The 110511-nt window shown below is 49.9% G+C and overlaps 1 protein-coding gene across 1 annotated transcript; it reads right to left on the reverse strand.

Annotated features, from left to right (window-relative positions):
* Window positions 1-3926: 3926 nt before the first annotated feature.
* klhl6 (kelch-like family member 6) lies at window positions 3927-70248 on the reverse strand. Its single transcript, XM_038816055.1, has 7 exons — window positions 69877-70248; window positions 56113-56278; window positions 42960-43409; window positions 22337-22574; window positions 18508-18710; window positions 12095-12308; window positions 3927-8162 (listed from the first exon to the last, which is right to left on the reverse strand). The coding sequence occupies exons 1-7, from the start codon at window positions 70134-70136 to the stop codon at window positions 7861-7863; spliced, it is 1833 nt and encodes a 610-aa protein (XP_038671983.1). The 5' UTR covers window positions 70137-70248; the 3' UTR covers window positions 3927-7860.
* Window positions 70249-110511: the final 40263 nt, after the last annotated feature.

The following is a 110511-nucleotide window of genomic DNA, read 5'->3' on the forward strand; positions in this document are numbered from 1 at the left end:
ACGGAGGGAAACGGTGTCCTGCCGGCCGTCGGGGTGTTCGATAAAGGCGTAGTGGGCTTTGAATGTAGTAGTAAGACCCTCTTTACCAGCGGGTCCGTTTCATGTGTCCAGACGTGCTTCCGGATGAGAACTGGGCCCAGTGTCCTCAACCAAGATGGAAGCGAGGCCCCCGTTGTAGTGCCCTAGGGAACACAAATAATCGCTCGTGAGGAGTCTGATTAGTGGCCGTACACAGGAGGGACCTAATTGCATGGAGCGCGTCGGGGAGGACCTCCTGCCAGTGGGAGATCGGGAGATTCCTGGACCGTAGGGTCAGTAGGACGGTCTTCCAGACCGTCGAGTTCTCCCTCTCCACCTGCCCGTTCCCCCTGGAGTTATATCTGGTAGTCCTGCTCGAGGCGATGCCCTTGTCGAGCAGGTACTGACGCAGCTCGTCACTCATGAAGGACAAACCCCTGTCGCTGTGGACATAGTTAGGGAAACCGAACAGCGTGAAGACACTGTGCAGGGCTCTGATGACTGTGTGGGAGGTCATATCGGGGCCCGGGATAGCAAACGTGAATCGGGAGAATTCGTCTATGATGTTAAGGAAGTACACATTACGGTTGGTCGAGGGGAGGGGCCCTTTGAAATCGATGCTCAGTCGTTCAAAGGGCCAGGATGCCTTTACCAGGTGGGCCTTGTCTGGTCTATAGAAGTGCGGTTTACACTCTGCACAGATCGGGCAATTCCTGGTGACAGCTTTTACCTCCTCGGTGGAGAAAGGCAGATTGCGGGCCGTGATGTAGCGGGCAAGCCGGGTGACCCCGGGTGGCAGAGGTCATTGTGGATAGCCTGTAATCGGTCACCTTGCACGCTGGCGCATGTGCCGCGGGACAGGGCATCTGGGGGCTCATTGAGCTTCCCCAGACGGTATATGATATCATAATTATAGGTGGAGAGTTCAATCCTCCACCTCAAGATTTTGTCATTTTTAATTTTGCCCCATTGCGAGTTGTCGAACATGAAGGCAACCGATCTTTGGTCGGTGATGAGGGCAAACCTCCTACCTGCGAGGTAGTGCCTCCAGTGCCTACGACTTCCACAATGGCTTGAGCTTCTTTTTCGACTGAGGAGTGTCGAAGTTCCGAAGCGGAGAGGGTTCGGGAGAAGAAAGCTACTGGCCTACCTGTCTGGTTCAGAGTGGCGGGGAGAGCGACCTCTGAGGCATCGTTCTCCACTTGAAAGGGGACGGATTCATCCACCGCCTGCATGGCGGCTTTGGCGATGTCCTCCTTAATGCAGTTGAAGGCCTGGTGGGCCTCGGCTGACAGTGGGAAGAGTGTGGTCTTAAATAGTGGGCGGGCTTTGTCCGCATACTGGGGGACCCACTGGCCGTAATAGGAGAAAAATCCAAGGCACCTCGAGGGCCCTGCAACAGTGAGGGAGTTGTAAGAGGGGGTGCAGACGGTCCGGGTCAGGCCCCAGGACCCCGTTTTACACGACATAGCCAAGGATGGCTAATCTGGTTGTGCGGAAATCATATTTCTCCTTATTGTATGTGAGGTTGAGTTTTTGGGCGGTTTGGAGAAATCGGTGGAGGTTGGCGTCGTGGTCCTGCTGGTCATGGCCGCAGATGATGACGTTATCCAAGTACGGAAACGTGGCCCGCAGCCCGTACTGGTCCACCATTCGGTCCATTGCTCGTTGGAACACCGAGACCCCATTCGTGACTCCAAAGGGGACCCGGAGGAAATGGAAGAGGCGGCCGTCTGCCTCAAACTCCGTGTAGTGGCGGTCCTCCGGGCGGATTGGGAGCTGGTGGTATGCAGACTTCAGATCCACCGTGGAGAAGATGCGGTACTGGGCGATCTTGTTGACCATGTCTGCAATCCGGGGGAGGGGGTGCGCATCGAGGTGCGTGAACTGGTTAATAGTCTGGCTGTAATCAACCACCACCCGGAACTTTCCCCCAGTCTTGACGACCACCACCTGAGGTCTCCAGGGGTTATTACTGGCCTCTATGATTCCCTCACGTAAGAGTCGCTGGACTTCGGCTCTAATAAATACCCTATCCTGCAGGCTATACCGCCTGCTGTGAGTGGCCACGGGTTTCCAGTTAGCGGTGAGGTTAGTGAAGAGTGGAGGGGGGTCGATTTTTAGAGTTGCTAAACTGCATATAGTGAGAGGGGGCAGGGGTCCACCGAAGCTGAGTGTTAGGCTCCTGAGGTTACACTGAAAATCAAGTCCGAGTAGGAGAGGGGCGCAGAGGTCTGGGAGGACATACAATTGGAAGTTGGAGTAGTTGGCGCCCTGTATCATTAATGTCGCAACGGTGCGCCCGAATGCGACCCGAGGCGAGGGAGATAGTTTGCCGTGCTGGAAAGATAGGGAGCGAACAGCATCTTACCAGGTCTGGATGAACGAAGCTCTCGGTGCTCCCAGAGTCGAAAAGGCACGGTGTCTTGTATCCGTTGACTTGAACAGACATCATTGAGCTTCTGAGGTGCTTTGGCCGCGACTGGTCCAGAGTGACTGCGTTGAGTTGCAGGTAGTCGGTGGCTTGGTCAGCGGTGCTGGAGCGGCCCCGTGATGACTGTCCGCGGAGGTCGTAGTCGGCGATTTGCATATAGGGTGATGGCCAAGATGGCGGCCCCCGTGGTGGGCGGCGAGGAAGATGGCGCCAAAGCTGGCGGCCCCCATGACTCGCACATGGCTGGCCGCGTGGGAGAGGATTGCCAAGATGGCGGCTCCCATGAGTCACACATGTCATGCGGAGGCGGAGTCGGCAGACACGCTGCCACATTGCGGGGTCTGCGGGCCTGAGAGTTAGAGGGGTGATTGTTATGGATAGCATTAGAGTTTGAGGATTTGGTTTTAGCCAGGCATACCTTTGTAAAGTGTCCTTTCCGTCCGCAGCTACTGCAGGTCGCGTTGTGGGCCGGGCATTGCTGCCGTGGGTGTTGGGACTGGCCGCAAAAGTGGCACGATGGCGCTCCTTGTTGGGCGGGTGGCCGTGCAGCGCAGGCCTGGGGTAGTCTCTGGTCGGGGGTCCACAATGGGTTCGCATGGTCGGCTGGGAACGAGTTCAAACTTTGAAACGCGACCTCCAGCGAGGTTGCTAGCGTTACAGTGTCCTCCTGGTTCTGGGCCCCTTTTTCGAGGAGATGCTGGCGCACGTAATTGGACCGGACCCCTGCAACATACACATCACGGACGGCGAGTTCCATGTGCTGGGAGGCAGTTACAGCCTGGAAATTACATTCCCATGCTAGAACTTTTAGGTCGTGCAGGTAGTCTTCTAGCAACTCTGCGGGGCGCTGGTAAAAATATGCCACGTGTAAACTTCATTTACGGGCCGCAGGTACAGGCGGTCGAGTATCGCGAGGGCATCGGTGTACGAGTCGGTACTATCGAGTAGAGTAGAAATACGATGGCTCACCCGTGCGTGCAGAAGACTGAGTTTCTGCTCTTCAGTAACAGCGGTGGTAGTCGATGCAGCCAGGTAGGCCTTGAAGCACCGAAGCCAATGTAGAAATATTTCCTTCCCTTCTGCGGCCTGCGGGTCGAGTTCCAGTCGATCAGGCTTGAGGGCTGATTCCATGGTGGTTTTTTAAGTCGATTAAATTGATGCGACCATCAATTCACTCAAGACATGAGTAGAAGTAAACTGTGACTTTAATCGACTTACAACTGAGCCTGCCTGTGACCAGAAGAACTGAGGGCAGGCTCACAAGACCGTAGCACTTTATACTTCCAGTAGTGGGAGGAGCCATGGGCGGTGCCATGGGCGGAGCTAAGGTTTGAGTCCTGTACATGCTCCTCATCTCCCCGTGGGCAGAGCCGCACAACAGCTCACAGATGGAGCCCACAGGGACACAGTGATGCACAGTGTGAATTATACATATTATACATTCACCACACAAGTATAAGGACAGCAGTCTTCATTAGTGTGTTTCTGTGCAAGACTTTTATTGAGCTGATCTCAAGATGTCTGCCTCCGGAGGGAGACCCCCTCATGGCAGAGTCACAAGATTATGGCAAGCCAGTTACAACATTGTGTTTCCAAAACCCAAACATCCTCGTTTTCAAATTTAAAAATACAAACAACCCCTTTTTCACATAAAAAGAATACAAAAATCCTTTTGAACAGAAGGCACATTTAGATGCACAATCCTGTGTGATTGTGAGTTACCCAAGCTACCCACTATATACCCACTGTTATACATTAACAACTGTTTGGTCGACTAGTCAGTCTCTGCATGTGCATTGCACACTTAGGGCAGGATTCTCTGACCTCCCAGACACATGTTTCCTGGTGACGGGAGGTGGTACGCCATTCGCTGGCAGCGGGATTCTCCGCTGTCAATGGGAATTTCCATTGACACCAGCTCACGTTGCCGGGAGTGTGCTGCGGGCAGGACCAGAGAACCCCACTGCCTGCGAATGGCCATAGAATTCTGGTCTTAGTCTTTAAACCTTGCAGGTTTCTTAATGGAATGCATTCATTTTGACATTGACTATTCTTCTGGGTGATTTCCCTTGTGCAGAGAGTGTCGTTCCCGTGACCCTTCTTGCCTTGGTGATTTTTGTGGTTCCACTGCGGTTGTTGGGGACTCATGGCCCTCTGGGATTGATGATAGTTCTGTACTCAGTACAGCTGGTGAGATCCTTTCTGCCTGACTTCCCATTTTCTGCAAAGGAGCAGCTTATAGAATTTACATAGAATTTACAGTGCAGAAGGAGGCCATTCGGCCCATCGAGTCTGCACCGGCTCCTGGAAAGAGCACCCTACCCAAGGTTAACACCGTCACCCTATCCCCATAATCCAGTAACCCCACCCTTTGCTTTTTGAATGACTATGCCTGCCGTTACGCCTGTATATCTTGTTGAGGTTTCTCAATTCCTGCTGTGAGTTGCCAACTGTGGACTTGTGGATCATTCTTTCCTCCTGTTACCTTTGTGTTGTCCCTGAAATTTGTATGGTCAGATCTCACACAGCATGGGCCATTGAAGACTTAAGTTTTATTGTGCATTTTCAAATGTATAGACTCAGCTGAAATCTTGCATTTCAACTCTTCTAGTTCAGATCTGATGTGAACATTTTCCTGCAGAACATTTACCGTGTACTTCATTGCACTAATGTCAGCAACCATCTGATGGTTTACTATTGCCTCACTCTCTCTGAGGTCTTCTGAATCCCTCTCTCTGGATCTTTGTTTCCTTCTCTCTGGAGTCTTTTGTTGCCCTTTCCCTGTGGCATATTCTTTATGCTTCATTCAGGGTTAATAGTCTCAGCTTTAGATTTGCTCCCCATGAGAACAATGACTGATGCATCCCATCTACGATCTGGAACTTGGGATCTTCCTTCTTGCCATTGCATTGAGCTGAAAGACTAATTCTTCCTCTCGGTATGAACCTTGTGCCGTCATATAGTCCCAATATTACTTGCATTCTTGAATGGCCATGTTGACCCACTTAACACAGATCTGTGAAGGTCATTATGTTGCATGACACCCCAGTGTTTATCTGACACTTCTTGTTCGTTTGATACCGCTCCCCCCCACCCCTCTGTGGTCCTCAATGTAACAGTCACAAACCATTTGTCACCTATGGACTTGACTGAATTAGCCTGTCATATCATGTATGATTCTTCATCAGTCTCGTCTGCTGAAATCTCCCCAGTGGTCATCATTATAGGCTTGGTTTGCTTTTTTCTGGCCATCCACTTGTGCATGAAATGGTTTTGCTTCTTGCCGTTAAAACAAACCTTTCCCTAGTCTGGGCAATCCTTCTTTTCCTATGTATGCTGTCCTCTTCGACATTTGCATCCTGTCCCTTGTTTGTAGTTGCTCAGCTCTTTTGGTTTGATCTGTGATGAGTTATCAATCGAACGCGAGACGAGTTGCTGTACAAAAGTTAAGCTTTAATAAGCTAGACGTTAGCCCTGCGGTCGACTACAGTAAAAGGACGACCGCCGGGCGTTCTGGGTATTTATACCTCGCTCTGAGGCGGGGTTAACTCAGCCTCTCGACCAATCGGGGAGCCGTCACATGACTGGTCTCAACCAATCGGTCGAGAGGCACATGACCGACCAGGGCCAATGGTAAGCCAGTGTTCTGCACCAATGGCAGACAGCTATGCAAATCATACCACCACATTCTATCCCTCAGCAAACTGTAACACCTGGTCTGCTCTGTCATACATGTGCCCTAGCTGACGTTTCACAACTTCAGCATTCTGACACACGTCCATCACTTTCTTTAGCATCAGTTTCTCATCTTTCAGTGGACTCGCTCTCACTATGGAGCCTCTCACTCCGAGGGCCAATCTATCTTAATCAGAACATCTTTCAGTTGTCCAAATTTGCATGATTCTGCTAGCTGTGTTACTGCTGTGAAGTATCGTTCAGTCATCTCTGATCTCTAGTTTTCAATACATAACTTGCATATGTAACATTCACTCGCCCTTCAAAACGTGCATTTAGGGCGTTCCAAATCTCTGCTGTCTGTTTTCTTTACTGTCTGTTAGATTTAGGGTGGTAGCAATCCTTCCCCAGTATGACTATTTTAGTTAACAGTTAACTATTTTAGTTAACAGTATGACTATTTTTTGTCATCGCTGACGCCATGTTGCAAGTATAAGGACAGCAGTCTTCATTCGTGTGTTTCTGGCTTTTAAAAGAGGCTTTTATTGAACTGACCTCAAGCTGTCTGCCTCCATGGGTGGACTCCTCATGGCAGAGTCACATGATTATGGCAAGCCAGTTAGGACAGCATTGCATTTTCAAAACCCAAGCACTGGGGCCTGAAAACAGCAGAGAGACCAGGGGATGTACACAACTTCACCTCTGCACCAAGACAGCCCAACAAGGTGCAACCTGTGTCGGGACTTCACCTGAGTACCGCATAAGCAGAACCTGCAGTGCGCAAGCAAGTTAGAAAGAAAACACATACAATAAAACTATGTCGACATTGTATAAATATGCAATCAAAGGCAAATTAAGCTGAAACTGTTTTAAAATGTTTGGGAAGTAGCTTCATTCAGCATTGGAGGGGGTCACATTGCAGAGATGTGTAATGCATTGAAGGGATTTTTGTATCAAATACATGGCCCAGTTCCCTATCAGGCTTTACGCCTGCTAATATCGGCTCAAATTTAAATAGCGTTAAACCCAGTGTTATATGTGGGCAGTCAGCCCAAATTCATTAGATACAGGTTCCTGCCACTTGACAAAGTGGCCCAGTGTGACTATCATTAAAGGCTGGAGTGGAGCACATTCTCACCCACCACAATTTCCTTTTCCCAGTGTAAACCTGTGCACATGTTGGAAGCTGTGGCTCCCTTCTGACCCCAATAGCATCACCATTATTAGGTCCACAAAACCTGGGCCATTCGGGTCAATCTGTATCTTTGCTCTAGTTAGTCACCTTGGTTCCACAATCCCTTCGCCCACCACCTTAGTCGGTGTAACCTGTCCCCATAATTTAACTCTTTAAACCAGTGTTGCACCCTCCCAGTATGTTTACTCCATATATTTCTGTTCCCCAAAGTGTTTCCAATATATTGCAAAGTTTATCCACTGGGTATCCCCCTACGTCTAGTGTGTAGCTGCTTCATCATCCAAAGAAAATGCAAGAAATCTTTTTGGACTGTATTCGAGTTCCCAAATACTTTGACGATGCAGTGTTTGTCCGACAAGGGTTTGCTTCAATGATTGCACAGCCGATTCTCTGGTGACCTCCGAAAGGATCAAAATCATGGTGACAGGAAATGTTTTGTCAAACGCGTCCAAATGTTAAGATAGATGTTGAGGAGAGCGCAGACTCCGGGAAAGCCCCGAGGCCGGCCCACAAGGGGTGAGTAAGCCACCCACGATTGTCATACCGAGACAGCTCCCGGGACGATGCGGCGGATGTGTGTGTAGGACTTTCTAACGGTGACACTACCGTGGTGTGATACCCCACGGGGCAAGACGCACTCCTCCGTCAGCTTTTTGTTCTCCGTGTCCCAGCACAACACAGTGGCAATAACCTCGTTCTTCTCGTCACGGCCCCCCGTGATGAAGAGTTTGTTGTTGCACGGCGCAATCCCGCAGCTGGCACGCTCGTGACCAAACTGCGTGACCAGAGACCATGAGTCCTCCGCGGGGCTGTAGCTGTAAAGGGCCTTCATTGCACCACCTTGGAAAAAAGAGAGAGCGAGGTTAAAGCAGCGCTCGGAGAGTACGCAGGTTGGAGCATGCTAGAATGGAAACAAAAGATATAGGTTTGGACCAAGGATATTCCAGCACAATACAGTATTCCATTATGACAATGTAAGGAATACCAAAGGGAGATTAAAGTTCTTCCCGCTCATGTACCATGTATCTAGGCCATGGTTACTCTGACAACCCACCCTACCTTCCATCTACTTATAACCCTTCTTTTTTTGACTCCATTCCCACACTACATCCCTCACCTACCCATTTCACCCTATTCCTCACCCTGACCACATCCACTGCACCATATCCCTCACCTGCCAAATTCACCAGATCCCTCACCCTCACCTGCCCAATTCACCATATCCCTCACGTGCTCAATTTACCACATCACTCAGCCTCACCTACCCACTGCACCATATCCCTCACCTGCCCAATTCACCAGATCCCTCACCCGTACCTGCCCAATTCACCATATCCCTCATCATCACCTACCCAATTCACCATATCCCTCATCATCACCTACCCATTGCAACATTCTTACCTACCCAATTCAACATATCTCACACCTACCCAATTCACCATATCCCTCACCCTCACCTGCCCAATTCACCATATCCCTCACCCTCACCTGCCCAATTCACTATATCCCTCATCATCACCTACCCATTGCAACATATCCCCATTCTTACCTACCCAATTCAATATATCTCACACGTACCCAATTCACCATATACCCCACCGACCCACTACACCATATCCCTCACCCTCACCTACCCATTGCACCCTATCCCTCATCCTCAACTACCTGCACGTATCCCCTCACCCTCAACTACCCACTGCATCATATCCCTCACTTACCCACTCCACCATATCCCTCACCTTCACCGACAGACTTTACCATATCCCTCACCCTCACATATCTAACTCATCATATCAGTACTCATATTGATCCACCCTCTCTCCAAATCCCTCAATCCCACCTCCTCACCTTCTAATTCAATCCCTCAATCTTATGGTTCTCCAGAATCCGTCCCATGACTCCATAAACATTCCCTGCTCCACTCTCCTACCCCAGGCAACCTATTCTTCCACTCGACTGTTCCTTTTCCCCTGCTCTTCTCTCCTTTTGAAATTAGAACCCTTTTTCTCACAAACAGTTCCTTCCATCCGCAGCTCTTCTTGTTCCAATATTGGAATATTAACTAACTAATCCATCTGACAGTTACAACGGATAGAAACTAATCTCCTGAAGTTATTGTAAAGCAGCTTCTTCAGTAACAAAATATTGTCCAGAGGATGGCGCTCTTGTTTGCTCTTAGCACATGTCCCACAACAAAAAGAGCATCTGCTGTTGATGCCAATGTGTGAGAGCTGCACTTTTGCACTGACGCCAACGTAAAAACCTTGGAAAAGTTGACATGCAGGTCAGAAAATCTGATCAGGCAACTCATTATAACAAAATATAGCCGAAACACAGGGCTGAATTTTACCAGCCCTCTGCAGACGCGCTGGGGGCGGCGAGGGGGACGAGATTTTGCACAATGGGGGCAGAAGACATTGGGAGGGGCAGCCCTTTGTCTTCCTCCTGCCACGGGGTGTTCTCAACACCGGGGACATCAGCAGGGCAGCTGCATTCCGATGGAAGTGGGCAGCCAGTTAACGGCCATTTCCTGCCCCCGCTGACATTTTACCAGCGCCAGAATGGGTCCCACTATGCAGGGACACCGCCAGGTAAATAGGGTTCCCAAAACTCCAGAATTGGCCTGGAGTCTCCAGGAATTTAAGGCACTGCTGTGTGCAACCCTGGGCGAGAAATCATCAGGATATTAAAAACGATTGTTTATTTTGTCATTTTCTTTGAACATGTCTCTTTATAAAAATATTGAAAATGGGGGGTGTGGGGTGGAGAAAATAGGCTGACAGTTAAGCATCATCCAATTGGGTAATTTAAAGTCAATTTATTTTGCGCTATAGTCATCCTTACCTAAAGACTCCATTACATCGAGATTATTCATTAGCCCTTTCTCGTTGCACAACACTAGATCATAAATAACCCATTCTCGAGTTGGTTCCTCATCATACTGTTCTAGAGAACCATCTTGTAAGCATTCCAAGAATTTGCCCTCCACAACATTCGTCCTAATTTGGTTTTGCCGAGGTCTTGTTGTACCTCATGATTGCTGGTCTGCTTCCTGAAGCTGGTTTTGTAGCCTTCTCTATTGGTTGTGCTGCCGAGCTGCCAGGCCTCAAATCGGGTCTCTTATTTGGCCACTGCTGGTAAATTGCATCCCATGGCCCCTCGCCCGTCCACCCAGGCTTCGGACCCACTTCAGGTCCCAGAGACAGTTGGTCAATCTGGGATTTGGTAAAATACCAGCCACAATCCAGAACATAGGCCTATGGCCTGTGGATACAGGCATGGGAGCTCACTTTTATTTTTTAATAATCGTTATTGTCACAAGTAGGCTTACATTAACACTGCAATGAAATTACTGTGAAAAGCCGCTCGTCGCCACGTTCCGGCGCCTGTTCGGGTACACGGAGGGAGAATTCAGAATGTCCAATTCACAGAACAAACACGTCTTTTGGGACTTGTGGAAGGAAACCGGAGCACCCAGAGGAAGCCCATGCAGACATAGGGGTAACATGCAGACTTCGTACATACAGTGACCCAAGCCAGGAATCGAACCTGGGACCCTGGAGGTGTGAAGCAACAGTGCTGCCCACTGTGTTACCGTGCGGGAGTGGGTGGTAGTAGGGGGGGGAGGCTGGTCAGGAGAGCAATGTGCATACAGCATAGAGATGGGCCAAGATTGCTGCTCACTCACTCACAAAGAAGCACTTGGTTGGCAACTAACTAACTTGGTTAGAGCATAAGTGGAGCAGAGGAATGCAACAGCTAACCAGATGTGGAAGAGTTCAACATTACCATGTCTCAGAGGATAAGGGGGTGGGGGTGGGATGGGAGTGGAGAACTGAAAGTTATTGGGCAAACAATGCATAGGAAGGATATCTGGTAAGACAATAACGATGCCATCACCAGTGGCCAACAATTAGTTAGCTCCTGCTTTAAGAACAGATGTTCTGCACTCAACTCGACTGAAACTGGGAAGTGTCAGTTCCAAATCGCTGAACAACAAACAAAGAACTGAGCAGTGTGGACACGTCCGTCACCCTGCAGTAAATTTCAATGCTCGGATGAGGCCTACACCCAATTTGAAATCTTCAAAGTTGTTGCTGCTACACCAAGAGCGGGGAGCCACTAACTTGATCAGTTGTCGGCATGCTGGGGACAGCACATGGGGTAATTGGCCCATATTATATCCAGCCATTCAATCTGTCAGGTCAACAAGGCAGAAATATTCACTGAGGGACAAGAAAGATGCATCTCCACTGCGTGCAATACACACAGCCACCCTCCACAAAGCTTAAAACCATCTATTGATGTGGAGAAGTATCAAAGGGTCAACAAAGGTCACTTGGAGATAGTTGGAATTCAAGTTTTGAGTGACGGGGAAGGAATCTGTGCCAGATTTCTTTGGACAAGAGGCGTTCCTAACATTGACCTACCCAGCAAATGAACATGAGAAATCTTGATGTGGTAATCGTCGCAAAATTGGAAACATCAGAAAGGAAATCAGGAAATACCTTTTCACGCTCAGGGTAGTGTAAATTCAGAACTTTCCCTTCCAGAAAGCTACCAGTGAAATTCTGAGCTCAATAGGTTTTTAATAGGTAAGGGCGACATGGAGAAAAAGTGGAAAAATGGAGCTGAGGTACGGATCAGCCGTGAATGGTCAAACAGACTTTGTATGTTCTTGAATGAAAAGTTGCATGCAAACTCTAATCCCAGGTGTTAACGTCTGCACTCATCGCTCACAGGCCTGCAACAAAGCATCAAAGTCTACATACCTACAACATAAATGTGGTCATTGAATGTGACGGCATTGATGCACTTGGCTTCAACAGGCATAGGTGACTTCAGGCTCCATTTATTTGCTGCAGGGTCATAGCATTGGGTTCTGTCGGTGGCCAGCTTTCCATTGGGCCCTCCTCCAATGACATAGAGTTTTTTATTATAGGTGGTGGCAGCAAACGAACTCACATTTACGAGGAGCGGAACCACCTGCGGGAGAAGATAAGAACATAAGAACTAGGAGCAGGAGTAGGCCATCTGGCCATTCGAGCCTGCTCCGACATTCAATGAGATCATGGCTGATCTATTGTGGGCTCAGCTTCACTTTCCGGCCCGAACACCATAATCCTTTATTCCTTTACTCTTCAAAAATCTATCTATCTTTGTCTTATAAACATCTAGTGAAGGAGCCTCAACTGCTTCACGGGCAGGGAATTCCATAGATTCACAACCCTTTGGGTGAAGACGTTCCTCCTAAACTCAGTCCTAAATCTACTTCCCCTTATTTTGAGGCTATGCCCCCTAGTTCTGCTTTCACCCGCCAGTGGAAACAACCTGCCCGCATCTATCCTATCTATTCCTTTCATAATTTTATGTTTCTATAAGATCCCCCCCGTATTCTTCTAAATTCCAACGAGTACAGTCCCAGTCTATTCAACCTCTCCTCGTAATCCAACCCCTTCAGCTCTGGGATTAACCTAGTGAATCTCCTCTGCACACCCTCCAGCGCCAGTACGTCTTTTCTCAGGTAAGGAGACCAAAACTGAACACAATACTCCAGGTGTGGCCTCACTAACACCTTATATAGTTGCAGCATAACCTCCCTAGTCTTAAACTCCATCCCTCTAGCAATGAAGGACAAACTCCATTTGCCTTCTTAATCACCTGTTGCACCTGTAAACCAACTTTTTGCGACTCATGCACTAGCACACCCAAGTCCCTCTGCACAGCAGCATGCTTTAATTTTTTATCGTTTAAATAATAATCCCTTTTGCTGTTATTCCTCACATTTGCAACATTGTATTCCATCTGCCAGACCCAAACCACTTAACCTATCCAAATCCGTCTGCAGACTTCCGGTATCCTCTGCACTTTTTGCTTTACCACTCATCTTAGTGTCGCCTGCAAACTTGGACACATTGCCCTTGGTCCCCAACTCCAAATCATCTATGTAAATTGTGAACAATTGTAGGCCCAACACTGATCCCTGAGGGACATCACTAGCTACTGATTGCCAACCAGAGAAACACCCATTAATCCCCACTTTTTGCTTTCTATTAATTAACCAATCCTCTGTCCATGCTACCCTTAGCACCATGTATCTTTATCTTATGCAATAATCTTTTGTGTGAAGAAATAAACTGAGTGATGTTTAAATGACTCACAGAATGAATTGACAGCTTTCAAGGGGAAAGGGGAAATGGCTGTGCATGCTGAACAACAATGAAAGAGAACAAACAATATTTACTTCAGTTTTTCTCTACCCAGGGCACTCTACCCTTCTACCTGCTGCTGCATCTGTATGTCACAAAATGGGGTGTTGGGGAGGGGAGGGGAGGGGGTTAAGAGAATGGGGATGAAGGTGTCTTTTTCAGGATGGCAGCCTGTCACTAGTGGTGTGCCTCAGGCGTCTGTGCTGGGGCCACAACCTTTCACAATATACATTCACGACCTGGAAGAAGGAACTGAAGGCACTGTTGCTAAGTTTGCAGATGATACAAAGATCTGTAGAGGGACAGGTAGTATTGAGGAAGCAGGGGAGCTGCAGAAGGACTTAGACAGGCTAGGAGAGTGGACAAAGAAGTGGGAGATGGAGTACAATGTGGAAACGGGTGAGGTATGCACTTTGGAAGGAGGAATGGAGGCACAGACTATTTTTGAAATGGGGAAATGCTTAGGAAATCAGAAGTACAAAGGGACTTGGGAGTCCTTGTTCAAGATTCTCTTAATGTTAACGTGCAGGATCAAGTCAGCAGTTAGGAAGGCAAATGTAATGTTAGCATTCATGTCGAGAGGGCTAGAATACAAGAGCAGGGATATACTTCTGAGGCTGTATAAGGCTCTGGTCAGACCCCATTTGGAGTATTGTGAGCAGTTTTGGGCCCCGTATCTTTGGAAGGCTGTGCTGGCCTTGGAAGGGTCCAGAGGAGGTTCGCAAGAATGATCCCTGGAATGTTGTATGAGGAACGGTTCTGGACTCTGGGTTTGTACTAATTGGAGTTTTGAAGGATGAGGGGGGATCTTATTGAGCCTTACAGGATACTGCGAGGCCTGGATAGAGTGAACGTGGAGAGGATGTTTCCATTTGTAGGAGAAACTAGAACCAGAGGGCACAATCTCAGACTAAAGGGATAATCCTTTAAAACAGAGATGAGGAGAAATTTCTTCAGCCAGAGGATGGTGAATCTGTGGAACACTTTGCCGCAGAAGGCTGTGGAGGGCGTAGATTTACTCCAACACCCCCCCCCCCCCCCCCCCCCCCCCCCCACTCAGTGATTCAGCCCTGCATTGGAAGGCCCCAGGAACCACGTACCTGCACATTTCTTACTAGATCCATGGGGGAAGAAGAGCTGGTGAGAAATGTACAGCTCCTGACCTGGTTTGGTAAAAAGGAGTGAAGTGACCATTCACCAGTGATTGTCACTCCAAAGGAGTCCTGGGCCTAGTTTTAACCGGATACGTACAAAGGAAGTTCAAAATGAAACAAAAAAGAATGGGTTTTGTTCCAATTATAAGGTTTGTGAAATTATTATGTTTGGAGATTGTAGCTTTAAATTTAAGCTAAATGAAAGGGGTCAAGTGATCTGTTCTGAAGCCTGTTTGCGAGTAAGCTTCACTGCTTTCATTGTTAGAGATCAACTGACAACTTTGATTGTTTTACTGCAAAGAAGGTGCACGGTATTTATATTCGGAGACAATGGCAGCAGTCTCTGAGTCTCCAATGAATAGACACTGAGTTTCCCAAATTCCCAGAAAGGTGTTGAAGATACCAGGGACGGGATTCTCTGACCCCACGCAGGGTCGGGGAATCGCCCGGCGCCAGCGTAAATCCCGCCACCGCCATGGCCAGAATTCTCCGCCACCTGGGAATCGGCAGGAGCGTGAATCACGCCCTGCCGGTCGGCGGGCCCCCCCCCACCGGTGATTCTCCGGCCCGCAATGGGCCGAAGTCCCGCCGCTGTCAGGCCTCTCCCGCCGACGTGGTTTAAACCATCTCTGTGGCGGCGGGATTGGCGGCACGAGCGGGCCCCCGAGGTCCTGGGGGGGCACGGGGCGATCGGACCCCGGGGGTGCCCCCACGGTGGCCTGGGCCGCGATCGGGGCCCACCGATCGGCGGGCGGGCCAGTGCCATGGGGGCACTCTTTTTCTTCTGCTGCTGCCACGGCCTCCACCATGGCGGAGGCGGAAGAGACCCCCTCCACCGCGCATGTGCCGGTGGTGACGTCAGCGGCGCTGACGTTCCGGCGCATTCGCGGACTCACGCCGACTGGCGAAGGCCTTTCGGCCAGCCCCGACGCCGGCCGGTGTAGCGCCAAAGGCCATTGGCGCCAGTCGGCAGAGCGGGAGCGACTCCAGCGCGGGCCTAGCCCCTAAAGGTGCGGAGAATTCCGCACCTTTAGGGGGGGAGACCCGACGCCGGGACCCCCCACCCCGCCGGGTAGGGGAGAATTTCGCCCCAGGTTCTAGTTGTGCTGGAAACTGTCCATTTACTTCTAAGATGAAAGGGAGTTGGGACTAATGTAACTGATTAGCATTTTTACCTGAACATAAGGTTAACGTGTTTCACGTTGCCATGGGGAAGAGGATAGAGGAAGTTATCTTTGAGAGCAGGTTACAGGCTTTCCAGAAAATAAAGGAATATCACAGACACACAGCAGACGTTCTGTGTGATCAGCAATGGGAAAGAACTGCTTGGCTTTACAAGTTACCATAGCCAGACATGGGACAGAGGCGGTTTCTAGTTGAAGAAATGCATCCTGCAGCCTTTTATGGATTCTGGGAGATTTGTTCTGACGTAGCCAAAGAAACAAAGAATCATCAGAACGGGATCGACTAATGATGGTGGATTCAGAAAATCTCAGAACTGAGGAAAAAGCCTGAGATGGTCATGCCAAGTTACTACTTGATGAAAGGGCGATATCGGAACCCACTGGAAGCTAGGAGCAACTGTGGACTGCTTGTTAGAAGGACTATGGTTCCACGGAGCATTTAATGGATTATTATAAATTAATTTATGGATGTGGGCAGCTCTGGCTAGACCAGTATTTATTGCCCATTCCTTGTTGCCCTTCAGAAGATGGTGCTGAGCTGCCTTCTTGAACTGCTGCAGTCCCTGAGGAGTAGGTACTGCTACGGAAGGAATTCGAGGGTTTTGACCCAGTGACAATGAAGGAGCAGCGATATATTTCCAAATCAGGACAGTGAGTGCTTGGAATAGAACTTCCTCATCTCTGCTCCGCCCACAGTGTTGCGAATCCTGAAGAGACATATAACTATTTAAATAGAACTTCCAGGGTGGTGGTGTTCTCAGATACCAGATGCTCTTGTCCTTCTAGATGGTATGGTTGTGGGTTTGGAAGGTGCTGCTTAAGGAGCCTTGATGAGCATAAAAATAGAATTTTCTTTTGTGCTTTAAAGCATAAGTTGCCTACAAAATAATAGCATTTCTGAATAAAGAAAGCAAAAAGGGCATTTCTGAATAAAGAAAGCAAAAAGCCAAACAATCGGCATTGTTTCTTTTTCAATTAAACAAAAGCACGGGGGAACAACTGACCATTCTCCATGGCAATATCTTGACCAATCAGAGTCCATTTGCCAACCAAACAGCACCCTGCAGTATAAATTGTTGTTCCTTTTGTAATTTGGTATTTCTGCATCTGTCCTAATGAGCACAAGACAAAATCCCTCTGTTGTCAGCTTAGTTCAAAATAGTGTTTAGTCAATAGTGCTTTTAGCCATTTGTTATAGCAAATGTTTTAAAATGTGAAATCCTGTTGTGTCATTGTTTCAGCTATCAACTGGAAGTTCAATTCTTTTAAATAGTTATATGTCTCTTCAGGATTCGCAACACTGTGGGCGGAGCAGAGATGAGGAGTCAAATGGCTTTTTCCTGGTCCAGATTTCTCTTCTCTTCCACAGTGAGAAGATGAGGAGGTAAGAATTGAAAACACTTTGAAGAACACTAGGGTTTATTTGAGCTGAATGGCTTATTCCTGTTCCTGGTTCAGAAAATGGTGTGTTCAAGTCACACTCCAGGGTCTTAGGCACATGATCCAGGCTAACACTTCAGCGCGGTATTGAGGGAGTACTGCACTGTTGGAGAAGCAAGCTTTTGTTATGAGACATTAAACCAAGCCCCACCTGCCTCCTCAGCTGCACATAAAGGATCCCAGGGCAATATTTGAAGAAAAGCTGGAAATTGTCCTTAGTCTCCTGGCCAAAATCCAAAAACAATCCAATTATCCCATCATTTTTTTCATTGCTGTTTGTGTGCACAAACTGACAGCTACATTACAGCAGTAACTACACTAAAAATGTCTGTCATTAGCTCTAAGTTTCTTTAGGACATCCCGAGATCACAAAAAACTCGATGTAAATGCAACTTCATTTTTTTCCCCGACAAGTGTTAACTGCAACATTTAGATTGGGACAATTTCTTGATGTGGTTCAAGAACCTGGTTAGCATTATATCAACTATAAAACGTTTTGTTTTATTTTGTTTTCGGTTGCAGTTGATACTCAGTTGATTGCACTCACCTCCTCGCACTAGACGTCCAGAGGAATGTGTACACAATCCCAGCTGACACTTCAGTGCTGTGTTGGTGTTAAACGGGGGCCCTGTCTGTCCTCTCAGGAGGATCTTGCTGTGCACAGTTTGATTCCTTACATGAGGACAGTGACTACACTGAAGAGGTGTTTTATTGGCTGTGATGTGCATTGGGTGACACGGTGTCATAATAGTGAGCACTGCTGCCTTACAGCGCCAGGGTCCCGGGTTCAATTCCGGCCTTGGGTGACTGTATTTGTTGAGTTTACACTTTCTCCCCATGTCTGCGTGGGTTTCCCCCAGGTGCTCTGGTTTCCTCCCACAGTCCAAAGATATGCAGGTTCGGTGGGCTGGCCATGCTAAATTGACCCTTAGTGTCCAGACATGTCCAGGTTTGCAGCGATAGGGTGGAAGCCTAGTTAGGGTGCTCTTTCAGTGTAGGGGTAAACTCGATGGGTCAAACGGCCTCCTTCGATGATTGTATGATGTTCAGAGATTCGGACCCCCACCCCCACCCCAACCCCCAGCATGACAGAACAATTCTGATACAGGAGATAAAGTGAGAAATGTTCAGAAGGTGCAAAAGAACAGGTTGGCATTAACACAGACAATACGACAGAGACGTTCAGCTCAATAGGTACCTCTGACCAGCAGTTGTGAAACGGGTCGTACGCTTCCACGCTGTTGAGGCGCGTAATGCCATCAAAGCCTCCCACTGCATACACCTTGCCACTCAGAACGGCCATCTTGTGTCGCCACCGTCCAATGTTTAAATATTCAACCTGAATCCATTTATTTAAGGAGGCGTTGTATTTCCACACCTCATGCTGTGTTTCTTTACCACCTGGGCGGTCCAACAGAAAGACAAAAGTTAATCTTGCAGACACATAAACCTCAACCTTTTTATTTTCCCGAAGGTGGGTTGTTGGGTGGGGGGGAAACCTCTGTCAGTAGCAGGTCTTGAACCCTGGGACCTCACGCCTGAAATTAAACTTCATTGCTTAAAGATTGTGAGCTTCCTGGGCAGCTGCTCATCTTGAGAAACATCAGGGTCCAAGCCGCCATCGTGATACATACTGCATCATTCACTTCATTTCTGTTTGCCATTTTTAAACCTGGCACAGTTTGAGATGTAATCAGTCGGATTTGAATCTGTGAAGGGAAACAATGGATTCTAAACCCATTGCATTAACCACCCAGCCACATTCCCAAGTCCTGGAAGGAGTTAGGCTAGGATGTTAGTTTTACAGTCACCAACAGCTGAGCTATCGGCGGGGAAGTTGAGGCACTTTGATTGGACCCAGCAAGCCTGGACACAGATATCAGCCAATGTTTCACTGCCCCATTAGAAAATGCGCATGTTGGAGGTTTGGGGCTCAGCAAAGATTCCTCCTCACACATACACACACAGAAGCACACACACATACACACACACAACTCCTGTCCCACTGCCCAAGATTCAGGAAGATAAGCTGATACAAACTAACTCCACTCTGTCGTAAAGAATGGTGACTTAGGGGGAGCTACTGGAGTCAGTGCCCAATAAGCTGAACGCTGGTGTGCAATTAGGAGTTATAGAGGAGCAGAGGGATTTGGGGATCCAAGTGCACAAGTAACCAAAACAGGGATTCGCAACTAGGGGTCGCAGCCCCGGCCTCCCCAATAGGTTCATGAGCTCTGCAGCAGCAATGGATGCAGGTTAGATGGGGCAGCAGGGTAGCATGGTGGTTAGCATAAATGCTTCATAGCTCCAGGGTCCCAGGTTCGATTCCCGGCTGGGTCACTGTCTGTGTGGAGTCTGCACGTCCTCCCTGTGTGCGTGGGTTTCCTCCGGGTGCTCCGGTTTCCTCCCACAGTCCAAAGATGTGCGGGTTAGGTGGATTGGCCATGCTAAATTGCCCGTAGTGTCCTAATAAAAGTAGGGTTAAGGGGGAGGTTGTTGGGTTACGGGTATAGGGTGGATACGTGGGTTTGAGTAGGGTGATCATGGCTCGGCACAACATTGAGGGCCGAAGGGCCTGTTCTGTGCTGTACTGTTCTATGTTCTATGGGGTAACATGGATAAGGTAGGGCAGTGGACCTAGGTAGGGTGCTCTTTTACAGCATCAGTGCAGAGACGATAGGCAGAATGGTCTCCTTCTGCACTGTAGGGGTTTGAAAGAAATCATGATCTTGTAAATAAGGAGGAACTGCTCCAATGATCAAAGGGGCAGCAGCCAGAGGACAAATATTTAAGGTGATTGGCAAAGGAACCAACACGAGAAGAATCTTATTTACATTGCACTCTCTCAGTAATGATCTGGAGTGTCAGCCTAAATGAATGCGATCAAGTCCCTGTACGGGATTTGAACCCACAAGCTTCTGGTTCAGAGTGAAGAGCCTTTGGCTGATGAAAGAGAATTGGATAAACAGGTAAAGGAAAAGAGGTTGCAGAGCTATAGGAGAAAGGGGGGGATTTATAACTCTATCCCAGGCACATAAGGATGAATGGTTCCATTCTGTGCTCTATCATTCTGTAATGGGCTGTGTAGACGTCTACTCCCTTCAGTCTAGAAGGAGATCTAATCGAGGTGTGTAAAATGAGGAAAAGATTTAAGAGATTAAATACAAAGAAAATGTGGGCCGAATTTTAAACCACTCAAAATCTACCCATTTGCACAGACTTAAAATCGAGCCCAGTATACTCCGGTGAGGGAATCCAGAAAGAGAGAATATTGGGCGGGATTCTCCGGTCGCCGACACCGAAACCATATTTGGCGATGGGCCGGAGAATATCCGTTTGCGACAAAATCGGGGGCGGCGCTGCTTTCACGATGCTCCAACCCTGACCAGCCGAGGTCCCAACAGTGTCGGTCACGTGTGCTATCATCCGTCGGGAACTCGGTGTGGCGACTTCGGACTCAGTCCAGTACCGCCACAGTCGGGGCAGGGCTAATCCATGGGCAGGGGGGTCTTTGTCAGGGGCTGGGGGCACTATTGGGAATGGTCTGGTGCTCGCGAGCCGGCCAAAGGGGGGGGGGGGGGGACACTATTTTTCAGGCCAGGTTCAAGCATGGCCGGTGCCATGCTGTGCTGTGCGGCCGCTGCAGGCCCCAGCCTTGCACATGCGCGGCCACGGACCCAACAATTCTCCGGGCCGTATTGGCAGCTAGAGTCCGGTGCACTACACTGCTGGCATGCTAGCCCCCAGCCAAACAGAGGGTCGGTGGCCGTTTTGTGCCGAATTTTCAGGAGTAAAACACCGGAGTGAGGATATAGCCTCAGAATTGGAGAATCTAGCCCATAATCTTCAAATTAGAGCTTGGATATTTTGAAACAAAATCTTGGCACAAAGGAAAGCGAAAATCTGGAGCTCTCACCATTGCTGGAACAATTGAAACTTTGAGCACTCGGAACAACAGATGTGGGTTAGGAAAGGGTATCAGCGTGGGGGAATGAAGGTGAGGTACAGATCATCCATGATCAGATTGTAACTGTCTGAGGCTCAATCAGACTGTTCACAATTACGGTGTGATATGTCAACCTTGGATAGGCATATGGACGATAAGGGAATAGTGTAGATGGGCTTTAGAGTTGTTTCACAGGTCGGCACAACATCGAGGGCCGAAGGGCCCGTACTGCGCTGTAATGTTCTATGTTCTATGTGATGCTCAGATGAGTGCCAGTCACATAGCCACACCGTCACGAAGATCATCCATTTACAACTCCGCAACATTGCTCATCTCTGCTCCTGTCTCCGCTCCTATACTGCTGACACCCTGAACCATGCTCTTGTTACCTTTGGACTTGACTATTCTAATGCCTGATAATTTCCATCCTTCATAAATCAACCTTTATTCCCCGCTCCCCTCACTGAAATCTCTCTCTTTATTCCCCACTCTCCTCACTGAAATCTCACTCTTTATTCCTCACTCTCCTCACTGAAATCTCACTCTTTATCTCCCACTCTCCACTCTGAAATCTCGCTCATTATTCCCCGCTCTCCTAACTGAAATCTCGCTCCTTATTCCCCACTCTCCACACTGAAATCTCACTCTTTATTTCCCATTCTCCTCACTGAAATCACGCTCTTTATTCCCCACTCTCCTCACTGAAGTCTCACTCTTTATTCCCCGCTCTCCACTCTGAAATCTCGCTCTTTATTCCCTGCTCCCTCACTGAAATCTCACTCTTTATTCCCCGCTCTCCTCACTGAAATCTCACTCTTTATTCCCCACTATCCTCACTGAAGTCTCACTCTTTATTCCCTGCTCCCTCACTGAAATCTCACTCTTTATTCCCCGCTCTCCTCACTGAAATCTCACTCTTTATTCCTCACTCTCCTCACTGAAATCTCACTCTTTATTCCCCACTCTCCACACTGAAGTCTTGCTCTTTATTCCCTGCTCACCTTGCTGAGTGAAAAATAAGAGAATGGAAAGAAGAATTGAATTGGATGGTGGGACTGATGATTCTAAACTCACAACTCACCTGAGATGTAGACCTCATTACGGAATGTGATACAAGCAAATTCCACCCACTTCTTGTTCTCGCTCTCCATCTCCAACTCCGTGATGGGCAACTTGGCCACTTCCAGGCGACTTCGTCGAAGAGGATCCAAACAGGTCACTTCTGACACAAACCTCTCGTCCTTGGTGCAGCCGCCGATTATCATGAAGACTTCCGATTGGAACTCCTGCATCCTGGGTTTCGTCCTCTCTGAAATGATCTGCACCAATGAGAACATAAAGGGTAAGTATCGGGATCGAGTTATTCCTTTCTTCTGAATTATCCTGAACCAGCTTCAAGATCAGAAACTTCTGTCACAGCAAGGTTTCAGGCTCAATCATTGGGCCGATCGCCCCGTCGCCTCAGGTCTTAGCGTCAGGATGGGCCTCGGATGTCAGCCATGGCTCAGTGGGGGGGCATTTAGAAAGTTGTGAGTTCATGTTCCAGGAGGTTGAGTACATAACCTTGGCTGGCAGCGCAGTGCCAGTTTGAGGAAGTGCTGCATTGTCGGACGGTGCCAACTTCTAGATGAGATGTTAAACTGAGATCTGCCTTTCTCATGCGGGCACCATGATCTGAGGGCACCATTTTGAAGAGCTGCGTGGGGAGTTGTCCCAGATGTTGTAAAAACAGAGAGTGCTGGAAATTCTCAGCCAGTCTGGCAGCGTGGAGAGAGGAGTTTATGTTTCGAGCCCAGCATGACTCTTTTCTGAGCTGACAAAGAGCCTGATTCAACTCAACAGGCTAACATTGGGCGGGATTTTGAAAAGGTGCCAGATGGGAGACTGATCAAGAAGGTAAAAGTCCATGGGATCCAGGGCAATTTGGCAAATTGGATCCAAATTTGGCTCAGTGGCTGGAGGCAGAGGGTGATGATCAAAGGTTGTTTTTGTGATTGAAGGCCTGTGTCCAGTGGTGTTTTGTAGGGATCGGTGCTGCATCCCCTCCTCTTTGGAGTGTGCATTAATGATGTAGATGTGAATGTGGGGGGTATGATCAGTAACTTCGCAGATGACACAAAAATTGGTGATGTGGTAAATAGTGAGGAGGAAAGCCTTAGGTTACAGATATAAACGGGCTGGTTAGATGAGCAGAATAGTGGCAAACGGAATTTAACCATGAAAAGTGTGAGGTGATGCATTTTCGGAGGACTAACAAGGCAAGGGAATATACAATGGACGGGAGGATGCTAGGAAATATAGAGGATCAGAGAGATCTTGCGGTGCGTGCCTCTAGATCCATGAAGACAGCAGGGCAGGTAGATAAGGTTGTTAAAACAACTCCAGCCGATCAAGCTTTCTGCCCCTAGTGTCATATTGAACGGAACTCTTTGGCTGTTCGCTGGTGGCGGGATTTTCTGGTTCCGCCGGGAACGCACCCCTGCCCATGGATTTCCCGGTGGCGTGGGGTGGTTTCAATGGGAAATCCCATTGACAGCAATGGGAGTAGGGAATCCCGCCGCCATCGAACTGGGCGCCAAAATTCTCCGACCTGGATAGCAGCGGTAGCGGGGTGGACTCACAATGGAGAATCTCAACCTAATTTTTCCTCCTTTGATTCAGTGAGGATATTGCGCCTTGAGTACGTTCCTCTGAAGTGTATTCGGACATTTTACTACATTACTGGTTCTATCTAAATGCAAGTTGTTGATGGGATATCAGGTAATTACCTATGTCACCATAACAATACAAGACAAATGTAATGCTTGTAAAACATATATATTGCTCTGCTGCAGTATTGAGGACAGTGCAATTAGGAAAGGGGACAAAGGGCGGCACATGGTGCAGTCGTTAGCACTGCGACTACGGCACTGAGGGCCCGGTTTCGAATTCCAGCCCTGGGTCACTGTCCGTGTGGAGTTTGCACATTCTCCCCGTGTCGGCGTGGGTTTCACCCCCACAACCCAAAGGTTAGGTGGATTGGCCACACTAAATTGCTCCTTAATTGGAAAAAAAATTATAATTGGGTACTCTAAATTTATAAAGATAAAGGAAAGGAGACACTTCCCTTAAAAATATGAAATGTGTCTCTCCACCTCGATTAACAGAGAACAAAGATGGAGCCAGAGATGACACTGGGGGTGGAAACCTTGTTTTGAGGTCAATAGTTGAAACTGTTGCATGGCCCATTTGTTCAGCTGCTGTAAAGGGTTCTTATTTCAGCACAGTCCATAGAATCCCTATGGTGCAGAAGGAGGTCATTTGGCCCATCGAGTCTGCACCAACCCTTTGAAAGAGCATCTTACCTAGACACACTTCCCCGCCCTATCACGGTAACCCTACCTAACCACAGCAAGGGACAATTTATCGTGGCCAATCCACCTACCCTGCACATCTTTGGACTGTGAGAGGAAACCAGAGGAAAGCCACGCAGACACAGGGAGAGCGCACAAACTCCACAGAGACAGTCACTCAAGGTCAGAATTGAACCGGGGTACCTGGCGCTGTGAGGCAGCAGTGCTAACTGCTACGGTGACAAGATGCCCCACCAATTCACTCAAAATGGCTCAGGTGTCCTGTTTGTAGCTTTTCCCTCTCACATGAACCACATCAGAGATTTTGGTCAGCACTTAACCTCACACAGCATCAGTGTCTATTCTCTTCATTTGCTCTCCCCTCCCTTTCACCTTCGTGCTTAATTTACTGTCTGCAAGAACTCCCTGCCAAAAGATCTCTCACACTGCACTGCACCCTGCAAATCAGAATACCAACCATTAAGCAGTTTCACCGAGACACTCTCACATGCGCGGAAACCCTGGCATTTTTTTTACCAAACAGGTCTTCCATGAGACAGCTCTAATTGTGTTGTTCCTCTGGCACTGTCCAGCTGCATTAACTTTATTTATACCCCAACTCTTATATCGTCCCCCACAAGAAAAGAAAAGAAAAGCCCACCCCAGAAATATGTCCGACGACGTTCATCCTGACCAGAAGGTGAATACCAAGGTGATTGGCCAGTTGGAGTTTGCCACCATGTTCTGTGTAACGGACGGCTGAACTTGTTAATCAAAGCAAGTCAAATTTGGTCTCTGGGCAGTTGAAATCCTCCCAGCACTCCCAATGCCGTATCGTTTAACAGGCAGTGACGGTAGATCTGGTTTGTTCTTTTGGTAAACACCCTTTTCATTGCTTTAATTGTTTCAAGGCCACATTGTCTCTCCAAGGAGTTGGGTGGGTGGGTATGGGGGTGATTGACAGTGATAAGGGCCAATCACAAAGGCCAAAGCGGAGTATGGCTCCAGGATAGAGTCCCCCTTGTCCTCACTTTCCACACCACCAGTCTCCACAACCATTTACGCCAGCTCCAGCATGATGCTACCACAAAACACATTTTCCCGTCACCCCACCTGACAGCATTCCACAGGGACTGCTCCCTACGTGACACTCTGGTCCTCTTCTCTATCATCCCAGCTCCTCATTCCCCTCCCACGGCACCTCCGCTCGCAATCGCAAAAGGTGCCACACCTGCCCCTTTACCTCCTCCCTCCTCACTGTTCAAGGCCCCAAAACATCCCTTGCAGCTGAATCAGCATTTCACTTGCACCTCTTTCAATTTGCTCTACTGTATTGACTGCTCCCAATATGGTCTTCTTCACATTCAGGAGACTAAATGCAGACTGGGTGACCATATTGTGGAACGCATTTGCTCAGATCGGCAAGCATGACGCTAATCTTCCTGTCTTTACTATTTTAACTCAGCACTTTGCTCTCATGCCCACATGTCCCATCCTTAGCCTGTTGCAATGCTCCAGTGAAGCCCAACACAAACCAGAGGAGTAGTATCTCATTTTCCGATTAGGCACTTTACAGCCCACAGGACTCAACATTGAGTTCAAGAACTTTAGACTCTGACCTTTCTCCTCCATCTCAATTTTTTTTAAATATTCAAAGACATTTTTTGTCCCAATGAAAAAATTAATTCTTCCCCTCCTCCACAGGGCCATCTGTCACTTGTTCTTCAGTTTTGCTTTCATTGAACACTGATTTTACTCTTCCATTAACACATTCTGATATCTTACCTTTATACAACTACTAGCCCCTTCTTCTGCCACTAATGCTTCCTCTGTCTCATGGCCTACACATCTTGGTTGCAATCTCTCCTAGTTCCCACAGATCACTGACCTTCTACTCTGCTTCAACTGATCCACTCACTCTTTCACCACACATAATCCATCACATGTCTCCCTCCCTTTAACTCTGAAGAAGAGTCACATGGACTTGAAAAGTTAACACTCTGTTGGACATATCCCAGGAGCTTTGTCAATACTTGACCTCCCACCTTCAACTGCCCCTCCCCCAGACTCCTGCCATTGGTCACCAACATGTCAATGCCAAGGCTTTTCAACATGCCCCAGTTGTTGCTTTTGAGGCCTTCCTGGATTTATATATCTTGACATTTTTGAGGCCTCACTGATTTTCAGGCCTCAATGGTTTTGAGACCTCGCTGGTTCTGAAGCCCACCTGTTTTTTTGCCCACAAGACTGGATTTTCCATATTTGGATACTTTAAAGTCCATGGCACAGAATGAAAACCATCTGTTAAACCCAGGAAACCAGATATTTAATGTCCCACAGATATCAGGATACATAATGGAGTCCAGTCAAAAAACACGTACTATGGACAAGGTTCAGCAGGGACAGCCCAAAGTGGGAGAAGGAGAGTACAATCAAGAGTGGGGACAGCATCCAGGAGCACTACTAACCAATTGGCTTCATAGAATCATAGAATTTACAGGGCAGAAGGAGGCCATTCAGCCCATCGAGTCTGCACCGGCCCTTGGAAAGAGCACCCTACTAAAGCCCACGCCTCCACCCTATTCCCATAACCCAGTAACCCCACCTAACCTTTTTGGACACTAAGGGCAATTTAGCATGGCCAATCCAACTGACCTGCACATCTTTGGACTGTGGGAGGAAACCGGAGCACCCGGAGGAAACCCACGCAGGAACGAGGAGAACGTGCAGACTCCGCACAAACAGTGACCCAAGCCAGGAATCGAAACTGGGACCCTGGAGCGGCGAGGCAACAGTGCTAACCACTGTGTTACCATGCCGCAGCTGTTCGACCTCAGACCTGTCCTGACAGTCATTTGAACACAAGACTAAGCTATTGTTGTCCTATTACTGTATTTTGTCCCCGAGTGGCTTCTTTCACAACCTGTGCAGGCCTCCTGCCAGCAGTAACAGCTCTTGTCTCCTGTGTTGTACCAAGTCCAGGTTTATTTGCCCCCGGTTTTGCTGGATCTGCTTCACCCCTTTGTAACCCCTTTCCCAACAACTAATGGCTCCATGATTTACCCACGTATGTTAGGTTGCTGCCGAGACGACAGATAAGCCTCGAGGATCACCACAAATTGCACCATTTTACGGGCAAGGATCATACACACAGAAGCATGGTTCAACGTCTGTGTTAGATTGCTGCCAAGACACAGCAGAAGCCGTGTAGTAATATATCTTTCAGTAAAAATAAACTATCCCTGGGTATGTTTATGAAACTGACCTCCTTTAATGACATTCTTTAACACCAAATAATTTGCATACCCAAAAATAGGAACAGAGCTGAAGACTCAATGAATGTGGTATTGCATTGATCTTCGAAAGATAACCCAACCCATTATGCCCTTTTATCACTTATTTCCACTTGCTGTACTTTCCCCCCCTAATATATCCCTATACCTTCTAATCTCTCACTCTCTGTCTCTCTCTCTCTCTCTCTCTCTTATAGACAATGGCGGACAAGTTGGTCTATGTTGGCTGTGAGCGTACGGTCTTGTCACGCTCGACTCAGTGTCGCGACAAGGCTGGTAAATCTTGGGAGAGGCCACGTGCGAGATTTACAATGCTCGGGATGCCTCGCAAGATCTAATGAGAAATCGCGAGACATCACGGGTGGGATTCTCCAACCACCCGACGGGTCGGAGAATCGCCAGGGGGGCGGCGTGAATCCCGCCCCCGCCAACTGCTCCGGCGCCGGGGATTTGGCCCCGGCGGGTGCCCTCATGGTGGCCTGGTCCGCGAGCGGAGCCCACCGATCTGCGGGCAGGCCTGTGCCGTGGGGGCACTCTATTCCTCCGCGTCCGCTGGTGTACCGGTCCATCATGGCCGGCGTGGAAATGAACCCCCCTGGCATGACGCCAGCACACGCTCCCGTGCATGCGCCAACTCACGCCGGCCAGCGGAGGCCCTTCACCACCGGTGGGCGTGATGCCAAGCCCCTTCCGCGCCAGCTGGCATGGCGTAAATCACTCCAGTGCCAGCCTATCCCCTGAAGGTGCGGAGGATTCCGCAACTTTGGGGGGTCCCGACGACGGAGTGGTTCACGCCCCTCCTTCCCGCCGGAGTTGCCCGCCCCGCTGGTTTTTGAAGAATCCCGCCCCACGATCTGGATCTGGATCCTGCACCTCGTAGGCCTCGCCTTGATGCCATTTAGCACTGGTCCACACAAACGTGGACCAGGCATAAAGGCACTGGGGGGTGGTCTCCCAGGATATTGGAGGCCTCTGGGTGGGCAGGCTCAGGGCAAGGTAGTACCTTGGCACTCCCGATACCATCCAGGCACCCCAATGCAACCTGGGCCAGGGGATAGACTGGCAGTACCAAAGTGTCCAGGTGGTAGGTTACCCATGCCGGGGATTGGACCCAAGGGTGCCCTGCTCTTATGAGGTGGGGTGAGGGATACTCGAGGATCCCCTAATCAACAAGTTGGGGCATAGGGGGGTGGCTTCCAGAAGACCCAGTGGGGGGGCCGTGAGATTGGGGCGCCATCTAAAAATGGCCCCCCGATCTCTTCCTGTACTGACAATAAGGCTCAGTGTGGCCTCAGCACGGCTTTCCTCACTTGAGGCCCCCCAAAAATACCCCGTTTAATAGCGGGGTCACAGTGCCGTGAAACACCCCGCTAAACATGCCCAAAACGGGACTCTGTTTTTCCCCTCATTAAATAGCACCCATTATGTCTGATTAAAGATGTAAAATGGATGCAACATGTACTAATTGCTGGGTGCAAGGTCCGACGCCCAATATACCTCACCGCATGCCTGCTGCTTTGTTGATCTCCATTGTTTTTAGGTGTCCCTTTAATTGGACCAATTTAAATGTGCAAATAAAGTCCTGAGTGTGTCTCAGGACCCTTCTGCAATATTTGTCAAAATCTAGGTGAGTGTGCACCATATCTGTTACAATTTGTTTTCCCAGTTTCATAATGGTCTAACCAGCGATCTTTTAGTTTGCTTCTTGTAATAACCCCCGTGAGACCCAAGGGGACGACCCACTTGATCTCCCCATGGGGCTCGTGGAATACGAGCTCCCCCAATGAGGAGCTGAGGTCTAACAGCGGGGCTGGTTACAACCCACCCATAAAAGCCAGGCAGGAAGGGAACATGCATCTTCAGATGGTCCTGGCTGGGGCTAGATGTATTTATTCCCCGCCGCAAAGCAGCTTTGCTTTCGTTTGTTGAATGAACCTTTCTATTTAAATCCTTCTCGGTACTCCTGTGACTAATTGTTCTGCAGATGTTAGGAGGTGAAGTGAGAGAATGACTAAGTTAGGATAGCTTGATATGAGCAGAAGGCATTACGGGTGAGTGTTACGAGAATTTCCAAAGTTGCAATGGGGCAAACTCGTTGAAGGATAATGGGAAAGGTATAACAATGAGCTCATCATGGTCATGTAAAAACTATCGGATACAAATAAGGTTAGAACAAGAAATAAACAAAGGGAGCAGTTGAGGGGGTGTCAAACATGTGGAGGAAGAACACACTGGGTATGAGATGGAAATACAGTCAAAATGGAAAAGCCATGTGTGCTGGATAAACTGAATTTGTGGGTTCAGGTTCATGGATTATAGCCCCCCCAAAAAAAAGCAAAATGTATTTGAAAATCATTTGGAATCCAGGAGGTTTCGGATATTAAAGCAAGGTAGTTAGAGTCCTTTCAAATCTCAGGGTGGGGAGCCTCACCTATGAAAGCAAAAATTGGTCAAACTTCAATCTTGATGCAGTGGGAGGATAGTTTGTAGTTTCCTGAATCTGCAGTCTCAGCCGGGTGTTTTGCCCACTGGGATCAGCAGGGAATCGGGCCCACACATACTGTGGCTTTCGGCCTAATATTTCTCACAACTCTGCACAGAAGTACAGGTGTAAAAATTCCCCCAAGGACTGAAGACCCAATGAAACTGGAAAACTCGCTTTATATTCCTTGGGGATGAGGCCGCTCAAGGTGGAAGGAAATCTGATTAAAATGTTTGAAACACTGGAGGGGACTGGTAGGCTATGTGGGTCTGGCCCCCATTAGAGTTAAGGTCAAGGTAGTTTAAAGGCACTCCAAATGTTTCACCAAGCTGCTCATCACTTTCAGGCCCAAACATTTACTCAACTGTCAAGTGCATTAACACACTTTGAGGGATTCACCAGAAAAAACTGGTTTTCCCACACTTTGGAAGTCAGTCGTAACTCCTCACCTATTGCTGAGTTGGTATCAGTTTATGTTGAAGCAGGGTTGTCTGTACTGTATGCCTCAGCAGCACATTGGGCAGCGTCTTTATCAGGCAAACCATCGAGAGAGTTCACTCTTCGCCACCTCGACTGATTGAATCCAACTATCAGACCAATGGTAGCTCTCAGAATCAGAAGGATCTGGGTTCAAGTCCCAGTCCAGCACCTTCAACACACAATCCAGGCTGAGACTGCAATACTGAGGGAGTGCTACACAGTCAGACTAGATCTTTCAGAATAGATATTAAACTGAGATCCTCTCTATCCTCTGAGATGGACATGAATCCCAGGGTACTGTCTCAAAGTAGAGCAAAATAATTCTCCCCCACCATCCTTGTTCAACATTCATTGCTCAACTACCGCTAAAACTGGTCAGGTTTCTCACTGCAATGCACCAATTGGCTTCCACGATTCCCTACATTAAAACAGTGACTATGGGCGGAATTCTCCGCTCCCGGGAAAAATCGGGAAGGCCGTTGTGAACTCGGCCGAGTTTCACGACGGCCTCGGAGGCCGCTCCTCTCACCGTATTCACCCCCACCCGGGGGGCTAGGAGCAGCGCTCCGTTATTCTCGGCAGCCGGGCCTTGACGCTTGCGTCAAGGCGGCGCGCCGAGAATGACGCGGCCGGCGCGCCTAAGTGACGTCAGCCGCGCATGCACAGGTTGGCCGGCTCCAACCCGCGCATGCACGGCTGACGTCACGACGGCTGCCAGCTCAAACCCGCGCATGCGCGGTGGCCGTCTTCCCCTCCCCTCCCCGCAAGACGCGGCGGCTTGATCTTGCGGGGCGGCGGAGGGGAAAGAGTGCGTCGCTTTGAGACGCCGGCCCGATGATCGGTGGGCACCGATCGCGGGCCAGTCCCCTCCCGAGCACGGCCGTGGTGCTCACTCCCCTCTCCGCCCCCCCACAAGCTTCAAACGGGCCTTTGGCACCCATGTTCACGACGGCAGCGACCAGGTGTGGTTGCCGCCATCATGAAACGGTCGCGAACGGCAGACCGCTCGGACCATCCGGGTCGGAGAATCGCCGGTCGCCGTGTAAAACAGCGAGCGCCGATTCTTCCGAGCGGGGGGTGGGAGAATCGGGGGGAGGGGGGGGGGGGGGGCAGGGGGCCGTGAAATGAGTCGCCCGGCCCTCCCGCGATTCTCCCGCCTGGCGTGGGGAGCGGAGAATCGCGCCCTATATGTCATTGATTACAAGGCACTTTGGGATGCCCCTGACATTGTGTAAATGCTATAAAAATTGCAAGTTCTTGACTTCCGGTGGCGGCCATGGTGTGAGTGGTCACATATTTGATGGCTCCTGCTCGTGGCGTTTTTTTTTACCTTTTCCCCGGTTAATGGGTGGATGTGTGGAGGAAAAAAGGTGCAGGAGTGCTGGTAGGAGAGAGTGTCCCACCAGTGCATGGAGTTGAGGACTAGAAGCAGTCGCAAAAGAAGGGAACAGATAGTAAAAGCTGGTGTGATGCCTGCGATACACCTGGAGATGGCAGAGGGGCAGGAAGCGGCCCTGCCGGCTCAGTGGTCAACCGAGCAGCTGGTGGGCTTCCTGAACGGGACGTTCACCCAGCAACGAAAGGAGACAGGGCGGTGGACTCGATTAAGGCGGTGATTGACCACGTGGAGACGAATCTGGATGCCCATGGTCAGGCGATCCAGAAGATGGAGGAGGTGGCGGGGGAACATGAGGTGCAACTCGCCTCAATGGTAGCGGAGATGGGGTTGATACGGGATCAGCAGAGGCGGCTGCAAGAGAAGGTTGAGGACCAGGCAGAACCCAAGCGTGAGGGAAGCAAGGGAGCAGATCAGATGCCGGCGCGTAAGTGGGGAAGACATTGGAGAAGCTGCTGGGATCACACGACCTCTGGAAGTGGATCGAACACACAGGGCGCTAATGAGGAAGCCGTAGTGGAACGAGCCGCCGAGGGCGATGGTGGTGTGATTGCACCGATTCCTGGACAAGGAGCAGATCTTGCGGTGGGCCGGGCAGATGAGGCGCTGCACCTGGGAGAGCAGTGAACTTCGAGCATATCAGGACCTGGGTGCAGAGATGGCCAAGAGGAGAGCGAGTTTTAATAAGGTCAAGGTGACGCTCTTCAAGAAGGGGGTGAAGTTCGGGATGCTGTACTTGGCGCGCTTGTGGGTGACCTATGAAGGCCGGGATCTGTATTTTGGGATGCCGGACGAGGCAATGGAGTTTGGTGGAGATACTTTTGCGCTGTGTTTCTGGAGTTGGGTTGGGTCACTGTTATACTGTGTTTGGGCCCACTGTTTTGCTTTGGGTTTGTTTATGTTCTTTGGTGGGGGATGGGGGGTTTGTTCTCTTCGATTGGGTCTGGGGTGGGGTTGTTTTATTTGCACTAGCAGGATAGCTGAGCGGGGCTGGGGGGGGGAAGGGGAATCGGGGGGGGGGAGATAGGATGCTAGGCACCATGGGCGAGGGCTACCAGGCTAGCTGGGCGGGCTAGTTCACGGAAGCACAGTGGGGGGTGAGCAGGTGGTTAGTGGGGGGTTGGGGTTGTTTTGGGGGCTTGGTAGGGGAGGATTGGGGATAACCTGCTGACAGTGGTAGGAGGAGGATCGATAACAGTGGATACCCGAGGACGGGCCTGAGGAAGTACAGGACGCAGACTGGTGACTGACCCAAGAGGGGCGATGGTTGATCGGCCTTGGGGGGGGGGGGGGGGAGTCCCCAGACCAGGCTGATCACGTGGAACGTGCAAGGGTTGAAAGGGCCAGTCACGAGGGCCCAGGTAGTCGCACATTTAAAATATTGACGGTGGACGTGGCCATGCTGCAGGAGACTCACCTGAAGGTGGGGGAACCAGACTGGACTGACAAGATTAACAAGCAGGTGGCATTTGAAGTGGGAAATATAGTGGCTGACTCTGGGGGGAGGTATGTTATGGTGATTGGGAAATTGGAGGGGATGCCGGTGGTATTAGTGAACATTTATGCCACGAACTGGGACAACGTTGAATTCATGAGGCGGGTGTTGGGGAGGATCTCCGACTTGGACTCCCATCGGCTGGTCATGGGGGAGGATTTAATTTGGTTCTGGATCCGAGACTGGATCGGTCGAGTTCGAGATCGGGGAGGGTGTCGGCAGCAGCGGAGGAGCTAAGGGGGTTAACGAAGCACATGGGGGGGTTGGAACCATGGAGATTTGGGAGACCGAGGGCGAAAGAATTTTCATTCTTCTCCCATGTACACAGTGTGTACTCCCGAATAGACATTTTGGTTTTTGATAGGAAGTTTCTGGCAGGGGTGATGGATGTTGAGTACTCGGCAATTGTGGTGTCGGACCATGCACCGCACTGGGTGGATCTGCGGGTGAGCAAAGATGGTGGGGGAGGGGAGGGGGGCAACGCCCGTAATGGAGCCTGGACGTCGGATTGTTAGAGGAGGTGTGAGGAAACACATCTGGGGATATATGGAGATTAATGATACAGGGACGGCCTCGGCAGGTAAGGTATGGGAGGCACTAAATGCAGTGGTCAGGGGGGAGTTTATTTCGATCTGGGCCGTAGGGAGAAGGTGAAGCTGGCAGAGATAGAAAGACTAGTGGAGGAAATCCTGCAGCTGGATAGGAAATATGGGGAGGCCCCGGAGGTGGGGTTGCTAAAGGAGCGGCAGAGGCTGCAGATGGAGTTTGTGCTTCTATCTAAGGGAAAGGTGGTGGGACTGTTGAGAAGGGTGAGAGGGCCGGTGTATGAGTATGGGGGGAAGGCAAACAGGATGTTAGTGATGAGCCATCAATTGCACGTGAGACGAGTTGCTGTACAAAAGTTAGGCTTTAATAAGCTAGAACTGAGCCCTGCGGTCGACTACAATAAATGGACGACCGCCGGGCGTTCTGACTATTAATACCTCGGTATGGAGGCATGGTTAACTCAGCCTCTCGACCAAACGGAGAGCCGTCACATGACTGGTCTCAACCAATCGGTTGAGAGGCACATGACCGACCAGGGCCAATGGTAAGCCGGTGTTCTGCACCAATGGCAGACAGCTATGCAAATCATACCACCACATTCACCCCTTGCGGAGAAAGAAGCCGGGAAAGGGGGGGGGGGGGGTATCAACGAGAGTCGGGGGGGGGGGGGGAAGAGAGAGAACTGGTGGTATGAGTAGATGCTGGGAGAACAAAAATTTTCTCTTCTTTTCTTTTATTACATTTTTGGCTTCCCACTGGCCCAGACAATTAGCAATAGTACAAAGTCCCAACAAAGTCCATGGAGCTGTTGTAATTTAAATCGATTCGATCAGTCTGTTCGTGGCCCGTGATGTTCTGGCAGACCGCCGCAGTGGAGTAGGTGATGTCGGTTCAGCCGATGGTGATGGTTCCGCTGACATCCTGGAGTCCGGGAGCGATGGTCCTTGAACAGCCTCCGTCACCCGAGCTGGCTGTGGAGACGCCATGGATGGGGAAGGGGTGCCCTGGGTGGGGTGCTGGGGGGAAAAAAACAGGGGGGGGGTGTCTGTGGTGAAGGGGGGGGGGGGGGGGGGGGGGAGGCCGTACGCCGGCAGGTGCCAGGTCCCGGAGGGAGACCATGTCCTGCCGACCGTCGGTGTACTCCACATACGCATACTGCGGGTTAGCGTGGAGTAACTGGACTTGTTCCACCAATGGGTCGGACTTGTGCACCCGCACATGCTTCCGGAGCAAGATGGGTCCGGGGGCAGCCAGCCACGTCGGGAGAGGGGATCCGGAGGACGACTTCCTTGGGAAGACAAGAAGACGTTCATGAGGTGTCTGATTTGTTGTGGTACAGAGGAGTGAGCGGATAGAATGTAGGGCATCAGGGATAACCTCTTGCCATCGGGAAATAGGGAGATCTCTGGACCGGAGGGCCAGTAGTGTGGTCTTCCAGATGGTACCATTCTCCCGCTCGACCTGTCCGTTACCCCGGGGGTTATAGCTGGTCGTCCTGCTAGAGGTAATGCCCCTGTTGAGCAGGAATTGACGCAGCTCGTCGCTCATAAAGGAGGACCCCCGATCGCTGTGTATGTACGCGGGATAGCCGAACAGGGAGAAGATGGAGAGGAGGGCCATCTTGGGGCCCCGACTCCACGTGCGGTCGATGTGGTCATGTCGGGGCAGGGAATGGCGAAGGGGAAGCGGGAGAATTCGTCGATTACTGCCAGGAAGTAAATGTTGCGGTTGTTAGAGGGAAGGGGCCCCTTGAAGTCAATGCTGAGACGTTCAAAGGGGCGGGATGCTTTGATCAGGTGCGCGCGCTCGGGGCGGTAGAAGTGCGGTTTGCACTCTGCACAGATGTGGCAGTCACGGGTTACTGTCCTGACTTCCGTGATGGAGAAAGGCAGGTTGCGGGTCTTAATGAAGTGGTAGAGCCGGGTCACCCCTGGATGGCAGAGGTCCGCGTGGAGGGAGCGGAGGCGGTCTATCTGCGCGCTGGCGCAGGTACCGCGGGACAGGGCATCAGGAGGCTCATTGAGCTTCCCAGGACAATGCAAGATCTCATAGTTGTATGTGGACAACTCGATCCGCCACCGTAAGATCTTGTCGTTCTTAATCTTGCCCCTTTGTGCATTATCAAACATGAAGGCTACTGACCGTTGGTCTGTGAGGAGGGTAAACCTCCTGCCGGCCAAATAGTGCCTCCAATGTCGCACCGCTTCGACTATGGCCTGGGCTTCCTTTTCCACAGAGGGGTGGCGGAGTCCGGAAGCCTGGAGAGTTCTGGAGAAGAAGGCCACGGGTCTGCCCGCTTGGTTCAGGGTGGCCGCCAGAGCAACTTCTGATGCGTCGCTCTCGACCTGGAAGGGGAGGGACTCGTCGATGGTGCGCATCGTGGCCTTTGCGATGTCCGCTTTGATGCGGCTAAAGGCCTGGCAGGCCTCTGTCGACAGCGGGGAGGTTGTGGTTTGAATGAGGGGACGGGCCTTGTCAGCGTAGTTGGGAACCCATTGGGCGTAGTAAGCGAAGAAACCCAGGCAGCGTTTGAGGGATTTGAGGGTATTGGGGAGAGGGAGTTCCATCAGGGGGCGCATGCGTTCGGGGTCGGGGCCTATCGGGGCTAGACGGTCGGTGCTAAACACGCACTTATCCTTATTGTACGTGAGGTTAAGGAGTTATGCGGTTTGGAGGAATTTCTAGAGGTTGGCGACATGGTCCTGCTGATCGTGGCCGCAGATGGTGACATTATCAAGATAGGGGAAGGTAGCCCGTAATCCGTACTTGTCGACCATTCGGTCCATCTCCCGCTGGAAGACCGAGACGCCATTTGTGACTCCAAATGGACCCCTAAGGAAGTGGTAGCCCATCTGCCTCAAACGCGGTGTATTTGCGGTCACTCGCGCGGAGGGGGAGGTGGTGGCAAGCGGACTTAAGGTCCACAGTGGAGAAGACCTTGTATTTCGCGATATCGTTTACCATGGCGGAAATACGGGGGAGAGGATACGCGTCCAGTTGCGTAAACCGGTTGATGATCTGGCTATAGTCGATGACCATCCGGTTTTTCTCCCCAGTCCAGACCACCAGCACTTGGGCTCGCCAGGGACTGTTGCTGCCCTCGATGACCCCTTCCGTCAGCAACCTCTGGACCTCGGACCTGATGAATGACCGGTCCTGGGCGCTGTACCGTCTGCTCCGTGTCGCGACGGGTTTGCAATCGGGGGTGAGATTAGCAAACAAGGAGGGGGGGGTCCACTTTGAGGGACGCGAGGCTGCAGAAAGTGAGGGGGGTATAGGGCCGCCGAATTGGAAGGTCAAGCTCTGCAGGTTGCACTGGAAGTCCAGTCCTAGGAGTGCCGGTGCGCAAAGGTCAGGGAGGACAAGGAGTTTGTAATTTTTGAAAACCTTCCCTTGGACCGTGAGGTCCGCGATGCAGCACCCGGTGATGCGGACGGAGTGCGAACCTGAGGCTAACCCAATTTTGTGTTTTACAGGATGGACAGGGAGTGTGCAGCGTCTTACCGTGGCAGGGTGAACGAAGCTTTCCGTGCTCCCGGAGTCCAGCAGGCAGCCCGTCTCGTGGCCGTTGAGGTAGATCCGCGTTGTCGTTTTGGCGAGCGTGCGTGGACGTGACTGGTCGAGCTGAATGGCCGCGAGCCGTGGAGAAAATCCATATTCGACGTCGTCGTCCAAGTAGATGCTGGAAGAACCTTGCGTGCCAGTCCCGGAAGGCGGTGCCCAGGATCCGCACGTGGAGTTGGGATCCCAGGATTGCGGCGCCCAGGACCCGCACATGGAGTCGGGGCCCCAAGATGGCGGCGCCCAGGACCCGCACGTGGAGTCGGGGTCCCAAGATGGCGGCGCCCAGGATCCGCACGTGGAGTCGGGGCCCCAAGATGGCGGCGCCCAGGACCCGCACGTGGAGTCGGGGTCCCAAGATGGCGGCGCCCAGTATCCGCACGTGGGGTCGGCGCCCCAAGATGGCAGCGCCCAGGGCCCGCACGTGGAGTCGGCACCCCAAGATGGCGGCGCCCGTGGGGCCCTCATGGTTGCTAGGGGCGGGGATAGCGGTGCCGGCGAGCCGATTGGAGCGGCTGGGAGCGGGGGCATAGAGGCGCGCAGGCCAGGCGCAGGGGCCTGGGGACGGCAAGTGGAGAGTTGCGCGGTGCGCTGGAGGGGCCCGGAAGAGAGAGAGAGGCGCGCAGGTCAGGCGCAGGGGCCCGGGGGCGGGAGAGAGAGATCGGCGCGGCATCCTGGAGGGGCCCGGGAGGGCCCGGAGGAGAGAGAGAGGCGCGCAGGCCGGGCGCAGGGGCCCGGGGGGAGAGAGTTGCGCGGCGTCCAGGAGGGGACCGTGAGGGCCCGGAGGAGAGAGAGAGGCGCGCAGGCCGGGCGCAGGGGCCCGGGGGGAGAAAGTTGCGCGGCGTCCAGGAGGGGACCGTGAGGGCCCGGAGGAGAGAGAGAGGCGCGCAGGCCGGGCGCAGGGGCCCGGGGGCGGGGGGGGAGAGAGTTGCACGGCGTCCAGGAGGGGACCGGGAGGGCCCGGGGGGAGAGAGTTGCGCGGCGTCCAGGAGGGGACCGTGAGGGCCCGGAGGAGAGAGAGAGGCGCGCAGGCCGGGCGCAGGGGACCGGGGGCGGGGGGGGGGGGGGGGGGGAAAGAGAGTTGCGCGGCGTCCAGGAGGGGCCAGCAAGGGCCCGGAGGGGTGATCCCTGGTCGCTGTGCGGAACAGCAGCGACCGTTTTGGCCTGGCAGACAGTGGAGAAGTGGCCCTTCTTCCCACAGCTCTTACAGAGGGCGGAGCAGGCTGGGCAGCGCGGGCGAGGGTGTTTCGTGAACCCACAAAAATAGCAGCGGGGCCCCGTGGACTTGTCGGGGCGTCCCGCGGCGCAGGCTTGAGGGAGGTAGGGAGCGGCGGATGGTGGTGGGGAAGCGTGCCAGGAGGCCCAGGGTGGTGCAGCGCGGCTGGGGACATAGGCGCGGGCGGTTAAATCGGCGACCTCCAGGGACGTGGGAGAGTCCGTGCCTCAGTTAGGCTGAGGTCGTCTGTCTCCAGCATCCGCTGGCGGATAGCGGGGGACTGCATCCCAGCCACGTAAGCATCTCTGATCAGCAGTTCCATGTGCTCCGTGGCTGAAACTGGGAGGCAGGAGCAATTCCTCCCCAGGATAGCGAGGGCCTGGTAAAATTGGTCTAATGACTCACCGGGGAGCTGTTGTCTGGTGGCCAGCATATGTCGGGCGAATACTCTGTTTACTGGTTTAAGAAATTGTCCATTCAGCTTAAGCAAGGCGGCATCGTAATCTTTCTCTTCCTTGATCATCGCGTAGGCTGCTATGCCCACGCTGGAGTGGAGGATGTGAAGCTTCTGTGCCATGGTGGGGGGGCTGGTTGCAGACTCCAGGTATCCTTCGAGACATGCCAGCCAATGTTGAAAACTTTCTGAAGCGTTCGGAGTTTGCGGGCTGATGCGGAGGCATTCGGGCTTGATCCGGAACTCCATCTTCAAAAATCTAGCTTATTAAATTGATGAGCCATCAATTGCACGTGAGACGAGTTGCTGTACAAAAGTTAGGCTTTAATAAGCTAGTACTTAGCCCTGCGGTCGACTAAATAAATGGACAACCGCCGGGCGTTCTGACTATTTATACCTCGGTATGGAGGCGTGGTTAACTCAGCCTCTCAACCAATCGGAGAGCCGTCACATGACTGGTCTCAACCAATCGGTCGAGAGGCACATGACCGACCAGGGCCAATGGTAAGCCGGTGTTCTGCACCAATGGCAGACAGCTATGCAAATCATACCACCACAGTTAGCGCACCAGTTGAGGAAGCAGGAGGCTGCGAGGGAGATTGGGAAAGTAAAGGACGCAGGAGGGAATATGGTCTTGGACTCGGTGACGGTGAATGGGGTGTTTAGGTTTTTTATAGCAAGCTGTACGAGTCAGAACGTCCAGCCGGGACAGAAGCGATGAGGCGGTTTTTAGAGGTGTTGGAGTTCCCGAAGGTGGATGAAGAGCTGGTGGAGGGCCTGTGGCCTCCAATTGGGCTGGTAGAAGTGGTGGAGGGGCTGGAGGCGATGCAATTGGGCAAGGGCCCAGTGAAATTTTATCAGAAGTTCTTGGGGGTATTGGGGCCACTACTGGTAAAGGCTTTTAATGAGGCAAGGGAGCTGGGCGTGCTCCCCTCAACATTGTCACAGGATTTGATCTCCCTCATTTTGAAGTGGGGCAAGGACCCGGAACAACGTGGGCCATACAGACCGATCTCTCTGCTAAATGTAGATGCCAAACTATTGCTGAGATCTCGGCCTCGAGAATAGAGGATTGTGTCCCAGGGGTGATAGAGGAGGACCAGACGGGGTTTGTGAAGGGGAGGCATCTGGCTGCCAACATCAGGAGGCTACTCAATGTGATCATGATGCCTCCAGAGGGCGAGTGGTAGAGGTGGTGATCACCATGGACGCAGAGAAGGCCTTTGATCGAGTGGAGTGGGACTATTTGTGGGAGGTCATGGGGCAGTTTGGGTTTGGGCAGGGCTTTGTGGACCGGGTCCGGTTGTTATACAGACACCGGTGGTGAGTGTGCGGCCTGACCGGGTGACTTCAGGTTATTTCAGGCTGCACTGAGGGGCGGGTCAGGGGTGCCCACTCTCCCCACTGCTGTTTGTCCGAGCTATGGAACTGCCGATGGCACTGAGAGTGTCAGGGGTTTGGCAGGAGATAGTGCAGGGGGGTGGTGGGGGGGGGGGGGGGGGGGGGGGGGGGCGGCGCTGGAGCACATGGTTTTGTTACACACAGATTATCTACTTTTGTATATTTCAGATCCGCGGGGGGGGGGGGGGGGATTGGAGGGATTATGGGGATACTAGGAGGAATTCAGTCGGTTTTCGGGGTATAAATTGAATATGGGCAAGTGTGAGGTCTTTGCGACCCAGGCGAGGGGGCAGAAGAGATTGGGGAGATGCCGTTCCAGGTGGTGGAGGGGGGGGGGGGGAGCTTTTGGTATTTGAGCATCCAGGTGGCGTGGGAATGGAAGCAGCTGCACAAGCTGAATCTGGGTCGGTTTTGGTAGAGCAGTTGAGGGGGGGACTTTTGGAGGGATGCGCTCCCGCTGTCATTGGCGGGGAAGGTGCAGACAGTGAAGATGACGGTCCTTCCAAGGTTCCTGTTCGTCTTACAGAGCCTACCAATTTTTATCCCCAAGGCGTTCTTTAAAAAAGTGAATGTGGTGATCTCGGGGTTTGTGTGGGCAGGTAAAACCCCGCGGGGTGAAGAAGGTTTTCCTGGAGTGGGGGCAACGGGGGCGGGGGTTGGCCCTGCCGAACGTTATAAATTATTATTGGGTGGCGAACATAGTGATGGTCAGGATGTGGGGAGTGGAGGAGGGGTCGATTTGGGAGCAGGTAGAGGCGGCCTCATGTAGGGGCACGAGTGTAGGGGCACTGTGAACAGCACCTCTGCGGTTCGCGCCGGCTCAGTACTCCAATAACCCGGTAATAGTGGCAGCCCTGAGGGTTGGGGATAGTGGCGCCAGCACAGGGGGCTGGAGGGGGAGCCGGTGAGGGTATGTGGTAACCGTCGGTTCGCTCCCAGGGGTTTGGATGGGGGGGTTTCGGAGGGGGCAGAAGACAGAGATCGAGGGATTTGGAGATCTTTTTATCCATGGGTGCATCCCAAGCTTGGAAGAGTTTGAGCTGTCAGATGGGAATGGGTTCCGGTATCTGCAGGTGAGGGACTTTGTGCGGAGGCAGGTTTCGACCTTCCCACACCTGCCACCCCAGGGCCCACAGGACAAGGTGGTGTCGAGAGCAGGAGTGGGTGAGAGGAAGGTTTCAGAGATCTACAAGGAACTGATGGAGTAGGAGGGAGCCCCATTAGGAGAGGTGAAGCGAAAATGGGAAGAAGAGCTGGGTGTGGAGTTGGAGGCTGGATTATGGGAGGAAGCCCTGAGGCGAGTCAATGCATCCTCGTGGTCCACAGGGCGCACATGACTGCGGCCCGGATGAGCAGGTTCTTTGAGGCGGTGGAGGATAGGTGTGGGTGCAGTGCGGGGAGCCTGTGAACCACGTCCATATATTTTGAGCATAAGGGTTTTTTGGCAGGGGTTTGCGGGCGTCATGTCAGAACTATTAAAGGTTAAGGTGGCAATCTTTGGGCATGTCGGAAGATCCGGGAGCCCAGGGGGTGAGAGAGGCCGATGTCCTGGACTTTGTCTCCCTGATGGCCTGGAGACAGTTCCCACGAGGATGGAGGGACTCAAAACCCCCGAAGTCGGGGGTATGGGTGAGCGACATGGTGGGGTTTCTCAAAGTAGAGAAAATCAAGTTCGCCTTGAGGGGATTGCTGCAGGGGTTTGCTCGGAGGTGACAGCCATTCATCGACTTCTTCGAGAAAAATTAAGTTGTCAGCGCAGGGTGGGGGGGGGGGGGAGAGGCATGGGGGGGTTGAATAAAGTTACGAAGAGCAGTGGAAAGGGGGGGGGGGGGAGAGAGAGTTGGGGAAGGAAGTCCTGTTTGTGTAATTGGGTGGGGGTGTTGTTTATCTTGTTTTGTTCCCTTTGATACCTTAAATTGTTAAAATCATAAATGCCTTAATAAAATATTTTCTTTAAAAAAAATTGCAAGTTCTTTTTCCGCTTCTAAGCAGCACAAACTAGCAAAATCTGAAAGGAAAAGTTGAAATGATTAATCCAATAGGCTGACCTCATTTCCCGACAGGTGGTACATCCTGGCTTCTTGCAGCAAATCGAACACCTCTGGGTTCTGCCGAACAATTTCATCGCCTTCCACTTGCTCCACAAAATACCAGGGGTCCAGGAGGGGCAGGCGGACGTGCTTGAGGACCTGGAACAGCTGAGGCCGCCTCTCTGGCTCTCGATGGCGCACCCAACGGGTCACCGTCTCGAACACCTGCTCCTCGTCCGTGACGTAGAGCTCGTCGCTTCTGAGGATATCTGACAGGATCTCCGCCGGCAGCTCCAGGAACTCCTCATGAGTCAGCACCTGAGGGAAGTTCTGTATGATGTAATCCTCGACGCGCCTCCGCAGGTTGTCCAGTGCATGTGTGTCGGCCAGCCTGAGGATCCCCACGCAGTTATCCGGGTGCAGCGCTTCCATGAGGAAGCTGGCGCATGCATCCACCATCCGGGGGAACTGTCAAGACAAGGAAATAGGCACAAGGTCAGTGTCGTATAAGAGTCTGGCATATATTAGATTAATGTAGGACTGAGTACACACAGTGATGTAAGAGGCACATGACCCTGATCCAGGGTCAGTGTTGTGTTGAGCAGAGATGTGTATAGACCGAAGCATGGAGACAGCTCCTAGGCTGTACATTTTACTGTACATGGGCAAATAGTTCTAGTCATTAATAAAAACTCACAGTTAACATACAGAAAACTATGGAGACTTCTTTAAGAGGTACCGATCTGTAATCAACACCCTCCCAACAGTCAGTAGTCACAAAAAGCACCTCTCGTCCCCCCTCACTGGTCCCTTTGTTTTTCTGTTCCTGCCTCTCCCTCTACCCCATCATTCTCCACCTCTCACTGAGCTCTGTCCCACATTCACCAACAGGCCTCCAGCACATTGAGCTTGCACTGTGAGTATCTGCAGGCCATGGGTTGTATGACAGCCAAGCCCCATCTTGATGTCCACACAAGTATAATAGGAGTTGCCAGTTCTGCAGGTGTATTTTCCATAATCATAGTGCACTGAGGCCAACTGTAGCAGCCCTAGTATGACTCCTCTCCACCCCACCTCAATCGGCACCGAGATAACCAAAGTAAAGTTTTGTTTATTAGAGCACCAACAAACCAACCAGTGGCCGATGCATCGAAAAAAAATAAGGTTCTACTTTTATATAGTGCTTTCCAGAACCTCAGGATGTCCCAAAGCACGTTACCACCATTAAACTAATTCTTGAAGGCATGTCACTCTTAGGATGTGGGAAGCACCAATTTAATGTCCACGTTTGGGAAATTGAGTGTCGACAAGCTAATCAACCGAGCGCACACACCCATTTTCAACGTGTGCATGGATTTCTGGTCTCATATGTCAGCTTGGCTCATTGCTAGCCCTGTTCTCTCAGAGACAATAGGTTGTGGGCTCATAGCCTCAAACATGACTTTAATGAATTAATCTGGGTCAACATTCACCTTTTCAGTACAGAGGAAATGCTGCACTTTCGGAGTTGCCACCTTTGGGATAAGACATTAACCCGAAGCTCAATGTGTCCTCTCGGAGGACGGTGAAAGATCACTTTCATGAAGGGCAGGGAATTCTCCAGTTTCCTGTCAAGTACTTATCGCTCAACTCAAACCACCAAAAAATATACCAAAAATAAGTGGGATCTTTCTGGTCAAAACTTGGCCGCACATTCAGTAAAGCAACAGAAACTACACTTCAACTTACAGTGATAGGCAGCATGATTTTGTGCAGGGAAGGTCATGTCTTACAAACCTAATAGAATTCTTTGAGGAAGTGACAAAGTTAATTGATGAGGGAAGGGCTGTAGATGTTCTATACATGGACTTTGGTAAGGCATTTGATAAGGTTTCCCATGGCAGGTTGATGGAAAAAGTGATGTTGTATAGGATTCAGGGTGTACTAGCTAGATGGATAAAGAACTGGCTGGGCAACAGGAGACAGAGAGTAGTGGTGGAAGGGAGTGTCTCAAAATGGAGAAAGGTGACTAGCGGTGTTCCACAGGGATCCGTGCTCGGACCACTGTTGTTTGTGATCTACATAAATGACCTGGAGGAAGGTATAGGTGGTCTGACTACCAAGTTTGCAGATGATACTAAGATTGATGGAGTTGCAGATAGCGAGGAGGACTGTCAGAGAATACAACAAAATATAGATAGATTGGAGAGTTGGGCAGAGAAATAGCAGATGGAGTTCAATCCAGGCAAATTCGAGGTGATGCATTTTGGAAGATCAAATTCAAGAGCGGACTATATGGTCAATGGAAGGGTCTTGGGGAAAATTGATGTACAGAGAGATCTGGGAGTTCAGGTCCATTGTACCCTGAAGGTGGCAACGCAGGCGGATAGAGTGGTCAAGAAGGCATACAGCATGCTTGCCTTCATCGGAAGGGGTATTGAGTACAAGAGTTGGCATGTCATGTTACAGTTGTATAGGACTTTGGTTCGGCCACATTTGGAATACTGCGTGCAGTTCTGGTCGCCACATTACCAGAAGGATGTGGATGCTTTGGAGAGGGTGCAGAGGAGGTTCACCAGGATGTTGCCTGGTATGGAGGGTGCTAGCTATGAAGAAAGGTTGAGTAGATTAGGATTGTTTTTGTTGGAAAGACGGAGGTTGAGAGGGGACCTGATTGAGGTCTACAAAATTATGAGAGGTATGGACAGGGTGGATAGCAACAAGCTTTTCCCAAGAGTGGGGGTGCCAGTTACAAGGGGTCACGATTTCAAGGTGAGAGGGGGAAAGTTTAAGGGAGATGTGTGTGGAAAGTCTTTTACGCAGAGGGTGGTGGGTGCCTGGAACACTTTACCAGTGGAAGTGGTAGAGGCGGGCACGATAGCATCATTTAAGATGCATCTGGACAGGTATATGTACGGGCGGGAACAGAGGGAAGTAGACCTTGGAAAATAGGAGACAGGTTTAGATAAAGGATCTGGATCGGCGCAGGCTGGGAGGGCCGAAGGGCCTGTTCCTGTGCTGTAATTTTCTTTGTTCTTTGTTCTTTGTACAGTTTTAGCTCAGTGTAACCTTCCTAGATCTGGGTTCGAAGGTCCCACTCCATAGAGCAGGCTGCTACATCGCTGCAGAGCTGATGGAGTGTTGTACTGTCACAGGTTATATCTTTCCAATGAGACATTAAACTGAGGCTCTGTCAGATCTCTCGAATGCAGAGATCCCTTGCCACTCTTTGAAGGACATTTGTCCTCAGTGTCTGAGTCGATATTCATCCCTCAGGCAACATTGCTAATGGAGGCTCCACGACCAATGAAAGTAAAACAGTTTGGGTGGGATTCTCTGGCCACATTGTCCGGCAACCGGAGAATCCCATCTGAGGTCAATGGAATTCTCCATTGTCCGCGGCTCGCCCATGGCATTTTTGCGGCGGGCGGGGTGGGAGAATCCAGCCCTTAAGATCATTCCTAGGACTAATTAACTACAATAGGAAATTTGTATAAATCTAGGAACCCTACTCAAACTGTTATTGTGCGGGAAAAGATCTTGGCAAAGTGTGTGCGTGGATTTCCTCCGGGTGCTCCGGTTTCCTCCCACAGTCCAAAGATATGCTGGTTAGGTGGATTGGCCATGCTAAATTGCCCGTAGTGTCCTAAAAAGTAAGGTTAAGGGGGGGGTTGTTGGGTTACTGGTATAGGGTGGATACGTGGGTTTGAGTAGGGTGATCATTGCTCGGCACAACATCGAGGGCCGAAGGGCCTGTTCTGTGCTGTACTGTTCTATGTTCTATTATAACTTGCCATCCGGCCCATCGAGTCTGCACTGGCCCTTGGAAAGAGCGGCCCACTTAAGCCCACACCTCCACCCTATCCCCGTAACCCAGTAACACCACCTATCTTTTTTTGGACACTAAGGGCAATTTAGCATGGCCAATCCACCTAACCTGCACACCTTTGGACTGTTGTGAGAAAACCGGAGCACTCGGAGGAAACCCACACAGACACCGGGAGAATGTGGAGACTCTGCACGGACAGTGACCCAAGCCAGGAATCGAACCCGAGACCCTGGAGCTGTGAAGCAACAGTGCTAACCACCGTGCTATCGTGCCGCCCTCCACTGTGCTACCGTGCATTTATGTGACATCAAACACTGACAGAGAGCCATGCCAATGCTGATGCATTGTCACGTTTGCCTTTGTATGCCAGTCAGATAACACCCAGTCATAAAAATATATAGATATTTTAATTTTCCAATTAAGGGGCAATTTAGTGTGGCCAATCTACCTACTCTGCACATCTTTGGGTTGTGGGCGTGAGATCCACGTAGTCATGGAGATAATGTCCAAACTCCACACCAACAGTGACCCGGGGCCAGGTCGAACCCTGGTCCTCAGCGCCATGAGGCAGCAGTGCTAACCACTGCACCACCACACTGCCCTAAAAATACGTTCTATTGTGCGCAGATAGAACACGTACTAGTGACTGCAGCTCAAGTCCAAAGGCATAGCAGAAATGATGGGCGGCATAGTGGTTAGAACTGCTGCCTCACTGCGTCAGGGACCCGGGTTCAGTTCCGGCCTTGGGTGACTGTGCGGAGTCTGCACGTTCTCCCCTTGTCTGCGTGGATTTCCTCAGGGTGCTCCGGTTTCCTCCCACAGTCCAATGATCTGCAGGCTAGGTGGATCGGCCATGATAAATTGTCCCTTATTGTCCAAAGGTGTGCAGGTTAGGTGGGGATTATGGGGTGACAGAGATAGAGCAGGGTAGTGGGCTTAGGTAGGGTGCTCTTTCAGAGGGTCGGTGCAGCTGAATGCACCAAATTACCTCCTTCTGCACTGTCGGAGTTCTATGGTTCCATGATCCTGTGACGGGAAAGGTACTGGAAATTTAAGAGGAGGAGAGCAGGAAAACATACTGAATTTAAACCATACATTTCGAGGAAATTTGAAATAACAGCACAGAGTGTATATCTATTGTGTGGGATAAGAGTAATAATTTCTCTAAATTTGCGACAAACAGTACTGGAATAATTATATGACGGACACCCAGGTATAGTTCAAATGAGGGAACTCGCACGGAGCTACTTTTAGTGGCCAGGGATCAATACCCAGGTAGAGGAAAAAGCTGGACTGTGCCAGTCATGTGCACGGGTAAGGAACGCACCACTGTTGTCCCCATTGCATCCATGGGAGTGGCCTAAAATGCTGTGGCAACATCTACACATTGGTTTTGCTGGTCGATATGAAGGGCACACGTTCATGGTCGTAGTAGACACACACTCCCAGTGGCCTGAATTGGTCCTGATGAAATCAACAACCGCGGAACAAACTATTGAAAAACCTAATGGATTTTTGCCAGATATGATAAACCAGGACAAATCACGAGTGACAATGGTCCACAGTTTATGGCTCAAGAATTTGAGGATTACTTAAAGATGTGTTTTATTTAAATCAGCACCTTACCACCCACCCATGAACAGTTTAGTGGAAAGGTTTATTCAGTGCTTGAAACACGCACGGAAAGTTTCCAAGGACCAAGGTTAATTACATCGCCCTTAAACAGTATCTGCCGATGTATCGCAGCAACACCACACCTAATTACACAGCTACCCCAGCTTTTTTCCAAAAAAGAGGAAACTGAGAACTACCTTTGATCTTACCCCAGGAGATGTCCGAGATAGTAGAACGTAATCAGCAGTCGCACATCATGAGAAGGGAAGGTAATTCGAGAAGATGCTTGTTTTAACAAGGACAGAAAGTGTTGGTGTGCAGCTATACCATGAGCAAGAAGTGGGTTCCTGCAACTGTGTTGGCTCAAACTGGTCCAGCCTCTTATACCGGACAAATGAGAGATGAGTTATTGTGGAGACGACAGGCAGATCTGCTGCTATTTACACGTATCGATGTTCCAGTGCCAGGTACAACAGAACCACCTCAAGTGGAAACACCATCCACACAGCCAGATCATGTGACTCTGACATTGGGTCAATCCACTGAAGCAAAGATTGCCAAAGAATCCTCCGCTGCTGCTAGCCTTCCTTATGCAAAGGGGATTGCAACGACTTTGAGGGTAGTAATCCACAGACAAACTTGAGATTACATCTAATGTCAAGAAAAATCAAGTCCCTGAAGTGTGCAGGCACATTGTGAGATTATTACTGATGCCCCAACTAGTGGAAAGAAAGGGGTATGGAGTAAGGCATATGTTAGGTGAAAAAGTTACACAGAGATTTATTAAAACATAGGAAACACGACTACAATTGAAATTGAGCCACAGTCTACAGCATCAGCTAAAATGGAATAGGATGAATACGTGTCAAAGAAGAATATAATAAAGATACAGGGAAATGGGGATTAAAGCAGACTGCTGAAGACTGGCACAATGGGCTGAACAGTATCCTTTGTTGCAAGGTCTAGAATTCCTAGTGTTCGAAGAGCCAAAGAAAGTTGCCAATTTCACTTCTATAGGTTGCTATAGGGGCTTCAGCTGAACTCCCTGGAGAACAGTACAATCAACATGAATAATGGATGCCAAGTATGGTGAAATGGGTGTGACTCTGGCCTCTGGGTGCCCAAGCTAATGTGATAAAATTCTCCTCTGTCTGCGGCATCTAAAGGTTCCAAGTGAAATAAGTTGAGACAGACTCAATCCAATAACTAGCAGGGAGGGAACCAAGTACAAATCGATGCCAGTGAGTAATCTTACACACAATATGAGGTAGGAAATCTGTTCATGTCGTGAAGTGTGTTCTTCCAAGGTTAACTCTGAACCATGTTGATCAAGCAACATTTTCCAAAATCTTTCATGGGATATGGGTGTCACTGGCAAAGCCAACATTTGTTCCCATCCCTAACTGGCCTTGAACTGAACATTTCAGAGGGCAGTTAAGCGTAGACCATCTTGCTGTGAGTCTGGAGTCGCATGTAGGCCAGACCAGGTAAGAAAGGCAGATTTCCTCCCCTAAACAGCATTATTAAAGAAGGTGGGTCTTTACAACAATCACTGATAGTTTTACGGTCACCATTACGGAGGCTAGTTTTATATTCCAGACTTTTAAAAGAATAATAAAATTTAAATGATCTGGTGGGATTTAGACCCCTGTCCCCAGAGCATCAGACTGGGTTTCTGGATTGCTAGTGCAGCAGCATTACAACTCTTGTACCACCTTGACAGAGGGCATCAAGGAAGCTTTACTCAAATCTCTTACAGTGGCTGTTCTGGAAATGTTTGGTGGGACACTGCTTTATGTTGTATTTAACCATGCTGTGGTCTAGATTGGACCGGTTTGATATAGTGTAGTGGGGATTTAATCTATAATTAAATGTGTTTCGTATCTGACCTGGTAATATTTGATGGATAGTACAGAAGGAGCTTCATCCTCTATCGATCCTATGCTGTGCCTGCCCTCGGAGTGTATAATGCAACATGTTGAAGGTGCATACGTTTAGCCAGGATTTTCCAGCAACTCCTGCGGCGAAAATCCTGCGGATAATGAGACGAGGCATTGGCTGCTGGCGGGATCTCCCAGTCTCGCCGTGGACTACGGATCTTTGCGTGGCTCACCGCCAGGGAACCCGCCACGAGGGACCAGAAGACCCCGCCAGTGAGAGGAGCAGGAAAATCCCGTTCTTTGAGTTAGGTGGCTGTGGGTTAAAGTCCTACTCCAATACCCAACCATAAAAATCAAGGCTGACACTTCAGCGCTGCTCTGTCAGGCACCCTTCAGATGAGATGCTAAATTAACGCCCTGTCTACCCTCTCAGGTGCACAAAAAAGATTCCATCGCATCATCCTGAAGAAGGACAGGAGAGTTATCCCGGTATCTTGATCGATACTTATCTCCGAACCAACATCATATAAATGGAGTATCTGGTCGTCATCACATTGTTGGTTGTAGAGTTTGCTGTGCTCAAATTGTCTGCTGCAGTTCCTGCATCACAAGAGTGACGACACTTTAAAAAGTACTGCACTGGCTTGAAACGGCTTTGGGACGTCGTGCAGTTGTGAAAGGTGCTATATAAATGTAGGTCTTTCTACTTTAATCTGTGTTCCCCACAATTAGCCTTCTTTGTCTTAGACTCACACAAACAAAATCATAAGCAAGAAATATGTTGCAGGAGAGGGGAGGGGGGGTGATTTTCCACCCCCGTTTTTGACAGGCAGGAATGCCGGATGTTGGGGGGGGGGGCAGAGAATCGAGCAGAAGACCTAAAATGGATTGAAAGATGGCTGCAAAACAGGGGATAGGAGGGTGGTTTATCAGACCAGATAGAAGTGAAATATGATGCTGCACAGGAATGCATAAATTAAATGAACTAGAAAAATAAAGATTTTGTGGCAAAATTTGTAGATGACCCCATATTCACGAATAAAGTTAAGGACTGCTGGAGAACTCAGGAAGACGTGAACAGGTTTGCAGAGTGAACGGATGAATGATAGAACAAATTTAACATGTAGCAGTGGTTCATTTAGCTGAATGAATAAAGAGGGAGGCGATGTTAAATTCATGTAGGGTGGCTAGAGTACACTCGTACGCCACTCCAGCATCCATACTGCAAAACGATTATTGAAGCCCCAGAGAACGTGCAAGGTAGATTTACAATGGTTACCGATGAAATTCTGAGGGAAGATCGAGTGAACTGGTACTCTATTCTTTTTCTGGAGAGTTTATTGTCTCGTGCCGAGGTACAGTGAAAAATATTTTTCTGTGAGCAGCTCAAACAGATCATTTAGTACATGGAAATAAAATAAAAAGAAAATACATAATAGGGCAACACAAGGCACACTATGTAAATCCATAGACACCGTCATCGGGTGAAGCATACAGGAGTGTTGTATTAATCAGGTCAGTCCTTAAGAGAGTCGTTTAGGAGTCTGGTAACAGCGGGGAATAAGTTGTTTTTGAATCTGTTCATGTGTGTTCTCAGACTTTTTTTATCTCCTGCCCCATGGAAGCAGTTGGAAGAGTGAGTAAGCCGGGTGGGAGGGGTCTCTGGTTATGCTTCCCGCTTTCCCCAAGCAGCGGGATATGTAGATAGAGTCAATGGATGGGAGGCAGATTCATGTGATGGACTGGGCTGTATTCATGACTCTCTGAAGAAGCCTCAAAGAAGGTGCAAAAGTACAGACAGCTCTTTAAAATGATGAAGAGGATGGACAGGTCTCCACTGTAACTGCACCCAAGAGGCATAAGGTCTGAAATAGTCAAGAACAGGTCAAATAAAGAATTTAAGCAGGATATCATTACCCGGGAAATGGTGGGAATGTTGAACTCGTATCCTATCGAATAGTCAAAACAGATATATTGATACATTTGAGGTGTACATACATGAGCCAGACAGGAATGGAAAGGCAATGCGGAGGCAGAAAGAAGCAGTGATTTAAGCAAGAGGAGAATAAACATGGGTACAGAGCTTTTTGAACCAAATGGCTTTATTCTGTGCTGTAGATTCTCTGTGCGTTTCAGAGAAAGAGAATCAGTATAGAGGCAACAAAGTACACTGGTGTGCAAACCACACCACCCTGTTGCTTACAGACTAATGGGGACATGTGTGTGAGTTCAAATCATCCGGGGATAACAGTCATCAAGCACAGACAACAGATAAATAACAAACAAGCTGGTGCCCTGATATAATTCGAGATCCAGCTGCCCAGCTTGTTCAGTCAAGATGACGTTAATTTGAGAGAAATTTGAGGTGGCTGAAACCTGTGAAGCAGTTTCATATCAATTCAGAGTGACTACAAGTGCGTGAAAGGAGAAGCTGAGATGTTTATCGCACTGTAATAATGTGTTTTATCGCACCTTATTCAGAGAAGTTTGCGGTTTGATGCAAATCTTTTGTCTGTGTCAAAGATTCCGTGTGCTGGAATCGACCATGTGTAAACAACAAATATTTCCCCGTGACATTTGAGTCAATAACTGCCTATAGGGGCTTGTGAGGTGAGGGAGGTGGAGGGGGGGGGGGGGGGGAAGAGAGAGAGAGAGAGAGAGAGAAGGGGACGGGGGGGGGGGGGGGTGGGAGTGTTGGGGGGTTACCATTGTGCTACTTAGTCACTCACCAAATTCAACACTTGGTCCCTCGACCAGTTTGTACTACCTCAGCCCAGATGGATATCCACCTCCTCCTGCCCGCAGATTGCTGACAGTTGCATTCCATGAGTAATATCGGTTATTTGAGTCAAACAAGCAGACTTTTATATCTCAGATTTGCAGGATTAGAATAGAAACATTTGTTGCTGTGTTAAAATCACGTCAATGACCAGTGAAGCTGAGTGAGAGTTGAAATTTTGGCTGATATCTTTGGCTGATTTCAGTCCGTGGATATAATTAATTTTGGGTTTTTTTCAGGATTAAGAAGTCTGCAAATTCCCACTGACAGGTCACATTTGAGTAGTGTTCAATTTTCTGATGTAAAGCCTATTCGTTTAGTTATTCACAACACAAGATGCAATCTCAAACTGATGATCGGCGGAGGAAAGCGGTTTAACCCGACTTAAGCTGATAAAAACTGAGCAGAAAGCTTTAGGTGATGATTAGAAAGGGGTTGCGACACACGGTTGGTCATCAGCAAGGCTAGTGGAGCAAGGGATTGAGCCGTGAGAGGGACCCTACAGGCAGGTAAATGTCTGTCAGCAAGCGATGGAGCAATCCAGCAGCCGTGCTCCTGTTTGACACCTGTGAATGGTGAGGCTGTGCTGCAGGAGCTCCATTGCAAGGCAAGGTGGCCCAGAGACCATCTCACGGTGCTACATCCCTCAGTCAGCTTTGCAGCAGCAAGCCTGCAAATAGATGCCGCTTCTGCACCTGCACGCTGCCTATGTTGCATAGAAGCTGCAGGAAGTTTTGCGGTGACTGACGCAGCTCTTCTTTCTTAGCCCAGATTCTCAGAAGACTTATCCCCGTGCCAGGAAGGCGTTCCTGCCAATGCCTGGCAGCACCTTGGCATCTGCGACCAAGGCTTATCGATTACCTTGGGGCGGAATTTTTGTTAACACACAGTGTGAGGAAGAACATGGCCTGCTGTGATTGGAGCACTTGCTTCTGGAAACTGTGCATGACAGTGGTTAGCCAGGCGATCACACCTCTCAGTGATATCACCCAGAATCTGCTGTCACAATTCCCTTTGCGAAGAGGAGATTTGTGTCTGCCAACTGTGTCTGCAGAGTGGGTGTCGGAAGGATTACATGGAGCCCCTCTTGGGCAGTCTGGCCTACTTGGTATTTCTCCCAAATCCACTTCTTCCAAGCAAATCACCAGGGCGGTGGGTGGATTCTCACGCAAAATTCACTATAAATGGTATATTCCATAGTTTTGGCAAGACATAACAGCAAAACGGATAGAATTCAATAACAATTGTAGTGTGGTGGTATGGAAATGAGCACTGCCATTGGTGCAGAGCGCTGGCTTCCCATTGGCTCTGGCTGGTCATGTGCCTCTCGTCCGATTGGTTGGGACTAGTCATGTGACTGCTCTCCAATTGGTCGAGAGGCAAGTAGGCCCCGCCTCCGAGGCGGGGTGTAAGTACCCAGAGTTCCCGGCGGTCGGCCATTCTCTATAGTCGACCACCGGGCTAACAATTAGCTGATTAAAGCCACAGTTCGGAACCTAAATGTGTCTTCAGTCGAATTGATGGTACATCATGTAGTAACTCACTCTTGGCAAAAAAAAACTATGGGCGGGATTCTCTATCCAGCGATGCGGGAATCGCACAGCACGATTGGGCAGAGAATGGCACTCAGACAAAAAATGGAGGCCGGCGCCAGGCACCCAATGGAATGCCATGCTCCGGTGCCCAATGGAATGCCATGCTCCGGTGCCTCGACAGCCGGCGTGAATGCTTTCCACATCACACTCCAGCCTGGGCATGCAAATTGTACAGTAAACTGCTGTCAGATCATTAACGGGCCCAACCCAACAATATCCACGCCCCCACACGCGATGCTCCGCTTCCGCCAGGGGGAAATACTGATGGCGAGGTTCACTTGCATTAAATTCAGGAAACAGGCGCCTTGGCTGCTGAGGGAGAGAGGGGGTACGAAAAGTGCCCAACATCGCTATAGTGTGCTGACAGTTGCGCCGCTGGCCAAGGGGCTTCTGCCAGGGCTGGAGTGCGTAGTGGGGGTGGGGTGGACAGGCATGGTTCACCATTGCCACAGCCTGCAAGGCAGCCATGCGACTGCGCACGCCGCTGACTGCCCACTGGTGAACTTAGCACCACTGGTCATATGGGTGCCTCCTCAGGCCACCCCCCTCGGTATCCTCTGGACCCAGCTGACCATCAACGGGTTGGGAATGCTCCAGTGCAACCAGTGCCATCTTCTTGTTTAGGATTGAGAGTGTGTGGGGAGTGGAGTGCCCATATGCAGCTGCTGTTTGTCAGGCTCTCGAGTGCCAATCCCAACCCCGGTGAATCACACACCAGCATTCGTTGGAATTGCAGTAGTTCCACGTGGCACCAGTGCTAGCCCATTAGGATGTCATGAATCTCACCAGGATCGGCGCCAATTTCAGGGCCATAAAACGCATACCAGTCAGCCCTGGCATTAGCACTTAATCTCTGAAACGGAGAATTCTGGCCTATATGTTTAGAACAAAGATTTATTGAAAGCCTCAATGGCAGTGGAAGAATAAAACAATAGGGAAAGAAAAGGTAACAAAAAGGTCCCAGGCATGTATTTGGTTGCACTTGTGCCCTACAAAGGAAACTGAGATACCCTCAATTACGACACAGGAGAGAAGATTGGTAATTCATAGGCTTCAATTACCAGAGAACCAGACAGCTGCCGAGAAGTGTGCTCACAGCACGCTGCCCGCTAAGCGTAACCTTATATACAGTTTCCTGGGGGCGGAGCCAGAGGCGGAGTCCCCCAGGGTTCCAAGCCCGGTCTTAAAGGGGCCATCGCATTAAAGGTAAGGTACAGTTATACAGATATCATTCATCACAGAAACTTTGTGCTGTCCCGTCCCGAGTAACCCTTTGTTTAGTTTTTGTTGAAAATGGTTGTTCCATCTTAATTTTAATATTGAAGTGTAAGTCCAATGTGCTGCCGATGGGAATTTCCACACCTTCCCACCACCCACCTCCCCCATGTCCCCCAAGAGCTGAACAGAAACCACCCCCCAGTTTAACGCGTCTATCTCCGTGCATGTTGACATAACATGAAACACCTCTATAGTGGAAGGTTTGCTTGTTGCTAACCTGAAAGAGACTGGCGGCCTCGAGGATCCTCTGGACATTTTGCCTGGTGATGTAGACTTTGCTGGTGTAAGTATAATCCACTAACATCTGCATGGTATCGGCATCAACGCCCTTAATCACTATCTTCTCTTCGTGCTTTTCTTTAAGGTCATTACAAAACATCGCCCTGGGAGAGAAAAGAAGTACTGCATGAAACAATGATTCACTCATTTTGGGGCTTTTTTTTTGTTGCCAATTCCATACTTACTCTTGTTGAAATTGGATCTCTTGGAACCAAATACAGGGTGAGACAGATTCTGAATATGAATTGTTCCACCACCATCATTAAAGTCCAGTCTGTGATCAGACTACAAATCATATAGCACGGAAGGAGATCATTCAGGCCATCTTTCCTGTGCCAGTAATTTGATAGAGCGACTCAGTGGCTGGAAATATCCACTCCACCCCCCCCACCCCCCGCCACCGCTGACCCGCCCACAGTGGGTTTTCCGGTGGTGCAGCCTGCTCGCCATTGGCGGGTGGCATCTTCCCCTCCCGCCAAAGGCAATGGCCATTTGCTCACCGGTCACGGCCACCGGGGAACCTACCAGCCAGTGGTGACCCAAGGTGGCTGAAAAACCTCAGCCAATGAGTCCCATTCGCTACCTTGACCCACGGACCTGGAAAATCTCCTTTTCAAGTATATATTCAATTCCCTTTGGAAAATTACTATTAAATCTGTTTCCAAATCATCACAATTGGCTACATTTTAAAAAATGATCATACTTTCCCCTCTGATCTTTTTGCGAGTGACCTAGTCTGTGTCCTCAGGTTGTCGGCCCTCCATCATAGTTTTCCTTATTTACTCCAATAAAACCGCATGATGTTGAACACCTCGCTCAAATCTCCTCTTCACCTTCTTTGCTGTGGGGCGAACCCCAACTGCAATCTCTCCACATAACTGGAGCCCCTCAGCCTTGATAATTTGGTGCATCCTTGCTGGGGCAGCACAGTGGCACATCAGTTAGCACTACTACCTCACAACGCCGGGGACCCTGTTTCAACTTTGGCCTTGGCTGACTGTACTTGTGGAGTTTGTACGTTCTCCCCGTGTCTGCGTGGGTTTCCCCCGGGTGCTCCGGTTTCCCCCACAGTCCAAAGATGAGCAGGTTAGGTAGATGGGCATGCTAAATTGCCTCTTAGTATCCAAGGATCTGCAGGTCTGATTATGGGGTTCCTGGGATAGGGAGGAGTGGGCATGGTTAGAGTACTCTTTCAAAGGATTGGTGCAAACTTAATGGGCTGAATGGCCTCCTTCTGCATTAATAACAAAAGCAACAACATGCTGCTTTGGAAGAAAAGAACCCAAGCGGACTTAATTCCCTCTCTCATTTAGAAATGGATACCCATAGCCCTCTCAGTCACCAAACCACCCTCCATTACATAGCAGACATCAGGAAGAAGTCTTACAACACAAGGTTAAAATCCAACAGGTTTGTTTGGAATCACTAGCTTTCGGAGCGCAGCTCCTTCATCAGATGGACTTTAACCTGGTGTTGTAAGACTTGTTTCTGTGCCCACCCCAGTCCAATGCCGACATCTCCACATCATAGCAGACAACGTGAAGTTATTTCTAAATTTGTTGTGGATTCAATCTCATCTCGGACCCGAGAACAAAACTCAATGCTAACACTCCAGTGCAGCACTGATGGAGTGCTTTAAGAACAGGATAGGTGCTGTAGTGAGCTAAATCATCCAGACTCCTCAAAGAAAACTGCCTTGTTAGAGCCTCAGTAGCAGGCCCGATCTCATTGAGCATCCTAGGAAAAGTGGATTAAATGAGCCACTTGAACACATGGTGATTGGAAGCTGCAGGGAGGCAAAAGTAATCTATAGTACCTAACTGAGGATCTTTTAACTACTGTTTACATTGATGTGTTACCTCACTTGGTGAAGTTACCCGCATTTTTAGCTCACATCGATGCATATGTCTTCTCATAATTTACTCCTTTATTTTCCATCAACTGGTATCTGGAGGCCTATGGCACCCCCAGCCTTCTGGGTCCCCAGTAAATTTATTCCACTTAGTCATCAGTAATTGGAGCCTTTGCCTGTTCCTCAGGCTGGAAGGCCTTAAAGCCTCCCTGAAGCCTGAACCTCGTGACGTTCAACCATAACACGCCACATTTCTGAAGCAGCACATGAGAGAAGAGGGAGTCATAAAGCTAATTCCAACACTCCCCAATCCTGCTGATTAATGTTTGCATCACAGAGGCTACTGGGGAAATCTAGGACTATATGTGAGTGAAGATACATTTAAAGAGCTGTATTTTAAAATGTAACTTTTGTAAGGGACAACAAAGCGTCCACACTGAATAATAGAGAAAAACAAAACTTATTTTATTGACACGTTAACTATTGTGGTGAGCACTGTTGCTTCACAGCACCAGGGACCCGAGTTCGATTCCTGGCTTGGGTCACTGTCTGTGCGGTGTCTGCATGTTCTCCCCGTGTCTGCGTGGGTTTCCTCCGGGTGCTCCGGTTTCCTCCCACACTTCCCGAAAAATGTGCTGCTAGGTGAATTGGACATTCTGAATTCTCCCTCCGTGTACCCGAACAGGTGTTGGAATGCGGCGACTAGGGGATTTTCGCAATAATGTCATTACAGTGGGGTTTCCCCCCCGGGTTGCTGTTGCTGCTCACCTCCACCTAACGTTCCGCGAGAAAGTCAAGGAACGGTTGCCACCGCCTGGAGAACCCCTGCAAGGACCCTCACAAGGCAAACTTTATCTTCTCCATCCTGAGAAACCCTGCCATGTCTTTGACCCAAGCCTCCACGCTTAGGGGATTCGCGTCCCACCACAATAACAAGAGCCTTCTCCGGCTACCAAGGAGGCAAAGGCCAGAACTCCAGCCTCTTTCGACTCCTGCACTTCCGGATCCTCCGATACCCCAAATAACGCTATCCCCTAACTCGGTTTTACCCAAGTGTCCAAGACCTTGGACATAACCTTTGCAAGGCCCTTCCAGAACTCCGCAAGCGCCGGGCACGCCCAGAACATATGGACGTGGTTTGCTGGGCTCCCCGAACACCGCACACATCTGTCCTCCACCCCAAAAAATTTACTCATCCTCGCCCCTGTCATATGCGTCCTGTGTAACACTTTAAACTGGATCAGGCTGAGCCTGGCACAAGATGAGGAGGAATTGACCCTGCCCAGGGCGTCAGCCCACAGGCTCTCATCCAACTCCTCACCCAGCTCCTCCTCCCATTTGCCCTTCAGCTCCTCCACCGAGGCTTCCTCCGCCTCCTGCAGCTCCTGGTATATCTCTGAGATCTCATCCTCTCCGACCCACACGCCCAAGATCACCCTGCCCTGTATCCTTCGGGCAGGCAGCAATGGGAATTCTCCTACCTGCTTCCTGACACACGCCCGAACCTGCATGTACCTGAAGGCAGCTCCTCCAACCTCTTTTCCTGGCCCCGCGGCATGCAGCACAAAGAGCTCACTCTTCCCAACATTAAGCTTATACCCAGAGAAGTCTCCAAACTCCCTGAGGGTCTGCATAACCTCCCCCATCCCCTCCACCGGATCTGTAATATATAAAAGCAAATCATCCGCATATAGTGAGACGTGGTGCTCCTCCCCCCCCCCGCCTCCCCCCGCCGAACCAAACCCCCTCCAGCTTTAGATTCCCTCAGTGCCATGGCCAATGGCTCAATTGCCAAAGCAAACAGCAGGGGGGACAGAGGACACCCCTGTCTCGTTCCACGATATAGTCTAAAGTACTCTGACCTCAACCGGTTCGTCGATACACTCGCCACCGGGGCCTGGTATAACAATTTAACCCACCCTGTGAACCCCTCCCCAAAGTCAAACCTACCCAGCACCTCCCACAGGTACTCCCGCTCCACCCGGTCAAAGGCTTTCTCCGCGTCCACATTCAGGAGCCTCCGCACATTTGCATTCAACTGCCTATCCTTCACAAATCCCGTCTGATCCTCATGTTTCACTCCCGGGACATAATCCTCAATCCTAATGGCCAGGACCTTCGCCAACATCTTGGCATCCACATTAAGGAGTGAAATCAGCCTATACGAGCCACACTGCAGCGGGTCTTTGTCCCGCTTGAGAATAAGCGAGATCAGAGCTTTCGACATCGTCGGGGCAAGACTTCTGTATTCTCTCGCCTCGTTAAAAGTTCTCAACAGCAACGGAGCCAACAGTTCCGAAAACTTCCTATAGAATTCAATCGGGAACCCATCCGGCCCCGGGGCCTTGCCTGCCCGCACACGCCCCAATCCCTTAACCAGCTCCCTCCATCCCAATCGGGGCCCCCAAACCCTCTATCTGCTCCTCCTCCACCCTCGGAAACCTCAATTGCTCCCGGAACCGCCGCATCCCCCCCTCCCCCCCGGGGGCTCTGATTTGTACAAGTTCTCATAGAAGCCCCTAATGACCTTGTTTATTCTGGCTGGACTGCACCGTATTCCCTCCCTTGTCCCTGATTCTCCCAATTTCCCTAGCCGCCTCCTTCCTCCTCAGCTAATGCGCCAGCATCCGACTCGCCTTCTCCCCATATTCATACGCTGCTCCTTGTACCTCCACTGGGCCTCAGCTTTCCCCGTCGTCAACAAGTCAAACTCCGTTTGGAGGCTCCAGCGCTCCTTCAGCAGCCCCTCCTCGGGGGATTCCGCATATCCCCTATCCACCCTCAGTATCTCTCCTACCAATCTATCCCTCTCCCTCCTCTCCCTCTTTTCTCTGTGAGCCCTGATGGAGATTAGCTCCCCTCTGACCACCGCCTTCAGCGCCTCCCAGACCACGCTCACCGAGACCTCCCCGTTGTCATTGGCCTCCATATACCTCTGAATACACGCCCCAGATCCGCCCACAGACCTCCTCATCCGCAAACATTCCCACGTCCAAGCACCACAAAGGGCGCTGGCCCCTCTCTTCCCCCAACTCCAGCTCCACTCAGTGCAGGGCGTGATCTGAAATTGCGATGGCCGAGTACTCCGTCCCCTCTACTCTCGGAATCAGTGCCCTGCTCACCACGAAAAAGTCTATCTGTGAATATTCCTTGTGGACATGGGAAAAGAAGGAGAACTCCCTCGCCCTTGGCCTAGCAAACCTCCATGGATCCACTCCCCCCATCTGATCCATAAACCCCCTCAGGACCTTGGCCGCAGCCGGCCTCTTACCCGACCTAGACCGATCCATTGCTGGGTCCAGTACCGTGTTGAAATCCCCCCCCCATAATTAGGTTCCTCATCTCCAAATCCGGGATCCAACTTAGCATCCACTTTATGAACCATGCATCGTCCAAATTTGGGGTATTATACATTCACCAGCACCACCCGGGCCCCCTGCAGCCTACCACTCACCATCATATACCGGCCCCCTTTTATCCGCCACGATGCCCACCGCCTCGAAAGTCACCCGCTTGCTCACCAAAATTGCTACCCCCCTGTTCTTCGCGTCCAACCCGGAGTGAAAGACCTGCCCTACCCATCCATTCCTCAGCCTGGTCTGATCCGCAACCTTCAGGTGCGTCTCCTGTAGCATGGCTACGTCTGCCTTCAGTCCCGCAAATACCCGGGCCCTCTTGACCGGACCATTTAGGCCTCTCACATTCCACGTGATCAGCCAGATCGGGAGACTACCCCCCCCCACCGACTAGCCATCTCCTTTTTTAGACCAGCCACGTGCACACGTCTCCCGCTCCTTCCAGCCCCCCAGGCAGAGGCTCCCCTCCCCGACTCTCCCTATTATCTCCAGCTCCCCCTCAGTCAATACAGCAGCAACCCAGTACCCCACCCCCCAACCCCCCCCCCCTCCCCCGGCCAGGCATTTGCTTAACCCCCCTGCTCCCCCCATTGCACTCCCGTAAGTCAGCTGACTCCTGCTGACCCCGGCCGCTCCCGCCTCTGCCACCGATCCCCGCAGAATTCCCCCCTAAAGCCCAAGTCCCCCCTCCACACCCCCTGCAAACCAATGTAGACTCCAGTCCAATACCACACCCCCCCCCCCCCCGCATCCGGCCCCGCCCCCTCTCCACGGGAAAAGAAAACCCGCGCTCCCTGTCTTGGCCGACCCCGCCCTCTATGGCGCAGCTCCATTCTCCTCCAACCTCACCCCAATCCCCGGAGGCCCAGGGTCCCCGGCCCCTTCTCCCCCCACCGAATGCGAGGAACAACCCCTCCCAAACCAGCACAAACACACAAAGAAAGCACAAATATCACCCTCTCCCACTCCACAACATTCCCCAAAACATGCGCCAGACCACTAATTTGAGTCCAGCTTCTCATTTTTGATAAAGGTCCACGCCTCGTCCGGCGTATCAGAATAGTGGTGACGGTCCTGATATGTGACCCACAATCTCGCGGGCTGCAACAGGTCAAACTTCACCCCCTTTCCGTGGAGAACCGCCTTGGCCCGATTGAATCCTGCCCTCTTCTTGGCCAGCTCTACGCTCCAGTCCTGGTAAATGCGAATTTCAGCATTCTCCCACCTGTTGCTCCGCTCCTCCTTCGCCCATCTCAAGACGCACTCCCTGTCGGTGTAACGGTGAAACCTCACCACCACAGCCCTCGGCAGCTCATTCGCCCTCGGTCTCCTCGCCAGGACTCTGTGTGCCCCATCCAGCTCCAAGGGCCTCGGGAAGGCTCCCGCGCCCATCAGCGTGCTCAGCATCGTAGCTACATACGCCCCAGCATCCGACCCCTCCACACCTTCAGGGAGACCCAGAATCCGCAAATTCTTCCTTCTCGACCTGTTCTCCAGATCCTCAAATTTCTCCTGCCACTTTTTATGGAGCGCCTCGTGCGACTCCACTTTCACCGCCAGGCCGAGGATTTTGTCCTCATTATCAGAGGCCTTCTGCTGCACCTCTTCAATAGCTGTCCCCTGCATCCTCTGGGTCTCTACCAGCCTTTCAATCGGCGCCTTCATAGGGGCCAACATCTCTGCCTTCAATTCCGCAAAGCAGCTTCGTAGAAACACTTGCTGCTCCCACGATCATTGAGCCCACGCTGCCTGGTCTCCGCCCGCCGCCATCTTGCTTTTTCACGCCCGTTCTCCCCTCTTCTCTAATGCCCCTTTTTTGACCGCGCCGCTCCTGGTCCACTCCATACAGTTCTGGGGGAACCTCACAGCTACCTTCCCACACCGGGAATCGTCGACCAAATGCCGCTGGGGCTCCTTAAAAGGGCCCAAAAGTCCGTTCTCGGCGGGAGCTGCCGAACGTGCGACCTACCCAGGCATAGCCGCAACCGGAAGTCGTCATTACAGTGTTAATGTAAGCCTACTTGTAGCACTAATAAAGATTATTATTATGTACAGCTCCAGTAGTTCCCTACTGGGCCTTCGCTAGTCGGTGTCTGACTGGTCAGTTACACCGGCCATATGTACTGCGAAGGCTTGCCCCTTAAAGAGACCTTGCTACCACATCCCTCCCCCCTTAAGTCCCTCAATAACACACATTACACACGTTACTCAGGTTCCCATTTGCAATGCTTAAACACACTTTCTCCCTGGAGGGGCAGGTTGACCTTGCCATTGGCACATGCAGGGTCACAGTCCTCTTCGATCAGCTTGGCTGTCCGCTGCTCATACAGTGAGGCATTCATGCCCCCTCCAGGGTCCCAAGTTCAATTCCTGGCTTGGGTCATTGTCTGTGTGGAGTCTGCACGTTCTCCTCGTGTGGGTTTCCTCCGGGTGCTCCGGTTTCCTCCCACAGTCCAAAGACGTGCAGTTTAGGTGGATTGGCCATGCTAAATTGCCCTTAGTGTCCAAAACAAAGGTTAATTGGGGTTACTGGGATGGGGAGAAGGAAGTGTGTGCTTGAGTGGAGTGCGCTTTCCAAAGGCCGGTGCAGACTCAATGGGCCGAATTGCCTCCTTCTGCACTGTAAATTCTATGAACATGCAGACTCCAAGCCGGGAATCGAACCTGGGACCCTGGAGCTGTGAAGCAACTGTGCTACCGTGCTGCTGATATGATACTGGTGCCATGGTGGTCCCCAATATTTTCAGGGTTTCCCCTGTATATGTTGCAAACTTGGCCATTGTGCTACATAGGCTCAAAGACTGAACTCCTTCTCAAAGATATTTGAATGTTTGTTCGTCCACAACCAAGAACGGCGGCCTGGTGTCACCCTCCATCTTTTGTGGTCTTTCATTTACTGTGGGGACTATCTCAGTTGGGGCTGTTTTGCTCACTTTCACCAGAGCTGCAGGGACTGCTGCTCAAACAGGCCCAAAACAAATTCCATTACATGGTGAACCAAATTGCACACGACTGGACATGGATCTACAAATGGAACCCGACGAATCTGGAAAGGGAATGAAAAGGGGGAAGGAAGGGGAAAAGGGAGGGGGGCGGTAACCAACCAGGCAGACAGCGGAAGGTCGAAAACGTAGCCGCAAAGGAAGGACCCAAAAGCTGAATCAAAAGGTGCCTGGGCAGAACCTCCCCCACCCCGCCACCACTCACCTCCAGATAGAGGCTTGTAAATATGCATGGTAGATTAGGATTGGATTATTGTGATGTGCTGTATCTGCTATCGGAATGACCATGCTCTTCATATTGTGTTCCGTACGCACGGATGTAAAATGACAAAAAGCCAATAAAAACATTTTTTTTAAAAGAAAGACAAGGGCAGCAGACACACATGAATGCCATCACTTCCCCTCCAAGACACAAACACAATCCCGACTTGGAAATATATCGCCGTTCCCTCCATAACAGCAATGTGAGAGTACCCACTCCATGTGGAATGCAGCTCACTACCACCCTCTCAAGGGCAATTAGAGATTGGCAATAAATGCTGGCCCAGCCAGCGAAGCCCACATCCCATGAAAGAATTTTAAAAATGGCTGTAAAAAGCTGTAGTGCAGAGGCATCTGGGTGCACGTGTACCTGAATCACAAAACGTGAGCCTGCTGATAAAGTCAATAACTTTCGGCTGGCCTGCGGGTCCGGCTACGGCGGGACAGGAACATCCTGGCCGATATTTCCTCTCATGGGGGATTCTCGAACTAGGAGGCACCGTTTAAAAATAAAAGACGATTCTTCAATCTGCCGGCCACGTTTTCCTGCGCTGCGGGCCCTCGCTGGCAGCGGGATCGTCCCATTGTGGCCACTCCACGCCATCGGGAACCCCCCCCCCGGGTGTGGGTGCACTGCAGGTGGAGCGGAGAATCCCGCCGACAAATAATTCCCCAGAAGGTGTCTCCCATTTAACAGGGAGATGATGAGTAATTTATTTTCTCAGAGGATCGTTAGTGTTTGGGATTCTCCTCCACGGAGAGCAGTGGAGGCTGAGTCGTTGAATGGATTAAAGGCAGAGTTGGGCACATTTCTGATTGACAAGATGGTCAAGGGTTAGGGGGGACAGGCAGGATGAAGTTATGGTCACCATCGGATCAGCGATTATATTATGGCATGGTGGAGCGGCTTGCGAGGCCAAGTGGCCTACTCCTGCTCCTATTTCTTATGAGCTTAGGTGTAAGCCATGATCCTGAGGTGACTCCCTTGCCTATATGTCTAAAGGTTGTAGGCTCAAGCACTCCAGAGACTTGAGCGCGTCGCCTGGGCTGGCACTTCAGCGCAGCACTGTCGGAGTTGCTGTCTCTTAAATGAGGCGATAAGCTTCTTGGCTAGGCATACAAGACCCTGAGTGGAAAAGGAGCAGAGGAGTTCTCTCATATCCTGGCCAATATCATTAAAACAGATTATTGTAGTCGATGAGAAGCCCCTAAAAGATAAGTCAAAAGTAATTTATTTCTTACTCACAGTGAGGAAATACAACAAAAGCAACACTCCAAGTCCCAGCCGGAACCATCCCAGGTCCCGCTTGGGCTGGCTTTTATCTTGGAGAATTAACAATCCCCGCTGCGGTGCGTTTGCCCCCTGTTATGGGCCAGGGTTTAGAGAACCCCAAAGTGTATCATGGAGTTCATCTGACCCACAACGTTTACTAGATTGTAGTATGGGGAGCACACAGCCCACTCTACAGGTGTGGTACAGCAGAAATGAAAAAGAATTTTTTAAAGCAAAACAATGTTTATTCTATGAACTCAAGTTAACCTTTTAAAACATACAGTGAACATCTCAGCAACCATCAATTCAAATACAACCCCCAAGAATACAACACTAAGTAATGCTTACGCTGTCCTTTTAACATCCAGAAGACTTACAAACAACGTAACCTTTAACAGAAGCACATCAGGTTAAAGTCGCTACTGAAAACATTTATAATTCTAAATTCACCAAATGATCAAGAGATAGTCTTTTCATGGTAGAGAGAACAGCAGTGCAGCTGCTTTGTCTGGCTTCAGCTCCAACCCTGAAAACGAAACCAAAAAGACAGAGACACACCCAGGCTTTTCTCAAAGTGAAACTAAAAAGCAGAGCCAGAGCTCAGCTCCACCCACACTCTGACATCACTGCAGTAACATGAGCAGTCAAACATTTCTCAAAGCGACATTCTCATGACACCCCTCAGCGGTAGAGCTCGTACTCCACAAGCCTCACGGCGAGATCGATCCGGTCCGTTACTTTTGGTCTAGCCAGTTGGTGCCATACGTCAGTTACTCTTCCCCAGAGAATGATCCACGGGGAGTCTCTCTCCCAAACAGTTTACCCGCAGGAAATCACTCGCCCAGTTGTCACTCTCCCCACAACTGTCTGCTGGGAGTGGCAGGTATAAAGAGAGTTAGTGTCTCCAGCTCAGACAATAATGGGTTCAATAAAAGCAAAATACTGCAGATGCTGGAAATCTGAAACAAGAGCAGAAAATGCTGGAAAAACTCAGCATGTCTGGCAGCATCTGTGGAGACAGAACCCAGAGTTAAGGGCCAGGATTCTCCCACCTCACTTGCGGCTGGGATTCTCCAGTCCCGCTGAAAGTGAATAGAGTTTTGGCTGGGACGCCAAATTCTCCGTTCTCACTTGGGGCGGCAATGGACGAGACCGGAAAATCCCACAGAACGTTTCTTGTCACATGATTCTTCTTCAGACCCCCAATCCAGGCTTGTGCATGTAACCATGCCTGGTGTCAAAGCGCAGTACTGAGGGAAAGTGCTGCATTGTCAGAGTTTCTATCTTTCCTGGTGTCCTGGCCAACGTTAATCCCTCAATCAAATCTAAGAGGTGTCGTGTTATGTACTCTGGGATAACACAGGCTGCAACTGGATGCAGCTTTAACCAAAAGATACTCCAGACCTTGAAGTTAGTTCAATTTGATTTATTGAACCAGTAGCACAGTTAGCTCAAACAAAAGGGAAAATGCTGGAAAATCTCAGCAAGTCTGGCAGCATCTGTAGGGAGGGAAAGGAGCTAACGTTTTGAGTCCAACGACTCTTTGTCAAAGCTTTGACAAAGAGTCAGCGGACTCGAAACTTAGCTCTTTTCTCTCCCTAAAGATGCTGCTAGACTTGCTGATATTTTCCCGCATTTTCCCTTTCGTTTCAGATTACAGCATCCGCAGTAATTTGCTTTTAGCACAGTTAGCACAGTTCTCTTTGACTCTCTGTTAACCTAAGTGTGGTTACTCTGTCTGACTGAACCAGACGAGCTCTGAGCTACGTGCTGGAGGTGTGATACTGTACATACACCCTGACTCACTCTGTAAATGTTCATCAGTGGATAGAGGCAGAGTGTGAGCGCCTCGTGCCTTTTATAGTGAGATACCACCCCTGAGTGTCCTGCCTGCTCATTGGTCATGTCCTGTTCTCTGTGTCCATTAGCTGCCTGTCTCTGCCTGTCTGTATATCATTATCTGCATGTCTGCATATCATGACAAGAGGGTCGGTTCAACTTTGGTGTAATACTGTTGACTTCAGTCCCCTGTTTTTCACCTCTTCCTGAACATGAAATTTGGGAGAAATGTACAGCGGGTGCCAGAATAAATATTGTCCATTTCACACTACCTCGTAAAATCAAAATTACTCTCGTGAAAGTGAGAGAAGAGGACATTATCTCTCATCGCTGCCTTCCTGCACGTGAATTGGCTGCTTCATTTTCTTACCGACCAACACTGACTATTTAGAAAGTCACTCAGCTATCACGTGCTTCTGAAAGCTCAGGTGATACAGAAGTTTTTATATAGTTTCTTTCTTTATCAATTTAAAACTAAGGCAGAACATAATACATCTGATGGAAAAACGTGAGCCTGTAGTCTGCAGTGAAACACATTTATTTTGACATACTTCACATGCCACACTCCTTTGCACATTTACACGGGTATGTGGTACGCCTCGCACTTTGGGTTGCCAGCTTTACTTGGCCGTATTACTGGAGGTTTCATCACATCTCCCACTTCCCAGTCACCCTATGACCCAACCGCTTCACATTTCAAATATTTCCACAGCTGATAAATGAAAGCCAACAAACAAGTGAAAGAAAAATAAAATAGGTTTATTTTCTTAGTAGCCTGAAGATTTTCCACTTGGGGTTGCCTGTTCTAGAGCCAGGAGATTGACCGTGTTTGCTCATAAATCTCACTCCTCGCTTCTCCCCAATGTTCTGCCATAATAGTTACAGCCAGCAAGAGGAAACCACATTGAGACATCAGGAACAACTAGCTGACGCAATCCTTATTTACCAGCATCAGAACAGTGAACGGAAGGATGGGTACAGAATTTCATTGAATAAAGGAGTTGGCCACACAACAGTGAGGATCTGGGGGATTGTTATTGAATATTTGTTTATCTTCAGTCAGCAGACTCCAGCTCAAAGAAGGGACTGCTCGGGAACACCTGCAGAACAGCTCAACTCAACTGAATATCAGCAACTTGAATTTATCTAGTGCCTCCAACCGAGTTCAAACATCCCCAAGGCTATTTGCAGGATGATTATCAAACACAAATTTAACACTGAGCCACAGAAGGAGATATTATGGCAAGTTCCCAAGGGCTTAGCGAAAGACGTCTAAAGGAGCCTCCCAAAGGAGAAAGGTGGAGAGTCAAAAGGGGTCTAGGGAGCAATTTAGGGCCGAGACAGCTGAAGGCACGGTTACCAAAAGCTGGACGCAGGAAATATCGAAGGTTTCCAGCATGTTAACAAAGGAAAGATGCTGGCCGGGATTCTCTGTTGTCCTATTCCAAAATCGGGAACGGCAATCGGGCGAAGAATGGCTCCCGACGCCGAAATTGTGGCAGGTGCCAATTTGACGCCGGGTCGTGATTCTCCGCCACCTCAACGTTATCGAGACGCACGCCACGCACAGTCACAACCGCGTTTGAATATCAAGCTGCCTCCGATAGGCCGAGTTCCCGGCGGCGCAGGCCACGTTTAGTCTCAGCGGTTGTGAACCTGGCTTGGCAGCTGCAGAGAGGGAGAGAGGGCATACAGACAGTGTCCAGCAGCGCCATACTCCGCTGAGAGCCGTGATGCTGGCCGGGGGGGGGGGTTTCTGCCAGGGCTAGGGGGAGTAGTGGGGGATCGATAGGAGGTGGCCTGTGGGGTCGGGCTGGATGGCCATGCAGTCCAGCATAGCCAGAGCCAACTTGACGGGGGCAATCGGTGCGTGTGTGGGGGGTATAGCGTACCCGCAGCTTGCAGCCCTGCGCATGTTCAGAAAGGACCCGGTGATCCTCCCACCATTTTAGCGCGTTCCGCGGGTGTTTCAGGCGGCGCCGGTGCTAGCCCCTCACCGGTAGCGGAATTGGTGCGGATATGACGCCGATTTTCCATCGTGAAACACCACAGATCCGCCATTGGCGTCAGCACTTAAGACGCAGGAACAGAGGATTCAGCCGGCTCTCTTTTGGCCTACCTGAAGTAACTGCTAGCAGCTGCCAGGACCACCCGATGGCAGGAGAACTCCCTGTCTTCCACACACAGCACCACATCTGTCAGGGACCTCTCCAGCCGGAGGCCCTCCAGGCCACCCTGGAGGACGGAAGAGAAGCCAGTATCGTCAAAGGTCATCCTCCCATCGGACGAACCCTCCGTCAGCCCCTCGACGTCCCAGGAGTGTGTCCCAGTCTGGCTGCTCGAGGACTGGTCGGTGCTGTTCTCCACCACGTCTGCCATTTCGCATGCTACTGCCTGATTGCTCCACTCTCCGCTGACTGTATCAGCGTTCTGAGGTTTCGAAGTCGGTTGTAATGTTGCCCTTTGACGGATTTCCTGCTCATGACTCGCTCCTTATCACAGACCAACACGCATGCATAACAGGAAGAGCTGCACTTTCTCATTTTTTTATCCATCCCCCCCCCCCCCCCCCCCCCCCCAGTACTGCCCCCAACATGTTTTTCTTTCGTGGAGTTTAGTTAGTCCACTGAACGATAATAATAAACACTTCTCATCTCATTCGTGTTTCTTTAGTGTAAAAAGGAATTGAATGTAATGTGCAGATCTCGCGTGGGTAAAATAAGAAAGCAGCGCTCTATACCGGGCGAGCAATTTGTGTTAGAGTCAAAGCAGGGCTTGGGTGACGTCAAACACCATGAGTCTGCAGATCGAGAGTGTGTGATTTGACTCCTCAAATCATGTGGGGTTAGTTCCTGCCCTAAGGATGACCTTCCCCTCGCAAAGTGCTTGATGATCAAGGTCATCCACAAACAGATAGCAATGATTTTCAGTGAAACAATTTCTATTTTTTGGTTTTCTACCTCTCGCGAGGACAATGACACTTGTTGCCTTTGATCCCTTTGGCTGCAGACAGTTCATGGGTTGAATTGCAAGGTGCTCAACTCTCACAAACTTCTACAGATGTGCCATAGAGAGCATCCTATCCGGCTGCATCACAGCTTGGTATGGCAACTGCTCAGCCCAAGATCGCAAGAAACTGCAGAGTGTGGTGTACTCAGCCCAACGCATCACACATGCTTGCCACCCTCCCATTGATTCTGTGTACACCTCCCACTGCCTCAGGAAGGCAGACAGCATTGGCAGAGACCCCTGCCACACAGGCTTTGCCCTCTTCCAGACCCTTCCATCAGCCAGCAGATACAGAAGTCTGAAGACCCGCACATGCAGACATTCTTCCCCACAGCTACTAGACTCCTCAACGACTCTCCCTCGGACTGATCTGTTCCCTGTAAGAACACTATTCACGACACCCTATGCTGCTCTCCAATCACGATTTGCTGATGTACCATTTGTCAATGTATCAAAGAATGGTAGAATTTACAATGCAGAAGGAGGCCATTCAGCCCATTGAGTCTGCACTGGCCCTTGGAAAGAGCACCCCACTTAAGCCCACACCTCCACCTTATCCCTGTAACCCAGTAACCCCATTTATCCTTTTTTGGACACTAAGGGCAATTGATCATGGCCAATCCACTTAACCTGCACATCTTTGGACTGTGGGAGGAAACTGGAGCATCTGGAGGAAACCCACGCCAACACGGGAAGAATGTGCAGACACCTCCCTGACAGTGCCCCAAGCCGGGAATCGAACCTGGGACCCTGGAGCTGTGAAGCAATGTTGCTAACCACTGCTGAAAAATACTTTCCACTGTACTCCGGTACATGTGACAATAAATATCAATCAATTATGCTGCCTCTCACCAGGAGTTCACAAAACCAACAACAGTGCCAAGCTGTATGATGGCAGGACGATGAGATCCAATGAAGCAACTGTGACAAACAGAGTAGGCAATGGATCCCAGTGGAAGTCAGTCATAGGAACTTCTAACCATGGACATGCTAGCTATTCTTATTATGTGAGGCCTCAGTGCAATGCCGGAGCCTCCAAGAACGTCAAGACCACCAGTATCTCAGACAGAACTTAGTCACAGCAATGAAGTGAGGAGAAGCTACAAATCAAGCCACCGAGTCTCGAATCGGGTGAGTTAAGTGTTGAGTAAAGCTTCCTCCATACTGTGCCAACAAACATTCCAACAGCAATGCTAAACACAGAGTAATCTCTTTTACATTGCCACATCAAAAACTCCCAGGGCAGATACAAAAAGGATTTGATATAGAGTAAAGATCCCTCTACCCTGCCCAATAAGCGCTGTCATAGTAGGTACGGCATGGGTTTAAAAAAAGTACAGCATGTGTTCAAGGCCGAGTAAAGCTGACGCTGTACTGTTCCAGAAGTATTCTCAGATCAAATACAACACAGTTAGATATCGGGCGCGATCTGACGGAAAAGTTTCTAGGGGCATGATGTACTGGCCAAGCTGCACCCGAAAAGCAGTGCACACGGTGCACATGGCCAGTAAATGACGGGAGACCCAACTCTCGGGATCTACCCAGCTCGCTACGTCTTGCAAGATCTAATGCGATCTTGCGACACGTCATGATGTGAAGCCTGTCCATTGAGGGCGGGATCACTTTTTGGCAAATCTGCATATTAGAGCGGGACGACAAATATCACTCTGATATGCAGTTCCTGGAGTTAACCAAGGCATTGGGATCTATTCCCTTCACCTTGGAAACATTGGGCGAGTGCCATTCAGTGCTGGTCTCCACAAATGTGGAACAGATAGAACGTCGCTCATGGAGGTCTCCCAGGAGAATAGAGGCCCCCAAGTGCTTGCCCTCTGGTCAGGGTGGCACCCTGGCACCCAGGCTTTGCCACCTGGGTGCCATCCTGGCACAGCCAAGGTTCCCAGGTGGCACTGCCAGCCTGGCATGCTGGCTATGCCAAGGTGGTATTTTCACCCGGGACCCCCTTCAAGTGAGTTGGGGTTTGGGAGGTGAGGGGACTCGCTGATCGCGTCAGGTGCTCAAGGGATCCAGACGCCATTTAAAATTGGCGCCCCGACGTCTCCCTGCATGGAGGAGTTCGAGCAAGAAAACGCGGCTGAGTACGGCCTGGGGTGTGTGTTCCCTGCTGAGGATGTTAGATAGCGGGTGTTTCTCAGCACTGCGTGCGCCTGGGAAGCACGTTGTTAAACACGCTCACTCTGGGACTCTGTTCCCATTTGGTTAGATCGGCCCTAGGTGTCATTTGTGGCAGGTTTTGCTGGGATTTTGTCCCCGGCTCTATCAGTGAGTTCCCCAGTGCTATCTAACCACACTTAGTCACTTTTGTGGGCCTTGGGGAGTTTCTCACCAGGCTAGCCCACACATTATTGTCATCACTGGGTAGCTGAACTCACTGGCCAGGCCGGATCCTCAGAGATCTTGCCACCATTTTGAAAGGGTGCCCCGATCTTTAAGTGAGCTTGAGGGCCCTCACACACCCCCAAGAAGGGATTGGGGTTGCTGATGGCCCCCCCTTTTTCAGAACCCCGAGCCTTCCCCCCTCCAACCTTCCAGAGGTCTCTTAATAACTGCCCTGTATCCCCCCCCCCCACCTTCCTTTCATGTGCATCGTCCCCCTCAGGCCCTCACATTTGGATGTGCCACCCAGGCACCCTGACACTGCCACCGTGGCACCCTGGCAGTGCTCCTGCCAGCTTTTCAGTGCCACCCAGACACCTTGGCAGTGCCAAGGTGACAGTGCCAAGTTGCTCACGTTCAAAGGGGAGGGCCAAGGGGGCCACCTTGTCCCTGCCCTTGACCGTCCAGGGGCCTCTAATTACCACGAGACCCCCCCCCCCTCCCCGGGGGCACATTTGTGTGGACCAGCAGTGAATGGGGCCCAGCTGAGGACTCCCTGGGAGTCCACCAGAGGCCAGGATCCCGCTAGATCCCGAGTGAGCCCACCTAAGCAGCTTTTAAACCTACCCATTGTAGTCGGGATCCCGATTGCGATGCCTCGTGAGATCTGGGTAAATCTCCGAGGCAGACTGTCTGCCGAGAAGCGTATGCAAGGCCTCTCCTGGCATCTACCGGCCGCGTCATGCTCCCATTCAGGTGTAACGCAGCTGGTAGATCCCGTCCGCAGAGTACAAATTGCATAAAAGTGCAATGGGCATTTAAAGGGGATAATCTTGCGTGGTTATGGGGACCGGGTGGGAGAGTGGGACTAGATTGTTCCATGGGGTGCCAGCTTGGACTTGATGGGTGAAATGGCCTCTCTGTGAAATGTGTCCCAGTTCAAAGTGCCTCCTCAACTGGCTCCAAATTTTTAGGAATGACTCCACCACCGGACGTCTTGTGTACTCCCTCAGGGCAAACTGCAGCAGGATCCCATCCACCACTAACACTCCCTTCTCCCCCTCCTCATTCCCCCCACCATTGTCTTACCTTTTCCACATTTGCTGCCCAAAAGTATTTCAGCAAATCCGGGTGTGCCACCTTTGCCTTTGCAATGGAGTCCAACTAACCCTCGGTCTCCTCCCTGCCCACTCAAACTCCAAAATTAATGTCTACCTTCCGAAAAAAGGCCTTGGGGAGGAAAATCGCAAGGAACTGAAAAATAAACAGGAACCTTGGCACTATGTTTATCTTTACCAAGGCCTCAGTCACCAGCATGAACAGCAGCAGGCACAGGGAACACCCTTTCCCCATTCCCCTATGCAGCCCAAAATACCCTGGGTTTGTCTAATTCACACTTGCCATGAGGGTCACTTAAAACAACCGAACCCACGCCCCAAACCTTGGCCCAAGTCTCCCCAGGATTTTGAACAATTACCTGCACTGATGAAAGGCCTTCTCTGCGTCCATTGAAACAATCACCTCTGGCACTCGACTTTCGCCACAACCCCACCCCCGCACCCCTCACCACCCCTCCCCCTGACAGGGTCATAATTACATTTAGCAACCTAATAACATTACTAGAAAGCTGACTCCCCTTCAAAAATCCTATTTGGTCCTCCGAGACCATCTCCGGTACGACTTCACCACGACTTTCGCATCCGTGTTCAGCAGTGAGACGGGCCTGTAGGACCCGCACACCAGCTGATCCTTCCCCTTTATTGGGATCAGCGAAATCGACACCTGTGCCATCGTAGCCGGCAGCTCCCCCTTCTCCACCACTTCATTGAACATACCCAGAAGATGGGGGGGGGGGCAACTCTGCCGCAAACTACTTATAAAATTCCACCGGGAAGCCATCCAGCCCCCGCACCTTGTCCGGCGGCATCCCTTCATCCCTAATGATTCCCACGGCGCCTGCTTCTTCCCCTCCTCCACCTCCAGGAAGTACAGCCCGTCTAGGAGCTGACCCATACCAGCCTCCTCCTTCTCCTTCCACCCCCCCCCCCCCCCCCAAGCTGGTGGGCCAACATATGGCTTGCCTTCTCCCCATACACATACTGCACCCCTCCTCCTGCCCCCTGCAGATGTCCCATCGTCAACCAGTCAAACTGGCCCTGAAGCCTCTTTCTTCCCGTAAACAACACCTTTGTGAGGACCACAGAATACCTCCGATCCACCTCAACTATCTCGTCCAATAATCACCGCTTTGCCTTCCTCCCCATCCTATCCTTATGGGCCTTGAACGAGATAATTTCCCTCCAGACCAGCGCTTTCCAAGCCTCCCAGAATATGGCTGTCAATACCTCCCCATTCTGATTGAGCATAACATAATTCTGAATTGCCTCTGCCACCTTCCCGCAGAACTCTTTCTCTGCCAAAGCCTTGAATCCAACCCCCACCCCGGCCTCTGTGCTTGACTCGAACACCCGAGTGTGGTGATCTACCATTGTATATATGTATGTGCTTGCATTAGGGGATGTATGGCAGTACCTGTATTACAGGTTTTCTGGTAAGCCCCTGCCGGCTAGCTCCGCCCACAGGGAGCAGTATAAATATTCATAAGTTTCCCTGAGATGCCATTCTACAGCTGCAGCCGAAGGAATAGCATCTCACTAATAAAGCCTCTCTTGTACCGTATCGATTCTTTGGTGTGCAATTGTTAGCGCCACCATTTATTACAGTGAGATTTTCCAACATCATAGACATCAGAATTAAGCCTGATCGCCTGCAGCTGGATCCGCAGTCGCCGCACGCCAGGAAAGACTTTAACCACTGGCTGGCTGTTTTCGAGGCCTACATCACCTCAGTGGACCCTACACCATCGGGGGCTCAGAAGGAACAACTCCTATACTCAAGGTTGAGCTCCAGCGTGTTCCCGCTGATTCAGGACGCGCCTACCTACGCCCGGGCCATGGAACTGCTCAAAGAGAATTACGCTCAGTCGACGAATACTCTGCGAGACATGTACTGCTGCTGCCGAACTTCGATCTTAATGATGCTCATTGGCAACTTTCCAATCAATGAAGAGACTTCCCCCTCCGCCATTTTCCGAACCGATGCTGCGCCACGAGTCTCCTCCAAGTCTTTAGCCAGGGCTCACACTGTCTTCTGTCGAGTTTGATACCCCGTAGAAATGTCCATCCGGGGAGAACTGATCCCCGTCCACTCTCCATACAACCTTCCTGCCAAAATTCCCTGAAATGCAGGTAAAAGGGACCAAAATCAACTCCTCCAGACAGGAGTCACCCTCTGTGCTAATATGTGAACAATTGCATGGTCACTAGGTATTACGGTATTAACTGTCCAAACGCATTGCATGTGAAACCCATAAAACATGGACAGGCCTGCATTGCATCTGCCTGGTCTGCATTTAGGTCCCAGAGTTAGATGGCAATCTTTAATGATCCGTGGAAGCAGATTTGCATTGATTATTTCTGTCTCCGTTCATTCATTAAATCATTTCCATACTTTGTGCTACCTACTTTGTGGCACTAATTTCTGCAGTTTGGTGAATGGGAAACAGTAGTGAGAGTTTGAATGATCTGTGCACTTTATTTTGCCTGCGGAAGGCAGAGAAGCAATCTGGATTATTTGAAGCAAGTTGGAACATAAAAAGGAGGAAGCATATTGTAACGGTTGCACAGAGCCTTGGTCAAACCCCATCGGGGTATAGTGTCAGTCTTGGGGCACTTCAACACATCCTTCCTGCACCTCAGGAAGGATATGTTGACCTTAGAGGGGATACTGTGCAGACACACCAGGATGATATCAGGGCTTTATGAAGACAGTTTGCCGAAACTCAGATTTTATTCCCTTGTAGAGTTAGTAATCTGGAACTCTCTGCTGCAAAAGAATGTTGGGTCAACTGAAATTGATTGTTTTTGGGGGAGGTATTAAGGAATACAGAATAAAAAACAGGTGAATGGAATTGAGGTACAGACCAGCCATGACCAATGGTCAAGTTAACATAACTTGTAGCAAGCGTAACATTACGCCCTAAACAATGTGACCTATTCAAAATTTTATCATTTCTTTTCTTTTTCCTCCATGCTAATAATGTTACGATATAATATGAAGGATGAGGCAAATATGCAATACATAGCCACACAATCAATTCCTAGCAATCTGCCTAGAGTCACTTAAAGTTTTTTATTCTGGCTATTACCCAGGTCATTCAATCTTAATAGCTATCCTGCCTCAGAGGAAGTTCACTTTGCCCTTTGAACTCCACTTTACTGAAATGAGGCCTCTTTGTTCTGGAGAAACATCCGTTCCATTGACTACCATGGACATCATGTCTCACTTTGAGTTCTGTGCCCTACCTCTATCATGTCTTTTTCAATGGGACATCTTAAAACCCAATTTTTGTGAGGGCCACGAAGGATCCAGCATGAGTTGAAGGATAGAAAGAAATATATTTATTTATAATAACATATATATATATGTATACACATCCAACAGCAGCAGTAACTCCCTTGCTGCTCACTCTTCTCTAGCTGGTTCCAAACTGGCCAGCTCTATTTATGCAGGGTATCTGCTAATGATTTCTCCGCCCCCCTCATTGGGGAAGCTCATACTCCCCAAGGATTGTGGGATTGTCATTATTCCCCAGCCAGTGGTAAGCAGGCAGGTTACAACATCCCTCCCCCCACCAAAGTCCAAGGAATCCACCGATGACCCTGACGAAGGAGGGCGTCGGACTCGTTTTGCCGCAAGCCGGACACCATTGGCATGAGGCACTGGATCGGGCGGCGTGTAACGAGATGGAGAACGGCACGTCTGTGATAAACGGCGTAACGGTTGTGGGCTCGTGGGTCTGAGGACTCCCCTTCTGAGGCGTCCTGTGTGTCCATCTCGGAGTCAGAGTCCGCTGCCTCCGTCATCTCGGCGTCTCTAGCTCCACGCGGTTCTGCAACGTTTGCTTTGAGTGCAGCACCAATGGAAGATTGTGAGGAATACTCTTCACTGTCTCTGGTCTCTGTAGCTTGCGCTGGAGACGACCTGGGCTTGCACCTTGTAAGAGATAGGACCTGTTCGGCGAACAATAGTGCCAGGGACCCACTGGGCACCACCAGTAAAATTTCGAAGGAACACTGGGTCACTGGGCACAAACTGCCCATTTCTTAAAGTTATATTTCTTAAACATCCATTTCTTAAACGTTCTCTCACATGACAAGCCACACATCACAACATGAAGAAGCAAGTGTTGAGTTATTTGGGAAGGATATTCTGGAAGGCATTGGAACTTTGGGTTGGTGTTCAAAACAACTGGCGTAAATCATATTCATGATATATTATTTCTTTGATACACTTTATCACATGTCCACAATAAGTTGATTATGCAGAAGCACAGAATGGTGTATGTATTGAGACGAGAATACATGAAGAACCCTGCTTTGGACACCAGGAGGTGGCTTCAGTATATCAACCTCAAGTCTTTATTAACAACTCATAACTATATACAGTAGAGGATACAGGTATGGAGCAGATTCCATCCTGGGTCTTTACACATCTCTGGACTGACCCTAGTCCTGGGTCATGTGCCTTCTTCCATCGCTGTGAGGGATGTAGTGTACTTAATCCCACATTAACCCTGCATGTACCAGACCCTAACTACTAACATACACAAATGGGTCAGTGTGCTTCATGTACTCACTGTTGGTAAAATTGGTCTCTGCCAGTCGTTCAAAATGGGCTCTGAGCAAAATGAAACAGGTTCTACAGCACAACCAATTGAAATCAGTACAGATGATTCATGTAAACAGTTTATTCACTGGGTTCCCTTTTTGTGCTGCGGCCAAAAAAGCAATTGTACCCCGATAATCTCCTATCGACAGAGCAAGCAGAATCCAGTTGTCTACAAGGGGTACTGTGGTGAACGTATTGTATTAGCCATTCACCATGTATTTCACTGTATCACGCTGTTGCCCATGTGAGCTCCACCTATGGACCATTGTACGATATTACATGGAATGTATCATGTTGGTGCCCTTTGTGGGCTCCGCCCCTTGAGGGGAGGTATAAAGAGCAGTAGCCCTGTCGGCGGCTCTCAGTAACAGAGCAGTCGCAGGCAGGCACTGTTCTAGTAGATCAAAGCCACAGTTTACATCTACTCTCTGTTTCGCGTGAATTGATGGTCGCATCAGGCACCCAAAGACAATCACTCACCAAGGGACCAGCCATGCCCATCTCCATCATCCTGGGGGTTGGCACCGGAACGGACAGCTGTATTATTGAAAAGGATCGCAGTGTTGTGGAGCAGGAAGCAAAGTGAGGCGCTCAGTGTCCTGAGTAAATGGTGGTGGGATGGGGACCAGTGAGGCCTCAGCTGGCCTGGGGCTGCTCAGTACCATGCCTGAGTTACAAGCTGATCCAGGCCTTGGGCAGCCTGCATCAGAAGGTATTAATTGTATTAATTGAGGTTAAGTACATGTAGGTAGGGACAGTGATTGGATGATTACTGAGATTATAAAGACACACTTGATTCCTTTTAAGTCTTGTCTTTTTGTTACAGTGCCCCTTTAAGGGGATACTAATTTGGTTATTTAATCATTAGTTTTTTTAAATCATTTGCACATAACAATAGCGGGTAATTTCCTCAGAGTGGCAATCTCCGTCAAATTGCCACTCTCGCTGGACTTATCTTTGCTGGGAATCCGAAGCCCCAGTCTCGACCACCCTTCCTCACTCAGACTGGGTGAGACAGGAGCAGTGGAGTAACTAGGATGCTGAGAGTTAAGTCACTCCCCCTTTTTACAGCAGTAACTGCTGTGTAAAGGGGAGGTTTAAAGAGACAATCTAAATGGGGCAGGTAAGCTATAAAGTTTAGTCAATCGGAGGAACACAGGAGAGGGGAGGGGAGGGGGTGGGTTTGGTCTGGGAGGGGCAGGGCAGTCGGGAAGGCAGGTCAGGCCGGTAGAGAGGGGGTCAGTCTAGGAGGAGGATGAGTCAGTCTGGAGGGGGGATTAGTCTGGAAGAAGGCGGGTCAGTCCGGGAGAAGGGGGGTCAGTCCGGGAGAAGGGGGGATCAGTCCGGGAGGAGGCGGGTCAGTCCGGGAGAAGGGGGGTCAGTCCAGGAGGGGGAGGTGTGACATTATACAAGTGGACAGCATGTGAAGAGTTAATGTTATGTTAAGCCTCGCCACTAGGCAGAGCTAAGGGACAATACTATAAAGTGCACTGGCTCTTGGGGCTAGAGGAGGAGATTAGATTGGAGCTGAAGAAGACAAGATTCATAGTGTATCGCAGAGCTAGTTAAGATATAATAGTTAAAGTTAGTAAATAGAGATAGTGTTAGTGAGTGTAATTTAATTCTTACATGTATGTCTGCTATTTAGAATAAGTGTCAAACTCAAATTTAGTAGTGTTAATAAAACTAGTTTATTTCTTCAAAACAGCTTTGTGTGTCTTTGTGATCACTACGCCTTCCACCCTGGAAACCCCTCACAGTCTGGGAGGGGGGGTTAGTCCAGGAGAAGGGGGGTCAGTCCAGGTGGGGAAACGAGGGAGTCAGTCTGGGAGAAGGGGAGGGGTCAGTCCAGGAGGGGGAAGGGGAATGGAGCAGTCTGGGAGGGGGGTAGTCGGGTGGGGGGGGATCTGTCCAGGAGCATGAGGGTCCATCTGGGAGCAGCCGCATCAGTCCAGGAGGTTGGCTGGAGAGGGTAGGAGGGCTGGGGGGGGGGGGGGGGGGGGGGTGGAGGTAATATGGTGGGTCCCCTGGGGAGTTGTGTCCCGTGTGCGGCTGGGTCTGGGCTTTTTAAATAGTTACTCTGAAGTTAGACGTGATTTTCTTCCTCTAACTCACTCAGAGTATCTATCAGGGTAAAACTAGTAGAACCATCCGGAGTTGACGATTTGAGTCTCTTCTGTTGGATGGTTCCCAGCTCAACGCAGTTGTCCAGAGGAAGGGAGAACTTTTGGGAAATTGCTAGGTAAACACTTACGTGGGAACCTCCTAGAGGCAATCCTCAGTGTACATTGGGGTATCCCCTAAATGAAACACTGGAGAACCAGGACGTTATGTCCTATTAGTGTCCTATAGACTTACTGACATTCGAGTAGAGTGGAGAAAGAAGGTCTAAATCTTTGATGTTTGATTCTGTGCATAAATCCATTCCAAACAAAGGCTTACTCCGGTTTCTTCCTTCAACAACTGTTTGTCGGGAGTATGACATAAAGGGCCCAGATTTAAGAGTTTTGAGAAAGATACGCAGTGAGATGTGAGCTTGAGCTATTTTTACACAGCATGTAGTAAGGACCTGCAGTTCAATGCCCACGAGAGGGATGGAAGCAAAGACAATTGATGATTTCAAAAAGAAATTGAACTAACACGTTAAGGAAATAAACTTTCAGGGCCAGGGGACTGGAGCAGGTGAATATGAGCATATGAGCAAGGAGCAGGAAGAGGCCATTCAGCCCCTCGGGTCTGCTCTGCCATTTAATAAGATAACAGCTGACCTGACAGTAACATCAGATCTGCATCCCGCCTACCCTCTGATATCCTGTCATCGACTTGCTGACCAAGAACCTATCCACCTCTGCTCTAAATATATTCCGATTCTGCTTCCATTGCCTTTCCAGGAAGAGAGTTCCAGAGACTCAAGACCTTCTGAGAGAAAGAAATCCTGTGATCCTTTGGGCGCGATTCCCTGGAAAGATTTCTAAGTGTTGTTGCGAGTGGGAATTGCCGCGAGCTTCCCGACACTGAGCCCGGCAAGGCCGGCAACGCTATTCAATATTAATTGGTCGACTGAACAAGGCCTTGTTGCCGCAAATGAAGGCTCGCTAGCTGATTCGCCGGCACCGTGCCCGCCAGCCCCCCGCTAACAAGGTCGAGCAGCACTTAAGTTGCACTTGCTCAGCCAGCCCTAGCCAGCTTCCAACAATGTTACCCAGGAGACCAACCCCAAGATTCGGGGATGCAGACCTGTGGAAGCTCCTACGCGCAGTAGAGGCCAGGAGAGATGTCTTCTTCCCCCAAGGGTCCCGGAGGTTCAGCCACAGGGCGGCTGTTAGCTCCGGGAGTGTGACCAGGAGGACTGGCCTCCAGTGCCAGAAAAAGGTCAACAACCTACACCAGGAAGCACGAGTGAGTAGACACCAACGCACCCCCCACCCCCGCCAAGACCTTTCCGCTCCCAAGCGAGCATCCACCCTTCTACTCTCCATGCGACCCCAACCCTCCCTTCACACCCCACCCTCCCACCACTGTGAACCACATGTGTGCCTAACAATGTTATATGGTGGGGCTGGTTTAGCTCACTGAGCTAAATCGCTGACTTTTCAAGCAGACCAAGCAGGCCAGCAGCACGGTTCGATTCCCGTACCAGCCTCCCTGGACAGGCGCCGGAATGTGGCGACTAGGGGCTTTTCACAGTAACTTAATTGAAGCCTACTCGTGACAATAAGCGATTTTCATTTCATTTTCATGTGTCTCATCAGGAAAAGCTGTTGCACATTCGCAGGGAGAGGGCCCAGATTGGCGGTGGACTGCTGGACATACCTCACCTCTTTCGAGGAACAGGCCCTGGAGGTGACTGGGGAGGTCAAGGTTGACGGACACCACAGAGGTGAGGAACCATCGGATTCCACCCAGAGGTCCTGTCAAATGTGAGTTGTTATTGCCGTACTGACTGAACCATCCCTCCCACTGACCACATGTCCATTCTCCCACAAGTCCTCCAGTTGACGGCACCGGCACATTCTGGGTGGCACCCTCTCCAGCCTCACGGGAGAACACTTCGGAAGAAACCTCTGAGGAAGACACAATCGAGGTAGGTATGTGGTCAGTATGAAGTGGGAGGGCGACACCATTGGGAGAGTGGGGAATTGTTAAGCACGATAAACACCCTTGTGCACAACCAATATGATTCCTCTGTCACTTTTTTCCACAATGCGGGCCAACCTCCAAACCCTTGGCCCATCTCTCCAGGCATCCCCCACCTCCCCATAACACTTACCCACCCTCCGGCCGTGGACATGTCCCCAGAGCTGTGTCCCATCCCCTGGATGTTTGGATCTTGGCTGATGCATGTGCGTAGTGTTTCCTCCCGCAGTGTTCAGGTACATTGTCCATGCATCAAGGTCTGATTAAGGTGCAGGGCAATGAATCCCACATGGTACATGGCCCGCCTACCCACAGGAATCTACTTGGGTTGTGTGAAGTGCTCACTTAACCACAACTGCCAATTCCCTGTTCCCTATTCCCTATTAGCAACCGCCAGAGGCCTCGGCCATCGATGGGCGGTTATGGGTGGTGTGTGGGGCAGACAGGCAGGGACAAGGATTGCCCCCGGAACAAGTACACACAATCCTGGGGTTGGCATGATGGTGCCGTACCTGGTTGCCCCCAGTTGCCCCCCAGCACCTCCCCCCACCCCCACCCTCCTATGGTGGCCCACCCATGTGGAGGGCCCCCACCCCCAGCTGAGGGTACCTCGCCACCAAGCACTCGAGTAGCAAGCCCTGCGCCCCTGGGCTCTTTGCCTGTGAGCAAAGATGGCTACTCACCTCCTCGGCACCTCACAGAAGCCTTTCCGCCAGGTTCACGTTTTTCAAAAGGAGTACTAATTGGCGCCAGTGTGACCACTTGCTGGGGAGGGCGATGAATGACGTAAGGCTGTTGAGGTGGGGTGGCCCGCGTTAATTGTATGGAAATAGGGCTTAAGTGGTGATAATTGGTTTCTTGCTACGCTACGGTGAGATCCCAATTTCGCCTACGGGAGCGGACCGGTTGCATCACAAACTGTTTGGCGCCTGCGCGGTGCTCGTTTTCAGCTTCTCCCACTATTCACCGGCCTCATTATGTCGAGCGAGAGCGCAACGAGGCCAGAGAATTGCGTCCATAGTGTAGAAAAAACCAGGATTGCTTCAATCCAGCCAGTGTTGAGTTGGATAAAATTCAGATTCATCCACGACATAATGTCTGTTAGGAACAGTAAGTTTATTCACGGTAGATAGCCACTGCTCATTCTTCAGATAGTGAGGCAGTAGCTGGAGACTTGTTCCAGAAATGGGATATCTGGTACATTTCAGTCACAAATACAGATAATGGCCCTGGACATCATCAGTTGACTGTGGAGCTACCCACTGTTGTGATTCTCTCAACTAGATAACCATATGCAGCATGCTCTCAGCCAACAGAGAGAAATTCACAACATACAAGAGTTGATTATGTAAGTAAACACATGAAGTGTGTGCACCATAAGCACTGCAAAGACAATGAATTTAATATTAATTTGGAATATGTCGAGCATGCTGCCATTCTGGTGAAAAAAATAATGCATCAGTTGTTCAAGAGCCAAACAAAATGGGTAACTCCTGGACTGTCCCTGTGATGCAACAGTTGAGGGCGGTGGTGATCTGTACAGCCATTGGTAGCATTCCACATGGCTGACTGCTTCTGCAGGTTTTCATGACTAAGAGGCATCCCCAGTCACAGTCTCCCACATGTACCTGAGCGCCTTCACTGACTTTGCTGTCATTTTCTCCCAGAATATTGGGCAGAAAAGGTCTCTGCACCATTGTCTTCCTATTGCGAGGATAATATTTGGGATACCTGACTTTAGTAAAACAAAACGTCCTGTTCAATTTCATTGAGCAGTCACGGAATATTGAACGAGTTTGTCCGTGGTGGGGCTAACAAGGTCTTAGTAAACGCAGAATATACTTCTTTCCTGGATTTTATGACTATTCATTGATTTGGTTGCAGAGGAATAAGTATATCAGTGCCATGTTAACAATTGACATGTTGTCCACTAACATTTTCTGACAACAATACACCACAGGCTAATTTCCCAATACATGTTCCCAGTCAGTCACGCTTCCACACGGGACATACAATTCCATGAAATCAGCCCTCACATTTATTTGGATCAACTTTCTGGCTAACGTTAGCGGAGAGGATATTCTGGTGCAAATTGTCTGTTCCCAGCCAATGAGAAACTTGTTTTTCACAAAAGAAACACGAGGATGTAATGTCTTAGAAAATATTTGTTTTCTTCGTGGAATGATTAATTCCGCTCAATTCTTTGTGTAGATAGTTTGTGGAACTAGAATGGTGAAGGGTTTCTCTCCCATTTCTCTCTGTACGTCATACCTCGTTGATTGTTTTTGGAGCACTCTCTATATGCAGAACAGACAGGCCTAAATGATTCAGATGGAGACAATCGAGTTTATGTGTTACTCTAGCCTTCAGCACTGTTTCCAGTCAGGGCTCCTCCTGACTCGAAACCAGCTGAATGGTATGGAATTACAGTCCTACCTTCTTACTGCCATACCTAGGAAAGGCTTAAGTAAATTGCTCCCGGTGACCATAGGAAATGCAGACTTTTCACAATTATAAAGAGAAAATTTACACAAATGATCCAGGCAAATTGGTCAGGGAGTTGAATTTAATGATAAACAAGCATTGAAGGAGAAGGCTCGGAGTAAGAAGGAAAGTTGATCCAAGTTGACAAGTGAGTTGTGGAATAAGGTAAGGATATTGAGTTGGACAGTATGAATGGGGGGGTCAAGTGGCAGTTGGGGGGGCTAATGGAGAAGAGGACTGAAGCATATGGTCAGAAGATGATCAGGAGATGAATGAAAAAGTGATGAACTTGTTGGACCCAATGTCACAGGCGTTGGTGTTGCACTTGATCCCAGGGTAAGCTTCCAACCACATATTTGTTCCAGCTCCAAGACCAAATACTCCTAACTCCATAATACTGCCCTTCAACATTCCAACCTCAGCGTGTCTGCTGCTGAAATGCACAGCAATGCATTGGTTAGCTCACCCTTGACTATTCCATGGCTCTCCTGCCTGGCCTCCCTTCTTACCCCTACTTCAATTGAACCCACACAAACTCTGTTTTCCATATCCTAATTTGCACATTTTGACTCATCATTGCCCTCTCTGCGGTATAGAGCAGGCCATTCAAAGAGTCAATACTGTACCACAATGCACTGCCCGCACTGCGGTATAGAGCAGGCCATTCAAAGAGTCAATACTGTACCACAATGCACTGCCCGCACTGCGGTATAGAGCAGGCTATTCAAAGAGTCAATACTGTACCACAATGCACTGCCCGCACTGCGGTATAGAGCAGGCCATTCATAGAGTCAATACTGTACCACAATGCACTGCCCTCTCTGCGGTATAGAGCAGGCCATTCATAGAGTCAATACTGTACCACAATGCACTGCCCGCACTGCGGTATAGAGCAGGCCATTCATAGAGTCAATACTGTACCACAATGCACTGCCCGCACTGCGGTATAGAGCAGGCCATTCATAGAGTCAATACTGTACCACAATGCACTGCCCGCACTGCGGTATTGAGCAGGCCATTCATAGAGTCAATACTGTACTACAATGCACTGCCCTCACTGTGGTGTGGAGCAGGCCATTCATAGTCAATACTGTACCACAATACACTGCCCTCTCTGCGGTATAGAGCAGGCCATTCATAGAGTCAATACTGTACCACAATGCACTGCCCGCACTGCGGTATAGAGCAGGCCATTCATAGAGTCAATACTGTACTACAATGCACTGCCCTCACTGTGGTGTGGAGCAGGCCATTCATAGAGTCAATACTGTACCACAATATACTGCCCTCTCTGCGGTATAGAGCAGGCCATTCATAGAGTCAATACTGTACCACAATGCACTGCCCGCACTGCGGTATAGAGCAGGCCATTCATAGAGTCAATACTGTACCGCAATGCACTGCCCGCACTGCGGTATTGAGCAGGCCATTCATAGAGTCAATACTATACTACAATGCACTGCCCTCACTGTGGTGTGGAGCAGGCCATTCATAGAGTCAATACTGTACCACAATACACTGCCCTCTCTGCGGTATAGAGCAGGCCATTCATAGAGTCAATACTGTACCACAATGCACTGCCCTCACTGCAGTATAGAGCAGGCCATTCATAGAGTCAATACTGTACCACAATGCCCCTCTCTGCGGTATAGAGCAGGCCATTCATAGAGTCAATACTGTACCACAATGCACTGCCCTCACTGCAGTATAGAGCAGGCCATTCATAGTCAATACTGTACCACAATGCCCCTCACTGCGGTATAGAGCAGGCCATTCATAGAGTCAATACTGTACCACAATGCACTGCCCTCACTGCAGTATAGAGCAGGCCATTCATAGAGTCAATACTGTACCACAATGCACTGCCCTCACTGCAGTATAGAGCAGGCCATTCATAGAGTCAATACTGTACCACAATGCCCCTCACTGCGGTATAGAGCAGGCCATTCATAGAGTCAATACTGTACCACAATACACTGCCCGCACTGCAGTATAGAGCAGGCCATTCCTAGAGTCAATACTGTACCACAATGTACTGCTCTCACTGCGGTATAGGGCAGGCCATTCATAGAGTCAATACTGTACCACAATGTACTGCTCTCACTGCAGTATAGAGCAGGCCATTCATAGAGTCAATACTGTACCACAATGCACTGCCCTCACTGCGGTATAGAGCAGGCCATTCATAGAGTCAATACTGTACCACAATACACTGCCCTCTCTGCGGTATAGAGCAGGCCATTCATAGAGTCAATACTGTACCACAGTGCACTGCCCTCACTGCAGTATAGAGCAGGCCATTCATAGAGTCAATACTGTACCACAATGCACTGCCCTCTCTGCGGTATAGAGCAGGCCATTCATAGAGTCAATACTGTACCACAATGTACTGCTCTCACTGCGGTATAGAGCAGGCCATTCATAGAGTCAATACTGTACCACAGTGCACTGCCCTCACTGCAGTATAGAGCAGGCCATTCATAGAGTCAATACTGTACCACAATGCCCCTCTCTGCGGTATAGAGCAGGCCATTCATAGAGTCAATACTGTACCACAGTGCACTGCCCTCACTGCAGTATAGAGCAGGCCATTCATAGAGTCAATACTGTACCACAATGCACTGCCCTCTCTGCGGTATAGAGCAGGCCATTCATAGAGTCAATACTGTACCACAATGCCCCTCTCTGCGGTATAGAGCAGGCCATTCATAGAGTCAATACTGTACCACAGTGCACTGCCCTCACTGCAGTATAGAGCAGGCCAGTCATAGAGTCAATACTGTACCACAATGCACTGCCCGCACTGCGGTATAGAGCAGGCCATTCATAGAGTCAATACTGTACTACAATGCACTGCCCTCACTGTGGTGTGGAGCAGGCCATTCATAGAGTCAATTTGTACCACAATGCACTGCCCTCTCTGCGGTATAGAGCAGGCCAGTCATAGAGTCAATACTGTACTACAATGCACTGCCCTCACTGTGGTGTGGAGCAGGCCATTCATAGAGTCAATACTGTACCACAATGCCCCTCTCTGCGGTATAGAGCAGGCCATTCATAGAGTCAATACTGTACCACAGTGCACTGCCCTCACTGCAGTATAGAGCAGGCCAGTCATAGAGTCAATACTGTACCACAATGCACTGCCCACACTGCGGTATCGAGCAGGCCATTCATAGAGTCAATACTGTACTACAATGCACTGCCCTCACTGTGGTGTGGAGCAGGCCATTCATAGAGTCAATTTGTACCACAATGCATTGCCCTCACTGTGGTGTGGAGCAGGCCATTCATTTTTTTTAATTGATTTTCATCTTTTTATGATACATAGTCCAGCAATTATTGAAAGGTAAATGCTTTCATATTTACAGAGCTCCCTCAGAGAGGCGTGCGGAGACACACAAGACAGAAAGGAAAAATGATACATAAAGCCAATACTATATCACAATGCACTGCCCGCACTGTGTTGTGGAGCAGGCTATTCATGGTATTTGGAAAGTGCTGACATTGCTTTTCTTCCTGTCCAGCAGCGTGTCAACGTTCTAGAGTCATTGGTTGAATTTGAATCAAACGTAGCATATAGGTTTCAGAGTGAATTGAGGGGCTGAGGGGTGGGTGGGGGCAGAATCAATACCTTTGTAACGGACAGCACATTGGAGAACTGATGCACTCTCAATTACGACGAGACGAGAGTAGAATGTAATTGAGGCTTTATTACACCGAGATGTGTGGCCTCCTACAGCAGCTGACAAAATGGCTGCTGTACGGGAGCACACATATTTATACTCCACCCACTGGGCGCAGCCAGCAGGCAGGGATCTACCCCATACCTGTAATACAGGGGCCTTACCGTAAAACCCATATATACACAGTATAATACATCAGTGGTGACTACCACATTCACCCCCTGTTAAAAATGAGTCCAGCGGGGGTGGTGGAGAACTATACAGATTGCTTTTAAAAATTACAGAGAAGGTTACAAATTTAGACGGTCTGGTGCCTTGATCTGCCGTCGAGAGCGCCGCAGTGCTGGTGGCGACTCAGCCATCGGCTTGGTCTTCGGTGACTCCGGGAGCGGGTCGCATTCCTCTTCATCCCTGGCTGGGAGGAAGGATAGTCCTGGAGCGGGGGCTGCGATGGGGTGCGCTGGGGGGAGGGAGGGTGGCGCCGGGGCAGAGGGGGGGGGGTGGTGTGGGGGGAACCAGCTGGTGTCAGGTCCCTGAGGAGACTATGTCTTGACGGCCGTCGGGGTACACTACATAAGCGTACTGCGGGTTGGCGTGGAGTAGCTGTACCCTCTCAACTAACAGGTCCGCCTTGTGGAGTCGCACGTGTTTACGGAGGAGAACGGGTCCTGGAGCTGCCAGCCACGTTGGGAGAGAAACCCCGGAGGTGGACTTCCTGGGGAAGGCAAAGAGTCTTTCATGGGGGTTTCATTAGCCGCGGTGCACAGGAGCGACCGAATGGACTGGAGTGCGTCGGGGACGACCTCCTGCCAGCGGGAGGCCGGAAGATTTCTGGACCGTAGGGCCAGCTGGACGGCCCTCCAGACCATCCCATTCTCCCGTTCAACTTGCCCGTTTCCCCTGGGGTTGTAGCTGGTCGTCCTAATCGAGGCAATGCCCCTGTTGAGTTGGAACTGGCGCAGCTCATCGCTCATGAATGAGGATCCCCGGTCGCTGGGGACGTAGGGGGGAAGCCGAACAGAGGGAAGGTGGTGTTGAGGGCTTTGATGTCGGTGGCAGACGTAACATTGGGGCATGGGACGGCAAAGGGGAATCGGGAATATTCATCGACCACATTGAGGAAGTACGTGTACTAGTCGGTGGAGGGGAGGGGCCCTTCGAAGTCCTCGCTGAGGCGTTCAAAGGGGCGGGAGGCCTTCACCAGGCGCGCACGGTCTGGCTGGTAGAAGTGCGGTTTACACTCCACGCAGATCTGGCAGTCTCTGGTGATCGCCCTGACTTCCTCGATGGAGTCGGGCACATGCGGGCCTTAATGAAGTGATAAAGGCGGGTGACGCCTGGGTGACAGAGGTTGTCGTGTAGGGTCTGGAGTCAGTCCACTTGTGCGCTGGCACATGTACCTCAGGATAGGGCATCGGGGGGCTCGTTGAGCTTATCGGGGCGATACAAAATCTCATAGTTGTAGGTGGAGAGCTCGATTCTCCACCTCAAGATTTTATTATTTTTGATCTTGCCCCACTGTGTGTTGTTGAACATGAAGGCAACCGACCGTTGTTCAGTGAGGAGAGTGAATCTCCTGCCGGCCAGATAATGCCTCCAATGCCGCACCGCTTCAACGATAGTTTGTCCTTCCTTTTCGGCGGAGGAGTGCCGAATTTTGGAAGCATGGAAGGTGCGGGAAAAGAATGCCACGGGCTGCCTGCCTGGTTGAGAGTGGCGGCCAGAGCGACGTCTAATTCATCGCTCTCAACTTGGAAGGGGAGCGTCTCGTAGACTGCGTGCATCGCGGCCTTAGCGATGTCGGCCTTGATACTGTTGAAGGCCTGGTGAGCATCGGCCGTCAGGGGAGAAATGGTGGATTGAATGAGTGGGCGGGCCTTGTCCGGGTAGTTTGGGACCCACAAGGCATAATACGAAAAGAACCCCAGGCATCGTTTGAGGGCGTTGGGACAGTGGGGGAGGGGGAGTTCCATGAGGGGACGCATGCGATCGGGGTCGGGCCCCAGAACTCCGTTCTGGACGACATAGCCGAGGATGGCAAAGCGGTTTGTGCTAAATATGCACTTCTGCTTTTTATACGTGAGGTTGAGGAGTTTGGCGGTGTGGAGGAATTTGGAAAGGTTAGTGTTGTGGTCCTGCTGGTCGTGGCCGCAGATGGTGACATTGTCCAGGTACGGGAAAGGGGCCCGCAGTCCGTACCGGTCAACCATTCGGTCCATCTCCCATTGGAAGACAGAGACCCTGTTGGTGACGGCGGCGCAGGCATGGGGTTGGTTGGAGGCGGTCGCTGATAGGGTCCATGATGGGGTGGCCGTCAGCGGGGTCCACGGTGCACAGGGGGGGGGGGGGGGGGGTGGGCCGTGCGGTCGGGGGCATAAGCCTGTACGTTGCGTGAGGCGACCGTAAGTGAGAGCGCTAGTTTTTTGGTCGCTGCGAGGTCGAGTGTGGCCCCTTCTAAGAGGCGCTGGTGGATGTAGTCAGACCCTATGCCCGTAACGAACGCGTCTCACATCAGCAGGTTCGAGTGTTCAGTGGCCGAAACGGCCTGGCAGTCACAGTCTCTCACTAGGGCGAGCAGGGCACGCCAGAAATCTTCCACAGACTCACTGGGAAGTTGGTACCGCATGAACTGGAGATCCCTGGCATAGATTTTGTTGGTCCACTGAGCGTAATTCTCCTTTAGTAGCGCAATGGCTTCTGCATAGGTTGGCGCGTCCTGGAAGAGGGGAAAAACGTTGGAGCTCAGCCGTGTGTACAGAATCTGGAGCTTCTGTGCTTCTGGGATTGGGTCTGGCGCAGACCCGATGTATGCTTCAAAACAGGCTAGCCAATGTTCAAAGTCTTTTTTGGCGTTGTCTGCTTGAGGATGCAGCTACAGGCGATGCAGCTTGATGCGGAGATCATCTCTGAAAAATCTCTGTGTAATAAATTGATGCACTATCAATAACGACGAGACTAGAGTAGAATGTAATCGAGGCTTTATTGCACAGAGATGTGTGGTATCCTACAGCAGTTGGCGAAATGGCTGCTGTACGGAGAGCACGCACATTTATACTCCGCCGACTGGGCGGAGCCAGCAGGCAGGAATCTACCCCCGTACCTGCAGTATAGGGGCCTTACCGTAAATCCCATATAATTCATCAGTGGTGACTACCACAGGAACCAGATCCACGCCATTGGTTTTGGCATTTTGCTCGAGGCACGGCTGTGTGACCGTGACCCCCCCCCCCCCCCGCCCTTTGCTCCCTCGGGGGAGGTAGGTTGCTAATTACTGCATGTTGACCGCTCAATTCGAATGACATTTTGACACACTTTTGAGTTTAAAATTGGTTTCACAAATATTGCAGCCTTCCTGAGATCCACCAATGAAAACAAAGCATGTGCACGATAATGGTTGACGGGCTGAATTAATCACAGGGTGAATACCCAAGAAGTATTGTGCATTAAAAGGAGGCATCCACGCTTTGCATAGATAGCTGCCTGAGTGTTCTTCAGTCACAGTTTTTGACATATGAACAAGCCCCAATAATAAAGTAATGGGTGAGATTCTCCAGTCCCCCAGCCACCCGTTTCTCAGCAGCATGCCATTTGCCAGCGGCAGGATTCTATCTTCCCGCCATTTGTCAATGGGGCCACCCCACCCCACCGGGAAACCCAAGAGCGGGAAAAGAGAGTCCCAGCAGCCGGAGAATTCCACCCAACATCTTTGAATTCAAGGACACAATAATGTTCAGTATCACAAGGAGGCTCACATTAACACTGCAATGAAGTTACAGTGAAAATCCCCTCATCGCCACACTCCGGCCCCCACTAGTTGCAGGTCAGGGAAAGAGACCCAGCCCCCCCCCCCCCCCCCCGCCCCTGGGGAATGGCGGTGTTTGACTGTAACTAGTAATAAACCTCTTGGTGCTTTTCTAAACAACTGTTTATGTATGGCTGCTTACCTCTTATCTAACACCTGCCTTTCACCAAACCTGTACTATCTTAATCAGAAAATGTAAACAAATATTGACCTCAATTTTACTTCCTGCCCCACTTAGCGCTAAAGTGCTGCAGGCCAAGTATCTTGTGCCCATTTCCCAATTGCAGAGAGCATTCTAACATTAAAGGACTAAGGTTGGGATCATATGGAAACCAATGGATCCTTGAAGTGAGTTACAAACTGGATTTTAATCACATGATTTGCATTAATCATACATGAAATAACAGCTATCAAGGAATGAGTTGCTGGATGGCATCTAATTATTGGTTTGGATGATTTAAATACGGAATAATGGATCCTGAGGAAGATTTACCAACTGGAATCTTACTGAGATTGAGAAGCTGAAATCCACGGTTTGAGTGTTTATATCGACCAGTGTTTTTCAAACTTTTTTTCCGAGGACCCATTTTGTCCAACCGGCAACCTTCGGGACCCACGCCAGCCGACCTTCGAGGCCCACCATTTTCTCTTACTTTGTTTGCTGCTGACAAAATGGAGAAATCGCAATTGCGCCCAAAGCACGTGATGTCGATGTTCGGGGGGGGGGGGGGGGGGGGGGGGGCGTGACCTGCTCTCTGCCTCCCTTCAGGCCGGAAGATTCCATAGAGTTTATTTTTTTATTTTTTGCGTCTCCAATTGCGCAAATACGCGGGTAACAGCCGGCTTTTAACAATGCTGGCTGCGAGCAGCACTTCAAAAAGGCCACGACCATATAAAAAAATGCGGCCGCACTGCACATGCATGCCCGCTCATCGGTGCGCATGCGCAAAGCTGACAAAGAGTCATCTGGACTCGAAACGTTAGCTCTTTTCTCTCCCTACAGATGCTGCCAGACCTGCTGAGATGTTCCAGCGTATTCTCTTTGGTTTCAGATTCCAGCATCCGCAGTAATTTGCCTTTATAACAGAGTGGATCTTCAATATGATCAGGAGCTGCTGGTAGTGAGTTACAGACTGGTATCGGAATGAGTGGTGTGGATAATTCATTTGGAGAGTAGTGGAAACCCCGGGAGTGCGATTTTAACTCTTATTGCCAAGCAGTAACCAAGCTAGGGCTGGGGGGAGAATAATTGTTAAAATGAGTGATAGACTGAACCTATTTACTTCAGCCAGCGGTGCCTTCTTTAACTTGAACTGCATATATATATATTTTTTTAAATAACTCAGGAGTTTGTCTGGTTTTTCAGTTTTAAAAGGAACACCAGGGAATGATCTGCAGGCAGGAATTTAATTGAGGTGCTGAGATTTACATACAAAATTACAGATACCCGGGAATATGTCACAGGCTTCCGCTCAAATCAATGGAATTTGGTTGGTATAATTAAGGTAATAAATCCATAAGATCAAGGCTAGGTTCTAATGAGACAGATATTTGAATGATGTTACGGTGGCCACAAAGGACATGGGGATCATCAAAAGATCTCCCCCATGAGCTTCATGGAATATGAGCTCACCTATTGGGTGGGCGGTAGCTTGCTCAATGGAAACTGAGCAGCGGGAGTTTAAAACCCACTGTTTCAACCCAATCCAGTATTCGGTCGGTCCCCAGGCTTGGACTGGTGCACTGTAAGAAACTGGGAACACAACCCAGTCCACCACACATAAACCCATCTATCATCCATTGACTCTGTTTACACCTCCCGCTGCCTTGATAAGCGAGCAACAGGGCGACAAGGTGGTACAGTGGTTAACACTGCTGCCTCACAGCGCCAGGGACCTGATGCACCATCAATGGACACGAGACGAAGATGAGATCCAAACGATAGGCTTTAGGTGTGTGCCCGGCAGCAGACATACAGAAGAAAGGCTGACTGCCGGGAAGCACGGGTTCTTATATCTCGCCTTGTAGCCAGAGCTATCTACCTCTCAGCCAATTGGCTGAGAGGCACATGACTTACCCGGGCCAATGGGCAGCGAGTCCTCTGCACCAATAGCAGCTCACTTACACGGTACCGTAATACCCCTAGTCATACTACCACATTCACCCCTTGTTGAAAAAGAAGCAGGGGGGACAGGGACGCGGACATGAGGGGGGGGGGGGCGTGTCCCGTGAGTACGTGAGACTGGCAGTATGACTAGAGATGTTTAGATCGTACCGTTGCATCGATGGCTGCCCACTGACCCGCAACTTATGTGCAAAAGGAAAAAACAGCAACTGTGTACAGTGTATACAATTAGGGGGGGGGGGGGGGGGGGGAAACAAATGGGGAACAGGTAAGGAACAAAAGAAAAAAAAAACACAAGAGTCCATCCGCAGGCAGAAGTCCACCAGTAGGTCACATCGATTCAATCAGTCGAATGGGCGCCTTCGACGTCCTGCTTGACCTGCGCAGCGGTGCCGGCGACGTCGGAGCGGTGGTCGTCCGTGACTCCGGGAGCGATGATCCTGTTCCTGTGTCCGTACCCCTGGTCGGAGCTAGCGGGTGCCAGGCTGGGGGAGGGGGTTCCTGTCCGCTGGGCCGGGGGGGGGGGGTGCTGGGGGTCGGTGGGGGGGGGGGGGTGCTGGTGCTAGGGGGTGTGGCCGAGATCCGGCGGGTGCCAGGTCCCGAAGGGAGACCGTGTCCTGTTCGGCCGTCGGGATACTCCACATACGCGTATTGTGGATTTGCATGGAGTAGCTGGACTCTTTCGACCAACGGGTCCGACTTGTGCACCCGCACGTGCTTCCAGAGCAAAATGGGACCGGGGGTAGCCAACCAGGTCGGGAGCGGGGTCCCTGAGGAAGACTTCCTGGGAAAAACAAGAAGACGTTCGTGAGGCGTTTGGTTAGTGGCGGTACAGAGAAGTGACCGGATTGAGTGGAGGGCGTCTGGGAGGACCTCCTGCCAGTGGGAGACTGGGAGATTTCTGGACCATAGGGCCAGCAGGACGGTCTTCCAGACCGTACCGTTCTCCCTCTCGACCTGTCCGTTACCCCGGGGGTTGTAACTGGTCGTCCTGCTGGAGGCGATGCCCCTGCTGAGCAGGAATTGATGCAGCTCGTCACTCATAAAAGAGGACCCCCGATCGCTATGAATGTAAGCGGGGTAACCGAACAGGGAGAAAATGGTGTGCAAGGCTTTGATGATGGTGGTCGTGGTCATGTCGGGGCAGGGGATGGCGAAAGGGAAATGGGAGTACTCGTCAATCACGTTGAGGAAGTACGTGTTGCGCTTGTTGGGGGGGACCTTTGAAGTCCATGCTGAGACGTTCAAAGGAGCAGGAAGCCTTTATCAGATGCGCTTGTTCAGGGCGGTAGAAGTGGGGCTTGCACTCCTCGCAGATGTGGCAGTCCCTAGTGACTGTCCTGACCTCCTCGATGGAGTAGGGCAGGTTGCGGGTCTTTATGAAATGGAAAAAGCGGGTGACAGAGGTCCGCGTGGAGGGTTCGGAGACGGTCCACTTGTGCGTTGGCATAGGTGCCGCGGGACAGGGCATCGGGAGGCTCGTTTAGCTTCTCAGGGCAATAAAAGATGTCGTAGTTGTACGTGGACAACTCGATCCTCCACCACAAGATCTTATCGTTCTTTATCTTGCCCCTCTGTGCATTATCAAACATGAAAGCCACTGACAGTTGGTCTGTGAGGAGGGTAAACCTTCCGCCGGCCAGATAGTGCCTCCAGTATCGCACAGCTTCGACTATGGCCTGTGCTTCCTTTTCGACCGAGGAATGGCGAATTTCGGAAGCGTGGAGGGTACGGGAGAAGAAGGCCACGGGTCTGCCCGCTTGGTTCAAGGTGGCCGCCAGAGCTACGTCAGACGCGTCGCTCTCGACTTGAAAAGGGAGGGACTCGGTGATAGCGCGCATCGTGGCCTTTGCAATGTCTGCTTTGATGCGGCTAAAGGCCTGGCGGGCCTCCATCGACAGGTGGTGGACTGGATGAGTGGGTGGGCTTTGTCGGCGTAATTGGGGACCCACTGGGAGTAATATGAAAAGATGCCCAAATTGCGCTTTAGGGCTTTGAGGGGGAGGGGGAGCTCCATCAGGAGACGCATGCGTTCGGGGTCGGGCCTATCATTCCGTTACGCACTACGTATCCGAGGATGGCTAGACGGTCAGTGCTGTGGTGAATGTAATATAGATGTATATATGTTAATTCACACTCTTTGTAAGCGGAGTAGCGCTATCCTACCACTAGGGGGAGTAGCGCTGGGAGCACTCAGGAACTTGTACTGGGCTCCACCCTTGGCTCCGCCCATGACTCCTCCCCCTAGTGCAGCTGTATAAATACCCGTGTCCAGAGTCAGCCTGGGTCACTACGAGTTCATCGACAGGTAGCAGGCTGGCTCTGAAGTAAGTCGATTAAAGCCTAGATTCACATCGGAAACACATGTCTGGTGAATTGATGGTTCCATCAAGTGCTAAATATGCACTTATCCTTATTGTAGGTCAGGGTAAGGAGTTTTGCGGTACGGAGGAATTTGCGTAGGTTGGTGTCGTGGTCCTACTGATCGTGGCCGCAAATGTTGACATTATTGAGATATGGGAAGGTTGCCCGTAAACCATGTTGGCCGACCATTCGGTCCATCTCCCTTTGGAAGACCGAGACCCCATTTGTGACACTGAAAGGAACCCTTAAAAAGTGGTAGAGTCGCCCATCCGCTTCGAACGCAGTGTACTTTTGGTCACTCGCGCGGATAGGGAGCTGGTGGTAGGCGGACGTAAGGTCCACTGTGGAAAAGACCTTGTACTGCGCGATCCTGTTGACCAGGTCGAGGATACGTGGGAAAGGGTACGCATCCAGCTGCGTAAACCTGTTGATGGTCTGACTGTAGTCTATGACCATCCGATTTTTCTCCCCGGTCTTAACCACCAGCACTTGTGCTCGCCAGGGGCTGTTGCTAGCCTCGATGACCCCTTTCTTCAGAAGCCACTGGACCTCGGACCTGATGAGGGTCCGGTCCTGGGCACTGTACCGTCTGCTCCTAGTGGCGACAGGTTTGGTATCCGGGGTGAAGTTTGCAAACAAAGATGGGGGATCGACCTTGAGGGACACGAGGCTGCAGACAGTAAGGGGGCATCGGGCCGCCGAATTTGAACGTTAAGCTCTGGAGGTTGCACTGGAAATCTAACCCCAGGAGTGCTGCTGCGCAGAGGTGAGGAAGGACAAAGAGCTTATAGTTTTTAAACTCCCTCCCCTGGACCGTGAGGTTCGCTATGCAGCACGCTGTGATCTGGACCGAGTGCGAACCGGAGGCCAGAGCGATTCTTTATTTCACCGGGTAAACGGGATGTGCGCAGCGTCTTACCATGGCGGGGTGGACGAAACTCTCTGTGCTCCCGGAGTCCAGCAGGCAGCTCGTCTCGTGGCCGTTGAGAAGGACCTTCGTGGTCGCCGTGGACAGCGTGCGGGGCCGTGACTGATCCAATCTTACTGAGTCGTGGCAGGAACTCCGAGTCATCATCCGGCAGCGAGTGGTCACTTGCGGGTCTTTTGTGTCTGCTATCTTGGGCGTCATGATCTTCTCAGATATAACCCACTTGCTAGGCCAATCACCTGTTGTCTATATCTCATCAATAATCTCTTTTGTTGCATCCACTACTGCTACCTGCTTTTAGTGCTTCCACTGGGATCTCATCTTGTCCTTCTGCCTTTCCACCCTTGATGTTCTTTACCTCTTTTCTTATCTCATCTTTCAGCACCTCAACTCTAGTTCTTCTTCTTTTAACTCCCAATCTTCATTGATTTATCTTTTCCAGTTCTTCTAAATAAATTCAGATTATTTAGGGCAGCACGGTAGCATTGTGGTTAGCACACTTGCTTCACAGCTCTAGGGTCCCAGGTTCGATTCCCGGCTTGGGTCACTGTCTGTGCAGAGTTTACACGTTCTCCCCGTGTCTGCGTGGGTTTCCTCCGGGTGCTCCGGTTTCCTCCCACAGTCCAAAGGTGTGCAGGTTAGGTGGATTGGCCATGCTAAATTGCCCTTAGTGTCCAAAATTGCCCTTAGTGTTGGGTGGGGTTACTGGGTTATGGGGATAGGGTGGGGGTATGGGCTTGGGTAGGGTGCTCTTTCCAAGAGCCGGTGCAGACTCGATGGGCCGAATGGCCTCCTTTTGCACTGTAAATTCTATGATGTCTATTATTGTTGGCTTTAAAACCTTACATGTAGCTTTGCTGCTTTATGGAATAGACAGAAGTTGGTGGACATCCTCTGTGGTTCTCAGGCAATTGATATATTAATTATTTATCAACAAGGAGAATATAATCACGTCCCATATTCAATAGCATTATCATCACTGAATCATCTGCCATCAATGGCCTGGTAGTCACTATTGACCAGAAACTGAATTGGATCAGCCATATAAACACTGTGGCAACAATTGCAATCTGAGGCTGGGGATTCCGTGTCACCTCTTGATTTCCCAGACTCTTTCCACCATTTACAAGGCACAAGTTATGATGGAATACTACCACCTACCCAAATAAATGTAGCTTCAACAACACTCAAGAAACATGACACTGTCCAGAGCAAAAGAGTTTGGTGACTGGCACCGCATCCGCCTGCTGAAACAGTCATTCCCTCCACCGCTGGCACACAACAGCAGCAGTGTGTACCACATACAGGATGCATTGCAGCAACTTACATTTGACTATGAAACCATGGTCGATTGTCGTAAAAACCAATCTAGTTCACTAATGTCATTTAGGAAAGAAATCTGTTGTCTTTACCCAGATCCTTACACTGTCCTTTCACACTCTGGGACTGGGTGGGACAGTGGGTCAGACACTGTCCTGTCACACTCTGGGACTGGGTGGGACAGTGGGTCAGACTCTGTCCTTTCACACTCTGGGACTGGGTGGGACAGTGGGTCAGACACTGTCCTTTCACACTCTGGGACTGGGTGGGACAGTGGGTTAGACACTGTCCTTTCACTCTGGGACTGGGCGGTACAGTGGGTCAGACTCTGTCCTTTCACACTCTGGGACTGGGTGGGACAGTGGGTCAGACACTGTCCTTTCACACCCTGGGACTGGGTGGGACAGTGGGTCAGATACTGTCCTTTCACACTCTGGGACTGGGTGGGACAGTGGGTCAGACACTGTCCTTTCACACTCTGGGACTGAGTGGGACAGTGGGTCAGACACTGTCCTTTCTCACTCTGGGACTGGGTGGGACAGTGAGTTAGATGCTATTTGTTCACGGTGCATATCTAACCCAAAATATACCTGACTTAATGGTATTTGATGGGACAGTATAGAAAATGCTGTCTGCTGTACCTAACTCATGCTTTAGTGATAGCGGGTCTTTCTGTTGAATTTCGTGATGTCGTGAAGCAATATGATTATTTCATAATGTTTCTAATCTTTAGTGCAATTTTTTGATCTTCGAGAGATTACATTTTGGAGAGAAACTCTGGCATCAGTGAAGACCTGATGGCAGTCTGAATGTCTGCACTCTGCTGGAAAGATTGCTCATGCGAACACCAAGAAGAGAAAATAAGCAGCAAACTGAAAATAACTAGAGATAAGGAAATTCTAAGAACACCAAGTTCAAGAGTTCCAGGTACTCACACTGGAACTGGTGGAGGTCATATCTGAAAGCTACCGTGGGCAGCACTGTAGCACAATTGATTAGCACTGTGGCTTTACAGCTCCAGGGTTCCAGGTTCGATTCCCCGCTGGGTCACTGTCTGTACAGAGTCTGCACGTTCTCCCCGTGTCTGCGTGGGTTTCCTCTGGGTGCTCCGGTTTCCTCCCACAGTCCAAAGACGTGCAGATTAGGTGTATTGGCCATGATAAATTGCCCTTAGTGGCCATTAAAAAAAAGGTTAGGTGGGCTTATTGGGTTACAGGGATAGGGTGGAAGTGAGGGCTTAACTGGTTCGGTGCAGACTTGATGGGCCGAATGGCCTACTCCTGCACTGTATGTTCTATTAAAGCTGGTTTGTTGCAAAGTATATGAATCATTTCAGAGAGATTGCTTTGAGATGCATGCAACTTCTATTTTCATTATCAGATGAATGCTTAATGACAGATTAGAGAGCCTTTGAAATCTGTAAAACATGTCAATCATTGAGCATCCACGTACACTGACATGTACTTTAACTTCAACTGGTAAAGCTACGATTCCCTGTATCTATTTTTCCATTCAATCTTTTCCTCTCTTCCAGGTGCCAAGCCCCTGCGATGGTATGGTTTCACTGACATCAATACCCCATTCCACAAGATCCCAGGCGGTGGGCATCAGCGAGTTGTCGAAATTTCAGTCAAACTTGCTGCTCAACCCAACAGAATTCACCAGATCTTTATTCTTTGGAATAAACACAGGCACTGTATGCAGTCAGAAACAACACACAGGGATGTTGTGCAATATGGTTTGGATGAGAACTGAAAGCATGAGGTGTGATAATTGTAGGAGCATTATAACTAAGGACCATAATTCCAGTTAACAAAGGCCAATTGCAGGAATTAAGAGTGCTGCAATAATGAATTCAAATTAAATATGTTATTGAGGCAACAGTCAGGAAAGTAATCAGGAAATATCACACTCTGGAGGCCTTGGTGCAGAAGGCAACCAGGAATGGAGAAATCCTCAGATATGCACTGAGAAGACAGTAGTAGTTGGTGGTGTCGGTCAGTTCCTGCACTCCAGCCCTGAAGACTTGAATGTAATGCACAAAGAAGTTCAATTACCTCACATGAGTGGTTAAGGTAAGCAAATGTGTCCTTACATGCCGTACCTTACCAACCGCACCACCAGTCTCAGCCAATTCATCACAGTCTCTTCACTCGCCTCCAACATTCTTCGTCAATCATGACTCAAACCTCACAGTCATATTATCCAGCTCACCCTCACACACAACACTATTGGAAGTTTTGCAGCCATCGCTCACAGCCTGCAGGGCCACCTATTCAACCATGGCAGATAGATCACATGAACACATTGTATTGTATTAGCTGACAAAACACCCACCCTTTTGCAGGACAGGCAGGCCATAATAAGTGGCAGCAACTGCTAATCAGTGGGACTCTGCCATGGTTATATGTGCTGAACTCCTGCTACCCCACCTCGCCCCCCCCTCCCTGCTCCCTCTGTCCCTCCCCCAACCCCCGTGGCTGTATGTGCTGACCCCCACGCTCTGCCCCCTCGCTTCGTGCGCCTCTGCTGTGGTGACCGCACCCCCATCCTCTGGAGAAGATGATGCTCAACAAAGTGGCTGAAATCATTGCAGGTGATGGTTGTTCCTGCCTTATTCACCTTCCCCATTCCCATTTTACTCTCATCCTGCAATCGGTTATGATTTTCAAGCTGTAGACCGTGACACCATGCTCCTCTTGCTTTCCCCATTCCCTCATCCAACCCTGCCCATGTGAGCTTCTGCTTTCAGGAACCCAAGAACTGTTACTCGGCCAGCCGGTGTGCAGGATCGATAGCTGAGGATCCAGATGAATAAGAGACTGAGGAAGAAACACTATCACATGGGCAACAGCGTAATGCAGATAAGCACATGGTGAATTGTTACAGCAATACATTCACCACAGGTTACCTCGGGGAACTGCATATTAGAGTGAAACTAGCTGTCTCAATCTAAAATGCAGATTTGGCAAAAAGTGATCCCACCCACAGAGATCGTGTTAGATCTCGCGACGCGTAGCGAGCCAGTTAGATCCCGCAAGTGGTGTCTCCTGGCATTTACCGATCATATTGTGCGCTGACTTTCATCGCGCAATGTGGCTGGTAGATCACACCCTGCATGTTCTGCTGTTCACATTTAAAAGAAAGTGTCAAGTAGAATGGTGAGGACAGGTCGGGCACCAAAGTACTGTTAGATGCTGGCTGATGTCACAATCTGGCACTCTGTACATGGGGTTATATATGTAACACTCACACTAATGCCCTCACCTACATGGCATTCAGCATGAACGATGCTGAGAATGGGCAGAAGCAACGCAGATATAACGTTTCTACTAAAGCAGCACCTGTCGTGCTGAACAACCGGCGGTTTATCAATCATTTGTAGTAATCTCGCCAAGGCCAGTTTTCTGACACCTTACCCTTTTATGTACATAACGGAAAAGGCCACAGCCACGGCTTACAGAGCACAAGTCCAAGCTCAGGGATCTACAGAATACCCACCCGGGTTGAAGCAGAGGGTTTTAAACTCCCCCTGCCCGTTCCCATTGGCGAGCTCAGCCCATTCTATAGGGGAGTTCATATTCCACAAAGTCCATAAAGAGGTCGACTGATGACTGCCCCTTGTCCTTAGTGGGCACCATAACACCCCTCCCCCTTAAAGTCATTTTTTTCCCCTGTACCCTCACTGTAAGAAAGTCCCTTCCGCCGCCCGGCGATCGGCCTGAAGTCAGCGGAAGGTGGGACTGGCTCTGATAGTGTGAATCAAATTTGGGACCGTCACTTCTGAGAGTGTGCTGAAGAATTACTGACGCTGATTCCTCTTCAGGGTCTGCTTCAGTCTAGGAATTAACTTCCTCTGCTTCCATCTCAGAGTCTGGGTCCCCATTTTTTAATAGATTTAATAGAACATACAGTGCAGAAGGAGGCCATTCGGCCCATCGAATCTGCACCGACCCACTTAAGCCCTCACTCCCACCTATCCCCGTAACCCAATAACCCCTCCTAACCTTTTTGGTCACGAAGGGGAATTTATCATGGCCAATCCACCTAACCTGCACTTCTTTGGACTGTGGGAGGAAACCGGAGCACCCAAAGGAAACCCACGCAGACACGGGGAGAATGTGCAGACTCCGCACAGACAGTGACCCAACGGGAATCGAACCTGGGACCCTGGCACTGTGAAGCCACAGTGCTATCCACTTGTTCTATCGTGCTACCGTCCGGAGGGACGGGCGTTGAGTCGGCTTTGAACTGGTACTGGGTATGGCATCCTCCATGGCCAATAATGAGGCTTGCTCAGAGGTGGGCTCCCTGCTCCTCAGGAGGTCCAGGCATTTCTTTATGACCTTACTGTGGATTTTCACTTTGGAAGAAACTAGCTTTGTTTTCTCCATTATGATCCCAAGGACCCAGCTAGAACCATCTCCGAAGTTCTTCAAGTAAACCTGATCGCCTATTTTGAATGTTCTTTCTATTCTTGCAGAGCCATAATTTCTTTTCTGGTCCCCTTGCTGGGACTCCGCGTTCCCCGCCAGGTTTGGGAAGAGTCGGCTTAGTCCCGGACAATGTCCCCATCATACTAACAGTTCTGCTGGCATGATTCCTGTTGTTGTGTGAGGAGTGGTCCTATAATTGAATGAAAACCGAGCCAATTTGGTCTCTATGGATGCAATCAGTTGTTTCTTTATGCTGGCTTTAAAGGTCTGCACCACCCATTCCGCCTGCCCATTCAATGATAGATGATAAGGTGCTGTTCTGATGTATCTGATGCCATTGGATTATATGAAGCTTTGGAACTCACTACTGGTGAAGCCAGTGCCCTTATTAGTAACTCGGGCTTCTGGTATTCCCTGCGTGCAAAAACTGTTGTAATTTCTCGATTGTAGTGTCGGAGATAGTGGAGCTCATGCAGTGTATCTCCAACCATTTGGAGTGTGCATCTACCAGGATTAAAAACATGGAACCCAGAAAAAGCCTGGCAAAGGCCGCGTGGACTGGCATCCATGGCCTACCTGGCCACTCCCATGGATGTAGGGAGGAAGCTTTTGCTTCTCCTGGCATAGATTGTACCCAGTCCACTTCACTAAGTCTGTGATGTCTGAGTTGAGGCAGGGCTACCAGGTGTAGCTCCTGGTGAGCATTTTCATTTTCAATTCACCAGGGTGGCCAATATATATTTCTATAAATATTGTTTACCGCCCTGGGCAACGGACAATTTCTCAGGGTCCCCAAAGAATTATGCCATCCTCAAAATTGAGCTCACCATGGCGCTTCCTGATGAGGCCCCAAAGGGCAAGTGAGTGTACTCATATAGGCCCTTGTGTGTGTGATTGTAACATACTTCCGGCAAACCGTATCCAACTCAAGCTGAAGATAGGCGTGGCTTATATCCAACTTAGTGAACATCTGGCCAGCTGCTAATTTGGTATACAGGTCTTCGATTTGAGGTATCAGGGCCGGGATTCTCCACCCCGCCACGCCACATCTCTCCCCCAACCTGCCGGCAGGATTCTCCATTACTCTGGTCGGTCAATGGGGTTTCCCATTGTGGGGCAGCCCTACGCCATCGGGAAACCCCCGGGTGCCGGCATAATGGAGAATCACGCTGGCAGAGAATCCCAGCCAGGGTATCTGTCTCACTTGGAAACCTAATTGGCTCGTACTTCTAATCTCCACAGGTGCAGAGATTTGACTGGCTCTAGGACAGGCATGATAGGCATAACCCACTCAGTGAACTGTACGGGCCTTATGGTGCCTAGATTTTCCAGGTTCCCAAGTTCAGTCTCCACTTTTCCAATAGGAAGTATGGAACATGTCTCACTCTAGAATATTTAGGCAAAGCATCAGGGTTGACATAAATCTTGTCTTTGGCTCCTCTTATTTTTCCCAGGTCCATCGTGGAAAACCTCAGGTTATTTGCTGATGATTTCATACAGTCACCCCACGCCCTGACTGAAGATCTCCAACCAGTTCAGCCTGATTCACTGGAGCCAATCTCTCCCCATTAGGCTTGGTCCTTGCCCCCACACAACAATGAGTGAGAGTCAAAGTGATTGCTGCCTGTAAGTCACCGGGGTCATTGTGGTGCCTTTTATTCATAATGGTTCCCCCGTGTAGATGGCTAGCCTGGCCTTCATGTGTTCTAAGTTCAGGAGTTGAATCCCAGTTTGGAAGTGATCACATGTCTGCTCCCCGATAACAAAGACCACAGCTCCTGTGTCTATCTCCATTTTCAATGGGTGACCGTTTAACAGCAGTTCCACTATTACTGGGGCGACCTTCGTCGCAACAATGCGGTTTAGTTGCTTTGTCTCTGTTTCTGGTATGGGGTGTACTTGCTTGCATGGTGTGGGCCAGTGCTGGCCTTGGCTTCTTCCCTGAACAGCACCCATTTTGCCTGTTCCTCTAACTTTATCTTGGCCGTGCCTTTTGGTAGTGCTGGCAATAATCCATCATCTGGCATCTCAACCTTCCGGAACACATTTTCTAACATTCTTGGGGCCGTGGTTGCATTTCCTTGGCTGCCAGGTGATGCGAGTTGAACTCTGGTACTACAATGGACTATCTAACATCTTACTCACACAAGCGCCCTCAGTTGTGGAATGGTCATGGTTACACGAGGCCCCTCCCCCTAACCGGAGGACATTGCTGCCTGACGCTCCTTGTAGCTCCTGAGTCCTTTTTCGGCATTTTCCAGTGATGGAGTTATTTTGATGGCTTTTTAAAATCCATCCATTAATTTTTTTATAGGTTGTCAAGTTGTTTATCCTACATACCAATCTGTCTCGCAACATTTCGTTCAGGAATGGCCCAAATTCACAATGTTCTGCCAATGTTTGTAATCTGGCCAACATTCTGGTGACAGGTTTCCCAGGGTTCTCCTGGTGTGTTAAAGTGGTATCTCTGGAGTATAACAGAGGGCTTCACAAATCACTGTTTTTTCTTACCAAGTCTACTAACTCGTTAAAAGTCTTTGAGTCAGGGGTCAGGGGGACCTGGATTGGTCCAACTTTTTAATCACGCTAAATGCCGGGGCTCTGCACGTTGTCAGTAAGATCACTTTCTGTTTTTCATCTCCCACAATAGTATTAGCCCGGAAGACGTAACGCCTGTGCTCTGTGTATTGGACCCAGTCTTTTCCACTTATATCACAGATTTCAGGTCTACCAAAGAGAGGCATTTTTTTTTTCATACCGGAGAAGCCGCTTGTTTTCGACAATGAATATTGTGGGTCAGTAAATTTGCAGATGATACGAAGATTGGTGGAGTTGTGGATAGTGAGGAGGGCTGTTGTCGGCTTCAAAGAGACATAGATAGAATGCAGAGCTGGGCTGAGAAGTGGCAGATGGAGTTTAACCCTGACAAGTGTGAGGTTGTCCATTTTGGAAGGACAAATCTGAATGCGGAATACAGGGTTAATGGTAGGGTTCTTGGCAATGTGGAGGAGCAGAGAGATCTTGGGGTCTATGTTCATAGTTCTTTGAAAGTTGCCACTCAAGTGGATAGAGCTGTGAAGAAGGCCTATGGTGTGCTAGCGTTCATTAGCAGAGGGATCGAATAAGAGCCGTGAGGTGATGATGCAGCTGTACAAAACCTTGGTCAGGCCACATTTGGAGTACTGTGTGCAGTTCTGGTCACCTCATTTTAGGAAGGATGTGGAAGCTTTGGAAAAGGTGCAAAGGAGATTTACCAGGATGTTGCCTGGAATGGAGAGTAGGTCATACGAGGAAAGGTTGAGGGTGCTAGGCCTTTTCTCATTAGAACGGAGAAGGATGAGGGGCGACTTGATAGAGGTTTATAAGATGATCAGGGGAATAGATAGAGTAGACAGTCAGAGACTTTTTCCCCGGGTGGAACACACCATTACAAGGGGACATAAATTTAAGATAAATGGTGGAAGATATAGAGGGGATGTCAGAGGTAGGTTCTTTACCCAGAGAGTAGTGGGGGCATGGAATGCACTGCCTGTGGTAGTAGTTGAGTCGGAAAATTTATGGACCTTCAAGCGGCTATTGGATAGGTACTTGGATTAGGGTAGAATAAGGGAGTGTAGGTTAACTTCTTAAGGGCAGCACGGTAGCATTGTGGATAGCACAATTGCTTCACAGCTCCAGGGTCCCAAGTTCGATTTCGACTTGGGTCACTGTCTGTGTGGAGTCTGCACATCCTCCCCGTGACTGCGTGGGTTTCCTCCGGGTGCTCCGGTTTCCTCCCACAGTCCAAAGATGTGCAGGTTGGGTGGATTGGCCATGAATAATTGTCCAAAATTCTATGATTAACCTAGGACAAAAGTTCGGCGCAACATCGTGGGCCGAAGGGCCTGTTCTGTGCTGTATTTCTCTCTCTATATCTAAAACAAACTTGATAACTCCTCGTCGCTAATGTAATAATCTCGGCAAGACCAGTCTTCCCACACCAGACCCTTTTATTTACATAAGAGAAAATGCCGCAGCAGTGGCTTAGATTTAGATGTATTGTCACGTGTACCAAGGTACAGTGAAAAGTATTGTTCTGTGACAGTCCAGTCAAATCGCTCCCTACATGAAAACATAGAACATATGGTAAATACATGAGGATACATAATGAAAATACATAAACATAGTAAACATAGACAGTGGGTGAAATATACAGTATATGGTGCTACAACTGAAGAGAAGATGCGCAGAAAAATCAGTTCAGTCCATAAGACCGCCATTCAGGAACCTGGTGATAGCAGCAAAGAAGCTGTTTTGAATCTATTGATGCGTGCTCTCAAACCTTTGTATCATCTGCCAGATGGAAGATAGAATAAGCCGGGTGGGAGGGGTCTTTGATTATAGAATCTCTATCAAGTCTATCAAGTCTGCACTGGTCCTTTGAAAGAGCATGTACACCCAGCCCTATCCTTGTAACCCCATGACCTAACCTACACATCACTAGACACTAAGGGGCAATTTATCATGGCCAAACCACCTAACACGCACATCTTTGTACTGTGGGAGGAAACCGGAGCACCCGGAGGAAACCCACGCAGACATGGGGAGAACGTGAAAACTCCACACAGACTGTCACCCAAGACCAGAATTGAACCCCAGTGATCCCCGGGTGCCGCCATTTTGGGCCCCCAACGCCAGGTGTGATCCCCAGGCGCTGCCATTTTGGGCCCCCGACTCCACGTGCGATCCCCGGGCGCCGCCATTTTGTTCACCCCCCACCACGAGCGGCCGACGGGCGCCGCCATTTTCGATTGGCACCGAGGACCTGGCGGACTGGGTCTAAAAATATTGGTTGCCAGGAGACAAAGGGGGCCCACCCGCAACTACAATGCTATCATTTAATTTTCATAACGAATAAATAAAATTTTCAAAAAATACATATGGAAAAAAGGGTACAATTAAAATTTTTGTGGAAAAAATGTGTATTTCTTAGTAATTACAATGTACATGTACTGTACACATTACTGGCAGTAGATACCAAATGTAAATAAAGAATGTTATAATTGAATTTTTTATTTATTTTTAAGTAATTGGTTGATATTTTTAAATAGTTTACTGCACAATTTACACATTAACAGATAGTTCAAAAGCACAATAGAGCATTATATGCAGTCCACTAAATTAAGAGCAATCGTTTGTGTTCGCTAGATGATTGTGCGAATCTGCCAATAATTGCTTCTGCATCCAATTCATCTAACAATTCCTTTTCAATGGATAGCAACATGTATGATTCCAAATACTCCTCAGACAGAAAATTTCTTAACCTTGTCTTTATGATCTTTAGCTTTGAAAATGTCCAATAAAGTTCATAAAGGTTATCATATGCCTTGTCATGAAGTCTGTTGGATGCCAGAATTTTTAGTACACACGATGGGCAAGTGCTGCAAATTTTACAATTGTTGCAACTGGAATCCATATTCTCACCATCATTAAGCAATAGCTTTAATACATCAAAGTTTGAAGCAAAAGAAAACAATTCCAATATTACTTGATCTTTGCTGATTTGTGGAAACAGCTTAATAATACCTTCCAATGCTTCATCTTCAAGGCCCTTCTCTGCAATAGTTTTAAACGTTTCTGGGTCCAAGCAGGACAAATCTTTATACAACTGTTTGTGTTGTACAAAGCTTGATTCTAGTGACTGGACAATGCGATCCATTATTAGGTTCAACACATTTACTCGAAAATCAGCAAGAGAATCTGAGGAATTTCTTTCATCATCAATAAGCTCATCTGCCATTCTTTTCTTCTTCCTCTGCCTCTTAACTGGCAATGCTGTTTCCAACGCATCAATTTCCAATGTTTGATTTTCATCCATATTCATCTGTGAAATCCTGTCATTACATTTATTTACAAATTCCAAAGCCTTGCTGTGAACGTTATCAAATGTTCTTGTCTGTTCCTTCAACTTTGTTGTAGCTGAATCTACCAAACTCCATGCAGTAAACATATCTAAACCACTTGTCTGGAGATAACTTGATAATGGGGTTGTAGTTTCAAATATATACAAGTAAGTAAATTCTGTCAATATGGTTTCATACTTCAGAAGACTTTGAAGTAAAACATTTGCTTCATGTTTTGTTTTTGCATCAAATTTTTCTGAATCTTGTATCATTGATAAGCATGACAATAGATTTACGAAAGTACTGGCAGCGGCATTATCAAAACGTCCAAATATAGTTGTTGCTGCATTGGATTTTCCTGACCACCTGATCTCACCAATTAGCTTTAATCGTTTCATTTTTCCTTCTCCTAGATGTTTTCCAACAACTTCTATCCATATAGCCATTCTCTTGTATGATGCTTTCACAAAAGTTGCTATATTCTGGAGCAAATTGAAAAAAGAAACTGCAAACA

Source organism: Scyliorhinus canicula, chromosome 13, assembly GCF_902713615.1.
Source record: "Scyliorhinus canicula chromosome 13, sScyCan1.1, whole genome shotgun sequence".
NCBI classification, from domain to species: Eukaryota; Metazoa; Chordata; class Chondrichthyes; order Carcharhiniformes; family Scyliorhinidae; genus Scyliorhinus; species Scyliorhinus canicula.

Bases quoted from the DNA above. Each gene is read 5' to 3' on its own strand.
- klhl6 (XM_038816055.1), bottom strand. From the start codon at position 70,136: ATGGCAGACGTGGTGGAGAACAGCACCGACCAGTCCTCGAGCAGCCAG. The intron at 22,575-42,959 runs GTCAGCCTATTG...TCATTGGTGCAG, and splicing joins ACCACCTGTCGGGAAATGAG to ATCATTTCAGAGAGGACGAA. The intron at 18,711-22,336 runs GTGAGTTGTGAG...TGGACCGCCCAG, and splicing joins TAATGAGGTCTACATCTCAG to GTGGTAAAGAAACACAGCAT.